A 107,614-nucleotide genomic window follows, 5' to 3' on the forward strand; every position below is an offset into this window, starting at 1 on the left:
AGACAGAGCTAAAAAATAAAGCAGGATTTATTGAGAGGCCTCATTGGATCCACCTTGGGCAGCACAAGAGCCCAGCCAGGGCTACACCCAAGATGAATCAAAACTGTCACAAAAAAGGTCAGCTTGTCACAGGGTGTTTCACTTTTATAAGTTCTTGTGCTCCATTTGCACATTGGAGTTAATTGTCCAATTCCAGCTTTAGATTATGCAGTCCCACCCTGCTTGTTTTCTCTCTTTGGTCCGTGCTGTTTGTGCTCTTGGGGCTGAGATTTGGATCATTGGTCCTTAGTCCCAGCCAGAGCAGGAATTGTTTTGTCTCCCTGCTCTGTGAGCAGAGCTCACCAACCCCTGACATGAATCCCAGACCAACACACTAAAGCAGAACAGAATGTGAAAATACAAAAGCCAAAGCTGAGGCATCAGTTTTGTTTTCTCCCCTGCCCCGTTCCTCATTCCTGTGTCCTCCCTGTCCCAAAGGGGCCCTGTGGGACTGGGCTGGCCCCAGAGCAGGTGACAGGCACACGAGGAAGGGCAGATGGGACTCGGGAAGAAAGGGAAGCTGTTTCCTGCCCAGCCCAGTGGAAAAATGAGCCAAAGAATCTCAGGGGACACGTGGGAATCCAGGGCTTCCCTCTGGCTGCCCTGGAAGGCCTAAAACCCTGGCAGGGGTCAGAAACCCCCCTGGACAGAGCCCCCAGAGACACTGGCTGTGATCTCTGGCCATGGAAAAGAGTTTTCAATCTTACAGGATCAATTACCAGCTCTGAGTGGTTGATATAAGTAATAATTAAGTGTGGCACAGGTGCAAAAGTAAAATTTTAGGATTCTAGATGAGGGGTCCAAAGGGGACAAGCTGGAGGAAATTGGGTGTGCCTTGTCCTTTTTCTCCTTCTCCATGCCCTCCATGTCTCACTGTGGTGTTGGCATTTTTCTGTTGGTTCAGGCTGGGGACACACTGTCCAACGTAGGTGACAGATATTGGCACGTTATTGTAAATGCAGCCCAGGGAGTTTCTGGTATTGAATGTTTGTCACATCCCACTGAGGGCAGAGCCCCACACGCTGCCCTGCAGGACAGAGCTGGGCAGGGCAGCAGAACATGTGAGAGATAAACAGAATAAACAACCTGGAAACCAGCACAGACCAATTATGGCTTCTGCTTTGGCAGCGGGGCTGACAGACAGAGACTTTCTACAATTTTAGGATCATCAATAGCACAGATTCTGACAGGGACATCCTGCTGGAAGAGAGGGAGGCTGCCCGTGTGTGCTGATCCCAGTGTCCCCACAGGCACTGTCCCTGTGTGTCACACCCGGGGGTGGCTCTTGGGGCTCACACTGGCACAGAAGCAGGACAGGGCCCTTATCCCCCTTTTCTCCCTGTGTCTCCCTTCCTGGCCGGCCAGATAACGCTGGGAGCGCTCCAAGGTCACGGGGAAGGAGTTTGCTCTGCCTGAGCAGCTCGGCTCTGTGAGGCCAGAGGGGGCTGTGGCACTTTGCCCAGCAGCTTCTCCAGAGCCAGGTGAGTTTGTCTGGGCTCCCTGCAGAAAAATGCGGGCTGAAATTCCGGGCGGATTGCAGAGGGCTCAGACCTTCACCAGCCGTGTGCAGGAGGATTTTGTGGTTCTGCTGGGGCTGATAAAGGGGGGGTTCTCCCTCCCTGGGGATTGCAGAGCTGCTGGCACAGGTGGGGATCCCGTTTTGGGGAGCCTGAGCCCTTTGAATCCCCATTGCAGTGCTGCCCTGGTGTGCAGAGGAGTGTCGGAATCTGTGCTGTTGATGATTCCGAGATTGTAGAAAGTCTCTGGTTTTTTGCCTCCTTGTTAAAGCAGAAGCCATAATTGGTCTGTGCTGGTTTCCAGGTTGTTTATTCTGTTTATCTCCAACATGTTCTGCTGCCCTGCCCAGCTCTGTCCTGCAGGGCAGTGTGTGGGGCTCTGCCCTCAGTGGGATGTCACAAACATTAAATACCAGAAACTCCCTGTGCTATATTTATAATAATGTGTTAATAGTTATTACCTACGTTGGACAGTGTGTCACCAGCCTGAACCAACAGAAAAATACCAACACCACAGTGAAACATGGAGGGCATGGAGAAGAAAAAGGACAAGACACACCCAATTTCCTCCATCTTGTCCCCTTTGGACCCCTCATCTAGAATCCTAAAATTTTACTTTTGCACCCGTGCCACACTTAATTATTACTTATATCAACCACTCAGAGCTGGTAATTGATCCTGTAAGATTGAAAACTCTTTTCCATGGCCAGAGATCACAGCCAGTGTCTCTGGGGGCTCTGTCCAGGGGGGTTCCTGAGCCCTGCCAGGCTCCCAGGGCAGCCAGAGGGAATTCCTGGATTCCCCCAGAGGAGCACAGCACGCAGGGGAGGAAGGCTGGGAACTGCAGAACACTGTGAGCTCTGGAGCCTCGCAGGGAGATGGAGCTGACACGGAGCTCTCGTGGTGGGAGTGTGCTGAGCAGAGCCACCCCTTCCTCTTCTTTTTGTTCTTCTGACCTTGTTTCACTGGCTGAGACTCCACGCTGGGTTTTAGCTCTGCCTCTTTGGCACCCCTGCCTCGTTTCCTGCCCCACCAGCGAGTTCCCTCTTGTGGGAAATGAGCTGGTAGAAAATGCTCCGAGTTTGATAGAAGTTTGAGATTTGTTTACACACAAATAGTATGCTTACATAGTATGGATGTTTACTTACTACGTAAACAAAAATAGTAGGTTTACATAGTATGGAGGGTTGAATACTACATAAACAAAAATAGTAGGTTGTATGTAAACAAATCTCAAACTTGTACCAAACTCGGAGAATTTTGTACCAATTCATTTCCCACGCCCTCTGAGGATGTTGATGCCTTCAGGTGATGCTCCAGAGGGGGTTTGGTGACAGATGCGGGCTGTGGCTGTGGCCAGTCCTCAGCAGGACCTGTGGCCAGTAAATCACGTTGTGACACTGGCCTGGAAGGGCCCTGGGCTTTCCTCTAGGGCCACAGGAAGAAGGGGAGTCCCAGCTGGGGTTTTGTGCTGCTCTCAAAATCACCGAGTGCAAATCAGCTCAGTCACGACTTCCCTTCTGGCCAAATCTCTTCGGGAAATCTTTTCTGGGGGTTGAAATCAGCTGGAAAATCTCATCTTGGGGCCACGTGGCTCCTCCACCCCTTTCCTGAGTGGTTTGTGGAGCCTTGGGGGTGGCTCTGAGCTGATTTGGGCCCCTTTGGTGCTGGTTCTGCTGTGTTTGGCAGAGCCAGAGTTGTGCCAACTGCTCAGAGCCCCCAGACTCAATCCAGCTTGAAGAGCTGGGAAGTTCCCAAACTCTGCAGGGCTGTGGCCCTGGGGGGGGATGGTTGAGGTTTTTTGCTTGCTGCCTGCCAGGAAGGTGAGCTTGGGGGGGGAGAATTTGGGTGTGGAGAGCAGAAAATGCAGCAGCTGATAAAGGATCTGCTCTGCTCGCTTCCCTCCTCACGCTGTCAGCTGGGGGATGAAGGGTCTGTCAGCACCACCAGGAGCTCTGAGGGGGATTCCAGTGATTCCCACTCCAAGCCCAGCCTTCCCAGGCAGCCTGCTCCCAAAATGAGCAACTCTTTTTTGGGAAACTCAATTTTGGGAGCTCTGAGCTTCCAAAAGTTCTGTCCCAGCCTCCCAGGACATCAGTCCCTCCCACAGGTTTAGCACAGGATTTTCCAGCTGCAGCATCCCAGTCTTGTCTGGGAAGGGTGGTGGAAAAGGGGATGAGGAACATGCTCACCCTTTGTCCAGCTGATCCAATGGAAAAGGGGATGAGGAACATCCTCACCCTTTGTCCAGCTGATCCAATGGAAAAGGGGATAAGGAACATCCCCATCCTTTATCCAGGTGATCCCAGTGGAAAAGGGGATGAGGAACATCCCCATCCTTTATCCAGGTGATCCTAGTGGAAAAGGGGATGAGGAACATCCCCATCCTTTACCCAGCTGATCCCAGTCTTCTCTGGGAAGAGATGGAGGATGGAAAGGGGGATGGAAAAGAGGGGATGAGGAACATCCTCATCCATTGTCCAGCTGATCCCAGTTTTGTCTGGGAAGGGGTGGTGAAAAGGGGGCAATGAGGAACATCCTCATCCTTCATCCAGCTAATCCCAGTGGAAAAGGGGATGAGGAACATCCTCACCCTTTGTCCAGCTGATCAATGGAAAAGGAAAATGAGGAACATCCTCATCCTTTGTCCAGCTGATCCCAGTGGAAAAGGGGATGAGGAACATCCTCACCCTTTGTCCAGCTGATCAATGGAAAAGGAAAATGAGGAACATCCTCATCCTTTGTCCAGCTGATCCTAGTGGAAAAGGGGATGAGGAACATCCTCATCCTTTGTCCAGCTGATCAATGGAAAAGGAAAATGAGGAACATCCTCATCCTTTGTCCAGCTGATCCTAGTGGAAAAGGGGATGAGGAACATCCTCATCCTTTGTCCAGCTGATCAATGGAAAAGGAAAATGAGGAACATCCTCATCCTTTGTCCAGCTGATCCTAGTGGAAAAGGGGATGAGGAACATCCTCACCCTTTGTCCAGCTGATCCCAGTTTTGTGTGGGAAGGGGTGGTGAAAAGGTGGGAATGAGGACCCTCCTCATCCTTTGTGCAGCTCAGCAGGGTCCCTCTGGCAGTGTCACACCCGCTCTGTGGCACAGCAGAGGTCCTGCCTGGCCTAGCCAGGGCTGAGATTTCTCTTGTTGTTCCTTTTTTCTTTCCGTGGAAGGTCTGTGGTGCTTCCAAGGGTCACATTCCCGGCCAAGGGAAGGTAACAGATCTGGTTTTGTGGATAAAATCACCACATGCCTGCTCGGGTGCCAAGTGCAATCTGAGCTCTCTGGGTTGCCTGGGCCACAAACACGATGAATAAAACCGTTCCTCTTGGGGGAAAAAAAAAATAAAAATCTGTGCTTCTGACAAGATTCCTGGGGGAGGCTGCCTCCTGATCCGTGCTGGAAGCGAGGCGCATGATCTGGGAGAAAGCTGCTCACGAGTTGTGCTGGGGAAGTTCTGATCCCGCAGTGGAGCAGATGGAAATTTCTGCAGGAAGGGGGGCTGAGCTGCTGCCTGCAATCTGATGCTGCCTGCTCCTGAGCTCCCAAACTCAATCTGGGAGCTCCTTCCCTGCTTTGGGGAAGCGTGTTCTTCCTTCCAACACCTCCTGCACCTAACGGGGCCAGGCTGGGAGCGGGCTCTGGGGAGCTGTGCTGCTCCGGAGGTTTGGGTTTTCCTGCGGCTTGTGTTCCCCACGTCCTGCCCATCTCCTGGAATCGCTTTCCCAGGCAATGATCTCACGGTTCTGGGAGCCAGGCTCCCCCCTGGCTGCTGCCACCCTTCCCTGTCAGGCTGGAAGTGCAGCTGGAAGTGCTCCACGATGGGCTTGGAGCACCCTGGGACACCGGGAGGTGTTGAGCACCACGGTCCCTTCCAGCCCAAACCCTTCTGGGATCCTACAAACGCTCCTCAAATCCTGAGGGAGCTTGAGTCTTGAAAATTCCTTTTTCAGGAGTGTTTTTGGTGAAAAAACCTCATTTTTCAGGAGTGTTTCTGGGGAAGAAAACTCCTTTTTTCCTGGGGTGTTTTCGGCCAAGAAAACTCCTTTTTTTCCTGCTGGAAACCAAGGGATAACGGGGTCTGGCAGCTCGGGGAGCAGACAGGGAACTGCAGCTGCCCCCGGGGCAGTTCGGGCTGAGCTCAGAGCGCTCCAGGGCCGGGAACCACCAGGGCCAGAAGCGAGCTGTGCCTTTCCCCCTGTGATTACCCCCGTAATTACCCCTGTAATTACCCCGGCAGCTGCGCGGCCAAAGAAAGCTGAACCCACACGCACACAAAGAAACGCCGGGAAATCCCTGTGGCTCCTTCAAGCCCACCATTAGGCGGCTCATTAATTGATTTTCGCTCCTTTCAGCGTGCCCCCCTTGCCCCGGCTCCGCTCGTCCCTCGGGAGCGGCGCGGGGCCGGCGCTGAGCTTCAAGCGCCGCTTTCCAAGGGCGCAGCTGCGGCTCCTTCCCGGTGGCTTTCTCCCATTCCGCTCACGTCCCCGCTCGCTCTCCGTGCTCGGAATGCCCCGCTCCTCACGGTAACCAGAGCCACAAAGGCTCCTGAGCCTCCCCCGGGGGGACCTTTGCGGCAAAAAGGTGACCGTGCCACCCGCGGGGTGTCCTTTGTGGGGGGAGCGGCCGCGTCGCAAAGGGTCGGGATGCTCGGGCAGGGCTCGCCTTCCTGCTCGGGGATGTCGTTCCCTGCCACGCTCGGGAGAAGGGGTGTGACAGCGCGGGGGGACCGCGGTGACACTCGGGTGTCCCTGGGAGTGGCCCTTCGCTGCTGGCCCTGCTGCATCCCGCTCCTCCCGGATCCAGCTGTGCCGCTCCGCCATCCAGCTGTGCCACACCTGGCTCGGGGCAGAGCCCCGTGTCACACCGCCGCCTCTCTGCCCCTATTCTCGGCCCCATTTTCGCTGCCGTCTCACTCGTCCCAACCTTTATTTCCCCTCCCCAGCCCCCGCGGGAAGTTCTTCGCAAACCTCTGCCCAGCTGCGGCTTCTCCCAGCACCCGCGGGCGACAAAGCCACCGACCCCCGCGCCTCCCCCTCGCCGAGGGGAAGGAGGAAAACCCCAAAAAACGACCCTCAAAACCCCCCGTAAAAGCTTGCGCCGGAGCGCAGGTACGTGGGAGTGTTCCACTCGGTCTTTTCCGAGACCGCCCTCCCCGCGTCATTGGCTCGCAGCCTTTTGTGAGCGGGGAGATGCGGCTGTCCGCCCGCCCGGCTGCCGGTCCCGGCTCGCTCCCGGACTAGGCATGGGCAGGGGGAGGTCGCCTCTTGCCCTCCTGGTGGCCCTGTGGCTCGGCCAGCTGGGCGTGTGGGCGGCGGGGCGCCCCAAGGTGAACCCCAGGATCATCGCGGCTCCCCAAGGTGAGTCCCTCGGCATGCGCCCGCTCCCCGCGCCGGCTTCTCCCTACCTGCGGCTCGTCCTTGGAGCACTCGGGCTATTTTTATTTCTTTTGTGTCCTCGGGGAGGCTTTTGGCTCTCCCTGAACGCCTGAGGCTGCTGGCTTTTAATTGGATTGTTAGACCGTTCTATCTTTTCTTTTATTTTCTTTTTTTAAACGTCTTAAAAGCATTTTCCTACGAGCTGGGGACATTAAAGGCTGTAAAAAGCGCTTTTTCTCCCTTACCTGCTGGGTATATTAAAGGCTGTCAAAAAGCTTTTGACACATTGCCTAACTTGCAGCTCTCCGGAAAGGAGAAGTGTGTATTTACATAGTTAATGCACTTATTTATCTGCTCTGCTCGGTGCAGACGACTTTGGGGAGTAAATATTTGCCGAGGACCGCTGGTCTCGGGGAAAAAATTTACAAACGGCACGTAAGGACTTTGTAACCGGATTGGATCCGGGCGAGCCCGAACAAAGAAACGTTTTGAAGGCTGCGAGCCTGGTGTGTCGGCGCTGGTTTCATCCCGAGTTTTGGGATGAATCCCCTCCAGGCTGGCTGGAACAAAGACCCCGTTGCCTTTGCCGGGCGGGCTCTGCAGCACAAGGGCTCCTCTGTTGCTCCCCATTCCCTGGCAACTTCCGAGAACGCCCATTTCCCCCGCTTCGTTCCGTGCCATCTGTTCTCCTCCGCTGGCATTCGCGTGCCCTTCCGCGGGCTCCGGAGCGGGCACGGGGGGTGCTGGCCGTGTGCGCGGCTCGGGGCTGGCCTCTGCTGTCACCTTGTCACACAAAGGGGAGAGGTGGCGGCGCGCAGGGCAGGGGGGGCTGCTCCTCATGGCGTCACCGCGGCGGCTGCGGGAAAAGGGGGACGGGAGCCGCTGTTCCCCCCGGTGCCGTTCGGCGTGGCTGGAAATGGAGCGCCGGGGAGGGATGGAGTGGCCGAGCCCCACCTTTGTGGCCCTGCGCAGTGCTGCCGCTCGTCCCTCACCTGTGTCTGGGTGGCACCGAAGGCTGCGAGCACCTGGCACCGAAACCCACCGCGCCGCTCCTGTCTCTGCGCTTGTTCGTGCCTGTATTGATTTTGACACGGTCCCGGGCTAAGCGGTACCGCAGTCAGGGAGGGATGCGAACGAGCCGCGTCCCATTTCACATCTCCTTGCCGTCACCTCCACCCTCCCGAAGCAGGGCACTGGGTGAGCGAGGAGGAGGAGGCTGAGGGGCTGCTGTGGCCCCCTGAACTTCCCCGGGGTGGCCCGGGCTGCTGAGAGCTCGGCGTGTTCAGCGTTCGGGGCTCAGCACGTGGCTGCAGCCGCCCCGAGCCCCGAGCCCCGAGCCGGGGGGGGATGGAGCCGCAGGGCTGATTTCCAGCTCGGAGCGTTCATTTGCAGCTCGCAGCGCTGCTTTCCAGCTCGGCCCCCGTTCCCGGTGGTGGGGAGCGGCGTTCCGGGCCCGCTGCTGCCTTTGCAGTGGTGCAGGGCTGGCCCTGGCCTCTGCGGGAGCTGGCAGCTCTCTCCTAATTAAATTTCTTCCGCGCCACGGCCCCGCACAGGCAGCAGGTGATGCAAAGGCTCCAGCCCTGAGCAGGGCGAGGGTGCGGATGGCTGGGGCTGGGCAGGGCCGGGCTGTCCGCAGGAGCGATCCCTCCCTGCCTGCAGCTGCTTTTCCATCCCTCGGCCTCGCTCCCCTCACCAGCACCGTGCCCGGGGAGTCTGACACCGAAAGGCTCCAATTCCACCGGTCTGGTGACATCTGGAGCCTGCCTGGCTCCACCAGTCCCTGCCCTCTCTGCAGCTGCCGCTGCTTTTGCCCCCAGTCCCGGTAAGAAATAGCTGAGGGGACGTGGGGAACGGGGACAAAACGTAGCCAGGCCGAGGTGACACAGCCCTGAGCTGGCACCTGCAGACAAAGGAGCAGCGCGGGCCTGTCCTGCTGCTCGCAGCTCCTGCATCAACAATTCCCAGCGTTTCGGAGCTCCGGGCTCCGCCGCTCCGTGGTCCCCGCAGCCCGCACGGGCGGCCGGCTCCAGGTCACCGTGGGCAGCTGGTCACTGCCGGGCGCTCCTGGCTCTGCAGGGCTCCCTCCTCTCAAAGATCAGCTCCACATCACTGCTCCAGTCATTTTTGCTGGCAGGGCCTTTGCCCCGTTCTCTTTGGTGGCTGATCCGCGGGTGGCCCCGGCCGCTGCCCTCCCCCGTGTCCTGCGGAGGGCTCCGGGTTCCTGCGGGCTGAGCTCGCTGAGTGTCCCCATTATCCTTCCCCTCCCCATCATCCCTTCCCTCCCCTCCCCATCATCCCTTCCCTCCCCTCCCCATCATCCCTCCCCTCCCCATCCTGCCCTGCCTCCCTGGATTTCCCCCTGCCCGCCTGGCCTGTGCTTTGCGAAAGGCGCAGCCGCATCCCACACGGAGCTTTCCGCGTGTCCCAGCGCCAGGCGAGGGTGACAGCGGAGGGGACAGCCCAGCCCGGCTGTCTCCTGACCGGAAAGTCACCGAGCATCGCAAAACGCTGAGCGTGGCACGGAGCCTGCGGCGGGCTGGGGCTGCTGCAGCCCCGCGGCCTTTGCAGCGCGGGCTGCGCTGGAGCTGCTGCCACGCTCAGGAATTCATCCCTGCTCAGCCACACGTGCAGAGATCCGGGCAAAACTCTCATCCCACCAGCGGGGTGGGCTGGGCTCCGGCTGGTTAATTATTCCCAGCTGATTAGCAGGTGAGCTGGAAGCCGCAGGCAGCAGAGAGAAGGGGGTCCCCGAGGGAAGGCAAGCAGGATTATACCCTTGACCCTTGGCTGCCTCGGCGGGGTGAGCTGGCTCCAGCCCGCCCTGGAACACAGCGAGCCCTTGGATTGGCAGTTCTGGGAATCGCCTGGGCTGCCTGGAACAGCTCCTGGGCTTTGCCGGGCTTGGCTGCCTCCTTGCAGGGAGAGCTGTGTCAGCAGCGCTGGCGGGGAGCTCCCCGGGCCCTGCGCAGCGGGGCTGGCTCCCCCCGGAACCTTCTGGAAAGAGCTGCACAGGGGCTTGGGGTCAGGGCTGGAGGCACAGGACACAGGGAATGGCTCCCTCTGCCAGAGGCAGGGGTGGATGGGGTGCTGGGATGGAATTCGTGGCTGTCCCTGGGTCCCTGGCCGTGCCCACGGCCAGGTTGGACGCCGGGGTTTGGAGTGGGAGGTGTCCCTGCCCATGGCAAGGCATGGATGAGATGATCCTTAAGGCCTTCATCTCCTCCTGTTGTGGCAAGAAAAGGATTTCTGGTGCCAGCAGCAGCTTTTCTCCTCGGTGACAGCATCTCTTGAGTTTTTTGTGGTCCCGTGGTGTGAAACATCTTTGTAGGACACTTTCCCACCAAGCTCTCGGAGCATCACCATCTCCAGGAGAAAGCTGCTCGCTTTCCCAGCAGTGCTATTTTCTCCTTTTTCACAGGGCTGGGGGATGCTGGGAGCTGAAAATGTTGGTTGGGGAAGAAAAAAAAAAAAAAAAGAAAGAAAAAAGAAATATGTTTTGCTGTGCGCAGATTGAAAAAGAAGAAAAGCAAACCAAACAAATGGAGTGAATCACAGGCACCTCCTGTTGCAAGAGCACGACACAAAAACAACAGGCAGGGCACGGCTGGTGGAAGTTGTGGCTGGAAAAAGGATCCAGATGCCAATTCCTGACCAAACTCCCAGCTCTGCACCAGCCAATTTGGGGAGAGAGCTGCTGAAAATGGCCTGGGAAGGTGTTCTGTGGGTGATGCAGCCAGGCTCGGTGCCTTAAATGGGACAGACTAAATTTAGATCCGAGTGCTTGAGTACAAACTAAATCTAAGCTCGAGCACGGAATAAATCTAAGTCCAAGGTGCTTTTTAGGGAAAATCTCACATCCCAAAAAAGGGGCTGGGAGGTGAGCTGGGAAATGTGTTCCAGCCACCTCCGTGGCTATTCCCAGCTGCTCCAAAAATAGAGCTGCTTCCTCCTGCTGGGCACCCTTTTGCTGCCAGCCCCAGCCCCACCCGTGTGGCCCCGAGTGGGAGTGCCCCGGGAACCAGGAGCGGCATGTGGAGCTGCGATTTAGGTTTGGGGTTTGGGTGAAAATCCCTTAATGCCACCTCTGCTTCTGTCACCTGTCCCCTTCCCGGCCTGGCTCCCTATCCACTGGGAGCAAATATTCCGGTCTGGCGGGTGGGAGGGAGCGGGCACCGTGAATTTTGGGAGTTTCCTTGAGGAATTCTTGGCCGTCCCAGCCGGGCACCTGCCCTGAGCTGCCCCGGAGTTTTGGGAAGTCTGGTTTCACATTCCTGCCCTCGGAGCATTCCGAGCCTGAGGAATGCGGAGCTGCAGCCCGGGCTGGACGTGCGGGGAATGGGAATTCTGTGTCAGCAGCGGGCACGCCGGGTGCTGCGAGGGCTCCGTGCCATCCCCTGGCACAAACCCGCCATGGCCCGGGGCTGGCACCCACCTGGGGCTCACGGCAGGCGTGGAAGTGTCCGGCAGCGGGAGGGGCACAAGGGCACGGCGGGGCCGTTCCTGATCCCGCTGGGATCCTTCCAGATCCCACTGGGAAGGGCATGGCAGGGCTGTTCCCAATCCCATTGGGATCCTTCCACATCCCACTGGGAAGGGCACGGCGGGGCCATTCCCAATCCCACTGGGATCCTTCCAGATCCCACTGGGAAGGGCATGGCGGGGCCATTCCCAATCCCATTGGGATCCTTCCCAATCCCACTGGGAAGGGCACGGCGGGGCCATTCCCAATCCCACTGGGATCCTTCCAGATCCCACTGGGAAGGGCACGGTGGGGCCATTCCCAATCCCACTGGGTTCCTTCCAGATCCCACTGGGAAGGGCACGGCGGGGCCATTCCCAATCCCATTGGGATCCTTCCCGATCCCACTGGGAAGGGCATGGCAGGGCTGTTCCCAATCCCACTGGGATCCTTCCCAGTCCCACTGCAGGGAGCTGGGATCGGGAAGCCGATGGAGCGGGGTTGTTCTGCTGCTGGATGCTGCTGGAGCTGCTCAGGGCAGCTTTTCCCCCCTGGAAGGCCTTTCCTGGGAAATCAATGCCCGGATTTGACTTTCCTGGGCTGGGAGGGGCTCCCCCGATCCGCCGAATCCATCCTTTGTTGCGCTGACACAACATCCAGCGGCGCTTGTGCCATTGTTGGATAAAATTCCACCAGCACAGCCTGGGACCAGCCGCCGCAGAGCAGAGCCTTTGCAAAGTGGCAAAACCTGGCTCTAAATTTAAATGCGAGCGGCCGGCGGGGTGCGGCCGGGAGGGCCGGACCTGCTGGATGGCACAAATTGGCACAAATCCACGGAATCAAAGGCTCCGGCCTCGCCTTGCAGCTCCAGTGCTGCATAATTATGGGGGGAGCCAGAGTGGGGCCGCGTTAGTATTCGTGGAATTGCTGCCGAGCCCGCCGGCCAGGGGTTTGATGTTTAATAAAGAGAATTCCAGCGTTCCCGGAGCGTGGGGCGAGCAGAGCCCCGGCTTTGAATCCAGGCCCTGTTCCCCGCGGGATGCAGCTTGGGGGTCCCTTTCCTTGCCGGCCGAGCGGGTGTTTGGGGAGCAATTCCAACTGGGAGCAGGGATACCGGCAGCACAGCTCTGAGAAAAGCTTTTGGGATCCCAAGGCGCCAGCCTGGCAGCTCCATTCCCAAACCAAAAGGGGTTTTTTTTCCCCCCCGAGGCGCTGGGGAATGGTTGAGTGCCAGGATCTTTCCTTTCGGGAGCGTGGCTCCGAAAAGCGCGTCTGTGCGCTGCCGGGCATCGGCATCGCCGGGCTTTTGTGGCATGGATTATCCCTGCTAATGCGGCTCGGGAAGAGCTGGGCATGGCAGGGCACCCCGGGAGGGCAGGGATGGGGGGAAGGGAGCCAGGGAAAAGCTGGGCATGGCAGGGAACTCCCCCGGGGCACGGCGGGCACCCCGGGAGCACAGGGATGGGAGCCAGGGAAAAGCTGGGCATGGCGCGGAGCTCCCCAGGGCACGGCAGGCACCCCGGCATCCAGGGAAAAGCTGGGCATGGCAGGGAGCTGCCTGGGGCACAGCAGGCACCCCGAGAGGGCAGGGATGGGGAGAAGGGAGCCAGGGAAAAGCTGGGCGTGGCACGGAGCTCCCCTGGGCACGGCGGGCACCCCGAGAGGGCAGGGATGGGGAGAAGGGAGCCAGGGAAAAGCTGGGCATGGCGCGGAGCTCCCCAGGGCACGGCGGGCACCCCGGGATCCAGGGAAAAGCTGGGCATGGCAGGGCATCCCAGGAGCGCGGGGATGGGGAGAAGGGAGCCAGGGAAAAGCTGGGCATGGCAGGGAGCTGCCTGGGGCACAGCAGGCACCCCGAGAGGGCAGGGATGGGGGGCAGGGATCCAAGGAAAAGCTGGGCATGGCAGGGCACCCCGGGGCACGGCGGGCACCCCGGGAGCGCAGGGATGGGGAGAAGGGAGCCGGGAGAAGAGGGATGGAGGAAATCCCAGCTGGGCTGGGTGGCAGAGCCCGCTGGGTGAGGATGTTGGTGGTCCCACGAGGCTGTGCCCTTCGGAAGGAGCCGGGAAGGGCTGGGGCGGCAGAGCCGAGAGAAGATGAGATGAGATGAGATGGGAGAGAAGCAGAGAACACGCAGCTCTGCTCATCGCCAGAGCGGCTCGGGGGGAGGATGAGAAACTCCGGATGAGCCCCGGGGCTGCGCCTTGCTGGGATCTCGGGGTGAGGCAGAGCTGAGATGGCTCAGGCTGCTCTCACATCTTCTGTGGGGTCTCGCCGAGCTCCTGGGGTGGGATCCCCGCAGTGGGACCCCCCTAGTTCTTCTCCCCACGCCTGTGCTGGTTCTGAGTGAGCAGCTGGAGCTTCCCTCCGGTCCCAGGTGGAAAATGGGGAAGGAAAGCAGCCGACAGCTCCAATCCCTGCTTTTGGGAACCGCAGCCTTTCCTGCAGGACGGAGGGAAGGGCAAAATTCCCGTCAGGGCTTTTACGCAGCCCGGCCTGATGGGAAAGCGCTTTGCAAAACCTTTTAACTGCTCCTTCCTGGGATGCGCTGCGGGAAGAGCCGGCCCGGGCATCGCTGCGGACCTGGCCGCTGCCCTCCCTGCCCCAGGGGCAGCGCACAGGCCGGGCCAGCTTTGGGACACCGGGAATGTCGCCGGACTCGGGGATCCACGTTCCAGCTTGGGGATGGGACGGGCGCAAAGCCGCGGCAGGGAGCGGCGCCTCCCCCGGCCGCCAGAGCAGGGAATGGCTGCTTCGGCCTGGAGCGTCCTGCCCCGTTTTTCCAGGGGTTTTTGGGGATCCCTGCTCCGTTCTGGGACAGGGGAGGGCAGGAAAGCAGTGCCAGGTGGCCACGTTCCAGCTCTGACTGAACGGGAGAGGGGAAGGTGGAGGGGGCAGAAATGGGGACAGGGTGGGATTTGGACCTGGAGGGAATTCCTGAGGATGGGACAGAAGCATGGAAGGAGCAAAAATTGAGCCAGGGTGGGATTTGGTCTGGAGGGAACTCCTGGGGATGGGACAGGAATGTGGAGGGAGCAAAAATGGGACCAGGGTGGGATTTGGACCTGGAGGGAACTCCTGGGGATGGGACAGGAATTTGGAGGGAGTAAAAGTGGGGCCAGGGTGGGATTTGGACCCGGAGGAAGCTCCGGAGGAGTGGGACAGGAACGTGGAGGGAGTGAGAGCAGGGCTGGAGGGAGCTCCTGGGGGGATGGGACAGAAACCCGGAGGTGTCACTGTCACTTCTGCTCTGCTGCTTCTGCTTCCTTCGGGAAATTACTCAGGTTGGGGCACGGGACAGCCCGAAACACGGCAGGGCTGCTCTGGGGAGATCCCTCAGCCCTTCGTCCCAGGCTCTCCTGCTCCAGAGAGGTGTCCCTGGGGACCCTGGGGGAACAGCAGAGGCTGGGGACAGGAGGGGACAGCAGACAGGAAGTGGCCTCCACGCATTTCTTGCCTCTTGCGTTTCTCCTTTCACCTCCTTCTCGGAAACCCGTCCAGAAAATGTGAAATGTGTCACTTCTCACGAGGTGTGGGACGGTGGTGGCAGCCTGCTGGGACCTCGCAGCCACAACCTTTCCATTCTGCCGTGGCAGGTCGGAGCAAACCTGCTCCAGAAATGCCTCATTTGCAGTCAGAATGTTCCTATGAAAAACCCCATTGCTGCAGGCTCAGTCCCAGGAGCCTGCCAGGGCTGCCCGAGGCGTCCATCCCATGGGACAGGGACACTCCTGTCCCTCCAGGACACTCCTGTCCCTCCAGGCTGCCCGAGATGTTCATCCCATGGGAAAGGGACACTCCTGTGCCACCAGGACACTCCTGTCCCTCCAGGCTGCCCGAGATGTCCATCCCATGGGAAAGGGACACTCCTGTGCCACAGGACACTCCTGTGCCACAGGATACTCCTGTGCCACCGGGCTGCCCGAGGTGTCCATCCCATGGGACAGGGACACTCCTGTGCCACCAGGACACTCCTGTCCCACAGGACACTCCTGTGCCACAGGACACTCCTGTGCCACCAGGCTGCCAGAGGTGTCCATCCCATGGGACAGGGACACTCCTGTGCCACCAGGACACTTCTGTCCCACCAGGACACTCCTGTCCCTCCAGGCTGCCCGAGGCGTCCATCCCATGGGACAGGGACATTCCTGTCCTTCCAGGACACTCCTGTCCCTCCAGGACATTCCTGTCCCACCGGGCTGCCCGAGGCATCCATCCCATGGGACAGGGACACTCCTGTCCCACCAGGACACTCCTGTCCCTCCAGGACACTCCTGTCCCTCCAGGCTGCCCAAGGTGTCCATCCCATGGAAAAGAGACACTCCTGTCCCACCAGGACACTCCTGTCCCACCAGGACACTCCTGTCCCTCCAGGCTGCCCGAGGTGTCCATCCCATGGAAAAGAGACACTCCTGTCCCACCAGGACACTCCTGTGCCACCGGGCTGCCTGAGGTGTCCATCCCATGGGACAGGGACACTCCTGTCCCCTCTGTGCCCCCAGTGTCACGCTGTTCCCTCGTGTCACTCTGTTCCCTCTGAGCAAAGTCACGCTGGAAGGAGAACTTAGCACAGCGGCTCCTTGGAGACCCATTTCCCCTTCCTGAACGCCTCGGTTTGGGGAATTTATAGATGGTCTGAAAAAGAGAAAAGAGAGAGAAAATGCAGCCCGGCTTCTCGCCGCCAGCCTGCCGGAGCCCGGGGCGGAGGGGGCAGCCCTGGGCGCTGCTCTGGGGACAGAGGGGACCCTGCCAGCGCCCTGGGGTGTCCCTGTCCCCCTGGGAGACGGTGACAAGTCCAGGAATTGTCCTCCTGGCCCGCCTGTGCCTGAGGGAATGATGAAACTCCAGCGGCAGTGCGGAGTTCCAGAGCTGGGAGGGAGCCCCGAGTGACTCTGGGAGTGGCCCTGAATCACATTCCCGGGAAAAGGCACCTGGGCGGTTTGTCACACGTCCTGTGGGAGTGGGACGGGGACAGGGATTGGTGTCACCGCACGGGAGTGGGACAGGGATTGGTGTCATCGCATCGGGGACAGGGATTGGTGTCACCGCATCGGGGACAGGGATTGGTGTCACCGCACGGGAGTGGGACAGGGATTGGTGTCACCGCACGGGAGTGGGACAGGGATTGGTGTCACCGCATCGGGGACAGGGATTGGTGTCACTGTATTGAGAGTAGGACAGGGCCCGGTGTCACGACCCCGGGAGCGAGACAGGGCCCGGTGTCACCGCATCAGGAGTGGGACAGGGACCAGTGTCACTGCATCGGGAGTGGGACAGGGCCCGGTGTCACTGTATTGAGAGTGGGACAGGAACCGGTGTCACGACCCCGCGAGCGGGACAGGGCCCGGTGTCACTGTATTGAGAGTGGGACAGGAACCGGTGTCACGACCCCGGGAGCGGGACAGGGACCGGTGTCACCGTATCAGGGACAGGAACCGGTGTCACGACCCCGGGAGCGGGACAGGGCCCGGTGTCACCGCGTCCATCGGCTCCCGGTTGCCGTCCCCGCTCGGGATCGCCGTGCAGAGCCCGGAGCGCTCGCCCTGACTCAGAGCCGGGCTGGGGGCGCAGGTGACATCCGGCGACACTCCCACATTCCCGGAGCTCCAGTCAGCGTTTCCTGCGCCCATCGCAGCCGGACGCCGGGCGGGAGCGTGGCCCGGCGCCCATGGGCACGGGAATCCAGGCTGGCAACGGCCGGGGGCTGCGCGGGCAGCGGAGCAGCTGGCGGTGCCATCGGGGCCACCGCGAGTGACAGCGCTGCCACGCGGCACGGCGACACTTCCCGGGGCTGCTCCGCCGCGCTGCCAGCGCTGGGCACCGCGCCCGTGCCAATCCCATCCCGCTTCTCCCTGCCCATCCCGCTTCTCCCTGCCCATCCCGCTTTCCCCGTGCCGATCACGTTTTTCCCCGTGCCAATCCCGGCTTTCCCCGTGCCTATCCCGCTTTCCCCCGTGCCGATCCCGGTTTTCCCCGTGCCCATCCCACTTTTCCCCGTGCCAATCCCGGTTTTCCCCATGCCCATCCCGCTTTCCCCCGTGCCCATCCCACTTTCCCCGTGCCAATCCCGCTTTTCCCGTGCCAATCCCGCTTTTTCCCGTGCCAATCCCGCTTTTTCCCGTGCCCATCCCGCTTTTCCCCGTGCCCATCCCACTTTCCCCCGTGCCGATCACGTTTTTCCCCGTGCCCATCCCGCTTTTCCCCGTGCCAAACCCGGCTTTCCCCGTTCCAATCCCATCCCGCTTTCCCCCGTGCCAATCCCGCTTTTCCCCGTGCCAATCCCGGTTTTCCCCGTGCCCATCCCACTTTCCCCGTGCCCATCCCGGTTTTCCCCGTGCCAATCCCGGCTTTCCCCGTTCCAATCCCGTTTTTCCCCGTGCCAATCCAATCCCGTTTTTCCCCGTGCCAATCCAATCCCGGTTTTTCCGTGCCAGTCCCGGCTTGCCACGTGCTGGTGTCCCCGTCCTGCGACCTCGGGGTGGCACAGCTCAGCCGAGGGGCCGGGTGGGAGCGGGCACTTCCCGGGAAAGGGAATTCCAGGGAAAGGGAATTTTAGAGAAAAGGGCAATTCCAGGAGGGGGCAATTCCAGGGGCAGGGAATTCCAGGGAAAGGACAATTCCAGGGAATAGACAATTTTGGGGAGAGGGCAATTCCAGGGGCGGGCAATTCCAGGGAGTGCACAATTTTAGGGAGCAGACAGACTCCCTACCCTGCTCTCCCGCCTCCCATTCCAAGGTCATTCCCATTTTGAAGGAATTTATGGGCAGCTTCTGCTCCCATCCCGCTTCCACTTCCATTTATCGCTGATAAATATTCCTGAGAAATGCTTTCCTTCAGATCCTGACTTTGACCCTTCGGAACCATCCCCTCCACCCTGCGCAGCATTCCCACAGAATTCCTGTTGGATCAGGCCCTTTCCTGACTGAGGGATGGGGCAACCCGGAGGCGTTTTCAGACCTTTTATTCTATTTCCAATGCCGTGTGAAGGGTGAGGCAATACAGGTGTTATGAATGGCAGTGGGAAGGAGTCAGGAAAAGGTTGAATCCCACCAAATCCTGTTTTCCGGAGCCGGGAGCGGTGCGAGCCGGTGACTCAGGAGCGGCTGGGCTGCGGGCGGCGCTGCCAGCCGGGAATGCCGGAGCCAGGAGAGGAGAGGGAAGAGAGGACGGGATGTTCCGGGATGTCCTGGGTGTCTCTGTCCCTGATTTGATGTCCCTGCCCCCAGCCGTCCTTCCGAGGTGCCCGTGTCCCTGATCTGATGTCCCCGCTCCCTTCCCTGCCCCACCTGGAGCCATTCCAGGATGCCCCGGGTGTCTGTGTCCCTGATTTGATGTCCCTGCTCCTTTCCTCCTCCCCGGGCATCATCTGGGATGTCTCTGGTGCCTCTATCCTTGATTTGATGTCCCTGCTCCCTTCCCTTCCCCCCAGGTATCCTCTGAGATGCCACTCTCCCTGATTTGATGTCCCTGCTCCTTTTCCTCCCCGCCCAGGCATCCTCTGGGATGTCTCTGGTGTCTCTGTCCCTGATCTGATGTCCCTGCTCCCTTCCCTTCCCCACCAGGAGCCATTCCGGGATATCTCTGGCATCTCTGTCCCTGATTCAATGTCCCCGCTCCCTCCCCTGCCCCCAGCTGTCCTTCTGAGGTGCCCGTGTCCCTGATTTGATATTCTTGCTCCCTTTCTCACCCCCCAGGCATCCTCTGGGATGTCTCTGGTGTCTCTGTCCCTGATTTGATGTCCCTGCTCCCTTCCCTTCCCCACCAGGAGCCATTCTGGAATGTCCCGAGTGCTTCTGTCCCTGATTTGATGTCCCTGCTCCCTCTCCTTTAACTCAGGCATCCTCCGGGATGTCCCAGGTGCCTCTGTCCCTGATTTGATGTCCCTGCTCACTTCCCTGCCTCCAGCTGTCCTTCCAAGGTGCCCGTGTCCCTGATTTGATGTCCCTGCCCCCAGTGTCCTTCCGAGGTGTCCCTGTCCCCGAGCCGGTGTCCCCGAGCCGGTGTCCCCGAGCCGGTGTCCCCGCTCCCTCCCCTGCGGCGCGGAGCTGTGCCGAGCACAAAGCCGCCCTTTGTGCCGCTCGGGCCCCGGAGCAGGGCCATTCCCGGGGACAGTGGTGGCATTCCCGGGGACAGTGGTGCTATTGATGCCTCCCCAGCCGCGGGGCTGGCGGCGAACGCCGGGCACAGGGCTCGGAGAGGTCAGCCAGGCTCCGGGAATGAGGCCTGTGTCCCCTGCAGCTCCGGGGACGGATCGGGGAGCGGGGGTGACAGCAGGGCCAAGCCTTCCGAGGGCACGGGCCTTCATTCCCAGCGTCACGAGCAGCTTTGGGTTTGCCAGCAGAGACGTCCCATTCTTTGGGGACACAATGGGACACGGCCCTGGCAGTGCCCCAGGCCGGGCCGGACGGGGCTTGGAGCTCCCTGGCACAGCGGGAGGTGGCCCTGCCCTTGTGGAACAGGATGAGCTTTGGGGTCTCTTCCATTCCCAACCACCGGAGACCACCCTAGGTCAGGGGTGGCTCTGTGTGGTGGAAAAGTCTCTCCTCCAACCCGAGCTTCCAAAGAAAGGCTCAGCAGTCTCTGTTGTTTGGTCTCAAGGTTGTTTATTGCAAGTTATCTAAAAGATTTTCTTCTGGGGCTGCTGTGGTTTGCTCACAGCTCAGGCAGAGGCACACACACACCCTGACATCCTCTCTGACTCCTTCTCTTCTTCTTCTTCTTCTTCTTCTTCTTCTTCTTCTTCTTCTTCTTCTTCTTCTTCTTCTTCTTCTTCTTGGTGCTTTTCTATCTTTTATATGGTACATTACATGTTACATGTTCACAGTTTTCCCCAATGCCTATTTCCTATATTAAATGGTGATTTTCTATCTTTTATATGGTACATTACATGTTACATGTTTACAGTTTTCCCCAATGCCTATTACCTATATTAAATGGTGCTTTTCTATCTTTTATATGGTACATTACGTGTTACATGGTTACAGTTTTTCCCCAATACCCATTACCTCTATTAAATGGTACTTTTCTACTCCAAACCAATCTGTGAGTGCCAACATCACCAAGAACATGGAGGTGAGGAAGAAGAAAGAAGGAGGACAGGGCAGGCCCAAATCCCAAATCCATCTTAAAACCTCTGACCCCATGTACAAAACCAAAACCCCCCTGTACAACACTCAAAAATTCTTCCCTCTACTTTGTGACTACTTCTACTCCAATATCTAAACTTTTGTGACTTCTTGTTCTTCCTGCAAGGTTGGTAAATCGTTCCATGGCTCAAACCCAAAATCCCAGCTGTTTCCAGCTGCCTGCCAGGGTCTCAAATGCTTCTGACCTGGGCCTGGAACCTCCAAAAATGTCCGAAGGACATTTTGAGTTCCAACACCCAACAATTCCACGATTTCATGGTGCTGAGACGCCCTCTGCCTCCTCACCCTCATCTCCCGACGCCGTTCAAACCCCAGCCCCGCAGTTTGGGGTGCAGGGTTGCTCCCCCATCCCAGCAGCATCCAAACCCCTTCCCTGAGCCCAGGCAGAGCAGGAGCAGCTCCGCAGGGCTGAGCAGCGGCTCTGAGAGGCGCAGGGAGCCCAGCAGCCGCTCCTGGAAGCGTTGGGAGGCTGGGTTGGCAGTGCCCAGCCCAGCCCGGGCTCGCTGCAGGCTGGCAGAGCGGATTCCTCCCTCGGCTCTGATTCACGGCGGTCCCCGGGGAGCTGCAGGATAAACAACAACCTCGGCGCCCGCCAAATGATTGTTTAGAGCTGCTTTGTTTTCATCTCTTGGCTTGGGGAACTCAGGCGGAGCGCCCAAAGGAGCCCCAAAGGAGCAGGAGAGACCTGTGGGAGAGGAGGAGGAGCTGGGTTTGGAGCTCAGACTCAACGTTTGGGAGATTTGCCTGGCTTAGCAGAGATTTAGGGGCTGGGGCTCCAAACCCAGTCAAGTTTGGTGAGGTCTGGGCAGGCCGGCTCGAGGCGTGTTGGTGATGGGACCACGGCACTTCAGCGGGGTTTTTGGGAAGGCAGAGGGTGTGAAGGGGGTTCTGCCTCTCCTTGGGCACGCTGGGATGAGCCTGGCTGCAGAATCAGCCTGGAAGATCCTGTGCCAGCTTCTCCAGCTCGGGCTCAGCGGTTTCTCGGAGCCTTTGGGCACAGGGAAGGCTGGGCAGGGCACAGGGGTGGGCAGGGGAAGGGCACAGGGAGCTGTCCCCTCACTGTGTCCCCAAACCCGGCCTGGGCCGTTCTGGCAGCTTCTGGGAAAACTCTGCTTGTTTTAAGGGATGAGGAACCCGCAGGAGATGGGAACAACCCCACAAACCCAGCGGGAATTCAGCGCCCCGGTGACCTCCGAGGCGCCTCTTGCTGGGAGGGGCAGACGGAGCCCCGGGCTGCGCAGTGCCAAGTGCCAGCCCTGGCAATTAAGAGCCACGCGCCGCTGATTAATTGCCCGGCGGTGCCGGCTGCCAGCTCCAGCGGCACTGGGAGCGCTGCCCAGGGCCGAGGCCGCTGCCTTTGGGAAAGGGAAAAGCGGGAATGGCGAGCTCGGAGTGCCGGGCAGAGGGCAGCCTTGGTCCCCGGAGCGATCCCCGTGCACACCCTGGCATTTTGGGGTGCCAGCGGGGTGGCAGGGCCAGCCTCGCCCGGCCCAGCTGGCCACGCAGCGGGAACGGAGAGGGTTTGTAGGAGAGGGGGGCTGGAGAAGCTGGGATGTGAAAGAAGAAGGGCAGAGCAGATCTGCTGCCAGCTGGGACGTCTGAGGGCTGGCTGCCACTTTTTGTTCCTGTCTGGGACACCGGAGCCTGGGGGTGGTGGTTTTGGGTGAGCCTCTCTGCTGGCAGAACTGGGCTCCGCACCCTGTGCATCCCTCCTGCCCTGGGAGCCAAACTGTCCATCCCTCCTGGAGATCCAAACCGAGTCCATCCATCCTCCTGGAGATCCAAACCGAGTCCATTCTCCTGGAGATCCACTCCCTGTCCATCCCTCCTGGGATCCACACCCTGTCTGTCCCTCCTGGAGATCCACTCCCTGTCCATCCTCCTGGGATCCACTCCCTGTCCATCCTCCTGGGATCCACACCCTGTCCATCCTCCTGGGATCCACACACTGTCCATCCTCCTGGAGATCCACACCTTGCCCATCCTCCTGGGATCCACACACTGTCCATCCTCCTGGAGATCCACACCCTGTCCATCCTCCTGGGATCCACACCCTGTCTGTCCCTCCTGGAGATCCACTCCCTGTCCATCCTCCTGGGATCCACTCCCTGTCCATCCCTCCTGGGATCCACACCCTGTCTGTCCCTCCTGGAGATCCAAACCCTGTCCATCCCTCCTGGGATCCACACCCTGTCTGTCCCTCCTGGAGATCCAAACCCTGTCCATCCTCCTGGAGATCCACACCTTGTCCATCCATCCTCCTGGAGATCCAAACCGAGTCCATTCTCCTGGAGATCCACACCCTGTCCATCCCTCCTGCCCTGGAGATCCACTCCCTGTCCATCCTCCTGGGATCCACACCCTGTCTGTCCCTCCTGGAGATCCACACCCTGTCCATTCTCCTGGAGATCCACTCCCTGTCCATCCTCCTGGAGATCCACACCCTGTCCATCCCTCCTGCCCTGGAGATCCACTCCCTGTCCATCCTCCTGGGATCCACACCCTGTCTGTCCCTCCTGGAGATCCACACCCTGTCCATTCTCCTGGAGATCCACTCCCTGTCCATCCTCCTGGAGATCCACACCCTGTCCATCCTCCTGGAGATCCACACCTTGCCCATCCTCCTGGAGATCCACACCCTGTCCATCCTCCTGGAGATCCACACCCTGTCCCTCCTCCTGGCTCTGGGACGGATCCGAATCTCCCTGGCACTGCCTGGATCGGTTGCCAGGGTGGCAGAGGGTCGCCGATCCCTCAGCCGGGATGCAGGAGGCACTGGGAATCTGGGAGGCAGCACCCAGAGCCAGGGCTGGGGCACTCCCAGCCCCCCCTCATGCAGTGGATCCCTGCAGCGATTCCTGCAGCGATTCCTGCAGGGATTCCTGCAGTGATTCCCACATCAATTCCCTCAGCAATTCCTGCAGCGATTCCCCAATCAATTCCCACAGTTATTCCCGCAGCGATTCCTGCAGCGATTCCTGCAGCAATTCCTGCAGCGATTCCCACAGCAATTCCCTCAGCAATTCCTGCAGCGATTCCTGCAGCGATTCCCCAATCAATTCCCACAGTTATTCCTGCAGCGATTCCTGCAGCGATTCCTGCAGCGATTCCCCAATCAATTCCCACAGTTATTCCTGCAGTGATTCCTGCAGCAATTCCTGCAGCGATTCCTGCAGCGTTTCCTGCAGCAATTCCTGCAGCAATTCCTGCAGCGATTCCTGCAGCGATTCCTGCAGCGATTCCCACAGCAATTCCCTCAGCAATTCCTGCAGCGATTCCTGCAGCGATTCCCCAATCAATTCCCACAGTTATTCCTGCAGCGATTCCTGCAGCGATTCCTGCAGCAATTCCTGCAGCGATTCCTGCAGCAATTCCTGCAGCAATTCCCGCAGCGATTCCTGCAGCGATTCCTGCAGCGATTCCTGCAGTGATTCCCACAGCAATTCCCGCAGCCATTCCTGCAGCAATTCCCACAGCGATTCCCACATCAATTCCTGTAGCAATTCCCGCAGCGATTCCCACTGCGATTCCCACAGCAATTCCTGCAGCGATTCCCACAGCAATTCCTGCAGCAATTCCCACTGCGATTCCCGCAGTGATTCCCACATCAATTCCCACATCAATTCCCGCAGCGATTCCCACTGCGATTCCCACATCAATTCCCACATCAATTCCCACATCAATTCCCACATCAATTCCGGCAGCGATTCCCGCAGTGATTCCTGCAGCAATTCCTGCAGTGATTCCTGCAGCAATTCCCACTGCGATTCCCGCAGTGATTCCCACATCAATTCCCACATCAATTCCCGCAGCGATTCCCGCTGTCCTGTCCCCGTGGGGACACCGGGGGCCGCCTGTCCCCTTTCCCACCCTCCCCGAGGCCCCAGCCCCGCACGGGAAGGGAGGGGATCCGCGGGTGCCCCCGGAGCAGCTCCCTGAGATGTGTGCCCTTCCCAGGTGCCAAGGAATATGCGTTCCCGTGCAGGGAGAGGTTCCCGGTGTTCTTCCACCAGGAAAACACCTCCTCCGTCTACGTCGGGGGCGAGGGCAGGCTCTACTACTACGACTTTGCAACGCGCGAGAACTACACGGTGAGGAGGCGCCGCTAACGGCTTCGGCATCAAAACCCCACAAAATGTCCCCGGATCCATCTCCCGGCCACATTCCAGGCCTGGATGAGCCTGGTCTCTGCCCGGCCAGCTCCATCCTGCCAGGAAACAAAATCCCAGCAGGAAAGAACGACTAGGGGCAGGGTTAGGGTTAGGATTTGGGTTAGGGTTAGGGTTAGGGTTTGGGTTTGGGTTTGGGTTTGGGTTAGGGTTTGGGTTAGGGTTGGGGTTTGGGTTTGGGTTTGGGTTTGGGTTTGGGTTTGGGTTGGGTTTGGGTTGGGGTTTGGGTTAGGGTTTGGGTTAGGGTTGGGGTTTGGGTTTGGGTTGGGGTTTGGGTTTGGGTGTGGGTTTGGGTTTGGGTTTGGGTTTGGGTTTGGGTCTGGGTTAGGCTTTGGCTTTGGCTTTGGCTTTGGCTTTGGGTCAGGATTAGGGTTGGGTTAGGGTCAGGGTTAGGGTTTGCGTTTAGGTTTGGGTTTGAGTTTGAGTTTGGGTTTGGGTCAGGATTAGGGTTAGGTTAGGGTTAGGGTTAGGATTGGGGTTTAGTTTTGGGTTAGGGTTAGGGTTGCTGTCAATCTTCTGGTGAGGATCAGAGTTAGTGTTAGGGTTAGTTTTTGGGTCAGGGTTAGTCCTAGTATTAGGCTTAGGCTTAGGCTTAGGCTTAGGGTTTGTGTTTGGGTTTGGATTTGGGTTAGGGTCAGGATTAGGCTTAGATTCAGGGTTTGGGTTTGGGTTTGGGCTTAGTGTTAGGGTTAGTGTTAGGTTTAGGGTCAGGTTTAGGGTTAGGGTCAGGATTAGGGTTAGGGTCACGGTCTGGGTGTGGGTTTGGTTTAGGGTTAGGGTTAGGTTTGGTGTCAAGCTTTCAGTTTGGATCTGGGTTAGTGTTAGGGTTAGTGTCGGGGTCAGGGTTAGCTTTAGGATTAGGTTTAGGATTAGTGTTAGGGTCAGGGTTTGGTTTAGGTTTAAATCTCCGCTCTTGGCCATTGCCAGGTCCTTTAGTCGCTGGGATCTCTCCCAGTGAGTCTTAGGGTTAGGGCTGGCTTTGGTTTTAGGTTTAGATTTATGGGGGTTCGTGTTAGGGTCAGGATTAAATCTCCCACATTCACCATGGGTGGGTTCTTCCCTGGGTGGGATCCCTCGGATGTCTTTGGTACCTTCAGGGAGGGTGTTTCCTGTCCTGGATCCTTTCTGGATCCATCCTGGGTGTTTCCAGGGGATCCTTTATGGATCCATCCTGGGTATTTTCAGCCTGGGATCCTTTCTTGATCCATCCTGGGTGTTTCCAGGGGATCATTTCTGGATCCATCCTGGGTATTTTCAGCCTGGGATCCTTTCTTGATCCATCCTGGGTGTTTCCAGGGGATCCTTTATGGATCCATCCTGGGTATTTTCAGCCTGGGATCCTTTCTTGATCCATCCTAGGTGTTTCCAGGGGATCATTTCTGGATCCATCCTGGATGGTTCCAAGGGATCCTTTCTGGATCCATATTGGGTAATTTCAGCCTGGGATTTTTTTATTGATCCATCCTGGGTGTTTCCAGGGGATCCTTTCTGGATCCATCTTGGACACTTCCAACGTGTCATCCTTTCTGGATCAATCCTGTATTTTTTCAGTCAGGGATCCTTTCTGGATCTATCCTGGATTTTTAGACCCAGGATTCCTTTCTGGATCCCTCCTGGATGTTTCCAGCTTTAGATTCTTTCTGGATCCCTCCTGGCTGTTTCCAGCCAGGAATCCTTTCTGAATAGACAGCAGCGATTCTCAGATTTCATCACTGGCATCCAGCCCAGCCTTCCCAAGGGTTTTCAGTCCCCCGGGGTGAGGGACAAGGACATCTCGTGGAGTTTGGTGACCTTGTGGCACGCTGAGCCCACGCCTGGTGGTGTTGGGAAAGCAGGAATGGAAACGTTTCCCTCTCTTTTATCCTAGGAAGAATTCCCGGTGAGAAATGAAGGCCAGTGCGTGTCCTCTGAGAATTTGGTAGGTCCCACCTGTGGGGGAACAGCGGGATGGGGAGGGCTGGAGGATTTGGGTTGAAGAGGGAACAGTGGGATGGGGAGGATTTGGGTTGAAGAGGGAACAGTGGGATGGGGAGGATTTGGGTTGAAGGAATAATGGGATGGGGAGGATTTGGGTTGAAGGAATAAGAGGATATGGAGGATTTGGGTTGAAGTGGGAATACCGGGATGGGAAGGATTTGGGTTGAAGGAATGAGATGAAGAGGATTTGGGTTGAAGTGGGAATACCGGGATGGGAAGGATTTGGGTTGAAGGAATGAGATGAGGAGGATTTGGGTTGAAGTGGGAATACCGGGATGGGAAGGATTTGGGTTGAAGAAATGAGATGAGGAGGATTTGGGTTGAAGAGGGAACAGTGGGATGGGGAGGGCTGGAGGATCTGGGCTGAAGGAGCTGCGCGTGCTCCTCGTGAGCTGCCTCTGGATGAGGAGATCCAGGAAAAGGCAGGAAGGATCAGGGAATCCGCGTGGTGCCGGGGGCTGTGTGCCATTGGCAGGCTCCTTTCCCCGGCAGGAGGACAGCCGGAATTACCTGACCCTGGTGGAGCAGTACGGGGACAGGCTCTTGGTGTGCGGGACCGGCGCCTGCGCTCCCACCTGCTGGAATGTGGTACGGATCCTTCCCCCATCCCGGGTGGTGAAAACCCAGCCTGGCCCCACTCAGGATCCCTTTCTGTCCTTCCCCAGACGCAGAGGAAGGAGAGCCCGCCCTGGGATGGGAGAGGGATTGCTCCCTTCACCCCTGACTCCAACACCCTCGTCGTTGTCGATGGTAAGTGGGATGTTTTCCCATTATCCTGTTTTCCAGAGGTTTTGTTGTGCTCAAAGCCTCCCTGGGACAAACAGGAGCCTCCTGAGGCTGATCCAAGGGCTTTGTCCCCTTGGCTCTCCTCATTTTGTCCCCATGGAAGTGCACATCCCTTTGGGAGAGAGGTTGGAGATTCCCACCGGGGCGTGGGAGGAACATTGGGAATCAGGAATGCTTTGGGTCAGGAGAAACCTTGGAAGGAAGGGACTGAATCATGAATGCTTTGGGTCAGGAGGGACTTTGGAACAAGGGACCTGGATCAGGAATTCTTTGGGTTGGGAAGGACTTTGGAACGAGGGACCTGAATCAAGAATGCTTTGGGTCAGGAGAAATGTTGGAAGGAAGGGACTGAATCAGGAATGCTTTGGGTCAGGAAGGACTTTGGAAGGAAGGACCTGAATCAGGAATTCTTTGGGTCAGGAGGGACTTTGGAAGGAAGGACCTGAATCAGGAATTCTTTGGGTCAGGAGGGACTTTGGAACGAGGGACCTGAATCAGGAATGCTTTGGGTCAGGAAGGACTTTGGAAAGAAGGACCTGAATCAGGAATTCTTTGGGTCAGGAGGGACTTTGGAAGGAAGGACCTGAATCAGGAATGTTTTGGGTCAGGAGAAACCTTGGAAGGAAGGACCTGAATCAGGAATGCTTTGGGTCAGGAGAAACCTTGGAAGGAAGGACCTGAATCAGGAATGCTTGACCTGAATCAGGAATGCTTTGGGTCAGGAAGGACTTTGGAAGGAAGGACCTGAATCAGGAATGCTTTGGGTCAGGAGAAACCTTGGAAGCAGGGCCTGCAATGATCCCACTGCTCCAGGCCTGGTGTGGGCACAGGGGAGGATCCTTCCAAGGATCTGTCCCTGCCACCCTTCAAGGACTGCGTGTTGGGCCTGGCGTTCCTGTTCCATTCCCACCATCCCTGCGGCACCCAGGAAGTCCTGGCTGCTTTCCCTCCTCCTCATCCATCCCCTCCCCACTCCCTGCTGTCCCACAGGCCAGGACATCTACTCCACCATCAAGAAGAGCCAGCAGAACGGGAAGATCCCTCGATTCCGCCGCGTCAGGGGCGGGGGAGAGCTCTACACCAGTGACACCGTGATGCAGAGTGAGTGGGGGACATTCCCACTGGGGGGACATTCCCGCTGGGGGGACATTCCCACTGGGGGGACATTCCCACCGGGGGGGATCCCCGCTGCACTCTGCCCCCCCACAGCTGGCAGGGCGCAGGAGAAGCTCCAGAGTTTCTTGTGGGGGCTGATCTGTGTTGGATTCAGCAAAACTCATTAGCTTTGCTTCGCTTGCTCTTGCGGTGCAGATCCACCTGCAGATCCACCTGCAGATCCACCAAAACCAAACATTTGGGTTGCTTTAGCCGAGTCAGCAGGCTCAAACACCAAATGTTCAACCAATCAGAGCCCAGACAAACCCTTTGAGACCTGTTTGGTGTGCCAGCGCCAGCCAAGGAATGGCCAATACCCAATGGTGACGATTATTGGTGTAAAGCCACCAATGAGACAAATCCCATAAACAATTAACGTCACTGGGCCCTGATCTTCTTGAATCACCTTCTGAACCTCAAGAACTGGAAATTCTTGGTTCTTTGGCAGTGGAATTTTGTGCTGAGGGAGATGCCCAGTTAATCCCCAGCATCCTGGCACGCTGGAACTCCAGTTTGTGGTGCAGCTGTTCTGCCCCAGTGCCCCCTGAGCTTAACCCAGCGGCTCGGGTGCCCTCAGTGCCAGCCAGGAGGGAGCCAGCTGTCTGTGCCACATGACCCCTGTCCCAAACCAGCACAAAAGCGACTTCCCCATCCTCGGGCCATGGGGAAATGAGGCTGGTGAGGGAGGAAGGAAACTGGGCTGTGCAAAATGCCCGGCAGCAGCGTTGGGCAACTTCCAGTGCGGGCAGGGGCTCTGGGCAAACCCCGGCCAGGGTCAAACCTGGGGCAGGGACAGGGACAGCGAGGGGACACGGGGAAAGGACCCTGCTCCGCTTCCCTGGGCTTGTGATGGCTTCCCAGGGGGGAAATGGGGGATTATTGGGATAAAAAACGGAATTAAAATGATGCAGGGATAAAACAGGGAGGAGGAAAGCAAACCAGACCTGCAAGGCTGATGATCCTGGGACATTCCCTGGCGTGGGAACAGCAGGGTTCTGATCCCTGGAGAGCCCTGCTGTGGAAACAGCAGCTCGGGATGCTCAGAGGGACCCAGGGATGCCCATCATGGCAAGGGAGCATTAATAGGAACGGTGTTATGGGGTTTTCCCAACAAACAGCACGGATCCCTCCTCCTGAGGGATCCTTCCTTCCTTGCAGAGCAGGGAGGGACTTGGGTTTCTGTGGCTGCCAAGGCTTCCCCAGGCTCCAGGGAGTCCTTCCCTGCAGGGAATGAGTCTGTGCAGTCAGGCAGGAGGCGCTGGGAAGGTGGCCCTGATGCCTCAGCTTTGGCTTTTCTCTTCTCACATTCTGTGCTGCTTTAGTGTGTGGGTCTGGGATTCGTATCAGGGCAGGGACACAAAACAATTCCTGCTCTGGCTGGGGACCAAGGACCAGTGATCCAAATCTCAGCCCCAGGAGCACAAACAACGTGGGCTGGAGAGAGAAAAACAAGCAGGATGGGATTTCATAACCTTGCACAATGAACCCCAATATGCAAATGGAGCAGAACTCAGAGAAGTGAGACACCTCAGGACCAGCTTTCCATTTTGGGACCATTTTGGTTCACACTGGCTGCAGCCCTGGCTGGGCTCTGGTGCTGCCCAAGGTGGATCCACCGAGGAGATCCTTTTAATAAATCCCTGCTTTAGCCCTGTCTAGTCTCGGTTCTAGCTCAGCCTCCCCAAGGATCAGCAGGGGCAGCCCAGGCTTGGAGCTGTCCTGTCCCTGGGCCGCAGCCGTGTCCCACTCCCTGCCCTGTCCCCACCGGTGTCTCCCTCGATGAAATCAGGTCCGAGTTCTGTCCCTTCCCTCCCCAGACCCTCAGTTTGTCAAGGCCACCACGCTGAGGCATGAGGAGCCTCACCAGGACAAGATTTATTACTTCTTCCGCGAGGACAACCCAGACAAGAGCCCCGAGGCGCCCCGGAACATCTCGCGGGTGGCCCAGCTGTGTAAGGTACCTCGGGGACAGGGTGGGGTGGCAGCTCTGAGGGGACAGGGGACACGCCAGCTCCTCTGGGCTTACCCAGTCTTGGTTTGACCCCTCTGAGTGGGGCACACCCACATCCTTCGGCCTCACAGGGGAGAGAATTCCCTGCTCCGGGATGGCAGGAACGGCGTTGTGGCAGCATCCTGCGGTTCCCCGTCAGGATGGGCATTTTGGGGTGTTCCCCCCCCAAACCCTGACTCCATCCCTGCTGTCCCTGTCCCCCAGGAGGACAGGGGAGGAACCAGCTCCCTCTCAGCCTCCAAGTGGACCACGTTCCTCAAGGCCACCCTGATCTGCGTGGACCCCGTCACCAAGGGCAACTTCAACTGGCTGCAGGACGTCTTCTTCGTCCCCGCGAGAGACTGGCGGCGCTCCAAGGTCTACGGGCTCTTCACCAACACCTGGTGAGGGGCCCTGGCCCAAATCCTCCCTTCCAGCCCTCTTTTCCCTCTGGAAAGCAGCTGGAGCAGGCACGGCGATGGGCACAGCCCGGTGTCCCCCCTGACCCCGTCGTTGTCCCCTCAGGGGAAGCTCTGCCGTCTGTGTCTACTCCTTCGGGGACATCGACAACGTCTTCAGGACATCGCGGCTCAAAGGCTACAACGGCCCCACCCCTGAGGTCAAACCTGGCCAGGTGAGGGACCCTGGGTGTCGGAATCTGAGCTATTGATGATCCTGAGATTGTAGAAAGTCTCTGTCTGTCAGCCCCGCTGCCAAAGCAGAAGCCATAATTGGTCTGAGATGGTTTCCAGGTTGTTTATTCTGTTGATCTCTCACATGTTCTGCTGCCCTGCCCAGCTCTGTCCTGCAGGGCAGCGTGTGGGGCTCTGCCCTCAGTGGGATGTGACAAACATTAAATACCAGAAACTCCCTGGGCTGCATTTACAAGAACGTGCCAATATCTGTCACCTACGTTGGACAGTGTGTCCCCAGCCTGAACCAACAGAAAAATGCCAACACCACAGTGAGACATGGAGGGCATGGAGAAGGAGAAAAAGGACAAGGCACACCCAATTTCCTCCATCTTGTCCCCTTAAGGATCTAGAATCCCAAAATTTTACTTTTGCACCCGTGCCACACTTAATGATTACTTATATCAAACCCTCAGAGCTGGTAATTAATCCTGTAAGATTGGAAACTCTTTTCCATGGGCAGAGATCACAGCCAGTGTCTCTGGGGGCTCTGTCCAGTGGGTTCCTGAGCCCTGCCAGGGTCCCAGGGCAGCCAGAGGGAAGCCCTGGACTCCCACAGTGTGAGGCAGCCTCTCCCCAGCGGCTGTGAGCAGAGTGAGGGATGGGACCCCTCTCCTCAGCCGGGCCGTGGGGTCCGAGCAGCCCCTGCCCGGTGCTGGCAGCCGGCCCCGCGCCGCTCCGGCTGCTGCGCGGCCGAGCCCCGCGCTGCGAGGCGCTGCTGTCGCCCGTGATTGATGGCGTGGCTCGGGAGGAAATAAATTCCCAGGCTTTTGCAGGAGGTGAACTGGGGGTGTATCCATCTTAAAGATGCTTAATGAATGTGCCGCGGCCCGCGGAGCGGCAGCAGATACATCTCTGCAGCCAGCATTCCCCACGCTGTTCCTTGCGAGGCTCAGGCACAATTTAACAGCTTCTTATTGATTTTATTTATGTTTCCCAGGCCCTGGCAGTGTCTAGATTGCCCCAGTCCACCAAGAACTCCATAGTCACAGAGGTGACTTGCACTTGATTTTCCCATCCTGTTTCTCAACTCTGGGGACAAAACCTGGTGTTTGGCCAGAAAAGATGGAGTTTTAGTCTCACATGGGCTTCAGCTTCAAGAAGGAGGATGGTGCAGGACAGCTGGGGTGTGGGAGAGGATCTCAGAGGTCACTTGGCACGGGCACGGTGGCGATAACCTCTGGGCAGAGCTGTCCCCTTGCCCGCCTCTGACTCCAGTGCCTTTTGTCCCCTTCCGTGTCCCCTCAGTGCGTCCCCTCGGGGCAGCACACGCCGAGCGAGACCTTCAAGATCGCCGACAGCCACCCCGAGGTGGAGGAGCGGGTGGAGCCGCTGTCCCCTTCCCGGAGCCCCCTGTTCCACAACAAGCACCGCTACCAGAAGATCGGCGTGCACGAGGTGGCCGCGGGCGACGGGCAGCGCTACAACGTCCTCTACCTGGCCACAGGTGCGGGGACACATCGAGGGGACAGGGAACACACCCCAGCCTGGCATCTGTTGCTCAGCTGCCAAATTTTGGGAAGAGACAAACGCTGCCGGGCTGGCTGGGTGGGCACAGCCGGGCTCCGGGCAGCATCCCAGGCAAGGGGGCTCTCCCCGGGGTAGGTTCGTGCTGGAGGGGCAGAAATCCTTCCCCAAGGAGCAGCTCTGTCGTTTTTTGATGCTTCCCGAGCTGCCCTCTGTCGCTGTCGAGGCAGGACGGGAATGAAGAGACTCTGACCAGAAGGCTGTGAGAGTAAAACTCTGATTTATTCAAAATACACCGCTCTTTTATACAGAGCTTTGTGAGGACCAACTCCATTGGTCCTGAAGTGAAAACAACCCACCACCGTTGGTGCAGAGTGCTTGACACACAGTGATAGAACTGAACTATAAACAATGTGAACAACAAGAGAGATAAAGAATTATTTACATTCTTTCCCAGCTCTTTCCCAGGTTTCTGCCTGGATAGAAACTCTCCGTTTCTCTCTTTGGCTGAATCTGAGACCCACAGTCCTCATCCCTCCCATCTGTGGGATGTGTTCCCTGGGTCTCATGGAGGGAGCTGCAGGGATTTAAATTCCTGATTTTGTGATGGGGAAAGTGCAGCCAGCTCTCGGTGGGTGGGTGGGGTTGGGCTGGGGCCAACAGTGATGGATTTGGGATTTTACAGTTAGAGAGAAATAGAGCAAGAGAATTAGAAATAGAAAAGCAGAGAAACAGAGCAAGAGAGTTAGAGAGACAATTGAGAAACAGAGTTAGAGAGAAACAGAGCAAGGGAAATAAAGAAACAGAGCAAAAGAGTTAGGGAGAGACAGAGAAACAGAGTTAAACAGAGAAAGAGAGAAACAGAGAAACAGAGCAATAAATAGAGTGAAACAGCGAAATACAGAAACAGAAAGACAGAGAGAAACGGAGAAATACAGGAACAGAGAAACAGAGAAATAGAGAAACAGAGAAATAGAGAAACAGAGAAATACAGGAACAGAGAAACGGAAAAATACAGGACTGTCCCCTCTCTCCCCAGACAAGGGGTCCATCCACAAGGTGGTGGAGCTGCCAGATGGGGTGCAGAACATCGTGGAGATCCAGGTGTTCCCCAACAAGGATCCCATCCAGGCCATGATCCTGGACCACGCCAGGGTGGGTCCCTGCTCCGGGGGCGGGGGGAAATGGGGTGGGTCAGGCATGGATGGGTCAGCGCCAGCCCCGGGCTCTGGGAGTGAAATCATGGAATTATTTGGGTTGGAAGGGACCTTTAATGATCACTTTAATGATCACCCTATGACCTTTAATGATCATCCAGCCCCACCCTGTGGTGAGGACACCTTCCGCTGTCCTGGGGTTCTCCATGTCCCAGTGCCCACCCTGGCCTTGGGCACTTCCAGGGATGCAGGGACAGCCACATCTGCTCTGGGAATTCCACCCTGGTCCCTCCCCACCCTCACAGGGAACAATTCCTTCCCAATATCCCATCCATCCCTTCCCTCTGCCAGTGGGAAGCCATTCCCTGTGTCCTGTCACTCCAAATTCCCTCTCCAGCTCTCCTGGAGCCCCTTCAGGCCCTGTCAGGGGCTCTGAGCTCTTCCTGGAGCTTCTCCTCTCCAGGTGAGCACCCCCAGCTTGGCTCCAGAGGGGCTCCACCCTTGCAGCATCTCCTTGGCCTCCCTCCAGCAGCTCCAGCTCCTTCCTGACCTTTCCTGGGACATGGGATGACAGCTCCTGTGCTCTCCCCCCGCAGGCCGTGCTCTACGTGGGCTCCAGCAGCCGCGTCCTGGAGCTGCCCATGGACATGTGCGGCGCCTACCGCAACAACTGCCACAGCTGCGTGCTGGCCAGGGACCCCTACTGCGGCTGGGCCAACGGCTCCTGCCTCTCGCTGGCCCGCGGCCGGTGCGTGGGGACCATTCCCACCCCAACCCCAGCGGGCAGACACCCACCCACACCCTCAGCATTCCCCTCCTGGGCTGAGCGCCTGCGTGGGTTTGGGGTGGATGCGCTGTCCCCGAAGGTTTGGGGTGCCATGGGTGGATGCATCGCTCCCTTGAAGGGTTTTGGGTGCGCAACCCCTCTTTCTGAAAGTTTGGGGTGCTCTGTGTGGATCCATCCCTCCCGTAAAGGGTTTTGGGCACCCAACTCCTCTCCCTGAAAGTTTGGGGTTCTCTGCACAGATCCATCCCTACCTTGAAGAGTTTTTCCCCTTCTCCCCAAGATTTTGGGGTGCTCTGTGTGGATCCATCACTCCTCTAAAGGGTTTTGGTCACCCAACCCCTCTTTCCAAAAGTCTTGGGTGCTCTGCACGGATCCATCCCTCCCTTGAAGGGTTCTGGGGACCCAAACCCTCTCCCTGAAAGTTTGGGGTGCTCTGTGTGGATCCATCACTCCCTTGAAAGGTTTTGGGGACCCAACCCCTCCCCCTGAAAGTTTGGGGTGATCTGCATGGGTCCATGCCTCCTTTGAAGGGTTTTGGGCACCCAACCCCACTCCCTGAAAGTTTGGGGTGGTCTGTGTGGATCCATCACTCCCTTGAAAGGTTTTGGGCACCCAACCCATCTCCACAAGAGTTTGGGTTGCTCTGTGTAGATCCATCACTCCCTTGAAGGGTTTTGGGCACCCAACCCCTCTCCCTGAAAATTTGGAGTTCTCTGCACAGACACATCACTCCCTTGAAGGGTTTTGGGCAACCAAACACCTTTTCCCAAAACCTTGGGGTGCTTTGCACAGATCCACCCCTCCCCTGAAGGGTTTTGGGCACCCAAGCCCCTTTCCCCAAAACTTTGGGGTGCTCTGTGTGGATCCATCACTCCTCTGAAGGGTTTTGGTCACCCAACCCCTCTTTCCAAAAGTCTTGGGTGCTCTGCACGGATCCATCCCTCCCTTGAAGGGTTTTTCCCCTTCTCCCCAAAAGTTTGGGGTTTTCTGTGTGGATCCATCACTCCCTTAAAGAATTTTGGGCACCCAGACCCCTCTCCCCAAGAGTTTGGAGTACTCTGTGTAGATCCATCCCTCCCTTGAAGGGTTTTGGGGACCCAAACCCTCTCCCTGAAAGTTTGGGGTGCCCTGTGTGGATCCATCACTCCCCTGAAAGGTTTTGGGGACCCAACCCCTCTCCCTGAAAGTTTGGGGTGCTCTGCATGGATCCATCCCTCCCTTGAAGGGTTTTGTGGAACCAACCCCTCTCCCCACGAGTTTTGGGTTCTCTGCAAGGATCCACCCCTCTCTTGAAGGATTTTGGGCACCCAACCCCACTCCCTGAAAGTTTGGGGGTGCTCTGTGTGGGGCCATCACTCCCTTGAAGGGTTTTAGGTGCCCAGCCCCTCTCCCTGAAGGTTTTGGGTTCTCTGCACAGATCCATCCCTCCCTTGAGGGGTTTTGGTCACCCAACCCCTCTCCTTGCTGCTGGGTCTCACGTTGGTCATCTCCAACCTTCTGAAATTGGGATGGGAGGGGGCAATTCCCACCCACCCCACTCATCCCCCTGATATGGGGGATTCCCATCCCTGAACTGCTGCTTCCTGAAGTTCTGTTGGAGCTCATCCCCATTCCCACCCCGCAGAGACGTGCTCCAGAACCTGAACTTCAACTCGTGGCGAGGAAGCTGCCAGAGGGGCGACGTCAAGGAAGGTACATGGAGATGCTGTGGTTGGTCAAGGAATTGTTGGATTCTCCAGGCTTTGGATAGGTTTGGATAGGTTTGGGTGGGTTTGGATGGATTTGGAAGGGTTTGGATGTGTTTGGATGGGTTTGGGTTGGTTTGGATGAGTTTGGGTGGGTTTGGAAGGGTTTGGATGGATTTGGAAGGGTTTGGATGGGTTTTGATGGATTTGGATGAGTTTGGGTGGGTTTGGATGGATTTGGATGGGTTTGGGTGGGTTTGGAAGGCTTTGGGTTGGTTTTGATGGATTTGGATGGGTTTGGATGTGTTTAGATGGGTTTGGGTTGGTTTTGATGGATTTGGATGGGTTTGGATGAGTTTGGACGGGTTTGGATGAATTTGGGTCGGTTTGAATGAGTTTGGATGGGTTTTGAAGGGTTTGGATGAGTTTGGGTGGGTTTAGGTTGGTTTTGATGGATTTGGATGGGTTTGGATGAGTTTTGATGGTTCTCAAAGGGTTTTAATGAGTTTGGATGGATTTGGAAGGGTTTGGATGGGTTTGGATGAATTTGGGTGGGTTTGAATGAGTTTGGATGGATTTGGAAGGGTTTATTGAGTTTGGATGGATTTGGATGGATTTGGATGGCTTTGGGTGGGTTTGGAAGGGTTTGGATGGATTTTGAAGGGTTTGGATGAGATTGGGTGGGTTTTAATGAGTTTGGATGGATTTGGAAGGGTTTGGATGAGTTTGGGTGGGTTTGAATGAGTTTGGATGGATTTGGAAGGGTTTGGATGAGTTTGGGTGGGTTTGGATGAACTTGGGCGGGTTTGGGTTGGTTTGGATGATTTTGGATGGGTCATCTATCTCGGCTTGAAAAGCCAGGAGTCTGCTGAGGAAGGCAGGAGCCTCCCCTGAGATGAAAAATGCAATCCCCCTCCCTCCGAGCTGTTACTAATTTAAAACTGACGGGCTCTCGGGCAAAGATACGGGAATAGGAATTACAGGGCAGAGCAGAAGTTTCAGGAGCCCTCTCAGGAGTCTCCATGGCTTCCTCCACCCCACCCAAACCCCGCTAACGCCGCCTCTCCCCCGTCCCCGCAGACGACTTCCGCAACATCTCGGTGATGCCCCTCTCCCGCTACTACCTCAACTGCTCCATCGAGTCCCACTACGCCACCTACAACTGGTACCACGAGGACGTGCTCATCAAGAGCTGCAACACCTCCCGCCCGCAGCACGACTGCTTCCACTTCATCCCCAGCGTCCGGCGCGAGCACTACGGCCACTACGTCTGCGTGTCCGAGGAGGACGGCTTCCGCCAGGCGCTGGTCAAGGAGCGCCTGCTGGACCGCCAGCGCTTCTTGTCGCAGCGCGGCCGCGCTCCGGCCGCGCCGGCCTCGTGGTTCCGACCGCTGCTGGTGCTGGTGCTGGCCGAGCTCTTCCACTGACGCCGGCCCCGCCGCCGCCCGCGGTTCCTGCGGTTCCCTCGGACTTTCGGTGTCCCCACCGCTGGCCTCGCTGGAAGAGCCTCGGCAGGAGGGTGTGACACGCGGTGGCGGCCCCGCTGCCCAGCCATGCATGCGCTGATGCTCAGGGCGCGGCCGCTCCTTGCATGTGATGAGGATGAGGAGGAGGAAGAGCCAGCTCTCAGGCTCCGGACTGCGGGATCCCCGCGGGGACCGCTGCCTCCCGAGCTTTTGGGGGGTGATGCTGGGGCTGGCAGCGGCTGGGACAGCCCCGGCGAGTCCCCTCCTGCTCCCTCGGAGGGTTCAGGGGGGATCGCTTCGTTGTTTCTTTGTTTGCAGCCGGCTTTGGTGCGGGAGGGAGGTCGGGAATCGGCGCCGCTGCCGCGCCGGGGATTTGCATGGGAAAGCCTCGGAAGGTGGGTGGATTTGGGGTGTGGGGAAAGGGAAGGTGGGAGCAGGGCCCGGAGTGGAGCGGGAGGCGCTGGGGAGACGCTGGAGACGCACAAATCCTCTGCGGGCAGCTGAGGGGCATCGCAGCGGGGCCGTGCCCGCTCCCAGCCTGTCCCGGGCGTCCTCAGGGAAAGCGGCCGCGGATCTCAGGGCACCGGGGGGCTGCGCCTGTCCCTGTCCCTGTCCTTGTCCCTGTCCCTGTCCCTGTCCCTGTCCCTGTCCCTGTCCCTGTCCCTGTCCCTCTCCCTGTTCCAGTCCCTGTCCCTGTCCCTGTCCCTGTCCCTGTCCCATCCCTGTCCCTGTCCCTGTCCCTGTCTCTGTCCCTGTCCCCGTCCCTGTCTCTGTCCCTGTCCCTGTCCCTGTCCCTGTCCCTGTCCCGTCCCTGTCCCATCCCTGTCCCATCCCTGTCCCTGTCCCTGTCCCTGTCCCCCGAGGCTGGCCCGGGGCGGGCCCGGCCTTCGCTTCCCCCGCGCTTTCGGAGCTCTGGGAGCGAGACTAAACTGTGAAAATCGGGATTTTCCCCCTGCCAGGGGGGTCCCGCTCCTTGTCCCAACCTCGCCCAGCCCGGAGCGGCCCGGCCTTGGGCGGGGACACCCAGGGGACACCCAGGGGACACCCTGGGGACACCCTGGCCGTGCTTCCAATGCCTGTCCTGGCTCCTGCTCACTCAGGAGAGCCCGAGGGGCCGAGTGGCCACGTCCAGAGCCCACGGGCAGCGGGCCAGAGCTTCCTAGTGCACTACATCCCCGAGATGTTCCCCATCCCCAGCCTAGGACAGAGCTTCTTACAGCCCTTCTCAAAGCACTTTAACTTTGTGGACTAACAGATATTTATTATATCGACTGCTCGTTTCTGTCTTGTAGGATTTTATAATATTACAGCAGGCGGGGGGCGGATCACGGGAGAGGAAAATGAAAAGAAAAAAAAAAAACCCCACCACAACAGCTACCAAAAAATATCCCCCCAACCCTTTCAGACCTGTAACCAAAGCGGATGGTTGGAATAAAGAGTGGAAAAGAAGCAGGAGAGCGCCGTGGCTGTCACTGGGAATGATGGGGGCCGGGGTCTCCCCTCGCCTTTTTCCGTGTCCTGCTTTCTCCATCCCTGGGTTTGCTGCTCCTGTTTCAGGCAAATTCCCCTGGGAAATCCCAAAGGAGGGAGTGAGCAGCAGCCCTGGGAAGGGAGGGGTGGGAATAGCAGCGGGGTTCGAGGTGTGGAACCATCTCCCCTCCTCCTCCTCCTGGGATGCTCTGGATTTTGGGAAAAGCGAGCTGGTGGTCGGTGCTGTGAGGACAAAGCTGGCGCTGGAGGGAGGTGGGGAACGGGAATTCGGGGTTTTGGAAAGTGCCAGCAAAGGCAGGAGCGAAGGAAAACCCCCCCGACCTCCATCAAAGCGGCACCAAGGCAGAGCCGCCTCGGGGCTCGTCCTGGTCCATTCCCAGTGCTCCTGCCCGGCCTCGTCCCGCAGGGAAATATTTTGGGATGGGTGAATGAGCTGCACCTCAGAACTGCGGTGACGCGCGGCCGGGTGGCGCTGGGGACGCGAGGGTGGCACCGAGGGCACCCGGGCGAGGTTTGGCAGCCGAAAGCGAAACCTTTCCCTGCCTCCATCCCTCCTTGGCATGGAATTGAAAGCGAAACCTTTCCCTGCCTCCATCCCTCCTTGGCACGGAATTCCCGCTGGCGAGCGGGGAGCGGGGAGGCGGGAGCCGGGAGTGGGAATTTTGGCAGCCCCGTGGGAATTTTTGGGTTCAGCACACTTCCGAGCTGTTCCCGTTCCCAGCTCCACCGGTGGGAATGGGAAGTGCTCCAAAATCCTGGGAAAAGGGGCTCGGGAGCAGCGCACGAAGGCGACGCTCAAGAATTCCCACCTTGGAATGGGTGGGAGCGGGCGCAGGCAGCCACAATTCCAGTTTGGCCACCCAAAATCCTTCTCCTTGCCCAAAACTCCTCGCTGAGAGCGTGGGGCGAGCTCCCGGGTGACAGCGACACGGGCGGCATGTCCCCTCGCCGCTTTTCCAGGTGGAAATGGGAATGTGGCAGCTCCGTTTTTGGGGATTGGCGGCTGCCGAGTGTCCCCCGCTTTTCCCGAGGGTCCTGGGCTCAACCCGGGGCTGTCCGTGCCTCTGCTCTCCCGGGATCCGGGCGGGATCCAGGTGGGACTGGGAGGGATCCAGGTGGGACCTGAGATGGGTCCAGGTGGGTTCCAGAGGGATCCAGGCAGGATCCAAGGGGGATCCAGGTGGGATCTGAAAGGGATCCAAGTGGGATCTGATGGGGATCCAGGTGGGATCTGCAAGAGATCCATGTGGGACTGGGAGGGATCCAGGTGGGAGCTGATGGGGATCCAGGTGGGATCTGAAGGGATCTGGGTAGGATCCAAGGGGCATCCAGGTGGGATCTGATGGGGATCCAAGAGGGGTCCAGGTGGGATCCAGGAGGGATCCAAAAGGGGATCCAGGCAAGGTCCAAGGGGGATCCATGTGGGACCTGAGGGGACCCATGTTGGATCTGATGGGGACCCAGGTGGGATCTGAAAGAGATCCAGGTGGGACTGGGAGGGATCCAAGTTGGACCCGAGGGGGATCGAGGTGGGATCTGATGGGGATCCAGATGGGACTGGGAAGGACCCAGGCAAGACTCAAAAGGGGATCCAGGTGGGATCCGAGGGGGATCCAGGTGGGACTGGGAGGGATCCAGGTGGGACTGAGAGGGATCCAAGAGGGGTCCAGGTGGGACCCGAGGGGGATCCAGGTGGGATCTGATGGGGATCCAAGAGGAGTCCAGGTGGGATCCAGGAGGGATCCAAAAGGGGGTCTCTATAGGACAGGGGGGTCTCTATGGGGCAGGGGGGTCTCTGTAGGGCAGGAGGGTCCCTATAGGACAGGAGGGTCCCTACAGGGCAGGAGGGTCTCTATGGGGCAGGGAGGGGTCTCTGTAGGGTTTTCTATGGGGCAGGGGGTCTCTATGGGGCAGGAGGGTCTCTATGGGGCAGGAGGGTCTCTGTGGGGCAGGAGGGTCTCTATGGGGCAGGAGGGTCTCTATGGGGCAGGGGGGTCTCTGTGGGGAAGGGGTCTCTATAGGACAGGGGGTCTCTATGGGGCAGGAGGGTCTCTATGGGGCAGGAGGGGTCTCTGTAGGGTTTTCTATGGGGCAGGAGGGTCTCTATAGCACAGGGGGTCTCTATGGGGCAGGGGGGTATCTATAGGACAGGGGGGTCTCTATGGGGCAGGAGGGTCCCTATAGGACAGGGGGTCTCTATGGAGCAGGGGCCTCTATGGGGCAGGGGGTCCCTATAGGTCAGGAGGGTCTCTATAGGACAGGGGGTCTCTATGGGGCAGGAGGGTCTCTGTGGGGCAGGAGGGTCTCTATAGGACAGGGGGTCTCTATGGGGCAGGAGGGTCCCTATAGGTCAGGAGGGTCTCTATAGGACAGGGGGTCTCTATAGGACAGGGGGGTCTCTGTAGGGTTTTCTATGGGGCAGGAGGGTCTCTATAGGACAGGGGGTCTCTATGGGGCAGGGGGGTCTCTATGGGGCAGGGGGGGTCTCTGTAGGGTTTTCTATGGGGCAGGGGGGACCCTACGCTCCTGCCATAGGGCCGGGGTGACGTTTTGGGGTCAGGAAGCGAAGCAGCAGCTCCGGGCAGATCGGCCACCCCGGGGAGGTGACAATGTCCCCTGGCTGTCCCCTCCAGCCCCACAGCGACCCACATGTCCCCAAAACCCCTCCCCGCCCCAAATCCCCGCGGCTCCGCTCCAGAGGGGCGCCCCACCGGGGGGGACGGGTGGCCCTGGGGTCACCCAGGTGACAAAAACCCCTCGGTGTCACCTCCCCCGTGCCACCGCAGCGGAGGGACCGGCCTGGTGGCCGGCGTGGGTGGCTCTGGGGACCCTGGGGACACGCGTGGGAGGTGACGCGGATCTGTTCCGCTCCTCCCGGGCCGCGGGGGCGGGACAGCGCTTTTGTCACCAGGGTTGGGGACAGAAGTGTCGCTGCGGGTCCCTCGGCACCCCCGAGCTCCTGCTGTCCCCTCCAGCTCCCGCCAGAGTCCCCGGAGCAGGGGACAGCTCTGTCCCCTCGTGCCCTGCGGGTGGCAGAGGACCCGGCCGCTTCTCAGGGTGGGGGACAAGGGGGGGACCCCGCGAGGGGCTGTGTGACACCCCTGGCTCGGGCAGGGGACACGCACGGGGTGCTGGCATGTCCCCACGCTGCGGGGAGGGGGTGTGGAGGTGACACTGATGGGGCTGTGACATCGGGGGTGGGACAATGGCTCAGCGTGGAGCTGTGTGTCCCTCGGTGTCCCTCTGTGTCCCTTGGTGTCCCCTGATGTCCATCAGTGTCCCTCCGTGTCTCCTGTGTCCCTCTGTGTCCCTTGATGTCCCTCTGTGTCCCTCAGTGTCCCTTGGTTTCCCTTCATGTCCCTCTGTGTCCCTTGGTGTCCCTTGATGTCCTCAGGTGTCCCTCAGGTGTCCCTCAGTGTCCCTCCATGTCCCTCTGTGTCCCTCGGTGTCCCTCGGTGTCCCTCAGTGTCTCTCCATGTTCCTTGATGTCCTCAGGTGTCCCTCAGGTGTCCCTCAGGTGTCCCTCCGTGTCCCTTGGTGTCCCTCGGTGTCCTTCTGTGTCCCTCCATGTTCCTTGGTGTCTGCTGGTGTCCCTCCGTGTCCCTTGGTGTCCCTTGATGTTCCTTAATGTCCCTCTATGTCCCTTGATATCCCTTGATGTCCCTCCGTGTCCTTCTGTGTCCCTCTGTGTCCCTCAGTGTCCCTTGGTGCCCCTCCATGTCCCTCTGTGTCCCCCAGTGTCTCTTAATGTCCCTCTGTGTACCTTGGTGTCCCTTGATGTCCCTCCATGTCCTTCTGTGTCCCTCTGTGTCTCTCAGTGTCCCTTGATGTCCTCAGGTGTCCCTCCATGTCCCTTGGTGTCCCTCAGTGTCCCTCCATGTTCCTTGGTGTCCCTTCATGTCCCTCGGTGTCCCTTGATGTCCCTCTGTGTCTCTCTGTGTCCCTTGGTGTCCTCAGGTGTCCCTTAATGTCCTTCAGTGTCCCTTGGTGTCCCTCAGTGTCCTGTGTCCCTCCATGTTCCTAGGTGTCCCCAGGTGTCCCTCAGTGTCCTCAGGTGTCCCTCCATATCCCTTAATGTCCCTCTGTGTCCCTTGGTGTCCCCAGGTGTCCCTCAGTGTCCCTTGGTGTCCCTCTATGCCCCTTGGTGTCCCTCAGTGTCCCTCCATGTCCCTTAAGGTCCTCCAGTGTCTCTCTGTGTCCCTTAATGTCCCTCAGCATCCCTTGGTGTCCCCAGGTGTCCCTTGATGCCCCTCTATGTCTCTCAGTGTCCCCTGATGTCCTCCAGTGTCCCTCTGTGTCCCCTGATGTCCCTCAGTGTCCCTTAATATCCCTCTGTGTCCCTTGGTGTCCCCTGATGTCCTTCAGTGTCCCCAGGTGTCCCTCCGTGTCCCTTAATGTCCCTCAGTGTCCCCAGGTGTCCCTCAGTGTCCCTCCATGTCCCCAGGTGTCCCTCGGTGTCCCGTGGGCCCTGTCCCTGTGCCCGTGGTCCCACCCAGGACAGTGACAGCGCAGGGGGACAGGAGGGGGTGGCACTGTGCCACCATGTCCCCAGGGTGTGGGGCTGCAGCCAGTGGGGTTTGGGCCTGGGACAGCAATGGGGACAGGGACAGGAGGGACAGGGACAGGAGGGACAGGAGGGACAGGAGGGACAGGAGGGACAGGAGGGGACAGGGACAGGAGGGACAGGGACAGGAGGGACTGGAGGGGACAGGGACAGGAGGGACAGGAGGGGACAGGGACAGCAGGGACAGGAGGGACAGGAGGGGACAGGGACAGGAGGGACTGGAGGGACTGGAGGGGACAGGGACAGCAGGGAGAGGAGGGGACAAATCCTGGGCCAGGGAGGGGACAGGAGAGGACAGGGGGGGACAGGAGGGATAGGGACAGCAGGGACTGGAGGGGACAGGGGGGACAGGGGCCATGGGGGACGAGGGGACAGGGCCCGCGGGGACAGCCGCTGTGTCCCGGCAGGGGACAGCGCCACGCTCCGAGGAGGGAGGTGACAATCGGCGGTGGCACCGACGGGCCCGGCGCGCCCCCCGGTGCTTGTCGCCGGTGTCGCATCCGCCGCCAGCCCCGCTCGGTGTCCCCGCTGCTCATCCCGGGGACACCCCAAAAAGGGGACCCCCGTGTCCCCGACCCCACTGTCACCCACCCCCATCGCTGACTGCCGCCAGCGGGACAAGCGACAAGGGACCAGGGACCAGGGATAAGGGACCAGGGACAAGGGACAAGGGACAACGGTCAAGGGACAAGGGACAAGGGACAAGGGACAAGGAACAAGGGACAAGGAACAAGCTTCATCCCCGGCCCGGGACACCCCAAAGGCCGTTCCCAAAAACCCCCAGGGGCTGTTCGGGGTTCAGGGATTTGGGGTTCGGTGTTTGGGGTTTGGGGTTTGGTGTTCGGTGTTTGGGGTTTGGGGTTCGGGGTTTGGTGTTTGGGGTTTGGTGTTTGGGGTTCGGTGTTTGGGGTTTGGGGTTTGGTGTTCGGTGTTTGGGGTTTGGGGTTCGAGGTTTGTTGTTTGGGGTTTGGTGTTCGGTGTCTGGTGTCCGGTGTTCGGTGTTTGATGTTCGGGGTTCGGTGTCCGGGGTTCGATGTTCGGTCTTCGGTGTTCGGTGTCCGGTGTCCGGTGTTCGGTGTTTGATGTTCAGGGTTCGGTGTTCGGGGTTCAGGGTTCGGTGTTCGGTGTCCGGTGTCCGGTGTCCGGTGTTTGGTGTTCGGTGTTCGATGTTCGGGGTTCGGTGTCCGGGGTTCAGGGTTCGGTGTTCGGTGTTTGGGGTTCAGGGTTCGGTGTTCGGGGTTCGGTGTTTGATGTTCAGTGTCCGGGGTTCGGTGTTCGGTGTCCGGTGTCCGGTGTTCGGATCTCCCCAGCGCCGGGCCCGCCCGGCTCGGGGCCCGCCCGGCTCCCCCGGCGGTGCCACCTTGTCCCCAAGGCCACCCCGTGCCGGGCGGCCCTGGCCGGCGGCCCCCAAGGCTGTCCCCGCCCGGCTGCCCCGGCCCCGCGTCCTTATCGCTTTCGGGGCCTTTCTGCCAAGGCCACCACCGTGTCACCTGTCCCCGGGGCCGCGCCGTGCCACCCCCGGCGTGTCGCTGCGGCGGGGGGCTGTCCCCGGTGGGAGGCGGGCGGGAGCAGCTCGGGGAGCTCGGGATAAGAGCGAGGCGCCGCGTCCCTCCGGGCCACCCTCCCGATGCTCGCCCGAGTTGTCACCAAGCCCGGAGCGCTGCGGGGATGTCCCCGAGGCGCGGCCGCGCGGTGTCGGCGGCTCGGCGGGGCTGCCGGCGCTGTCCCCTCGGCTGTCCCCTCGGCTGTCCCCTCGGCTGTCCCCTCGGCTCCCCGGCCCTTTAACCAGGTGCCGGGCGAGTGGCGGGCGGGCTGGCTCAACCTGTACCGCTTCTGGAGGGAGGGCGGCCTCAGCGCGCTGCACCTCAGCATGGCGCGCAAGTTCCGCCAATTCGGGCCCATCTACAGGTGAGCTGGCCGCGTCCCCTCGCCGTGTCGCCTCCCCGTGTCCCCTCCCCGTGTCCCCTCCCTGCGTCCCCTCCCTGTGTCCCCACCCCGTGTCGCCTCCCCGTGTCCCCTCCCTGCGTCCCCTCCCTGTGTCCCCACCCCGTGTCGCCTCCCCGTGTCGCCTCCCCGTGTCTCCTCCCCCTGTCCCCTCGCCGTGTCCCCTCCCTGCGTCCCATCCCTGCGTCCCCTCTCTGTGTCGCCTCCCCGTGTCCCCTCCCTGCGTCCCCTCTCTGTGTCCCCACCTCGTGTCGCCTCCCCGTGTCCCCTCTCTGTGTCCCCTCCCTGTGTCCTCACCCCGTGTCCCCTCCCCGTGTCCCCTCCCTGCGTCCCCTCTCTGTGTCCCCTCCCTGTGTCCCCTCCCCGTGTCCCCACCCCGTGTCCCCTCTCTGTGTCCCCTCCCCGTGTCCCCTCCCCGATCCTCTGCCCACGGATTCTCCTCGTGTCCCTTCCCTTTGTCCTCTGCTTGCTCCCCTGCCCCTGTCCCCTCCTGTGTTCCCTCCCTGTGTCCCCTCCCTGTGTCCCCTCCTATGACCCCTGCCCATGTCCCCTGCCCATGTCCCCTGCCCCTGTTCCCTGTCTGGTGCTCTGTCCTGTCCCCTGTCCTGTCCCCTGCCTCTGTCCCCTCCCGTGTCCCCTCCCCGTATCCCCTGACTGCTCCCCGGTCCGTGTCCCCTGTCCGTGTCCCACGCCGTGTTCCTTTGCCAGGTCCCCTGCCCGTGTCCCCTGCTCGGTCCTCTCCCCATGTCCCCTCCCGTGTCCCTTCCCAAGTCTCCTGCCGTGTCCCCTGCCCGGTCCCCTGCCCATGTCCCCTCCTGTGTCCCTTCCCGAATCCCCTGCCCCTGTCCCCTGCTCGGTCCTCTCCCCATGTCCCTTGCCCCAGGGAGGGGACAGGGGCTGTGGGACATGGGGACAGTCCCCGTGCCAGGGAGGGGACAGGGGCTGTGGGGACATGGGGACAGTCCCCGTGCCAGGGAGGGGACAGGGGCTGTGGGACATGGGGACAGTCCCCGTGCCAGGGAGGGGACAGGGGCTGTGGGGACATGGGGACAGTCCCCGTGCCAGGGAGGGGACAGGGGCTGTGGGACATGGGGACAGTCCCCGTGCCAGGGAGGGGACAGGGGCTGTGGGACATGGGGACAGTCCCTGTGCCCTGGGCCCCGATCCTGCAGCATCCTCTGGAAAAGGACATTGCCCTGGGGACAGGATGGGACATTGCCACGGGCACAGGAGAGGACATTGCCATGGAGATAGGACATTGCCATGGGGACAGGAAGGGACATTGCCATGGGGACAGGACAGGACATTGCCATGGGGACAGGTCACTGCCATGGGAACAGGACAGGACATTGCCATGGGGACAGGATGGGACATTGCTATGGGGACAGGACAGGACACTGCCATGGGGACAGGAGAGGACATTGTCATGGGGACAGGATATTGCCATGGGGACAGGACAGGACACTGCCATGGGGACAGGATGGGACATTGCTATGGGGACAGGACAGGACATTCCCATGGGGACAGGATGGGACATTGCCATGGGGACAGGTCACTGCCATGGGGACAGGACAGGACATTGGCACGGGGCCAGGCCATTCCCGGGGCAGGTGCCTGATTTTGGGGTGTCCCCAGGGAGAAGCTGGGTGTCCATGAGACTGTGAACATCATCAGCCCCGGGGACGCGGCCACGCTCTTCCAGGCCGAGGGGGCCCTGCCCGAGCGCTTCCGCGTGCCCCCGTGGGTGGCCTACCGCGACTTCCGCAACAAACCCTACGGGGTGCTGCTCAAGTGAGTGGAGACCCCAAATCCAAACCCCCGAACCCCCGAACCCCCGAACCCCCGAACCCCCGAACCCCACGGGGTGCTGCTCAAGTGAGTGCCGACCCCAAATCCAAACCCCCGAACCCCCAAACCCCCAAACCCCCAAACCCTACGGGGTGCTGCTCAAGTGAGTGCCGACCCCAAATCCAAACCCCCAAACCCCCAAACCCTACGGGGTGCTGCTCAAGTGAGTGCCGACCCCAAATCCAAACCCCCAAACCCCCAAACCCCCAAACCCCCAAACCCCCAAACCCCCAAACATCCAAACCCCACGGGGTGCTGCTCAAGTGAGTGCCGACCCCAAATCCAAACCCCCAAACCCCCAAACCCCCAAACCCCCAAACCCCCAAACATCCAAACCCCACGGGGTGCTGCTCAAGTGAGTGCTGACCCCAAATCCCCAAACCCCCAAATCCCCAAACACCCAAACCCTACGGGGTGCTGCTCAAGTGAGAGGAGACCCCAAATCCAAATCCCCAAACCCCCAAATCCTCAAACCCCCAAACCCCAAACCCCCAAATCCCCAAACCCCCAAATCCCCAAACCCCCAAACCCCCAAACCCCAAACCCCCAAATCACCAAACCCCCAAATCCCCAAACCCCCAAATCCCCAAACCCCCGAACCCCCAAAACCCCAAACCCCCAAACCCCCGAACCCCCAAAACCCCAAACCCCTAAACCCCCGAACCCCCAAAACCCCAAACCCCCAAACCCCCAAACCCTACGGGGTGCTGCTCAAGTGAGTGCCGACCCCAAATCCAAATCCCCAAAGCCCCAAATCCCCAAACTCCCAAATCCCCAAATCCCCAAACCCCAAACCCTACGGGGTGCTGCTCAAGTGAGTGCCGACCCCAAATCCAAACCCCCGAACCCCCAAATCTAAACCCCCAAATCCCCAAACCCCAAACCCTACCGGGTGCTGCTCAAGAGAGTGGAGACCCCAAATCCAGACTCCTCAACTGAGTGGGGGACCTCAAATCCGGCCTCCTCAAGTGATTGGGGCATCCCAAATCTGGGCTCCTCAAGTGATTTAGGACCCCAAATCCAGGCTGCTCCAGTGATTGAGGACCCCAAATCTGGGCTCCTCAATTGAGTGGGGATCCCAAATCCCCAGGAGTGGGGGCCCTGAATCCAAGCTCCTGTCACTCTTCAAGTGAGTGGGGACCCCAAATCCCCTTCAGCAAGTGGGGACCCCAAATCCAGGCTCCTGAACTGAGTGGGGGACCCCAAATCCAGACTCCGCAAGTAATTGGGGCACCCAAATCTGGACTCCTTGAGTGATTTGGAACCCCAAATCCGGGCTACTCAAGTGATTTGGGCACCTCAAATCCAGACTCCTCAAGAGATTGGGACCCCAAATCCAGACTCCTTGAGTGATTGGGACACCAAATGTGGGCTCCTTGAGTGATTGGGGACCCCAAATCCAGACTCCTTGAGTGATTTGGAACCCCAAATCCAGACTCCTCAAGTGATTGCGGACCCCAAATCCAGACTCCTTGAGTGATTGGGGACCCCAAATCTGGGCTCGAGTGATTTGGAACCCCAAATCCAGACTCCTTGAGTGATTGGGGACCCCAAATCCAGACTCCTTGAGTGATTTGGATCCCCAAATCCAGACTCCTTGAGTGATTGGGGACCCCAAATCTGGGCTCGAGTGATTTGGATCCCCAAATCCAGACTCCGCAAGTGATTGGGGACCCCAAATCCAGACTCCTCAAGTGATTGCAGACCCCAAATCCAGACTCCTTGAGTGATTTGGAACCCCAAATCCAGACTCCTTGAGTGATTGGGGACCCCAAATCCGGGCTCCTTGAGTGCTTGGGGACCCCAAATCCAAACTCCTCAAGTGAGTGGGGATTCCAAATCCCCAGGATTGGGCACCCCAAATCCGAGCTCCTCACGCGACTGGGGACCCCAAATCCGGGCTCTGCCAGGACGGTCCCAGCGCAGGGCGGGCCGAGGGCGCGGGGGACACGGGGCGCGCTTTGGGGTGCCAGCGTGTCCCCGCGTGTCCCCAGGACGGGCGAGGCGTGGCGCTCGGACCGGCTGCTGCTCAACCGGGAGGCGCTGGCCCCCGCGGCCGTGGCCGCCTTCGTGCCCCTGCTCAGCGCCGTGGGCGAGGACTTCGTGCGGCGCGCGCGGGCCCAGGCGCGCCAGAGCGGCCACGGCTGCTGGACCGGCGACTTCAGCCACGAGCTCTTCCGCTTCGCCCTCGAGTGTGAGTGCCACGTGGCCCCAAAACCCAAAAAGAACCGCTAAAGAACTCCTAAAGAACCCAAAATAACCAAAATAATCCAACCCCCCCCCAAAAAAACCCCAAAGAACTCCCAAAAAACCCAAAAAAACCTCAAAAGAACCCCTAAAGAACCCAAAATAACCAAAATAACCCACCCCCCCGCCAAAACCCCCCAAAACTCCCAAAAACCCCCAAAAAAACCTCAAAAGATCCCCTAAAGAACCCAAAATAACCAAAATAACCCACCCCCCAAAAAAAACCCTCCAAAATACGCCAAAAAAAACCCAAAAAACCAACCCACTCTGAAAAGCCAAAATACCATCCAACTTCCCACAAAATCCCCCCAAAACCCCCAAAAATACCTCCAAAATACCCCCCAAAAAAACCAGAAAACCAACCCACTCTGAAAAGCCAAAAAACCATCCAACTCCCCCAAAACCCCAAAAAAACCCTCAAAAGAACCCCTAAAGAACCCAAAATAACCAAAATAATCCAACCCCCTCAAAAAAACCCCCAAAAAACTCCCAAAAAACCCAAAAAAACCCTCTAAAGAACTCCTAAAGAACCCAAAATAACCAAAATAACCCAACCCCCCCAAAAAAAACCCAAAAAAACTCCCAAAAAAACCCTCCAAAATACCCCAAAAAAACCCCAGAAAACCAACCCACTCTGAAAAGGCAAAAACCCATCCAATTCCCCCCAAAATACCCCCAAAACCCCCCAAAATACCCCCCAAAAACCCCAGAAAACCAACCCATTCTGAAAAGCCAAAAAACCCTCCAACCCCCCCAAACCCCAAAAAAACCCTCAAAAGAACCCCTAAAGAACCCAAAATAACTAAAATAATCCAACCCCCTCAAAAAAAACCCCAAAAAACTCCCAAAAAACCCAAAAAAACCCTCTAAAGAACTCCTAAAGAACCCAAAATAACCAAAATAACCCACCCCCCCCCCAAAACCCCCCAAAACTCCCAAAAACCCTCAAAAAAACCTCAAAAGATCCCCTAAAGAACCCAAAATAACCAAAATAACCCACCCCCCAAAAAAACCCCTCCAAAATACCCCAAAAAAACCCCAAAAAACCAACCCACTCTGAAAAGTCAAAAAACCATCCAACTTCCCACAAAATCCCCCCAAAACCCCCCAAAATACCTCCAAAATACCCCCCAAAAAAAACAGAAAACCAACCCACTCTGAAAAGCCAAAAAACCATCCAACTCCCCCAAAACCCCCAAAAAACCCTCAAAAGAACCCCTAAAGAACCCAAAATAACCAAAATAATCCAACCCCCTCAAAAAAACCCCAAAAAAACTCCCAAAAAACCCAAAAAAACCCTCTAAAAAACTCCTAAAGAACCCAAAATAACCAAAATAACCCAACCCCCCCAAAAAAAACCCCCAAAAAACTCCCAAAAAACTCCCAAAAAAACCCTCCAAAATACCCCAAAAAAACCCCAGAAAACCAACCCATTCTGAAAAGCCAAAAAACCCTCCAACCCCCCCAAACCCCAAAAAAACCCTCAAAAGAACCCCTAAAGAACCCAAAATAACCAAAATAATCCAACCCCCTCAAAAAAAACCCCAAAAAACTCCAAAAAAACCCCAAAAAACCCTCTAAAAAACTCCTAAAGAACCCAAAATAACCAAAATAACCAACCCCCCCAAAAAAAAACCCAAAAATACTCCCAAAAAACCCAAAAAACCCCTCCAAAATACCCCAAAAAAACCCCAGAAAACCAACCCACTCTGAAAAGCCAAAAAATCCCTCCAACCCCCCCAAAACCCCAAAAAAACCCTCAAAAGAACCCCTAAAGAACCCAAAATAACCAAAATAATCCACCCCCCCCGAAAAAAAACCCAAAAAAACTCCCAAAAACCCAAAAAAAACCTCTAAAGAACCCCTAAAGAACCCAAAATAACCAAAATAATCCAACCCCCTCAAAAAAAAAACCCAAAAATACTCCCAAAAAACCCAAAAAAACCCTCCAAAATATCCCCCAAAAAACCCCAAAAAACCAACCCACTCTGAAAAGCCAAAAAACCATCCAACTCCCCCAAAAATCCCCCCAAAACCCCCCAAAATACCCCCAAAAAACCCCAGAAAACCAACCCACTCTGAAAAGCCAAAAAAACCTCCAACCCCCCCAAAATCTCCCCAAAACCCCAAAAAAACCCAAAAACCAACCCACCCTGAAAACCCAGAAAAAAAACCCCAACCCCTCCCAAAAAACCAAAAAACTCCCAAAAACCCCCCCAAAACCCCCCAAAACCCCCCAAAATCAACCCACCCTGAAAACCCAAAAAAACCCCCCCAAAACAAAAAAAAAACCCAAAAAACAACCCACCCTGAAAACCCAACTCCCCCTCCCTCACAAACCTGCCAAAAATCCCCCAAAAACCCCCAAAACAAACAAAAAAATAACCCAAAAAACCTCGCTTCCCCCACCCCCCCAGAACCCAAAAACTCCAAAAGACATAGAAAAAAACTGGGGAAAAAAAACAACAAAAAAAACCAACCAAAAATCTTAAAAACATTTAAAAAAACCCCAAAACACAAAAACACCCCAAAACCCCCAAAGCCGCCAGCCCTGGCCTCAGGGATTGGCCAAAGGAGAGTGACAAAGGATGTCCCCTCTCCTGGCAATGTCCCCTCCCCAGAGCCCTGGTGGCACAGCAGCCTTTTGTCACTTACTGGCCACCAGCTGGTGACAAAGCCACCCCTCAGGGACAACCAGGAGGCCACGCCAGCTCTCCATGGCCATGGCACGGCTGGAGGTGGCCTTGGGGACAGGGACGTGTCCCTCACAGTCACCAGGTGCACCTGGGCCAGCTCTCCATGGCCATGGCACGGCTGGAGGTGGCCTTGGGGACAGGGATGTGTCCCTCACAGTCACCAGGTGCACCTGGGCCAGCTCTCTGTGGCCATGGCACGGCTGGAGGTGGCCCTGGGGACAGGGACGTGTCCCTCACGGTCACTGGGTGCACCTGGTCCAGCTCTCTGTGGCCATGGCACGGCTGGAGGTGGCCTTGGGGACAGGGACGTGTCCCTCACGGTCACCAGGTGCACCTGGGCCAGCTATCTGTGGCCATGGCACGGCTGGAGGTGGCCTTGGGGACAGGGACGTGTCCCTCACGGTCACTGTCCCCAGCCGTGTTCCACGTGCTCTATGGGGAGCACCTGGTCTCTATGGCCATGGGATGGGGACAGGGATGGGGACATGGACAGGTCCCTCATGGTCCCTGTCCCCAGCCTTGCACCACGTGCCACATGGGGAGCACCTGAGGCTGGTCCTGGTGGCCATGGGGATGGGGACAGGGATGGGGACAGGTCCCTGAGTGTCCCCGTCCTGTCCCCAGCAGTGTGCCACGTGCTGTATGGGGCCATGGGGATGGGGACAGGGATGGGGACAGGGATGGGGACACGGACAGGTTCCTCATGGTCTCTGTCCCCAGCCTTGTGCCACGTGCCACATGGTGAGCACCTGAGACTGGTCCTGGTGGCCATGGGGATGGGGACAGGGATGGGACAGGTCCCTGAGTGTCCCCGTCCTGTCCCCAGTGGTGTGCCACGTGCTGTACGGGACCGTGGAGATGGGGACAGAGATGGGGATGGGGACAATGACATGTCCCTGAGTGTCCCTGTCCTGTCCCAGCGATGTGCTGTACGGGGCCATGGGGACAGGGATGGGGACAGGGAATGGGACAGGGACAATGCCACGTCCCTGAGTGTCCCCGTCCTGTCCCCAGCAGTGTGCCACGTGCTGTATGGGGCCATGGGAATGGGGACAGGGATGGGGACAGCAATGGGGACAGGTCCCTGAGTGTCCCCGTCCTGTCCCCAGCAGTGTGCCACGTGCTGTATGGGGCCATGGGGATGGGGACAGGGATGGGGACAGGGACGTGTCCCTCATGGCCTCTGTCCCCAGCCATGCACCACGTGCCACATGGTGAGCACCTGAGGCTGGTCCTGGTGGCCATGGGGATGGGGACAGGGATGGGACAGGTCCCTGAGTGTCCCCGTCCTGTCCGAGCGGTGTGCCACGTGCTGTACGGGGAGCACCTGGGGATGGGGACACGGACAGGTTCCTCATGGTCCTTGTCCCCAGCCTTGTGCCATGTGCCACATGGTGAGCACCCGAGGCTGGTCCTGGTGGCCATGGGGATGGGGACAGGGATGGGGACAATGCCACATCCCTGAGTGTCCCTGTCCTGTCCCAGCGATGTGCTGTACGGGGCCATGGGGACAGGGATGGGGACAGGGAATGGGACAGGGACAATGCCACGTCCCTGTGTGTCCCCGTCCTGTCCCCAGCAGTGTGCCACGTGCTGTATGGGGCCATGGGGACAGGGACAGGGATGGGGACAGGGACGTGTCCCTCATGGCCTCTGTCCCCAGCCATGCACCACGTGCCACATGGGGAGCACCTGAGACTGGTCCTGGTGGCCATGGGGATGGGGACAGGGATGGGGACAGCGATGGGGACAGGTCCCTGAGTGTCCCCGTCCTGTCCCCAGCGGTGTGCCACGTGCTGTACGGGGAGCACCTGGGGATGGGGACACGGACAGGTTCCTCATGGTCCCCATCCCCAGCCTTGCGCCACGTGCCACATGGTGAGCACCCGAGGCTGGTCCTGGTGGCCATGGGGATGGGGACAATGACATGTCACTGAATGTCCCTGTCCTGTCCCCAGCGGTGTGCCACGTGCTGTACGGGACCATGGAGATGGGGACAGGGATGGGGATGGGGACAATGACATGTCACTGAGTGTCCCTGTCCTGTCCCAGCGATGTGCTGTATGGGGCCATGGGGACAGGGATGGGGACAGGGAACAGGATGGGGACAATGCCACGTCCCTGAGTGTCCCTGTCCCCATCCCCAACAGTGTGCAACGTGCTGTATGGGGCCATGGGAATGGGGACAGGGATGGGGACAGCAATGGGGACAGGTCCCTGAGTGTCCCCGTCCTGTCCCAGCGGTGTGCCACGTGCTGTACGGGGAGCGCCTGGGGCTGCTGCAGGATTTCGTGCAGCCCGAGGCGCAGCGCTTCATCGAGGCCGTGGCGCGCATGTTCCACACCACGGCGCCCATGCTGTACCTGCCGCCCGCGCTGCTGCGGCGCCTGCGCAGCCGCACCTGGCGCGAGCACGTGCACGCCTGGGACGCCATCTTCTGCCAGGGTCAGTGCCACCCGCCCTGCCACCGCTGGGGACACCTTGCTCTGTCACCTTACCCTGTCACCTCGCCTTGTCACCTCTGGGGACAACTCACCCTGCCGCTTTGTCCTGCCACCTCTGGGACACCTCTGGGGGCACCTCTGGGGACATCTCTGGGGACACTTCACCCTGCCACCTCTGGGACACCTCTGGGGACATCTCTGGGGACACCTGTGGGGGCACCTCACCCTGCCACCTTACCCTCTCACCTCACCCTGTCAGAGACACCTCGCCCTGCCACCTCTGGGGACACCTTACCCTGCCACCTCACCCTACCACCTCACCCTGCCACCTCTAGTGACACCTCTGGGGACATCTCTGGGGACATCTCTGGGGACACCTCACCCTGCCACCTTACCCTGTCACCTCACCCTGTCAGAGACACCTCACCCTGCCACCTCTGGGGACACCTGTGAGGACACCTCACACTGCCACCTCACCCAGCCACCTCACCCTGTCACCTCACCCTGTCAGAGACACCTCGCCCTGACACCTCTGGGGACACCTCTGGGGACACTTCACCCTGCCACCTCTGGGGACACCTCTGAGGGCATCTCTGGGGACACCTTGCCCTGCCACCTCACCTTGCCACCTCACCCTTCCACCCCTGGGGACACCTCACCCTGCCACCTCTGGTGACACCTCTGGGGACACCTCGTCCTGTCAGCTCATCTTGCCACCTCACCCTGCCACCTCGCCCTGTCACCTCACCCTGCCACCTCTGGGGACACCTCTGGGGACACATCACGCTGCCACCTCAGGGCACACCATGAGTGTTTCTTCCCTGTCACCTTCTGCCACCACGAACACCCCCAGCGAGGACCTGCAGCCACCCTGAGAGAGCCCCTGGGACCTGTCCTCGGCGGCTCCGCTGCTCCAAAAGGCCCAATCCTTTCCTCAAAACCCTTCCAAACCCAGCCCAGCTTCTCCCATTGTCCATCCTCTTCCACCACCTTCCAAACCCAGCCCAGCTTCTCCCATTGTCCATCCTCTTCCACCACCTTCCAAACCCATTCCCAGCCCAGCTTCTCCCATTGTCCATCCTCTTCCATCACCTTCCAAACCCAGCCCAGCTTCTCCCATTGTCCATCCTCTTCCATCACCTTCCAAACCCAGCCCAGCTTCTCTCATTGTCCATCCTCTTCAATCACCTTCCAAACCCATTCCCAACCCAACTTCTCTCTCGCATTGTCCATCCTCTTCCATCACGTTCCAAACCCATTCCCAGCCCAGCTTCTCTCATCGTCCATCCTCTTCCATCACCTTCCAAACCCATTCCAGCCGAGCTTCTCCCATTTCCATCCTCTTCCATCACCTTCCAAACCCATTCAAACCCAACTTCTCTCTCTCTCATTGTCCATCCTCTTCCATCGCCTTCCAAACCCATTCCCAGCCCAGCTTCTCTCTCCCATTGTCCATCCTCTTCCATCACCTTCCAAACCTATTCCCAACCCAACTTCTCTCTCCCATTGTCCATTCTCTTCCATCACCTTCCAAACCCATTCCCAACCCAACTTCTCTCTCCCATTGTCCATCCTCTTCCATCACCTTCCAAACCCATTCCCAACCCAACTTCTCTCTCCCATTGTCCATCCTCTTCCATCACCTTCCCAAATCAACATTTCCTAACCCAAAATTGACACATTTACACAAAAATCTCCCGCAAATCCTTTCCCCACACGGGGGAGGTTTCCCCCACACGGTGAAGGGCGCGGCACCTTCAGGGCCGCGCCACGCCACTTGCGGGGCGGTGACGCTGATGTCCCCTCCTTGGTGTCCCCGTGGTGGTGTCCCCGTGTCCCCTCAGCGGACAAGTGCATCCAGAACGTGTACCGGGACCTGCGGCTGCGGCGCAAGAGCACCCAGGACTACATGGGCATCCTGGGCAACCTCATCCTGCGCGACAAGCTGCCCCTGGACGACATCCGCGCCAGCGTCACCGAGATGATGGCCGGAGGGGTGGACACGGTACGGGGCGAGGGGACGGGGCCTGCTGGTGATGGGTGGGACAGGGACAACGGCCTGGGTGGGGCAGGGGAAAGGTCCTGGGTGGGACAGGGAGAAGGGCCTGGATGGTGGTGGGACTGACAGGGAGAAGGTCCTGGATGGGGCAGGGGAAAGGTCCTGGATGGTGGTGGGACTGACAGGGAGAAGGTCCTGGATGGGGCAGGGGAAAGGTCCTGGATGGTGGTGGGACTGACAGGGAGAAGGTCCTGGAGGGGACATGGAGAAGGTCCTGGATGGTGGTGGGACTGACAGGGAGAAGGTCCTGGAGGGGACATGGAGAAGGGCCTGGATGGTGGTGGGACTGACAGGGAGAAGGTCCTGGAGGGGACAGGGAAAGGTCCTGGGTGGGGCAGGGAGAAGGGCCTGGGTGGTGATGGGACAGGCTGGGAGAAGGTCCTGGATGGGGCAGTGGAAAGGTCCTGGATGAGGCAGTGGAAAGGTCCTGAGTGGGGCAGGGAGAAGGTCCTGGATGGTGCTGGGTGGGTTAGAGAGAAGGTCCTGGTTGATGCTGGGGCGGTCAAGCAGGGAGAAGGTCCTGCCTGGTGATGGGACTGACAGGGAGAAGGTCCTGGATGGGGCAGGGAAAGGTCCTAGTTGGTGCTGGGTGGGGCAGGGAGAAGGTCCTGGCTGGTGATGGGACAGGATGGAAGAAGGTCCTGGGTGGTGCTGGGTGGGGCAGCACCAAGGCAGGCAGAAGGTCCTGGCACTACTGAGCAGGTCCTGGCAGGGCTGGGCAGGTCCTGGCAGAGCTGATCAGGTCCTGGCAGCTCTGGGCCAGCAGGAGCAGGTCATGGCAGGGCTGTCCAGGTCCTGGCAGGGCTGAGCAGGTCCTGGCAGCTCTGGGCCAGCAGGAGCAGGTCCTGGCAGGGCTGGGCAGGTCCTGGCAGAGCTGATCAGGTCCTGGCAGCTCTGGGCCAGCAGGAGCAGGTCATGGCAGGGCTGTCCAGGTCCTGGCAGCTGTGGCTGTCCCCAGACGTCCATGACGCTGCAGTGGGCCATGCTGGAGCTGGCGCGGGCCCCGGGCGTGCAGGAGCAGCTGCGGGCTGAGGTCCTGGCAGCCAAGCGCGAGGCGGGAGGAGACCGCGAGAAGATGCTGAAATCCACGCGGCTGCTCAAGGCCGCCATCAAGGAGACGCTCAGGTGAGGAGGAGGAGGAGCACAGGTGAGGAGGAGGAGGAGGGGTTCAGGTGAGGAGGAGGAGGAGGAGCTCAGGTGAGGAGGAGGAGGAGGAACTCAGGTGAGGAGGAGGAGCTCAGATGAGGAGGGGAGGAGCTTAGCTGAGGAGGAGGAGCTCAGGTGAGAAGGAGAAGGAGGAGCTCAGGTGAAGAGGAGGAGCTCAGGTGAGGAGGAAGAGGAGAAGCTCAGATGAGGGGGAGGAGATCAGGTAAGGAGGAGGAGGAGCACAGGTGAGGAGGAGGAGGAGCTCAGGTGAGAAGGAGGAGGAGAAGCACAGGTGAGGACCACAGGTGAGGAGGACACACCCGCCCTCCCTGCAGTGTCCCCAAAGCCCTGGTGGCATGTGTCGTGCAGGCTGCACCCGGTGGCCGTGACCCTGCAGAGGTACACCACGCACGAGGTCATCCTGCAGGACTACCGCATCCCGCCCGGGGTGAGGGACACGGGGACACGGGGACAGTGGGGACATGGGGATGTGGGGACATGGAGATATGGGCATGTGGGGACACAGGGATATGGGGACACGGGGACAGGAGACTGTGGGGACATGAGGATATGGGGACACAAGGATGGAGGGACATGGGGAGATGAGGATGTGGGGACACCAGGACACAGGGATGAGGGGACACGGGATGTAGGGAGGTGGGGACGTGGTGACACGGGGATGTAGAGACACGAGGACTTGTGGACATGGGGATGCAGGAACAAGAGGACATGGGGACACAGGGACATGAGGACATGGGGACAGGAGGACATGGGACAGGAGGACATGGGGACATGGGGACATGAGGACACAGGGACGTGGGGACACAGGGACATGAGGACATGAGGACATGAGGACATGGGGACATGAGGACATGGGGAACACAAGGACATGAGGACACGAGGACATGAGGACACAGGGACATAAGGACATGAGGACATGGGGAACACAAGGACATGAAGACATGAAGACATGAGGACATGAGGACATAAGGACACAGGGACATAAGGACATGGGGACATGGGGACATGGGAACATGAGGATGAGGACACAGGGACATGAGGACACAAGGACATGCGGACACAGGGACATAAGGACATGAGGACATGAGGACACAGGGACATAAGGACATGGGGACATGAGGACATGGGGACACAGGGACATGAGGACATGAAGACATGAGGACATGAGGACACAGGGACATAAGGACACAGGGACATAAGGACACGGGGACACAGGGACGTGGGGACACGGGGACATGAGGACACGAGGACATGAGGACACAGGGACATGAGGACACAGGGACATGAGGACACGAGGACATGAGGACACAGGGACATGAGGACACGAGGACATGAGGGCACGAGGACATGAGGACACAAGGGCGCAAGGACACGGTGACGCGATGCCCCGTCCCCGCTGCGTCCCGCCCGCAGACGCTGGTGCAGGTGGGGCTCTACGCCATGGGCCGCGACCCCGACGTGTTCCCGCGGCCCGAGCGCTTCCGCCCACAGCGCTGGCTCGCCGCCGGCCCCAAGCCCTTCCTGGGGCTCGGCTTCGGCTTCGGGCCGCGCCAGTGCCTGGGCCGCCGCATCGCCGAGCTGGAGATGCAGCTCTTCCTCATGCACGTGAGTGTCCCACCGTCCCCACCGCAGGGGACGGCGTGGTGGCCATGGGGGACATCCCATGGGGTTCCCAATGTGAGGGGACAGCGTGGTGGCTGCAGGGTTCCTCCCATGGCGTCTCTGATGTGAGGGGACAGCGTGGTGGCTGCAGGGTTCCTCCCATGGAGTTCCCAGTGTGAGGGGACAGCGTGGTGGCTGCAGGGTCCATCCCATGGGGTTCCTGATGTGAGGGGACAGTGTGGTGGCCACAGGGTTCCTACCATGACGTCTCTGATGTTCGGGGACCGCGTCGTAGCTGTGGGGTCCATCCCATGGAGTTCCCAATGTGAGAGGACAATGTGGTGGACACAGGGTTCCTCCCATGGTGTCTCTGATGTGAGGGGACAGCGTGGTGGCCGTGGGCTCCATCCCCATGGGCAAGGGGACAGCGTGGCTGTAGGATCCATCCCATGGGGTCCCCACCACAGGGGACAGCGTGGTGGCTGCAGGGTCCATCCCATGGAGTCCCCGATGTGAGGGGACAGTGTGGTGGCCGCAGGGTTCCTCCCACGGGTCTCTGATGTGAAGGGACAGCGTGGTGGCCATGGGGTCCATCCCATGGAGTTCCCAATGTGAGAGGACAACGTGGTGGCTGCAGGGTCCATCCCACAGGGTCCCTGATGTGAGGGGACAACGTGGTGGCTGCAGGGTCCATCCCATAGAGTTCCCAATGTGAGGGGACAGTGTGGTGGCTGTAGGGTCCATCCCATGGAGTTCTCAATGTGAGGGGACAGTGTGGTGGCTGTAGGGTCCATCCCACAGGGTCCCTGATGTGAGGGGACAGCGTGGTGGCTGCAGGGTCCATCCCCATGGAGTTCTCAATCTGAGGGGACAGTGTGGTGGCTGTAGGGTCCATCCCACAGGGTCTCTGATGTGAGGGGACAGCGTGGTGGCTGCAGGGTCCATCCCATAGAGTTCCCAATGTGAGGGGACAGCGTGGTGGCTGTAGGGTCCATCCCATAGAGTTCCCAATGTGAGGGGACAGCGTGGTGGCTGTAGGGTCCATCCCCATGGAGTCCCTGCCACGAAGGGACAGTGCGGTGGCCACGGGGTCCATCCTGCAGGGTCCCTGATGTGAGGGGACAGCTCAGCAGCCACGGGGTCTGTCCCCATGGAGTCCCTGACACAAAGGGACAGCACGGTGGCCACGGAGTCTGTCCCTGTGGAATCCTGGTTTGGCTGGGCTCAGAGTGGCCTCGAAGGTCACCCCGGGTCCTGCCCCACCACGGTGTCCCCAAAGCCCACCCGCCCCACCGCTGTGTCCTCTCCATCCCAGATCCTGGAGAACTTCAAGATCGAGACCATGCGGGCTGTGGAGATTGGCACAAAGTTCGACCTCATCCTGATCCCGGACCAGCCCATCCAGCTGACCCTGCGGCCCCTCGACGGCCAGCCCTGAGGACCCCCCCCCGGGGACATCCCGGTGGCCCCGCGGTGGCATCTGGGGACAGCAGGGACGCTCTCAGGGCCGCGTCCTCAGCTCAAGGCCGCGCTTACACCACAGGGGAGATAAAGTGAGGGATGGGGTGGGATGGGGATCCCCGGGGGCCCACCGAGCTCCTCTGACCCTCTGGAATGTTCTGGACCCTCTGGAGTGTTCTGGAATGTTCTGCTTGGTCTCCGCTCCATGGGAAAGCGGCTCCGAGGGCGTCGGCGGCGCTGCGGGGTCAGGGCAGGGGGGGCAGCGCCCAGGGGGGCACGGAAAGGGCCGGAAGCTTCTGGGGGCACAGGGAGGGCATTTATGGGGGAGGAGGAAATCCAGCACCCCTCTCTGCGCTGGGCAGGGGACACTGCAGGACACCTGGAACACTGGGGACACTGGGAACACTGGGGACACTGGGGACACTGGGGACATTGGTAACATGGGACACAGGGGATACTGGGGACATTGGGGATGCTGTGGGTCACTGGGGACATTGGGGACACTGGGGACACAGGGGACATTGGGGATGCTGTGGGTCACTGGGGACACAGGGGACACTGGGGACACTGGGGATGCTGTGGGTCACTGGGGACACAGGGGACACTGGGGACACTGGGGGACACTGGGCACATTGGGGACACTGGGAGCACTAGGGACACTGGGGATACTGGGTTCACCGGGGATGCGGTGGGTCACTGGGGACACTGGGAACACTGGGGACACAGGGGACACTGGGGACATTGGTAACACGGGACACTGGGGACACTGGGGACATTGGGGACACTGTGGGCCACTGGGGACATTTGGGACACTGGGGACACTGGGGGACACTGGGCACATTGGGGACACTGGGAGCACTAGGGACACTGGGGATACTGGGGTCACCAGGGATGCTGTGGGTCACTGGGGACACTGGGGATGCTGGGGACAGTGTGGGTCACTGGGGACATTAGGGACACTGGGGAGCACTGGGGCCATTGGGGACACTGTGGGTCACTGGGGCCATTGGGGATGCTGTGGGTCATTGGGGACACTGGGGACATTGGGGTCACTGTAGGACATTGGGGACATTGGGGTCACTGGGGATGCTGTGGATCACTGGGGACACTGGGGACACTGTGGGTCACTGGGGACACTGCAGGTCACTGGGGACATGTGGGACGCTGGGGACATTTGGTACACGGGGACATCTGGAACATTGGGGACACTGGGGACATTGGGGCCAGCGGGGATGCTGTGGGTCACTGGGGACACTGGGGACACTGTAGGTCACTGGGGACATGTGGGACGCTGGGGACATTTGGTACACTGGGGGACACCTGGCACATTGGGGACACTGTAGGACGCTGGGGACATTGGGGTCACAGGGGTCACTGTAGGTCCCTGTAGGACACTGAGGTCATGGGGGTCACTGTAGGTCACTGGGGACATTGGGGATACTGGGGACATTGGGGTCACTGTAGGACACTGTAGGACACGGGGGACATTGTAGGACACTGGGGACACTGTGGGACACTGGTGACACTGGTGACACCGGTGTCCCCCCATCCCGTGCTCACCAGGGCCAGGCCGTGCTCCCGCTCCCGCAGGCGCATCCGCAGCTGCTGCTGCTCCTGGGCCCAGCTCCGGGCGGCCTCCTGCAGCTGGGACAGACCCCAACCGTGCAGGGACCCCAAAACGGGACCCCAGAATGGGCTGGGACCCAAAAACGGGACCCCAAACTGGGCTGGGACCCAAAAACGGGACCCCAAACTGGGCTGGGACCCAAAAACGGGACCCCAGAATGGGCTGGGACCCCAAAACGGGACCCCAGAATGGGCTGGGACCCCAAAATGGGACCCCAGAATGGGCTGGGACCCCAAAACGGGACCCCAAACTGGGCTGGGACCCAAAACGGGACCCCAAAATGGGCTGGGACCCCAAACTGGGCTGGGACCCCAAAATGTGCTGGGACCCCAAACTGGGCTGGGACCACAAACTGGGCTGGGACCCCAAAACGGGACCCCAAAATAGGCTAGGAACCCAAACTGCACTGGGACCCCAAACTGGGCTGGGACCTCAAATGGGACCCCAAACCGGGACCCCAAAATGGGCAGGGTCCCCAAACTGGGCTGGTACCCCAAAACGGGACCCCAAAATGGGCAGGGACCCCCAACTGGGCTGGGACCCCAAACCACGCTGGGACCCCAAACTGCACTGGGACCCCAAAATGGGACCCCAAAACTGGCTGGGGACCCCAAAATGGAACTCCAGAATGGGCTGGGGGACCTCAGACTGTGCTGGGACCCCAAAAACACTCTTGGGTGACCCCAGACTGCACCGGGTGACCCCAAACTGCGCTGGGTGACCCCAAAACCACAGAGAATGACCCCAAAACGGGCTGGGGACCCCAAAACGGGCTGGGGACCCCAAAACAGGCTGACTGACCCCAAAGCCCCGCTCCGCGGTGCCCACCTGCCTCTCCAGCACCCGGGCCCGGCCCTGCGCCTCCTCCAGCCGGGCCAGCAGCTCCAGCTTCTCGGTGGCCCCCAGGAGCCGCTGCGGGCACGGCAGGAGCGGGTCGGGGTCGCCCCTGGCACCGCTGTCACCCGCGGTGCCGTGCCCGGCTCTGTCCCCCGTGCCAGCCCCGTGTCCCCTCCCGCTCTCACCGCGGCCCGGGGGGGTCCAGCCGGCTCCTCCAGCAGCCGCCGCGTCTGGGCCAGTGGCACCTGTGTGGTGGCACCTGCGGGGTGGCACCTGTGCGGTGGCACCTCTGGGGGGACAGCGGGATGTATCCCGTGTCCCCTCCCCGCGTGGGGACAGGGGGACAGCGAGCCCCGGCCTCAGCTGGGGGCTCAGGAATGAGGGATCCTCTGGCAGGGGGGCACAGAAAGGGTTGGGGACATCCTTGAGTGTCCTTGTCCCCTCAACATCTACCCGTGGGTCCCTCCTGCCCACCCTGGACCATCCCAGGCCCCAGGGAGTGTTGGGGACATCCTGAGTGTCCCTGTCCCCTCACACCCGCCCTGGACCATCCCAGGGACCATTGGGGACATCCCTGAGTGTCCCTGTCCCCTCCTTCCCACCCTGGGCCATCCCAGGGACATCCTTGAGTGTCCCCGTCCCCTCCACATCCACCCTGGACCATCTCAGAGACAACTGGGGACATCCCCGAGTGTCCCTGTCCCCTCTTGCCCACCCTGGACCATCCCAGGGACATCCTTGAGTGTCTCTGCCTTTTCCACATCCACCCTGGACCATCCCAGGGACCACTGGGGACATCCCCGAGTGTCCCAGTCCCCTCCTGCCCACCCTGGACCATCCCAGGGATGATTTGGGACACCTTGAGTGTCCCTGTCCCCTCTTGCCCACCCTGGACCATCCCAGGGATGATTTGGGACACCTTGAGTGTCCCTGTCCCCTCTGCCCACCCTGGGCCATCCCAGGGACCACTGGGGACATCCTTGATTGTCCCTGTCCCCTCTTGCCCACCCTGGACCATCTCAATGACATTCCCTGAGTGTCCCTGTCCCCTCCTGCCCACCCTGGACCATCTCAGTGACATTCCCTGAGTGTCCCTGTCCCCTCCTGCCCACCCTGGACCATCCCAGGGACCACTGCGGACATCCCCGAGTGTCCCTGTCCCCTCACACCCACCCTCGGCTCTCTCGGTGCTCTTCTCCCGCAGCAGCCGCTCCATGGCCTCGATCACCTGGGCACAGGGCACCGCTGTCCCCGTGTCCCCAGCGCGGTGCCAGGGCTCCGTGCCCACCCCGTGCAGGGCCGGCCCGGGCCCTGGGGACTCTGGGTGTCCCCAAACCCGTCCTTGTCACCCTAAGCGTGTCACCTTCTCCTGCTGCTGCAGCGCCCGCTCCAGCGCCCCGGCCTTGGCCGCCCTGTGCTGGCACCTGCTCAGTGCCAGCTGCTGCTGCTGGTGGCGCCGCTGGAGCAGCACCAGCTCCTTCTCGCGGTCGTTTTTCTGCGGGGAGAATCCCGCGGGAGTCCCGGGCACGGCCCCGAGGTGCCCACGGTGCCCGCGGTGCCATACCCGGATCAGCTCGTTCTGCAGCCGCTGCACCCGGTCCCGCAGCGCCCTGAGCTCCGCCGTGCCCGCTGCCAGCTCCCGGGCCAGGGTGGCTGTGGGGACAGCCCTGTCACCACCTCTGGTGGCTGTGGGGACAGCCCTGTCACCACCCAGGGTGGCAGTGCCCGGCGTGCCCTGTCTGTCCCCAGGATGATGCGCCTTGTCCTGGTCACCCACCCGGAGTGGCAGTGCCCAGTGTGGACCTGCCCAGCCCCATGGTGACACACCAGGTGCCCATCATCCCCCCAGGGTGGCAGTGTCCAACGTGTCCTTTGTGTCCCCATGGTGACACACCAGGTGTCCATCATCCCCCCAGGGTGGCAATGCCCACCATGCCCTACCTGTCCCCAGGATGACACGCTACATCCCTGTCACCCACCCAGGGTGGCTGCAGAGACAGTCCGGTCACCCCCCAGGGTGGCAGCACCCAGCGTGTCCTTTCCTGTCCCCAGGGTGACACACCATGTCCCTGTCACCCACCCAGGGTGGCAGCACCCAGCATGTCCTTTCCTGTCCCCAGGGTGACACACCATGTCCCTGTCACCCACCCAGGATGGCAGCACCCAGCGTGTCCTTTCCTGTCCCCAGGGTGACACACCAGGTGCCCATCATCCCCCCAGGGTGGCAGCACCCAGCGTGCCCTACCTGTCCCCAGGGTGACACACCATGTCCCTGTCACCCACCCAGGGTGGCAGCACCCAGGATGTCCAGCCCATCCCCAGGGTGACACACCATGTCCCTGTCACCCACCCAGGGTGGCAGCACCCAGGATGTCCAGCCCATCCCCAGGGTGACACACCACGTCCCTGTCACCCACCCAGGGTGGCAGCACCCAGGATGTCCTTTCCTGTCCCCAGGGTGACACACCATGTCCCTGTCACCCACCCAGGGTGGCAGCACCCAGGATGTCCGGCCCATCCCCAGGGTGACACACCACGTCCCGGTCACCTCGCAGGGTGGCAGCGCCCAGCCTGCCCAGCCCGTGCCCGGCACCCACCCAGCCTGTCCAGCAGCTCGTCCCGGGTCAGCACGTCCAGGTCGGTGCCGCGGAGCTGCGCCGGCTCCCGGAGCCGTGCCAGGCTGTGCCGCAGGTGCCCGTTCTCGGCCTCCAGGCTGGCGAGGCGGCGGCGCAGGGACAGCAGGTCCCCCGCCATCCTCTGCAGCGCCAGGCGGTGGTTGCCAACGCCCTGGGGAGCAGAGCGCGGCTGGCACTGCCGGGCAGACAGGGATGTGCCCCAGACAGGGATGTGCCATCCATCATCCATCATCCATCCATCATCCATCATCCATCCATCATCCATCATCCATCCATCATCCATCCATCCATCATCCATCCATCATCCATCATCCATCATCCATCCATCCATCCATCATCCATCATCCATCCATCCATCCATCCATCATCCATCCATCCATCCATCATCCATCCATCCATCATCCATCATCCATCATCCATCATCCATCCATCATCCATCCATCCATCCATCCATCCATCCATCCATCCATCCATCATCCATCCATCATCCATCATCCATCCATCCATCCATCATCCATCATCCATTATCCATCATCCATCATCCATCCATCATCCATTATCCATCATCCATCATCCATCCATCATCCATCCATCATCCATCATCCATCCATCATCCATCCATCCATCCATCCATCCATCCATCATCCATCCATCATCCATCATCCATCCATCCATCCATCCATCCATCATCCATCATCCATCTATCCATCCATCCATCCATCCATCCATCATCCATCATCCATCCATCCATCCATCCATCATCCATCCATCTATCCATCCATCCATCCATCATCCATCCATCCATCATCCATCCATCTATCCATCCATCCATTATCCATCATCCATTATCCATCCATCCATCCATCCATCCATCCACCATCCATCATCCATCATCCATCATCCATCATCCATTATCCATCCATCCATCCATCCATCCACCATCCATCATCCATCATCCATCCATCCATCATCCATCCATCCATCCATCCATCCATCCATCCATCATCCATCCATCATCCATCCATCATCCATCTATCCCTCCTTCTCTCCTTCCAAACCTTCTCCTCTCCTTCCACTTCCCCATCTCCCTCTTTCCCTATTTTCCCACCCATCCCCTGTGGAATCTCCCAGGGATGTGAGGTTGGCCCTGCGATCCCCAAACTCGGATCTTTTTGGGGCTTTCCATCTCTTTAAAACAGGGATAGGGTGAAGAACAACAGAGGGATGAACATTCCCAATGGATTCTCCTGATTTTTTTGGCCCGTGTGTGGCTGGAGATGCCAGGGAGGGGGAGAATAATTCCTGAGGAATTATCCTGGATCCCCTTGGGAAGGATCCCGGTGGCCACAGGACCTTGGCCAGAGGTGGCCACGTGCCTCGGGAGCGGCCTCGGGAATGTCCTTGGCCACCAGCCTGGTGGGGGTGACAGCCCTGGGGACCTTGGGGACAGGGAAAGGGGGCGGGAGCAGCCAGAGGCTCCCATCCTTCCTCCACATCTGCCGGGAATGGGGAAATCCAGGAATCACTTCATTCCCGAGATCAGCAGCAGCCAAACCCGGGGCTGTCCCCTCCCAGGCCACCCTGGGGACATCGCTGTCCCCCTGTGCGTGTCCCCCGTGTCACTCACCGGCTCCTGGCCGTGTCCCCTGCTCTCCTGGGAAGCGCCAGGGAGGAGCGGGAAGGCTGGAGCAGGAAGGTGCTCCAAGGGGGAATCCAGGCTCGGGATGTTCCCGTGCCTCCGGAGTGGCTCCCGTCCGGGCAGGGCCCTGCCCGGGGCTGGCAGGGACATCCCCGGTGGGCACAGCTGGTGGGGACAGTGGGGACAGGGGGGACAGTGGGGACAGCTGGGACAGGGGGGACAGCGGGGACAGTGGGGACAGCGGGGACAGTGGGGACAGTGGGGACAGCGGGGACAGCGGGGAGAGCGGGGACAGCGGGGACAGTTGGGACAGCGGGGACACCGGGGACAGTGGGGACAGCGGGGACAGTGGGGACAGTGGGGACAGTGGGGACAGTGGGGACAGTGGGGACAGGGGGGACAGGGATCAGGGTGAGCAGCGTGAGCATGTCCCAGTCCCGTTCCCGGCTCTCCCATTCCTGATCCCACTCTCTCCCATTCCCGATTCCTCCATGTCTCATTCCATTTTCCAGCTGTCCCATTCCTGATCCTGCCCTGATCCCATTCCCGATCCTGCCCTGATCCCATTCCTGATCCTGCCCTGATCCCATTCCCATTTCCACTGTGTCCCATTCCCGATCCTGGCTTCTTCCATTGCCAAGCCCAGCATGTCCCATGCCCATTCTTGGCGTGTGCCACTCCCAATCCCACTGTGTCCCATTTCTGATCCCGTCCTTTCCCATTCCCAATCCCAGCTGTCCCATTCCCAACCCTGCTTCTCCGTTCCTGCCATGTCCCATTCTTGATCCCACTATGTTCCCTTCCCAATCCCAGTGTCCCATTCCCGATCCTGTGTCCTATTCCTAATCCCAGACTGTCCCATTCCCCATTCCCACTCTGTCCCATTCCCATTCCCTTTCTCATTCCCAATCCCAATCCCAATCCCAATCCCAATCCCAATCCCAATCCCAATCCCAATCCCATTCCTATTCCCACTTCCTGTCCCATTCCCCATTCCCATTCCCAAACCCACTGTGTCCCATCCCCATTCCCATCCCCATTCCCATCCCCATTCCCAACCCTATCCCCATTCCCATCCCCATTCCCATCCCCATTCCCATTCCCATCCCCATTCCCATCCCCATCCCCATTCCCATTCCCATTCCCATTCCCATTCCCATCCCCATTCCCATCCTATCCCCATTCCCATCCCCATTCCCATTCCCATTCCCATTCCCATTCCCATTCCCATTCCCACCCCCATCCCCATCCCCATTCCTATTCCCAATCCCACTGTGTCCCATTCCCAATCCCAATCCCATTCCCTATCCTACCCTGTCCCACTCCCATTCCCACTCCCATGCCCATTCCCCATCCCATTCCCAATCCGCCTCTGTCCCATTCCCATCCCCATTCCCATTCCCAATCCCAATCCCAATCCCAATCCCCTTCTGTCCCATTGCCATTCCCACTCCCGTTCCCATTCCCGCTCCCGCTCTCTCCCGTTCCCGTTCCCGTTCCCGTTCCCGTTCCCGTTCCCGTTCCCGTTCCCGTTCCCGTTCCCGTTCCCGTTCCCATACCCACTCCTGTTCCCATTCCCGCTCCCGTTCCCGTTCCCGTTCCCGTTCCCATACCCACTCCTGTTCCCATTCCCGCTCCCGTTCCTGTTCCCGTCCCCATACCCGTTCCCGCTCTCTCCCGTTCCCGTTCCCGTTCCCGTTCCCATTCCCGCTCCCGTTCCCGTTCCCGTTCCCATACCCGTTCCCGCTCTCTCCCGTTCCCGTTCCCGTTCCCGCTCCAGCCGTGCCGCGGGGGTTGCCAGGTCCCGGTGTCCCGGACCGGCCCTTCCCGAGCGATTCCCGGTGTCCCGGACCGGCCCTTCCCGAGCGATTCCCGGTGTCCCGGGGGCTCCCGGCGGAGCGGCCGCCGCTGTTCCCGGGACGCTTTTCCGGGAAAAGGGATCCGGGCGGCGCCGTTGCCACAACAGAGCCGCCCTTGGCAACCCCGCCCGCAGCGCGATCCCAAAAACCCGCGGGATTCCCAAAAACCCCGCGGGAATCCCAAAAATCCCACAGGGATCCCAAAAATACCATTGGGGATCCCAAAAACCCCGCGGCAATCCCAAAAAGCCGGCAGGGATCCCAAAAACACCATGGGGGATCCCAAAAACACTATGGGGGATCCCAAAAACCACCACGGGGGATCCCAAACCCCCACAGCGATCCCTAAACCACCGTGGGGGATCCCAAAAACACCGTGGGGGATCCCAAAAACACCGTGGGGGATCCCAAAAATACCATGGGGGATCCCAAACCACGGTGATCCCAAAAACCACACAGCAATCCCAAAAACCCCATGGGGACACCAAAAACACTGTGGGGTATCCCAAATCTGCGGCGATCCCAAAAACCCCACGGGAATCCCAAAAACACCGTGGGGAACCCCAAAACACCATGGGGGATCCCAAACCCACGGCGATCCCAAAAACCCCGCGGCAATCCCAAAAACACTATGGGGGATCCCAAACCCACGGCGATCCCAAAAACCCCGCGGGAATCCCGAAACCACCGTGGGGGATCCCAAAAACACCATGGGGGATCCCAAACCCCCATGACGATCCCAAATCCCTGCGGGTATTTCCAAAAACACCACGGGGGATTCCCAAAAAACACCCCGGGGCAATTCCAGGGGTGACCCCAAAATCCACACGGGGGAATTCCAGGCACGATCCCAAAATCTGCACGAGGGAATTTCTGGGGATGCCAACATCCACATGGGACAATTCCCAGGGATCCCAAAATCTGCACGAGGGAATTCCACGGATGATCCCCAAATCTGCACGAGGGAATTCCAGGTAACCCCAAAATCCAAATCCAAAATCCACATGGAAGAATTCCACGGATGATCCCCAAATCTGCACGAGGGAATTTCTGGGGATCCCAAAATCCACATGGGGAGTTCCAGATGATCCCAAAATCCACATGGGACAATTCCCAGGGATCCCAAAATCCACACGGGGGAATTCCAGGGGTGATCCCAAAATCTGCATGAGGAAATTCCAGGTAACCCCAAAATCCACATGGGGAATTTCTGGGGATCCCAAAATCCACATGGGACAATTCCCAGGGATCCCAAAATCCACACGGGGGAATTCCAGGGGTGATCCCAAAATCTGCACGAGGGAATTCCAGGTGACCCCAAAATCCACAAGGAGGAATTCTTGGCTAATCCCCAAAATCCACAAGAGAGAATTCCAGGGGTGACCCCAAAATCCACACGGGGGAATTCCAGGGGTGACCCCAAAATCTGCATGAGGGAATTTCTGGGGATGCCAATATCCACATGGGACAATTCCCAGGGATCCCAAAATCCACACGAGGGAATTCCACGGATGATCCCCAAATCTGCACGAGGGAATTTCTGGGGATCCCAAAATCCACATGGGGAGTTCCAGATGATCCCAAAGTTCACATGGGACAATTCCCAGGGATCCCAAAATCTGCACGAGGGAATTCCAGGGGTGACCCCAAAATCCGCACGGAGAAATCCCAGGTAACCCCACAATCTACACAGGGGAATTTCTGGGGATCCCAAAATCTACTTGGAGGAATTCCAGATGTTCCCAAAATCTGCATCAGGGAATTCCAAGGGTGACCCCAAAATCCACTCGGGGGAATTCCAGGTGACCCCAAATCCCCCCTGGATGAATTCCCGGGGCGCCCCAATCCCTCCCCACCCCAGGGGGATGATTTGGGGTTGATTTCCCCACGGATTTTGGGATTTTCCCGGCATTTCCCGCCCCAATTTCCCCCAAATCCCCACATTTTTTGGGATTTTCCCGGCATTTCCCGCCCCAATTTCCCCCAAATTCCCACATTTTTTGGGATTTTCCAGGCCTTTCCCGCCCCATTTTCCCCCAAATCCCCGCATATTTTTTGGATTTTCCAGGCATTTCCCGATCCATCTTTTCCCCCAAATCCCCGCGGATTTGGGGTTTTTTGGGATTTTCCCGGCATTTCCCTCCCCATTTTCCCCCAAATTCCCACATTTTTTGGGATTTTCCCGGCATTTCCTGCCCCATTTTCCCCAAATCCCCGCATTTTTTTGGATTTTCCAGGCCTTTCCCGCCCCGTTTTCCACAAACTCCCCGCGGATTTTGGGGTTTTTGGGGTTTTTTGGATTTTCCCTGCATTTCCCACCCCATTTTCCCCCAAATCCCCGCGGTTTTTGGGGTTTTTGGGATTTTCCCGGCATTTCCCCCAAATCCCCGCGGATTTTGGTTTTTTTTTTGATTTTCCCTGCATTTCCCGCCCCATTTTCCCCCAAATCCCCGCGGATTTTGGGGTTTTTGGGGTTTTTGGGATTTTCCCGGCCTTTCCCACCCCATTTTCCCCCAAATCCCCGCATTTTTTGGGGTTTTTGGGATTTTCCCGGCATTTCCCCCAAATCCCCGCGGATCTCTCCGCCGCCGCTTCCCGCGGGGGGCCGGGATGAAAGGCCGGGAAAGCAGCTTTGAAATTCCACTTTTGAATATTTATTCCTTTTTTTTTTCCCCCCTTGATCCTTCCCAAGCCTCTGAAGCTTCGGGATCCTTTCATCCGCTCCCAAGTTCGCTCATTCCGAGGTTTTTTCCCCAAATATTTATTTAACAAATCGCTCCGTGCATCCCTCTGCAGGCGAGCTGGGAACGCCACCCCAAAACCACCCCGGGAGCGCCCAGTGCCCCCAAAACCGGCGGATTGGGGAATATTTTGGGGATAAAAGGGGGGGAAAACAATATTTCCCATTTTTCCTGCATTTCTCCCCCATTTTTCCTGCATTTCCCCCACATTTCCCCCATTTTTCACTGATTTTTCCTGCATTTCCCCCACATTTCTCCCCGATTTCCTGGATTTCCCCATATTTTTCCTGCATATTTTCCCCATTTTCCACGGATTTTCCTCACATTTTTCCTATATTTTCCCAATTTTTCACGGATTTTCCCCACATTTTTCCTAGATTTCCCCATTTTCCACGGATTTTCCTCACATTTTTCCTGCATTTCCCCCACATTTCCCCCATTTTTCACTGATTTTCCTCACATTTTTCCTATATTTTCCCAATTTTTCACGGATTTTCCCCACATTTTTCCTAGATTTTCCCAATTTCCCACGAATTTTCCCCACATTTTTCCTGCAGTTTCCCCATATTTCCCCCATTTTCCCCACAGTTTTCCACAATTTCCCCAGATTTTATCCCATTTTTCCACATTTCCCCCCATTTTTCTGCATTTCCTTCCCATTTTCCAAGATTTCCTGGCATTCCCCTACAATTTTCCCAAATTTCCTCCCATTTCCCCCACATTTATTCCTAATTCCCCCCCTGTTTTTCCTGGATTTTCCCCACATTTCCTCTATCCCCCCCCCCCCATTTTCCCCAGATTTTATCCCATTTTTCCACATTTTCCCCCTCTTTTTCCCATTTCCCCCCATTTTTCTGCATTTCCTCCCTATTTTCCAGGATTTTCCACATCCCCCCCATTTCTCCCACAATTTTCCCAAATTTCCTCCCACTTTCCCCACATTTTTCCACATTTCCTCCTTTCCCCCCCCATATTTCCCCCTCGTTTTTCCCGAATTTTCTCCCCACATTTTCCCACATTTCCCCTTTTCCCCACCCCCCACATTTCCCTTCCATTTTCCCGGATTTTCTCCCATTTTCCCCCCATTTCCCCCCACCCATTTTCCACATTTCCCCCCATTTTTCCCAAATTCCCCCCTCATTTTCCCCCCCATTTTTCCCAGATTTTCCCCCCGTTTCCTCCCTCCATTTCCCCTCATTTTTCAGGATTTTCCCCCTGATTTCCCCTTATTTTTCCCTGGATCCCCACCCCGATCCCATGGGAATATTTCTGCTCCACGAGCAAATGAAGACATCCCAAATTCCCCACGGCCTCAGCAGCTTTTGTGATGGGAAAAAAAAAGGAAAAATTGAATTTTTTCCCCTCTTTGATCACCTTTAATCCGCATTTCCCCCCTTTTCTCCTCAGAAATGTAAATCGCAGCTTATCCCATCTCGCCAACAAGCGGGAATTAATTAGGAATTGGGAATTAGGGCCGACATTCCCCCGTGGGATTATCCCGAAATTCCGGGGGGGTTTTGGGTCGGGATCCCTGGGGGAGCTGCCCATAAGGGCAGGGATGGGGGAAATGAGGGAAAAATGGGAAAAATGGGGGAAATTTGGGAGAAAATGGGGGGAAATGGGGAAAATTTGGGGAGAAATTGGGGGAAATGGGGGAAAATGGGGGAAATTTGGGATAAAATGGGGAAAATAGGGGGAAAGTGGGGGGAAATGGGGGGAAATCTGGGGAAAATGTGGGAAATTTTGGGGGGAATGGGGAGGATTGTGGGAGGAATTGGGGGAAAATGGGGGGAAATGGGGAAAATTGTGGGAAAATGGGGGAAAATATGGGAAAATTTGTGGGGAAATGGGGGAAAATGTGGGGAAAATTGGGGAAAATACGGGATAATTTATGGGGAAATGGAAATTGTGGGGAAATTGTGGGGAAATGGGAAAGATATTGTGGGGAGATGTGGGGGGAAATGGGGAAAATGGGGAGAAAATGAGGAAAAATGGGGGGAAATGGGGGGAATGTGGGGAAAATCTGGGAAAAATGTGGGAAATTTGGGGGGAAAATTGGGGGGGAAATGGGAGAGACATTGTGGGGAAATGGGGAAAATGGGGGGAAATGGGGGAAATTGGGGGAAAATTGGGGAAATTGGAGAAAATTGGGGGGGAAATGGGGAGAAAATGTGGGAAAAAGATGGAAAAATTGGGGGAAAATTGCGGGGAAACGGGGGGGGAAATATGGGGAATTTGTGGGGAAATGGGAGAGATATTGTGGGGAGATGTGGGGGGAAATGGGGAAAACAGGAAAATAGGGGGGAAATGGGGAAAATACGGTGAAATTGGGAAGGAATGAGGGGGAAATGGTGAAATGGTAAAATGCAGGAAATGGGGGAAATATGGGGGAAATATGGAGAAATGGGGGAGGGATATGGGGGAAATGGGGGAGAAAATGGGGAAAAATGGGGGAAAATGGGGGGGAAATGTGGGGAAAAGCTGGGAAAAATGTGGGAAAATTTGTGGAGAAATTGGGGGGGAAATGGGAGGAAAATGGGGGGGGAATAGGGGGAAAATGGGATGGAAAATGTGGGAGAAATGAGGGGGGAAATTTGGGAGGAATGAGGGGGGAAATGGAGGAAAATTGGGGGGGAAATGGGAAAATTGGTGAAAAATCAGTGGGGAAATGAGGGGGGAATGTGTGGGAGAAATGAGGGGAAATAGGGGAAAATGAGGAAAATTGAGAAATGATGGGAAAATCCGGGAAGAGCGGGGAGAAAACACAAAAACCCGTGGGGAAAAATCTGATTTTCCCCGCCCATCCCCTAAAATCCTGGCGTTTTCCGCAATTCCCGGGGGGAAAAAATTGAATTTTTTGGTGGTTTCTCCCCTCAGCCCCGGCTTTATCTGATGGAACCCGGGTTGAACTCTCTTATCCCGATTGCAGACAGGAGTTAATTGGATCAGGGTTAATTAGAGGCGTTCCGGGGGGTTTTTTTTGGGATCTGAGAGGCGCTGGAATTCTCCCCGCGCCGCCTGCGCTGCCGAGATAAGGCTCGGGGGGAGGGCGGGATCTGCTCAGGAGTTCGCCTCAAAGAAATTCGGGAAAATGAAAGGAAAAGAGGAAAAAATGGGAAAGGAGTGGAGGAAAAAATGAAAGGGAAGGAGGAAAATAGGAATGGATTAAAAAAAAAAAAAAAAGAGGGGAAAAAGGAAAGAAAAAAAGAGGAAAGGGGGGAAAAAGAAGAAAGGAAAGGAGGAAAAAAGAAAGGAAAGGAGGAAAAAAAAGGAAAGGAAATTATTAAAAATAAAGAGGGGGAAAAGGAAAGAAAAAAGAGGAAAGGGGGAAAAGAGAATAAAGGAAAAGAGGAAAAAATGAAAGGAAAGAGGAAAAAATGAAAGGAAAGGAAGAAAAAAGGAATGGATTAAAAAAAGAGGGGAAAAGGAAAGAAAAAAGGGGAAATGGGGAGAAAAAAGAAAAAAGAAAGGAGAAAACAATGAAAGGAAAGGAGGAAAAAAGGAGGGATAAAAAGGGGAGAAAAAAGAGGAAAGAGGAGAGGAAGAGAAAAGGAAAGGAGGAAAAAAGGAAATGAAAGGAGAAAGGAAAAGGGAAGGGAAAAGAGAAAGGAAAGGAAAGAAGGAAAAAAAAGAGGAGAAAAAGGAAAGAAAAAATAGGAAGGGCAAAAATAAAAGGAAATAAGAGGAAATAAAAGGAAAGGAGAAAAAAGGGGGAAAAGGAAAGGAAAAACAAAAGAGGAAAGGAGGAAAAAAAGGGGCAGCCCCAGAAGGAGAGGATCACCCCAAAATTCCTCTGGAGCTCCTGGATCACCCCAAAATTCCCTCTGGGATGGAACTGAACTCCTGGATCACCCCAAAATTCCTCTGCAGCTCCTGGATCACCCCAAAATTCCACCTGGGATGGAACTGAACCCCTGGATCACCCCGAAATTCCTCTGCAGCTCCTGGATCACCCCAGAATTCCCCCAGGGACGGAACCCCGGCTCCGGGGCAGTTCCCAGCCCTGTGGTCCCCCCGTCCCAGCCTTGTCCCCCAAATTTCCTGGTGCCTTTTCCTGTGCCCAGCCCCCCGGGAAATTCGGGGATCCCACCCCGGGATATTCGGGGTTCCCCTCCCAGGAATTCCGGGGATCCCACCCCTGGAAATTCGGGGATCCCCTCCCGGGAATTCGGGGATCCTTTCCCGGGATATTCGGGGATCCTTTCCCGGGAATTCCGGGGTTCCCACCCCGGGATATTCGGGGATCCTTTCCCGGGAATTCGGGGTTCCCACCCCGGGAAATTCGGGGTTCCCACCCCGGGAAATTCGGGGTTCCCATCCCGGGAATTCGGGGATCCCCTCCCGGGAATTCGGGGATCCCCTCCCGGGAATTCGGGGTTCCCATCCCGGGAATTCGGGGATCCCATCCCGGGAATTCGGGGTTCCCACCCCGGGATATTCGGGGTTCCCCTCCCGGGATATTCGGGGTTCCCACCCCGGGAATTCGGGGTTCCCGTCCCGGGAATTCGGGGTTCCCGTCCCGGCCCCAGCCCGATCATTCCCGCAGGAGCCGCTCCCGCCGCTCACGGCCGCGAGGTGGCGCTGGAAGCTCAGCCTCGCCTTCTTCCTGAGCTTCATCCTCATCCTCATCCTCATCCTTAGCGGCAGCCTTAGCTTCATCTTCATCCGCATCTTCATCTTCATCTTCATCTTCATCTTCATCCGCATCTTCATCTTCATCTTCATCCGCATCTTCATCTTCATCCGCATCTTCATCTTCATCTTCATCTTCATCCGCATCTTCATCTTCATCCGCATCTTCATCTTCATCTTCATCCGCATCTTCATCTTCATCTTCATCCTTATCTTCATCTTCATCCTCATCTTCATGCTCATCTTCACCTTCTTCCTAACCTTCATCTCCATCCTTCATCCTCATCCTCTTCATCTTCATCCTTCATCTTCATGCTCCTCCTCATCTTCATCTTCATTCTTTATCCTCATCTTCAGCCTTATCTTCATCTTCATCCTTCATCCTCATCCTCATCTTCATCCTAATCTTCATCCTTATCTTCATCTTCATCCTCATCTTCATGCTCATCCTCACCTTCTTCCTAATCTTCATCTCCATCCTTCATCCTCATCCTCATCTTCATCTTCATCCTTCATCTTCATCCTCATCCTAATCCTAATCTTCATTTTCATCCCCACCCTCACCTTCGTCTTTCATCCTCAACTTCATCCCCATCTTCATCCTTCATCTTCATCTGCTCTTCATCCTCATCTTCATCCTCATCGCCATCCATCCTCAACTTCATCTTCATCCTCATCTTTATCTTCGTCCTTCATCTTCATCCTCATCCTCATCCTCATCTTCATCTTCATCCTCATCCTCATCTTCATCCTCATCTTTGTCCTTCATCCTCCTCATCCTCATCTTCATCCTTATCCTCATCCTCATCTTCACCCCCATCCCCATACTTGACTCCATCTTCATCTTCATCCTCATCTCATCCTCATCCTCATCTCATCCTCATCCTCATCTCATCCTCATCTTCATCTTCATTTTCATCCTCATCCCCATCCCCATCCCTGCCTTCTTCCTAATCTTCATCTTCATCCCCTCACCCCCATCTTCATCCTTCCTCTTCATCCTCATCCTCCTCATCTTCATCCTCGTCCCTATCCTCATCCTCATCCCCATCTTCTTCCTTCATCTTCACCTGCATCTTCAGCCTCATCTTCATCCCCATCCTCATCTTCTTCCTAATCTTCATTCTCATCTTCATCTTCATCTTCGTCCTCATCCTTATCTTCATCTTCATCCTCATCTTCATCACTCATCTCCATCCTTCATCCTCCTCCTCATCTTCATCCCCATCTTTGTCCTTCATCCTCATCCTCATCCTCATCCTCATCCTCATCCTCATCCTCATCCTCATCTTCATCCTCATTTTCATCTTCATCTTCATCTTCATCCTTCATCCCCATCCCCATCTTCATCCCCATCTTCATCCTCATCCTCTCCCTCCCCTCTCCCCCACCCCCCCGAGCCCCCGGCCCCAAACACCGGCGAGAGAGGAAAAAACAACAAATAAATCAATTAAACACCCCAAAAATTAATTAAACCCCCCAAAAATTAATTAAACCCCCCAAATAATTAATTAAACCCCCCCAAAATTAATTAAACCCCCAAATAATTAATTAAACCCCCCTAAAAAAAATAAACCCCTCCTCAAAAATAAAAAATTAAACCCCCTCAAGGAAATTAATTAAACCCCCCTCAAAAAAATAAATTAAAACAACAACAAAAAAATTTACACCACCTCAAATAATTAACCCCCCCAAAAAAAATAAATTAAACCAACAAAAACTAAATTTAAACCCCACCAAAAAAAAAACCAAATTAAAATCCCATAATTTCCTTAATTTCCTTGTTTTTCTCCTCCAGCAGCCCCAGGGCCGTAAATCCCGGCAGGTCGGGGGGGGGCGGGGAGGAAGGCTCGGAGGAGGAGGAGGAGGAGGAGGAGGAGGAGGAGGAGGAGGAGGAGGAGGAGGAGGAGGAGGAGGAGGAGGAGGAGGAGGAGGAGGAGGAGGGGAGGAAGGCTCAGAGGGGGAGGAGGAGGAGGAGGAGGAGAAGGAGGAGGAGGAGGAAGGCTCGGAGAGGCAGGAGGAGTATGAGGAGGAGGAGGAGGAGGATGAGGATGAGGAGGAGGAGGAGGATGAGGAAGGCTCGGAGGAGGAAGACTCGGAGGGGGAGGAGAAGGAGGAGGAGGAGGAGTAAGGCGAGGAGGGGGATGAGGATGAGGATGAGAATGAGGAGGAGGAGGAGGGGAGGAAGGCTCGGAGGAGGAGGAGGATGAGGAGGAGGAGGAAGGCTCAGAGGGGGAGGAGAAAGGCTCGGAGGAGGAGGAGGATGAGGAGGAGGAGGGGAGGAAGGCTCAGAGGGGGAGGAGGAAGGCTCGGAGAGGCAGGAGGAGGATGAGGATGAGGATGAGGATGAGGATGAGGAGGAGGATGAGGAGGAGGATGAGGAGGAGGATGAGGATGAGGAGGAGGAGGGGAGGAAGGCTCGGAGAGGCAGGATGAGGATGAGGATGAGGATGAGGATGAGGAGGAGGAGGGGAGGAAGGCTCGGAGAGGCAGGATGAGGATGAGGATGAGGATGAGGATGAGGAGGAGGAGGATGAGGAGGAGGATGAGGAGGAGGAGGATGAGGAGGAGGATGAGGAGGAGGATGAGGAGGATGAGGAGGAGGAGGAGGGAGGAAGGCTCGGAGAGGCAGGATGAGGATGAGGAGGAGGATGAGGATGAGGATGAGGAGGAGGAGGATGAGGAGGAGGAGGGAGGAAGGCTGCTGCACACATCCGTTCCCCCGCGATCGCTGAGCGCCGCTGTCGATGATCCATCGGGAGAGGCCGGGAGCCAGGGGCAGGGAAAAGGGGAAATTTGGGATCGGGGGGGTTAAAAGGATTTGGGAATAATCCCGAAATGGCGCCGGCGAGGGCGATTCCCTGCTTTTTATTTTTATTTTTTATTTTGAATTATTTTTTAATTTGATTTTTTTTAATGAAGCCATTAAGGAGCTGATCCCGAGGATTTATTCCCAGGAAAACACGGGCAGGGAAAAAGGGGAAATTTGGGATCGGGGGGGAATAAAAGGATTTGGGAATAACCCCAAAATGGGATCGGTGAGGGTGATATCCCCCTTTTACATGTTTTATTTTTAATTATTTTTAATTTTTTTTTTTTTTAATGAAGCCATTAAGGAGCTGATCCCGAGGATTTATTCCCAGGAAAACACGGGCAGGGAAAAAGGGGAAATTTGGGATCGGGGCAGCGGAGAAAAGGATTTGGGAATAATCCCGAAATGGGATCGGCGAGGGCGATTTCCTCCTTTATATTTTTATTTTGAATTATTTTAATTTTTTTTTTTTTTTTTTCCTATTTAATGGCGCCATTAGAGAGCAAACCCTGAGGGTTTATCCCCGGAGAGGCTCCGGGAAAACACGGGCAGGGAAAAAGGGGAAATTTGGGATCAGGTGGGGGGATAAAAGGATTTGGGAATAATCCCAAAATGGGATCGAGGAGGGCGATTCCCCCTTTTTCATTTTTTACTTTTTATTTTTAGCTTTTTTTTTTTTTTTTTTTTTTTTTTTTTTCCCTTATTAATGAAGCCATTAAGGAGCGGATCCGGAGGATTTATTCCCGGGAAAACACGGGCAGGGAAAAAGGGGAATTTTGGGGTGGGGGGCACCCAGGCTTTGGGGCGCTCCTGGGGGGTCCCAAAAAGGGGAATTTTGGGGTGGGGGGCACCCAGGCTTTGGGGCGCTCCTGGGGGGTCCCAAAAAGGGGAATTTTGGGGTGGGGGGCACCCAGGCTTTGGGGCGCTCCTGGGGGGTCCCAAAAAGGGGAATTTTGGGGTGGGGGGCACCCAGGCTTTGGGGCGCTCCTGGGGGGTTCCCAAAAAGGGGAATTTTGGGGTGGGGGGCACCCAGGCTTTGGGGCGCTCCTGGGGGGTTCCCAAAAAGGGGAATTTTGGGGTGGGGGGCACCCAGGCTTTGGGGCGCTCCGGGGGTCGCGGTGCGCAGCAGAGCCGCTCGTTCGATCCATTTTCCGCCGGATTTTTCATTTTTGCTGCGTTTTTTTGTCATTTCCAGCGAGCCGCGGGCGGCGCCGGGAGCGGCGCTTGATCAGGAGCGGCCGCGAGGGGAGAAGTGACAGCGCTGTGATCCTGTCCCCGCCTGTCCCCGGGGTGTCCCCGCCTGTCCCCGCCTGTCCCCGGGCTCTGATCCTGTTCCCGAGGTGTCCCCTCTTGTCCCCGCCTGTCCCCGGGGTGTCCCCGGGCTCTGATCCCCGCGTTGTCCCCGGGGTGTCCCTGAGGTCACCTCGGGGACGCCGCAATGTCCCCGCGCTGTCCCCGCCTGTCCCCGGGCTGCGACCCCCGGGATCTGTCCCCGAGGTGTCCCCGAGCTGTCCCCGAGGTGTCCCCGGGCTGCGGTCACCGGGAAATGTCCCCTCGCTGTCCCCAAGCTGTGATCACCGGGAGCTGTGCCTGAAATGTCCCCGCTGTCCCCGCGGTGTCCCCGCTCTGTCCCCTCTGTCCCCGCTCTGTCCCCTCTGTCCCCGCTGTCCCCGCTCTGTCCCCGCTCTGTCCCCGCTCTGTCCCCGCGCTGTCCCCGCTCTGTCCCCGCTCTGTCCCCGCTCTATCCCCGCTCTATCCCCGCTCTGTCCCCGCTCTCTCCCCGCTCTGTCCCCTCTGTCCCCGCTCTATCCCCGCTCTGTCCCCGCTCTGTCCCCTCTGTCCCCGCTCTGTCCCCGCTCTGTCCCCGCTCTCTCCCCGCTCTGTCCCCTCTGTCCCCGCTCTGTCCCCTCTGTCCCCGCTCTGTCCCCTCTGTCCCCGCTGTCCCCGCTCTGTCCCCGCGCTGTCCCCGCTCTGTCCCCGCTCTGTCCCCGCTCTATCCCCGCTCTATCCCCGCTCTGTCCCCGCTCTCTCCCCGCTCTGTCCCCTCTGTCCCCGCTCTATCCCCGCTCTGTCCCCGCTCTGTCCCCTCTGTCCCCGCTCTGTCCCCGCTCTGTCCCCGCTCTCTCCCCGCTCTGTCCCCGCTCTCTCCCCGCTCTGTCCCCGCGCTGTCCCCGCTGTGTCCCCTCTGTCCCCGCTCTGTCCCCTCTGTCCCCGCTCTATCCCCGCTCTATCCCCGCTCTGTCCCCGCTCTATCCCCGCTCTCTCCCCGCTCTGTCCCCGCTCTGTCCCCGCTCTATCCCCGCTCTGTCCCCTCTGTCCCCGCTCTGTCCCCGCGCTGTCCCCGCTGTGTCCCCTCTGTCCCCGCTCTGTCCCCTCTGTCCCCGCTCTATCCCCGCTCTATCCCCGCTCTGTCCCCGCTCTATCCCCGCTCTCTCCCCGCTCTCTCCCCGCTCTGTCCCCGCTCTGTCCCCGCTGTCCCCGCTCTGTCCCCGCTCTGTCCCCTCTCTCCCCGCTCTATCCCCGCTCTGTCCCCGCTCTCTCCCCGCTCTCTCCCCGCTCTGTCCCCTCTGTCCCCGCTCTCTCCCCGCTCTGTCCCCGCTCTCTCCCCGCTCTGTCCCCGCTCTGTCCCCGCTCTGTCCCCGCTCTGTCCCCGCTCTCTCCCCGCTCTGTCCCCGCTCTGTCCCCGCTCTGTCCCCGCGCTGTCCCCGCTCTGTCCCCTCTCTCCCCGCTCTGTCCCCGCTCTGTCCCCGCTCTGTCCCCGCTGTCCCCGCTCTGTCCCCGCTGTCCCCGCTGTCCCCGCCCCGGGGGTGGCGTGTCGCCATCAGCCGGGTGTCACTCCCGGTTATTGCCGGCGCTGGCAGCCGGTGGCTCTGCCAGGCGGCGGCGGCGCGGTGCCAATCATCCCTGCCCCGGGGGGAACGGGGAAACGGGGAAAAACGGGGGGAAACCAGGGAGAAAACGGGGGGAAACCAGGGAGAAAACGGGGGGAAACAGGGGGAAAATCAGGGGGAAAAAACAGGGGGAAAATAGGGGAAAACGGGGGGGAAATAAGGGGGAAAAACAGGGGGAAAAGAGGGGAAAACGGGGGGAAAAACAGGGGGGAAACAGGGGGAAAAAACAGGGGGAAATAGGGGAAAACAGGGGGAAAACAGGGGGAAAAAACAGGGGGAAAATAGGAGAAAACGGGGGAAAGAGGGGAAAACGGGGAGGAAAACAGAGGGAAAACAGGGAGGAAAAACAGGGGGGAAAACAGGGGTGGAAACGGGGAAAATAGGGGGAAAAAACAGGGGGAAAATAGGGGAAAACAGGGGGGGAAACAGGGGAAAAAACGGGGAAAATAGGGGAAAACAGGGGGGAAAAACAGGGGGAAACAGGGGGAAAAAAACAGGGTAAAAACCAGGGGGAAACAGGGGGGGAAAGGGAAAAACGGGAAAACGGGGGGAAAAAGGGGAAAAAAAGGGGGGGGAAGGGGGAAAAAGGGGGGGAAACAGGGAGATAAAAAGGGGGGAAACACAGGGGGAAATCAGGGGGAAAAGAGGGAAAAAAATAAGTGGGGAAACAGGGAAAAAGAGGGTGAAACAGTGGGAAAAACAGGGGAGGAAACAAGGGAAAAGTCCAGGAGAAAACAGAGGAAAACCAGGTAAAAAACACGGGGAAAACAGGGGGGAAACCTGGAAAAAATATGAGGGAGACAGGGGAAAAAAAAAACAACAGAGGAAATGCAGGGGAAAACCGGGAATAAAACAGGAGGAAAACACGGAAAAAAGAGGGGGAAAACAGGGAAAAAAACAGGGGGAAAAGGGCTGGGAAGAGAGGAAATGTTCATCCCGGCAGCAGCTGGATGGAAAAGGGAAAATATCCACGGAAAATATCCACGGAAAATATCCATGGAGAATATCCATGGAGAATATTTCCTGGGATCCCATTGTCACATTTGGGTTGGAAAAGGGAAATATCCAGGGAAAATATTTCCTGGATCGTGCTCCTCCCCACCCCTCCAGTGGCATTTTGGGGACCTGGATTTTGGACACAGGAGACACTAAAAAAATAAAAATCATGATAATTCTTTTTAAAAAAAGAGACTGGAGTGACAGGGAGGAGCTGGGGGTGGGCAACACGAAGGTTTTGGGGTCCAGGGTGGGGGACCCCAAAATCCAGGTCCCCAAAACGCCCCACTGGTGTGATGGGAAGGAGGTGTGGGTTTGGGGTTTGGGGGTTTTGGGGTTTTGGGGTTTTGCGTTTTGGGTTTTGGGTTTTGGGGTTTGGGGTTTTGGGGTTCAGATGGGGCTGAGCTTGATGTTCCCTTCCCCCAAAATCCAGGTCCCAAAATCCCCCACTGGTGTGATGGGGAGGAGCTGTGGGTTTGGGGTTCTGGAGTTTTGGGGTTTTGCGATTTGGGGTTCAGATAGGGCTGGGCTTGATGTTCCCTTCCCCCAAAATCCAGGTCCCCAAGACGCCTCTGGGAGTGACAAGGAGGAGCTGGGGATCAGACCCAGGAAGGTTTTGAGGTCCAGGGTGAGGGACCCCAAAATCCAGGTCCCAAAACACCCCAGTGGTGTGACGGGGAGGAGATGCTGGTTTGGGGTTTTGGGGTTTTGGGGTTCAGATGGGGCTGAGCTTGATGTCCCCTAACCCCCCAAAATCCAGGTCCCAAAATCCCCCACTGGTGTGATGGGAAGGAGGTGTGGGTTTGGGGTTCTGGAGTTTTGGGGTTTTGGGTTTTGGGGTTAAGATGGGGCTGGGCTTGATGTTCCCTTCCCCCAGAATCCAGATCCCCAAAACACCACTGGAATGACAAGGAGGAGCTGGGGATGGGCACCAGGAAGGATTTGGGGGTTCCAGGTGAGTGACCCCAAAATCCTGGTCCCAAAACGCTGCTGGGAGTGACAGGAAGGAGCTGTGGGTTTGGGGTTTTGGGGTTTTGTGGTTTGGGGTTTGGAGTTTTGGGGTTTGGGGGTTTTGGGTTTTGGGGTTTTGGGGTTCAGATGGGGTTGAGCTTGATGTCCCCTAACCCCCAAAATCCAGATCCCCAAGACGCCCCACTGGTGTGATGGGGAGGAGATGCTGGTTTGGGGTTTTGGGGTTCAGATGGGGCTGAGCTTGACGTTCCCTTCCCCCAAAATCCAAGTTCCCAAAATTCCCCACTGTTGTGATGGGGAGGAGCTGTGGGTTTGGGGTTTTGGGGTTCAGATGGGGCTGAGCTTGACGTTCCCTTCCCCCAAAATCCAGGTCCCAAAACACCTCTGGGAATGACAGGAAGGAGCTGCGGGTTTGGAGTTTGGGGCTTTGGGGTTTTGGGGTTCGGGGGTTTTGGGTTTTGGGGTTCAGATGGGGCTGAGCTTGATGTCCCCTAACCCCCAAAATCCAGGTCCCAAAATCCCCCACTGGTGTGACGGGGAAGAGCTGTGGGTTTGGGGTTTGGGGGTTTGGGGTTTTGCAATTTGGGGGTTTTGGGGTCCGAGATGAGGATGAGGAGGAGGATGAGGATGAGGAGGATGAGGAGGAGGAGGAGGGGCAGCCCCCAGCCCCGGGGGTCTCTCCCGGGTGCCCCCGGCCGTGCCAGAGCCGCGCCAGACGCTGCCGGCGGCGCTAACTCGATTTCCCGGCCTCATTTCCCTCTCCGGCCCGGCTTTGATGGACTCGGCCTAATCGGGTTAGGCCGGGAAGTCGGATCCTCTGGGATGAGGGGGGATGGTTGGAATGGTGCCAGCGGCCGGGGGCGAGGGGTGGCCCATCCCGGCCGGCCCGGCGCGGCATCCATGGAGATATCCTGGGAAATCGGCACCCCCGGCAGCCAACGGGGGCTTTGGGCCGTGCCGAGGCCTGGCTTAGGCTCGGTAGAGCGGTGGGAATGGTCGGGAATGGTCAGGAATGGTTTGGGAATGGTTGGGGATGGTCGGGAATGGTCAGGAATGGTTTGGGAATGGTTGGGGATGGTTGGGAATGGTTGGGAATGGTTCTGGGAATGGTCTGGAATGGTTTGGGATGGTTTGGGATGGTCAGGAATGGTTGGGGATGGTTGGGGATGGTCGGGAATGGTCGAGAATGGTCAGGAATGGTTTGGGAATGGTTGGGGATGGTCAGGAATGGTTGGGGATGGTTGGGGATGGTTTGGAATGGTTGGGAATGGTTGGGGATGGTTGGGAATGGTTGGGAATGGTTCTGGGAATGGTTGGGGATGGTTGGGAATGGTTGGGAATGGTTTGGGAATGGTCTGGAATGGTTGGGGATGGTTGGGAATGGTTGGGAATGGTCTGGAATGGTTGGGGATGGTTTGGGATGGTTTGGAATGGTTGGGAATGGTCAGGAATGGTTTGGGATGGTTGGGGATGGTCGGGAATGGTTTGGGAATGCTTGGGGATGGTTGGGAATGGTCAGGAATGGTTTGGGATGGTTGGGGATGGTCGGGAATGGTTTGGGATGGTTGGGGATGGTTGGGAATGGTTGGGAATGGTCAGGAATGGTTTGGGAATGGTTGGGGATGGTTGGGAATGGTTCTGGGAATGGTCTGGAATGGTTGGGGATGGTTTGGGATGGTCAGGAATGGTTGGGAATGGTTGGGGATGGTCGGGAATGGTTTGGAATGGTTCTGGGAATGGTCAGGAATGGTTGGGAATGCTCAGGAACAGCCCTGGGAATGGCTGGGAAGGGCCCCGGGAATGGCTCTGGGAAAGATTGAGAATGGCTGGGAATTCCCAGAGCCATTCCCAGAGCCGTTCCCGACCATTCCTGAAGCCATTCCCAGAGCTATTCCAGAGCCATTCCCTGAGACATTCCCAAGGAATGTTCGGGAATGGCTCTGGGAATGGCTTCAAGAATGGTCAGGAATGGCTGGGAATGGTCAGGAATGGCTCTGGGAATGGTTGGGAATGGTTGGGAATGGCTCCAGGAATGGTCGGGAATGGCTCTGGGAATAGCTCTGGGAATAGCTGGGAAAGGCTGGGAATGGTCAGGAATGACTCCTGGAATGGCTCCAGGAATGGTCGGGAATGGCTCTGAGAATGACCAGGAATAGCTTTGGGAACGACCAGGAATGTCTCCAGGAATGACCAGGAGTGTTTCCAGAAGCTGCCCTGGGAATGGCTCTGGGAATGACTGGGAATGGCTCTGGGAACAGGCCTGGGAATGGCCTGGAACTGCTCCGGGAATGGCTCTGGGAACAGCCCCAGGAATGGCCGGAACAGCCTCGGGAATGGCTCTGGGAACAGCCCTGGAAATGGCCAGGAACAGGCCCGGGAATGGCCAGGAATAACCCTGGGAATGGCCCTGGGAACAGCCCCAGGAATGGCCGGGAACAGCCCCAGGAATGGCCGGGAACAGCCCCAGGAATGGCTGGGAACAGCCCCAGGAATGGCCGGGAACAGCCCCAGGAATGGCTGGGAACAGCCCCGGGAATGGCCAGGAACAGGCCCGGGAATGGCTCTGGGAACAGCCCCGGGAATGGCCGGGAACAGCCCCAGGAATGATTGGGAATGGCTCTGGGAATGGGTCCAGGAATGACTGGGGATGACTGGGAGCGGCTCTGGGAACTGCCCCGGGAGTGGCCCGGGAATGGCTCCGGGAACAGCCGGGAATGGCCGGGAATGGCTGGGAATGGCTGGGAACGGCTCCAGGAATGGCCGGAAACGGCCGGGAATGGCCAGGAATGGCCGGGAATGGCCGGGAATGGCTCTGGGAACGGTCAGGAATGGCCGGGAATGGCCGGGAATGGCTCCGGGAACGGTCAGGAATGGCCGGGAATGGCTCCGGGAACGGCCGGAAACGGCCGGGAATGGCCGGGAACGGCCGGGAACGGCTCCGAGCGCCGCCCGCCGTGCCCGCCTCATTAAGTCCATGATGGAGCCGCCGCCGCGGGGCCTCCCGCGGGACGCGGGCCGGGCCGGGCCGGGCCGGGCCGCAATTAGCGGGCGCGGCAGCTGCGGCCGTAATTGAATTAGCGCTGCCCCCAGCGCTCCCCCGGGGCCGCTCGGGCCGCGCCGACAAAGACATTCCCCGCCGGGCAGCCTTGAGTGGCAGCTGCCAATCCCGCCCGGCGCGGCTGCTCCGTGCCGCTGGAATTCCCGGGAATGCGGACGGGCCCCGGGATGGACGGACCGGGACAAGGTCGCTGTGCCTGCCGGGGGGCACTGGAGGGGCTCTGGGGTACGGTCAGCAAGGCGGGATTCTGGGGTTCGGCAAAGCAAGCCTTTCCTGGGGGTAAAACCCCAATTCTGGGATCCCCAAACCAAACCATTCCTGGGGATAAAAACCCCAATTTTGGGATCCCCAGACCAAACCATTCCTGGGGATAAAACCCCAATTCTGGGATTCCCCAAACCTTTCCTGGGGGTAAAACCCCAATTCTGGATTCCCCAAACCTTTCCTGGGGATAAAACCCCAATTCTGGGATTCCCCAAACCTTTCCTGGGGGTAAAACCCCAATTCTGGGATTCCCCAAACCTTTCCTGGGGGTAAAACCCCAATTCTGGGATTCCCCAAACCTTTCCTGGGGGTAAAACCCCAATTCTGGGATCCCCAAACCAAACCATTCCTGGGGATAAAACCCCAATTCTGGGATTCCCCAAACCTTTCCTGGGGGTAAACCCCCAATTCTGGGATTCCCAAAGCAAACCTTTCCTGGGGGTAAAACCCCAATTCTGGGATTCCCAAACCATTCCTGGGGGTAAAACCCCAATTCTGGGATTCCCAAAGCAAACCTTTCCTGGGGGTAAAACCCCAATTCTGGGATTCCCCAAACCTTTCCTGGGGGTAAAACCCCAATTCTGGGATTCCCCAAACCTTTCCTGGGGGTAAAACCACAATTCTGGGATTCCCCAAACCTTTCCTGGGGGTAAAACCCCAATTCTGGGATCCCCAAACCAAACCATTCCTGGGGATAAAACCCCAATTCTGGGATTCCCCAAACCTTTCCTGGGGGTAAAACCCCAATTCTGGGATTCCCCAAACCTTTCCTGGGGGTAAAACCCCAATTCTGGGATTCCCCAAACCTTTCCTGGGGGTAAAACCCCAATTCTGGGATTCCCCAAACCTTTCCTGGGGATAAAACCCCAATTCTGGGATTCCCCAAACCTTTCCTGGGGGTAAAACCCCAATTCTGGGGTTCCCCAAACCATTCCTGGCGGTAAAAACCCAATTCTGGGATTCCCAAAACTTTCCTGGGGGTAAAACCCCAATTCTGGGATTCCCCAAAACTTTCCTGGGGACAAAACCCCAATTCTGGATTCCCTAAACCAAACCTTTCCTGGGGATAAAAACCTTAATTCTGGGGTTCTCCAAACCAAACCATTCCTGTGGATAAAACCCCAATTCTGGGATCCCCAAACCTTTCCTGGGGATAAAAACCCAATTCTGGGGTTCTCCAAACCATTCCTGTGGATAAAACCCCAATTTTGGGATTCCCCAAACCAAATCATTCCTGGGGATAAAACCCCAATTCTGGGATTCCCCAAACCAAACCTTTCCTGGGGATAAAACCCCAATTCTGGGATTCCCCAAACCTTTCCTGGGGATAAAACCCCAATTCTGGGGTTCTCCAAACCTTTCCTGGGGATAAAACCCAAATTCTGGGGTTCCCAAACCTTTCCTGGGGATAAAACCACAATTCTGGGATTCCCCAAACCTTTCCTGGGGATAAAACCACAATTCTGGGATTCCCAAAGCAAACCTTTCCTGGGGTTAAAACCCCAATTCTGGGATCCCCAAACCAAACCTTCCCCCAGCATCTCCCCCTCGATTTTGGGCTAAAACCCCAATTTTTGTGCTGAAAGCAGCCCGGAACGCGCTCCCATCCCAAATACGATCCGGGTGGTTTTTTGGCCAGCCCGGGGCGGGTTTGATGGCCGGGCTGGCGCGGTGACAACTCCGTGCTGGCGCGGTGACAATCAGCGACAATCAGCGACAATCGGCGCCAGCCCGGGGCTTTCAGCGCAGCAATCCCATCCATTAAAGCTGTTTAAGCTCCATCAGCAGCTTTTCCCTGATTTCCCCCGTTTTTCCAAGCTCTGGATGTCCCCAAACCCCCGTTCGGGTGACACTGCCCGGCTGGTGACACCCCAAAGGTCGCAGGTGCCAAACGAAGGGCGCCGAGCCGGGTTAAAGCGAGCCTAAAAGGCGGCCGGTGATTAAATTTGGGATGGAAATAAATCCCCTCGGGATTGGTGTTTTCCAGATTAAATTCGGGATGGAAACAAACCCCCTTCGGGATTTGTATTTTCCAGGCTCCGCATTTCCCGGGATTCGACCCCTGGGATTTAACTCATCTTTTTTTGGGGTGAAACGCCGGATTTGGGGTGAAAAAAAAGAAAAATAAAGGGGGGGAAAAAAGAGCCGGGAGAAGGAGGAGGAATTTGGCTGTTTCCCCTGGGAATAAAAACCTGGAAAAAAACCTGGAAAAAAAAAAAAAAAACAGGGAAAGGTGGAGTTTGCCGACGTTAATTCGCTCGAACAGCAGCGTTTTGCTCAAGTCTTTGATTTCTTTGTCTCCCGCAGATGTCAAAGGCTTTTGTTCTCCAGAGGGAGGGCGTGGGGGAGGAAGGAAAAGGGAAAAAATGATGGAAAAGGGAAAATTTGGGGGTCTCGGCGCCTTTTCCAAGGGGGGAACCTCAGATAACATTCCTGGGATTTGCTTGTCCTGGTGAGGGGGGTTCGGGATTTGCACAAACACCCAGGGGTTGTGGGGTTCGTCAGTTCTGGGATTGCGGGGTTCCCCAAATCCAGGGATTGTGGGAGTCCTCAATTCTGGGATTGTGGGATTCTCCAAATCCAGGGATTGTAGGATTCCTCAATCCTGGGACTGTGGTGTTCATCAGATCCAGGGATTGTGGGATTCCCAAATCCAGGGATTGTGGGATTCCTCAATCCTGGGATTGTGGGATTCATCAGATCCAGGGGTTGTGGGATTCCTCAGTTCTGGGATTGTGGGATCCCCAGATCCAGAGAAAATCCTGTCCATCCTTGAAAAAATCCTGACTTTTCCTTTAAAGATAGTGACTTTCTTTGGAAAATCAGTATTTTTCATTGGAAAACCTTTTCCCTTGGAAAATCCTGATTTCCTTTGGAAAAGGCCGAGCTCCAGGCAGGGCGTGGAGAGCCGTGGCCCCGCTCAGCAGGAATTGTCTCCCTCATTTCCATCGCTCCGGAGAAATTATCCGGATCTGCTTCCCTGGTTTTCGTCTCCGCTCCCAGCTCTTCCATCCCTTACGGGAAGCCGGAGCGAGGAACAAGGGGAAAAAAAAAAATAAAAATCCTTAAAAAAACAGCCTCTGGCAGCTCTCAGATCCAAACAATAATCAGGGAAATGAATTCCAAAGGCGTTTTCCCGCATGACCAGGAGCGATAATTTAGCGCCAGCTGGAAGCGGCCGGGATTAATCCCAGCGCCGTGAATAATTCATCACGCGAATCCTCCTTTTCCCTCCTCATTCCAGAGCCTCTCCATCCCCAAATTCTGCCGGCGGAGGGGATTTGGGCGTGTGGAAATGAGATCGATCGGGGCTGGCGGCGCATCCCGCCCTTCCCCAGGCCGTGATTCCCGGGAAAAGCCAGGCTGTCCCCAGAGATGGGGACAGATGGACATTTGTCACCGGGGTTAAGCAGCCTGGCCTTTCCCCCGCTGCCGGTCCCGCCGCGCTTTCCTGGGAATTGCGGCGCGTGCCGAAATTCCCGGGAAAGCCAGAGCCGTGCATTGGTTTTTCTCCAGAGCCTCGGGGAAAAATCCGCAAGGGATGAAAGCGGGATCCGAGCCCGCCGCTGGGGCTGGGGAGGGGTGGTGGCTCCAAAAACCCCGGCCTTGTCCCTGTCCCTGTCCCTGTCCCTGTCCCTGTCCCTGTCCCTGTCCCTGTCCCTGTCCCATCCCTGTCCCATCCCTGTCCCTGTCCCTGTCCCTGTCCCTGTCCCTGTCCCTGTCCCATCCCTGTCCCATCCCTGTCCCATCCCTGTCCCTGTCCCATCCCTGTCCCTGTCCCTGTCCCATCCCTGTCCCTGTCCCATCCCATCCCTGTCCCTGTCCCTGTCCCATCCCTGTCCCTGTCCCATCCCATCCCTGTCCCTGTCCCTGTCCCTGTCCCATCCCTGTCCCTGTCCCATCCCTGTCCCTGTCCCTGTCCCATCCCTGTCCCATCCCTGTCCCATCCCTGTCCCTGTCCCATCCCTGTCCCTGTCCCTGTCCCATCCCTGTCCCTGTCCCATCCCATCCCTGTCCCTGTCCCTGTCCCTGTCCCTGTCCTTGTCCCTGTCCCTGTCCCATCCCATCCCTGTCCCTGTCCCTGTCCCTGTCCCTGTCCCTGTCCCTGTCCCTGTCCCTGTCCCTGTCCCTGTCCCATCCCTGTCCCTGTCCCATCCCTGTCCCTGTCCCTGTCCCTGTCCCATCCCTGTCCCATCCCTGTCCCTGTCCCGTCCCTGTCCCTGTCCCTGTCCCTGTCCCTGTCCCTGTCCCTGTCCCTGTCCCTGTCCCATCCCTGTCCCTGTCCCTGTCCCTGTCCCTGTCCCTGTCCCTGTCCCATCCCTGTCCCGTCCCTGTCCCTGTCCCTGTCCCTGTCCCTGTCCCTGTCCCTGTCCCTGTCCCTGTCCCTCCCAGCGGCCGCAGTCGGCATTCCCGGGATCGCAGGCTCGGGATGGTCCCAGTTCAGCTCTCGGTGCCGGGGGGCTGAGGAAGGGTGGGATCGGCTTCTCCAGGAGTTCTCAGTGGGTTTGGAATTGTCCCAGTGTCAACCAGAGGGGTGGGGCTGGAGAGATCCCAGATTCCTGTGGGGTTGCTTAGGAATTCTGTGCCAGATGGTCAGCAAGATCTGGAGGAGGGTGTGCATCCCAGAAACCCTGATCCATCCACAGATCCATCCATCCATCCATCCATCCATCCATCCATCCATCCATCATCCATCATCCATCATCCATCCATCCATCCATCATCCATCCATCCATCCATCCATCCATCCATCCATCCATCATCCATCATCCATCATCCATCCATCCATCATCCATCCATCCATCCATCCACCCATCCATCCATCCATCCATCATCCATCCATCATCCATCCATCATCCATCCATCATCCATCCATCATCCATCATCCATCCATCATCCATCCATCCATCCATCCATCCATCCATCCATCCATCCATCCATCATCCATCCATCATCCATCCATCCATCCATCCATCCATCATCCATCATCCATCCATCATCCATCCATCATCCATCCATCCATCACCCATCCATCCATCATCCATCCATCCATCATCCATCATCCATCATCCATCCATCCATCCATCCATCCATCCATCATCCATCCATCCATCATCCATCCATCATCCATCCATCCATCCATCATCCATCATCCATCCATCATCCATCCATCATCCATCCATCCATCCATCCATCATCCATCATCCATCCATCATCCATCATCCATCCATCCATCCATCCATCATCCATCCACAGATCCATCCATCCATCCATCCATCCATCCATCCATCCATCCATCATCCATTTTTCAGAATAAAACTTGAAATTTGGGATTTGTGAGGGAATTTGGGATTTGTGAGGTAATTTGGGATTTGTGGGACACTCAGATCTCGGAACACACTCGGTGTCCATCTGTCACCCTCACACCCCTTCCCAATCTGGAATTCCACTCGCACGGAGCATCGGGAAGCGCGTCCGTCCCCAGATCCGCCATCCATCATCGGGATTGCCGTCGGCTCATCGGGAACGACGCTGGCCTGTCCCCGCTGTGCCCTTTCCAAAGGTCATCCCTGCCACCGCCATCCCAACGCCGGGAATTTATCGACAGCAGCTCCTGCGGGAATGAGATCCCTTTCCACAGCAGCACATTCCCGTTTTTTGGGGGGCTGGGAAACTCTGGGGTGTCCCTCTGCTCTGGTTTGGGATTGGGATTGGGATGGGGATGGGAAGTGCGGGGTGTTTTGGGATTGGGATTGGGATTGGGATTGGGATTGGGATTGGGATTGGGATTGGGATTGGGATTGGGATTGGGATGGGGATGGGGATGGGGATGGGAAGCACGGGGTGTCCCTCTGCTCCAGTTTGGGATTGGGATTGGGATGGGGATGGGAAGCACGGGGTGTCCCTCTGCTCTGGATTGGAATGGGGATTGGGATTGGGATGGGAAGCGCGGGGTGTTTTGGGATTGGGATGGGAAGCGCGGGGTGTTTTGGGATTGGGATTGGGATGGGAAGCGCGGGGTGTTTTGGGATTGGGATTGGGATGGGAAGCGCGGGGTGTTTTGGGATTGGGATTGGGATGGGAAGCGCGGCATGTTTTGGGATTGGGATTGGGATTGGGATGGGAAGCGCGGCGTGTTTTGGGATTGGGATTGGGATTGGGATTGGGATGGGGATGGGAAGCGCGGCGTGTTTTGGGATTGGGATTGGGATTGGGATTGGGGTGGGAAGCGCGGCGTGTTTTGGGATTGGGATCTGGAGAACCGCGGCCGTGCTTTGTCCAGCCTCGGGCAGGAGCGCTGGGAAGCTCCAGGATGGGCAGCGCGGGCTCAGCGCCGGGAATTTGCCAGCGCTTCCCGAGGGATTTTTGGCAGGGATACAGCCAGCTTTGGAGACCGGGAATCCTCGAGAAAACTCTCCTCACCCTCCGGTCCTTCCCATCCTTTCCAAACCCTCGGGAAGCCCAATCCACCAACTCCAGCGGCTTTTCCCGGCCCCGCTCCAGCCCCAGGAGGGGACAAAGGGCCGAACTGGGGGACACGGCGCGGGTTGGACCCCGCTTGTCGCCCAGCCGGCTCTGTGCTGGCGACATTCCCGGTGTCCCGGGCCGGCTGGGGGTCGGGCCGGGGACAGATGGCGGCTCCGCGGGCGATGGCACCGCCCGCGCTCCGATCCGCCAGGACGTTCTGGCACCGCCACCCGCGGCCACCTGGAGCGGCACGACAAAGGGACCGGGCTGGGGGACGAGGACGAGGAGGAGGAGGGGGAAGGAGCCGCCTTCATCCCGCCGGGATCCTTGGCACGGGCGGGGCAACCCCAAGGGATGAGAATCCCCCCGAGGGAAAGACCCCGAAAATTAATTCATCCCAGAATAAAAAATACATCCCGAATTCCCGGAGCCTGGGATGCGGCTCTCAGCATCCCCGCGGCTTTGCTTGGAGCCCAGCGTGCCCAAATCCATTTTTTTTTTTAATTTTTTTTTTTTTTTTTTTTTTTTTTGGTGGAAAAGTGGCTTTGGGCACATGGGAACACGCCGGCAGGGCAGAGCACCCAACGCTCCCACAGGTGGATCCCTGCAGAATCCCTCAATCCTGGCCAGGAATTGCAGCTCTCCGCGATGCCAGGGAAGGGTTAAACCCCCGGGATCCCAAAAAAAAAACCAGGAAAGGCGGCCGGAGGGGGTGTCCTGCTGAAGGTGAAGCCAAGCGCGGCTCTGATGGGAAGCGACAGGCGAGAGGACGCGCGGGATCCCGGAATCCCATTATCCCCAGCCATTAACCTCTGGAAGCGCAGCGGCCGCGCTCCCCCTCCTCCCCTTCCTCCTCCTCCTCCTCCTCCCGGCCTTTCCCAACATTTCCCCCCGTGAAAAACGCCGATCACTTGGTTTTTAAAATGTTAAAAGTCTAATAATCATAATAAAATGGTTACAAAAATGATAACACAGAGTAATAAAGTTTAGAGCTAGGACAACTGCAAGGCAATAAAAAGCAAAGAATTATGGGGGACACTGAGTCACGAAAAGCATCCCTTGTGAACAAAGGGATCACCCCTAAAACAATTCACTTGTTGCATATTCACACACCTTTCATGGTTGTGCATACATTTTATTTAAAACAAGAAACTCTATGTCAACTGTTTCATTTAATCCCCTGGAGTCTGAGCAAGGCCTGAAGAAATTTGCTTTTTCTGATGAGAAAACAATAAATTCCTCTCCTTTGGAAGATTTAGGTGCTCCTCGAAGCGAGGATCTCATTCCTAAAAAAATAAACTCCCCCCACATACACAGTCCCTATTTTAACATTACGTTGGAACCTAAAAATATATTTAACATGCTCTGTAAGAGAATCAATGCAGCAGGACTTTCTAACGTGACACATATAATATTCGCTGTAACATTTGCGAAAAGCCAGTCGTAAAAAAGCAGTTTTTCACACCCCCCAGGCAGGAGGAATTCATCCCCCCCGGGAACAAAGCGCGGCCTACAGGTGGGGAAACTGAGGCAGGCTGTGTGGGGGGAGAACCCTCAGGGATGCGGAGGAGGAGGAAAAGCAGGAGCAGGAGCAGGAGGAGGAGGAGGAGGAGGAGGAGGAGGAGGAGGCTGGCGGCCAGGCCAGATGGCCGGGATTAATCCTTGCTCGGCTCCCGGCAGTGCCAGGGCCGCCGGATCCGCCAAGCCCACAAATTCCCGGCGGCTGTGTTTGTGTTCATCCCTCCAAACCCCGCAGAAATTGGGGAAATATCCCCGGGAAACGGCGCCACTGGGCAGCGGGCAGGGGTTTCCTTCCCAAAACCCCAAATCCCAAATCCAGGCTGGGACAGGGATTTCCTTCCCAAAACCCCAAATCCCAAATCCAGGTTGGGGTGGGGGTAAACAGATCGGGATTTCCTTCCTGAAACCCCAAATCCCAAATCCAGGCTGGGGCAGGGGTTTCCTTCCCAAAACCCCAAATCCCAAATCCAGGCGCAGGGGTTTCCTTCCCGAAACCCCAAATCCCAAATCCAGGCTGGGGCAGGGGTTTCCTTCCCAAAACCCCAAATCCCAAATCCAGGCTGGGGCAGGGATTTCCTTCCCAAAATCTCAAATCCCAAATCCATGCTGGGGCAGGGGTTTCCTTCCCAAAACCTCAAATCCCAAATCCAGGCTGGGGCAGGGATTTCCTTCCCGAAACTCCAAATCCCAAATCCAGGTTGGGGTGGGGGTAAACAGATCGGGATTTCCTTCCTGAAACCCCAAATCCCAAATCCATGCTGGGGCAGGGGTTTCCTTCCCAAAACCTCAAATCCCAAATCCAGGATGGGGCAGGGGTTTCCTTCCCAAAACCCCAAATCCCAAATCCAGGCTGGGGCAGGGGTTTCCTTCCCAAAACCCCAAATCCCAAATCCAGGCTGGGGCAGGGGTTTCCTTCCCAAAACCCCAAATCCCAAATCCAGGCGCAGGGGTTTCCTTCCCAAAACCCCAAATCCCAAATCCAGGCTGGGGCAGGGGTTTCCTTCTTGAAACCCCAAATCCCAAATCCAGGTTGGGGTGGGGGTAAACAGATCGGGATTTCCTTCCTGAAACCCCAAATCCCAAATCCATGCTGGGGCAGGGATTTCCTTTCCAAAATCTCAACCCCCAAATCCACGCTGCTGCCCACCCATGCAGGGGTCCCTCCCATGCAGGCACAGCCCAGGGCGGGATAAACACAGAATTCCTGGAAAGCCGTGCTGCTTTAGGTGACAATCCAGCGCCTCACGCTCAGCCGCAGTTCTGCCGGCCTCCTTTCCATGATATTTTATTTATGGCCTTCCGAGGCCCTGTTGATCCAGGGAATTCGGCTCCGGAGCGCCATCAAAATGCAGCGCACGGAGCGACCTGTGCTCCAGCAGCTGGATCCGTGCTGCGGGGCCGGGTGGAGCTCTGAGCCCGGCCCCGGGATGGAGCTCTGCCCTTCCCCGGGATGGAGCTGTGCCCTTCCCGGGATGGAGCTGTGCCCTTCCCGGGATGGAGCTGTGCCCTTCCCGGGATGGACTCTGCCCTTCCCGGGATGGAGCTGTGCCCTTCCCGGGATGGAGCTCTGCCCTTCCCGGGATGGACTCTGCCCTTCCCGGGATGGAGCTGTGCCCTTCCCGGGATGGAGCTCTGCCCTTCCCGGGATGGAGCTGTGCCCTTCCCGGGATGGAGCTGTGCCCTTCCCGGGATGGAGCTCTGCCCTTCCCGGGATGGACTCTGCCCTTCCCGGGATGGAGCTGTGCCCTTCCCGGGATGGAGCTGTGCCCTTCCCGAGGATGGAGCTGTGCCCTTCCCGGGATGGAGCTCTGCCCTTCCCGGGATGGAGCTCTGCCCTTCCCAGGCATGGACCTGTGCCCCCGAGCTCTGCCCCCCATCATGGATGGAGCTGTGCCCCCCAAGCTCTCCCCTTCCCGAGGATGGAGCTCTACCACCCCCGAGCTCTGCCACCCCTCGAGGATGGATCTGTGCCACCCCCGAGCTCTGCCCTTCCCGGGGATGGAGCTCTGTCGGGATGGAGCTTTGCCCTTCCCGGGGAAGGAGCGGCCCCAGCGGAGCTCCCGCTGCTCCGGCCCTGCCCCGCTCCCTCCTCCGCGGTTTTGGGAACAAAAGCGCGGCCCGGAGCTCCGGTTGCCGCGGCAACGGCGAGTTTGAAGATGCCGCGGAGGCACTCGAGGCGCGGGGAGGAGAAGGTCGCTGCTCCCTCCCTCCCTCCCTCCTTCCCTCCCTCCCTCCGGCAGCTCCCGAGCCGCGGGAGGAAGGCGCAAACCGCGGGGTTCGGCATGGGGGCGATGCTCGGCGCCCCTAAAATGTTCCTGCAGGGTCACACCCGGCTGGAGGAGGGTCCGGATCCCTGAATCCCGAGGGATCATCCTCCCGCTTGTGGGATCACACCCACCCCTACAAAGGGGTCACACCCAGCCCTGTTCCTGCAGCGAGATCTGAGGGAATCCTGTTCCCACCAGATGGATTTTGGGGTGTACTGATCCCATCAGATGGAATTCGGGGAGATCCCACTCCCGCTAGGTGGAATTTTGGGGGATCCCGTTCCCGCCAGGGAAATTTGAGAGATCTCGTTACTGCCAGGTGGATTTTGGGGATCCTGTCCCCACCAGGTGGATTTTGAGGTGTTCTGATCCCACCAGATGGATTTCGGGGAGATCCTATTCCCATCAGGTGGATTTTGGGGGATCCCATTCCCATCAGGTGGATTTTGGGGGACTCCGTTCCCATCAGGTGATTTTTGGGGGAATCTCATTCCCAGGAGCTCAGTGGGACAGAGAAATCCCAAATGGAGGAGACTGGGAAGCCGCTCCTCCTCCCGAGGTTAATTAACACCCAGCTGCTTAATGAGCAGGATGGGGAACAGCCCTTCCAAAATCCCCAAATCCCCAAATCCTGAAATCCCAAAATCCTAGCCCAGCACAAGGCTGGCCTTGTTCCCAAACCTCGAGATCGGGGTCACACGAGGCTGCCTCGGCCTCGCTCAAACCTGGCAAAAATTAGATTAAAATTGGGATTGGGATTGGGACCGGGATTGGGAGCGGGATTGGGAGCAGGAGAAGGAGCAGAAGTGGGATCGGGATTGGGATCGGGATCGGGATCGAGATCAGGATTGGGATCAGGATCAGGATCGGGATCGGGATCAAGAGCGGGATTGGGATTTGGAGCAGGATTGGGATCGGGATCGAGAGTGGGATCAGGATTGGGAGGGGGATTGGGATCGAGAGCAGGATCAGGATTGAGAGCAGGAGCGGGATCAGGATCAGGATTGGGATCGGGAGTGGGATTTGGATCAGGATTGGGATCAGGACCAGGATCGGGATCGAGAGCGGGATCGGGATTTGGAGCGGGATTGGGATTGGGATCAGGATCAAGAGCGGGATTGGGATCAGGAACACTCGGAACTGCACTGGCAGCAGGGCTGGGTGGCAGCAGGAATGCCCCCAAGGCCTTCAGGGATTTGGGATTGGGAGCAGGGAATGGGGGATGGATTTGGGATTTGGGGCAGGGAATGAAAACCCCAAAATCCCCATTAAAATTCCCATTTATTCCCATTTCTCCATCCTGGACACCCCAGGAAATGAAAACCCCAAAAATCCCATTAAAATTCCCATTTATTCCCATTTCTCCATCCCGGACACCCCAGGAAATGAAAACCCCAAAAATCCCATTAAAATTCCCATTTATTCCCATTTCTCCATCCCGGACACCCCAGGAAATGAAAACCCCAAAAATCCCCGTTGAAATTCCCATTTATTCCCACTTCTCCATCCCGGACACCCCAGGAAATGAAAACCCCAAAAATCCCATTAAAATTCCTATTTATTCCCATTTCTCCATCCCGGACACCCCAGGAAATGAAAACCCCAAAAATCCCCATTAAAATTCCCATTTATTCCCATTTCTCCATCCCGGCCACCCCAGGGAATGAAAACCCCCAAATCCCCGTTAAAATTCCCGTTTAACCCCCGAGCTGCCGGCCGGAATTCCCGTCGGCTCCCGCCGCCCCGCGCCCTCCTCGCCACCCCCCTGCAATTAGCGCCAGCCGCGATTGATGTGACAGGCGGGAGCGGCGGCTTTTCATGGAAACGGGGACAAAAAAAATAAAATAAATAAATAATTAAAAAAAAAAAAAAAATCCCAAAGAGCTGAGGGCAGGAAAATCGCCCTCCTTCCCTTCCCCCAGCCCGGCCAGGCGCGGCTTAACTCCTGCCTGGCCGGGCCGGGGAAAAAACGGGAATCGCCTCTTTAATAGGTGTGAAAAAACGCCCAACAGTTGGTTTTTAGAATTTTTAAAAGTTTAATAATCATAATAATAAAATGGGTAAAAAAGAATAATACAATTAGAGTGATGAAGTTTAGAGTCAGGACAATTACGAGACAATAAAAAGGAAAGAATTACGGATGTCAAATTCCCAGTTCCCATTCCTATTCTCACTCCCAGTTCCTGTCCCCATTCTCATACCCATTCCCAGTTCCCATTCCCAGTTTTCCATTCCCAGTTTTCCATTCCCAATTTCCCATTCCCACTTCCCATCCCCATTCTCATCCCCATTCCCAGTTTTCCATTCCCAGTTTTCCATTCCCAATTTCCCATTCCCACTTCCCATCCCCATTCTCATCCCCATTCCCAGTTTTCCGTTTCCAGTTTTCCTTTCCCAGTTTCCCATTCCCAGTTCCCAACCTCATCCCCAGTTTTCCATTCCCAGTTTCCCATTCCCATCCTCATCCCCATCCCCATTCCTATTCCCAGTTTCCCATTCCCAGTTTTCCTTTCCCAGTTCCCATTCCCTGTTCCCATTCCCAGTTCCAATTCTCAGTTTTGCATTTCCAGGTTCCCATTCCCTGTTCCCATTCCCATTCTTATCCCCATTCCCAGTTTTCCGTTTCCAGTTTTCCATTCCCAATTTCCCATTCCCAGTTTCCCATTCCCAGTTCCCAACCTCATCCCCAGTTTTCCATTCCCAGGTTCCCATTCCCATCCTCATTCCCAGTTCCCATCCCCATTCTCATCCCCATTCCCAGTTTCCCATTCCCAGTTTTCCTTTCCCAGTTTCCCATTCCCTGTTCCCATTCCCAGTTCCAATTCTCAGTTTTGCATTTCCAGGTTCCCATTCCCAGTTCCCCATTCCCAGTTTCCCATTCCCTGTTCCCATTCCCAGTTTTGCATTTCCAGGTTCCCATTCCCAGTTTCCCATCCCCATTCCCAGTATCCCATTCCCAGTTTCCCATTCCCACTCCCAGTATCCCATTCCCAGTATCCCATTCCCATTCCCAGTTTTCCATTCCCAGTTCCCATCCCCATTCTCATCCCCATTCCCAGTTTCCCATTCCCTGTTCCCATTCCCAGTTTTGCATTTCCAGGTTCCCATTCCCAGTATCCCATTCCCATTCCCAGTTCCCATCCCCATTCTCATCCCCATTCCCAGTTTCCCATTCCCTGTTCCCATTCCCAGTTCCCATCCCCATTCCCAGTATCTCATTCCCAGTTTCCCATTCCCATTCCCAGTATCCCATTCCCAGTTTCCCATTCCCATTCCCAGTTTCCCATCCCCATTCCCATTATCCCATTCCCAGTTTCCCATCCCCATTCCCAGTTTCCCATTCCCTGTTCCCATTCCCAGTTCCCATCCCCATTCCCAGTATCCCATTCCCAGTTTCCCATTCCCATTCCCAGTTTCCCATTCCCATTCCCAGTTTCCCATCCCCATTCCCAGTATCCCATTCCCAGTTTCCCATTCCCATTCCCAGTTTCCCATCCCCATTCCCAGTATCCCATTCCCAGTTTCCCATCCCCATTCCCACTTTCCCATTCCCAGCTTTCCAAAGCTCTCGGACACTGAGTCACGAAAAGCATCCCTTGTGAACAAAGGAATCACCTTCCCCCAATTCACTTGTTGCCTATTCATACATCCCTCATGGTTATGCATACATTTTATTTAAAACAAGAAACTCTGTCTGTTGTATGTCAACTGTTTCCTTTAATCCCCTGGCATCTTCCAATCTGAGCAAGGCCTGAAGAAATTCAATTTTTCTGATAAGAAAACCACAAATTCCTCTCCTTTGGAAGATTTAGGTGTTCCTCCAAGCAAGTATCTCATTCCTAAAAAAATAAATTAAAAAAAAACTTCCCCCCCCCACATACAGAGTCTCAATATAATTTTTTTTAACTCCTAAAGTCTTGATTTTAACTACGAAAGCACAACTAATTAATATAACACAATCCATGTAGTAACTATCTATGTAGAGCCATATAAAGTGCATTTTTCACATTCCCCCACATCAGAATCTCTATTTTAACATTATGTTGGTACCTAAAAATATATTTAACACGCTCTGTAAGAGAATTAATACAGCATAACTTTCTGACATTACGCATACAATATTCATTTTAATATTTGCAAAAAAATTGTCGTAAAATCTGCATTTTTCACATTTAATAATAGCAAAATGGTTTAAAAAATAATCATACAATTACAGGAATAAAGTTTAGAGTTAAGACAATTAAAAGACAATACAAGATGGTAAAATCTGCATTTTTCACATTTAATAATAATAAAATGGCTAAAAAAATAATAATGCAATTAGAGTAATAAAGTTTAGAATTAGGGCAATTACAGGACAATACAAGATCGTAAAATCTGCATTTTTTCACACTTAATAATAATAATAATAAAATGGTTAAAAAATAATCATACAATTACAGGAATAAAGTTTAGAGTTAGGGCAATTACGAGAAAATACAAGATGGTAAAATCTGCATTTTTCACACTTAATAATAATAAAATGGTTAAAAAAATAATCATACAATTACAGGAATAAAGTTTAGAATTAGAACAATTACAAGAAAATACAAGTTTGTAAAATATGCATTTTTCACATTTAATAATGATAAAATGTTTAAAAAAATAATCATGCAATTACAGGATTAAAGTTTAGAGTTAGGGCAATTACAGGACAATACAAGATGGTAAAATCCACATTTTTCACACTTAATAATAATAAAATGGTTAAAAAATAATAATGCAATTAGAGTAATGAAGTTTAGAGTTAGGGCAATTACAGGACAATACAAGATCGTAAAATCTGCATTTTTCACACTTAATAATAATAATAATAATAATAATATGGTTAAAAAATAATCATACAATTACAGGAATAAAGTTTAGAGTTAGGGCAATTATGAGAAAATACAAGATGGTAAAATCTGCATTTTTCACACTTAATAAAATGGTTAAAAAAATAATCATACAATTACAGGAATAAAGTTTAGAATTAGAACAATTACAAGAAAATACAAGTTTGTAAAATATGCATTTTTCACATTTAATAATGATAAAATGGTTAAAAAAATAATAATACAATTACAGGAATAAAGTTTAGAGTTAGGGCAATTACAGGACAATACAAGATGGTAAAATCTGAATTTTTCACACTTAATAATAATACAATGGCTAAAAAAATAATAATGCAATTAGAGTAATAAAGTTTAGAATTAGGGCAATTACAGGACAATACAAGATAGTAAAATCTGCATTTTCCACACATGGAAATCCCCTTTTTTTACCCGGGAGAAGGATTTCTCTCGGGGTCCCGCTGGGGCGCAGCGGGAATGGGGTTTGGCACCTGGAAGCGGCAGATGTTCGGGAATAAACCGGGAATTTTACCAGGAATTTTGGGGTTTTCATTTCCTGGGAACAGCTGGAGTCCCCCCCCTGCCCCGCAGCTCAGAATCCCCCAAATTTTTGTCGGGATGGGGGATGAGGGGAAGGTTGGTTTTGTCACCGAATCCCGGCCCTCATTCCGTGGGCTTTGTCCCAGTTCCAGGGAAGCAGGAGGTGGGTGCTGGTTTTGGGGCGCTGCTGTGGGGTCAGCGCCCTCCTGGCCCCTCTGCCCGGGGGCTGCAAAATCCCAAAGAAAGGGGGGCAGGAACAGCCCCTGCAAGTGGAAACCCCACAATTCCCGTTTATTCCCGGAACGACGGGAATGCCACGTCCCAGTCCTGGCTATCCCTGTTCCCATCGCTGTCAGCTGCCCGACCCAAATCCCCAAACCCCAAATCCCAAACTCTAAATCCCAGACCCCAAATCCAAAATCCTGAACCCCAAACCCCAAATCCCAGACCACAAAGCCAAAATCCCAAACTCCAAACCCCAAATCCCAAATCCCAGACCACAAAGCCAAAATCCCAAATTCCAAACCCCAAATCCCAAATCCCAGACCACAAAGCCAAAATCCCAAACTCCAAACCCCAAACCCCAAATTCAGAACCCCAAACCCCAAATCCTGAACCCCAAACCCCAAATCCCAGACCCCAGACCCCAAATCCCGAACCCAAAATCCCAAAGTCCAAATCCAAACTCCAAACCCCAAATCCCAGACCACAAACCCAAATCCCAAACTCCAAACACCAAATCCCAAACTCAAAATCCCAAACTCCAAACACCAAATTCAAACCCCAAACTAGAAACCCCAAAGCCTAAACCGCAAACCTCAAATCCCAAATCCCAAACCCCAAATGCAAATCTCAAACTCCAAACACCAAATCCTAAACCCCAAATCCCAGACCCCAAATCCCAAACCCCAAACACCAAATCCAAACTCCAAACCCGAAACCCCAAAGCCTAAACTCCAAACTCCAAACCCCAAACCCCAAATCCCGAACCCCAAATCCCAGACCACAAACCCAAAATCCCAAACTCCTAACCCCAAACCCCAAATCCCAGACCCCAAACACCAAATCCAAACTCCAAACCCGAAACCCCAAATCCTAAACTCCAAACTCCAAACCCCAAATCCCGAACCCCAAACCCCAAATACCAAACCCCAAATCCCAAATCCTCAATCCAAATATCAAAATCCACACTCCAAATCCCAAACTCCAAATCCCAAACCCAAAGTCCAAATCTCAAACTCCAAACCCCAAATCCCAAATCTCAAACCCCAAACCCCAAAACCCCAAATCCCAGACCACAAACCCAAAATCCCAAACTCCAAACCCCAAATCCCAAACCCCAAATGCAAATCTTAAACTCTAAACCCCAAACTAGAAACCCCAAAGCCTAAACACCAAATCCCAAACCCCAAATCCAAATCTCAAACTCCAAACCCCATATCCTAAACTCCAAATCCTAAACCTCAAATCCCAAACCCCAAACCCCAAGCCCCAAACTCTAAACCCCAAATCCTAAACTCCAAATCCCAAATCCAAATCCCAAACCCCAGACCCCACACCCAAAATCCCAAGCTCCAAACACCAAATCTCAAACTCCAAACCCCAAATCCCAAACCCCAAATCCAAATTGCAAACCCCAAACTCCAAACCCTAAATCCAAACTCCAAACCCCAAATCCAAGCCCCAAACCCGAAACCCCAGAGCCTAAACCCCAAATCCAAACCCGAAACCCTAAATCCCAAATCCCAAATCCCAAATCCCAAACCCCAAATTCCCACCCCCCCAGCTCCTCCCCAGCCCTTGTAGGGTTTTTCTTTGGGGCAAAAATCCGGAATTTCATGGCGGACTTTAGGGAATGGGGCGGCCCCTGCTGAATCGGGATTTGTTCCTGGACTTTTGATCCCCTTGATCCCAAATCCCGCTCCAGGCTCTGGGGCTTAATTAGCCCGGAATTGATGAGGCCTTGGAATGCTAACGAGGGCCTCATTAGGATCAGCACCGATAATTACGGGGTGCTTGGGGCTCATTAATAAATTATGGGCTGTGTGGGGCTCATTAATTAGGGGGTGTTTGGGGACCCTTTATCTGCGCTGTCCTGGCCACCTGGATCAATTAATCCCCTGTTAATTGGCTGGGTTCATTAAATATCCACCACAGTTTAATGGGGCCGGCGGAACCTTTGGGGGTCTCTTTGGGGCGTCCTGGGAACCCCAAAAGCGCTGGGGGTGCCCCGAGTCCTGTCACCAACGGGGTGGGGACATCCCTGGGGACACGGGGCGGGAATGGGAGCCACCAGGATTTAGGGCCAAGGAAGGTTCTGGATTGAGGATCAAAGGAATGGGAATGTTCTGGATTTAGGGCCAAGGAATGTTCTGGATTTAGGATGAAAGGAATGGGAATATTCTGGATTTAGGGCCAAGGAATGTTCTGGATTTAGGATGAAAGGAATGGGAATATTCTGGATTTAGGGCCAAGGAATGTTCTGGATTTAGGATGAAAGGAATGGGAATATTCTGGATTTAGGGCCAAGGAAGGTTCTGGATTTAGGATGAAAGGAATGGGAATATTCTGGATTTAGGGCCAAGGAATGTTCTGGATTTAGGGCCAAGGAAGGTTCTGGATTTAGGGCCAAGGAATGTTCTGGATTTAGGACCAAAGGAATGGGAATATTCTGGATTTAGGGCCAAGGAATGTTCTGCATTTAGGATCAAAGGAATGGGAACATTCTGGATTTAGGGCCAAGGAATGTTCTGGATTTAGGGCCAAGGAATGTTCTGGATTGAGGGTCCAAGGAATGGGAACATTCTGGATTTAGGGCCAAGGAAGTTTCTGGATTTAGGGCCAAGGAATGTTCTGCATTTAGGATCAAAGGAATGGGAACATTCTGGATTTAGGGCCAAGGAAGGTTCTGGATTTAGGTTTGAAGGAAATGGGAATGTTCAGGATTTAGGGTCAAGGAATGTTCTGGATTTAAGGTCCAAGGAAGGGGAACATTCTGGATTTTTTCCTAGGATTCTCCAGGATTGAATCTCCATCCCATTCCCATTGATGTTCCAGGCTGGATTCTCCATCCCATTCCATGGGAGATGTTCCAGGCTGGATTCTCCATCCCATTCCCATTGATGTTCCAGGCTGGATTCTCCAATCCCATTCCATGGGAGATGTTCCAGGATGGATTTTCCATCCCATTCCATGGGGGATGTTCCAGGCTGGATTCTCCATCCCATTCCATGGGAGATGTTCCAGGATGGATTTTCCATCCCATTCCATGGGAGATATTCCAGGCTGGATTCTCCATTTTTATCATAATGGGATGATAAGAGACACTAAGGGGTGATAGGGGGATTATAAAACGTGATAAGGGGAGAAAACGGGAGATATGGGGAGATAAGGAGTGATAAGGGATGGTAAGGGATGATAAGGGGTGATAAGGGATGATAAGGGATGATAAGGGGTGATAAGTGGTGATAAGGGATTATAAGGGATGATAAGGGATGATAAGGGATGATAAGGGATGATATGGGATGATAAGGGGTGATAAGGGATGATAAGGGATGATAAGGGATGATAAAGTGTGATACGAGA

The 107,614-nt window shown here is 57.0% G+C and overlaps 3 protein-coding genes and 1 long non-coding RNA gene across 8 annotated transcripts; 3 read left to right on the forward strand and 1 right to left on the reverse strand.

Annotated features, from left to right (window-relative positions):
• Positions 1-6,193: 6,193 nt before the first annotated feature.
• On the forward strand, positions 6,194-39,324 carry SEMA7A (semaphorin 7A (JohnMiltonHagen blood group)). Its single transcript, XM_077785851.2, has 14 exons — positions 6,194-6,920; positions 24,502-24,635; positions 26,581-26,631; positions 27,183-27,278; positions 27,356-27,440; positions 28,467-28,577; positions 30,449-30,588; positions 30,847-31,025; positions 31,147-31,255; positions 32,562-32,760; positions 33,820-33,935; positions 34,534-34,685; positions 36,349-36,416; positions 37,490-39,324. Exons 1-14 carry the CDS (start codon positions 6,806-6,808, stop codon positions 37,834-37,836), a joined length of 1,902 nt encoding a protein of 633 aa, XP_077641977.2. The 5' UTR covers positions 6,194-6,805; the 3' UTR covers positions 37,837-39,324.
• A 6,167-nt stretch (positions 39,325-45,491) lies between these two features.
• CYP11A1 (cytochrome P450 family 11 subfamily A member 1) lies at positions 45,492-61,586 on the forward strand. Of its 2 annotated transcripts, XM_077785801.2 has the most exons (9): positions 45,493-45,838; positions 47,510-47,665; positions 49,717-49,916; positions 54,907-55,110; positions 56,954-57,114; positions 58,127-58,293; positions 58,684-58,762; positions 59,749-59,940; positions 61,253-61,586. In XM_077785801.2, the coding sequence occupies exons 1-9, from the start codon at positions 45,558-45,560 to the stop codon at positions 61,373-61,375; spliced, it is 1,563 nt and encodes a 520-aa protein (XP_077641927.2). In that variant the 5' UTR covers positions 45,493-45,557; the 3' UTR covers positions 61,376-61,586. The 2 variants fall into 2 exon arrangements, with proteins under 2 accessions (XP_085444661.1, XP_077641927.2); XM_085588535.1 differs by lacking the exon at positions 61,253-61,586 and having other exon boundaries at positions 45,492-45,838; positions 59,749-60,185.
• CCDC33 (coiled-coil domain containing 33) lies at positions 61,453-70,545 on the reverse strand. 4 transcript variants are annotated; one of them, XM_085588532.1, is made up of 10 exons: positions 69,875-70,530; positions 68,126-68,342; positions 66,460-66,649; positions 65,427-65,515; positions 65,226-65,357; positions 65,036-65,090; positions 64,048-64,107; positions 63,854-63,937; positions 62,959-63,042; positions 61,453-61,694 (listed from the first exon to the last, which is right to left on the reverse strand). In XM_085588532.1, exons 1-10 carry the CDS (start codon positions 70,207-70,209, stop codon positions 61,453-61,455), a joined length of 1,488 nt encoding a protein of 495 aa, XP_085444658.1. In that variant the 5' UTR covers positions 70,210-70,530. The 4 variants fall into 4 exon arrangements, with proteins under 4 accessions (XP_085444658.1, XP_085444660.1, XP_085444659.1 ...); XM_085588534.1 differs by having other exon boundaries at positions 61,554-61,691; positions 64,048-64,121; positions 69,875-70,539; XM_085588533.1 differs by having other exon boundaries at positions 61,556-61,694; positions 64,048-64,121; positions 69,875-70,535.
• A 13,128-nt stretch (positions 70,546-83,673) lies between these two features.
• LOC146766510 (uncharacterized) lies at positions 83,674-94,125 on the forward strand. Its single transcript, XR_014957575.1, has 3 exons — positions 83,674-83,821; positions 84,946-85,023; positions 93,750-94,125. It is a non-coding gene; the product is annotated as an uncharacterized LOC146766510 (long non-coding RNA).
• Positions 94,126-107,614: the final 13,489 nt, after the last annotated feature.

The sequence above is a fragment of the Lonchura striata genome, chromosome 10 (genome assembly GCF_050655825.1).
Source record: "Lonchura striata isolate lonStrDom1 chromosome 10, ASM5065582v1, whole genome shotgun sequence".
In the NCBI taxonomy this organism is placed as follows: Eukaryota; Metazoa; Chordata; class Aves; order Passeriformes; family Estrildidae; genus Lonchura; species Lonchura striata.

What these genes read in the sequence shown, in the direction of transcription:
- CYP11A1 (XM_085588535.1), top strand. Translation starts at nt 45,558, where the DNA reads ATGCTCGCCCGAGTTGTCACCAAGCCCGGAGCGCTGCGGGGATGTCCC. An exon ending in CAATTCGGGCCCATCTACAG is followed by an intron (nt 45,839 to 47,509) that starts GTGAGCTGGCCG and finishes GGGTGTCCCCAG; the next exon opens with GGAGAAGCTGGGTGTCCATG. An exon ending in CCCTACGGGGTGCTGCTCAA is followed by an intron (nt 47,666 to 49,716) that starts GTGAGTGGAGAC and finishes GCGTGTCCCCAG; the next exon opens with GACGGGCGAGGCGTGGCGCT.
- SEMA7A (XM_077785851.2), top strand. Translation starts at nt 6,806, where the DNA reads ATGGGCAGGGGGAGGTCGCCTCTTGCCCTCCTGGTGGCCCTGTGGCTC. An exon ending in GATCATCGCGGCTCCCCAAG is followed by an intron (nt 6,921 to 24,501) that starts GTGAGTCCCTCG and finishes TGCCCTTCCCAG; the next exon opens with GTGCCAAGGAATATGCGTTC. An exon ending in GAGGGGCGACGTCAAGGAAG is followed by an intron (nt 36,417 to 37,489) that starts GTACATGGAGAT and finishes CCGTCCCCGCAG; the next exon opens with ACGACTTCCGCAACATCTCG.
- CCDC33 (XM_085588531.1), bottom strand. Translation starts at nt 70,209, where the DNA reads ATGGTATTTTTGGGATCCCTGTGGGATTTTTGGGATTCCCGCGGGGTT. An exon ending in ACGGGAGAGAGCGGGAACGG is followed by an intron (nt 68,343 to 69,874) that starts GTATGGGAACGG and finishes CCCCTGTCCCAG; the next exon opens with CTGTCCCCACTGTCCCCCCT. An exon ending in CGCTGCAGCAGCAGGAGAAG is followed by an intron (nt 65,091 to 65,225) that starts GTGACACGCTTA and finishes CCCTGTGCCCAG; the next exon opens with GTGATCGAGGCCATGGAGCG.